The 133265-nt window shown below is 40.9% G+C and overlaps 8 protein-coding genes across 15 annotated transcripts in view; 3 read left to right on the forward strand and 5 right to left on the reverse strand.

Annotated features, from left to right (window-relative positions):
- Nucleotides 1-6297: 6297 nt before the first annotated feature.
- LOC115594137 (uncharacterized) lies at nt 6298-18990 on the reverse strand. The gene is made up of 11 exons (XM_030437964.1): nt 18624-18990; nt 15964-16084; nt 15422-15529; nt 15288-15324; nt 13349-15147; nt 13208-13238; nt 11135-12900; nt 10634-10682; nt 8682-10474; nt 8530-8566; nt 6298-8412 (listed from the first exon to the last, which is right to left on the reverse strand). Exons 1-11 carry the CDS (start codon nt 18716-18718, stop codon nt 6902-6904), a joined length of 7347 nt encoding a protein of 2448 aa, XP_030293824.1. The 5' UTR covers nt 18719-18990; the 3' UTR covers nt 6298-6901.
- A 2066-nt stretch (nt 18991-21056) lies between these two features.
- On the reverse strand, nt 21057-25325 carry thap12a (THAP domain containing 12a). Its single transcript, XM_030437965.1, has 5 exons — nt 25134-25325; nt 23969-24086; nt 23658-23756; nt 23508-23544; nt 21057-23418 (listed from the first exon to the last, which is right to left on the reverse strand). The coding sequence occupies exons 1-5, from the start codon at nt 25217-25219 to the stop codon at nt 21602-21604; spliced, it is 2157 nt and encodes a 718-aa protein (XP_030293825.1). The 5' UTR covers nt 25220-25325; the 3' UTR covers nt 21057-21601.
- Nucleotides 25326-26225: 900 nt separating this feature from the next.
- Nucleotides 26226-30282, forward strand: LOC115594140 (cytoskeleton-associated protein 2). The gene is made up of 7 exons (XM_030437968.1): nt 26226-26383; nt 26685-26751; nt 26877-27694; nt 27809-28148; nt 28239-28299; nt 29322-29607; nt 29762-30282. Exons 2-7 carry the CDS (start codon nt 26716-26718, stop codon nt 30024-30026), a joined length of 1806 nt encoding a protein of 601 aa, XP_030293828.1. The 5' UTR covers nt 26226-26383; nt 26685-26715; the 3' UTR covers nt 30027-30282.
- Nucleotides 30283-30900: 618 nt separating this feature from the next.
- Nucleotides 30901-37974, reverse strand: stt3a (STT3 oligosaccharyltransferase complex catalytic subunit A). Of its 2 annotated transcripts, XM_030437967.1 has the most exons (18): nt 37906-37974; nt 36995-37115; nt 36839-36899; nt 36621-36742; nt 36321-36466; nt 35292-35382; nt 35099-35205; nt 34850-35014; nt 34146-34326; nt 33867-34022; nt 33657-33748; nt 33272-33427; nt 32415-32603; nt 32178-32294; nt 31995-32097; nt 31717-31905; nt 31495-31610; nt 31254-31292 (listed from the first exon to the last, which is right to left on the reverse strand). In XM_030437967.1, the coding sequence occupies exons 2-18, from the start codon at nt 37080-37082 to the stop codon at nt 31254-31256; spliced, it is 2118 nt and encodes a 705-aa protein (XP_030293827.1). In that variant the 5' UTR covers nt 37083-37115; nt 37906-37974. The 2 variants fall into 2 exon arrangements, with proteins under 2 accessions (XP_030293826.1, XP_030293827.1); XM_030437966.1 differs by lacking the exon at nt 37906-37974 and having other exon boundaries at nt 30901-31292; nt 36995-37082.
- A 765-nt stretch (nt 37975-38739) lies between these two features.
- On the reverse strand, nt 38740-47515 carry ei24 (EI24 autophagy associated transmembrane protein). The gene is made up of 11 exons (XM_030437969.1): nt 47387-47515; nt 46145-46281; nt 44373-44518; nt 43634-43694; nt 43353-43419; nt 43136-43260; nt 41948-42067; nt 41291-41402; nt 41089-41200; nt 40258-40332; nt 38740-40159 (listed from the first exon to the last, which is right to left on the reverse strand). Exons 2-11 carry the CDS (start codon nt 46184-46186, stop codon nt 39997-39999), a joined length of 1023 nt encoding a protein of 340 aa, XP_030293829.1. The 5' UTR covers nt 46187-46281; nt 47387-47515; the 3' UTR covers nt 38740-39996.
- A 574-nt stretch (nt 47516-48089) lies between these two features.
- On the forward strand, nt 48090-57147 carry LOC115594349 (beta-galactosidase-1-like protein 2). Its single transcript, XM_030438382.1, has 19 exons — nt 48090-48258; nt 49089-49274; nt 49353-49421; nt 49788-49883; nt 50182-50290; nt 50402-50494; nt 50577-50658; nt 50755-50819; nt 50905-50989; nt 52167-52304; nt 52487-52567; nt 52653-52762; nt 52869-53015; nt 54490-54561; nt 54700-54778; nt 54881-54968; nt 55049-55160; nt 55262-55378; nt 56261-57147. Exons 1-19 carry the CDS (start codon nt 48158-48160, stop codon nt 56345-56347), a joined length of 1917 nt encoding a protein of 638 aa, XP_030294242.1. The 5' UTR covers nt 48090-48157; the 3' UTR covers nt 56348-57147.
- Nucleotides 56556-90180, reverse strand: b3gat1b (beta-1,3-glucuronyltransferase 1 (glucuronosyltransferase P) b). Of its 4 annotated transcripts, none has more exons than XM_030438385.1 (8): nt 89600-90179; nt 75011-75268; nt 68321-68441; nt 65488-65630; nt 64694-65205; nt 63640-63936; nt 63199-63304; nt 56556-58020 (listed from the first exon to the last, which is right to left on the reverse strand). In XM_030438385.1, the coding sequence occupies exons 4-7, from the start codon at nt 65597-65599 to the stop codon at nt 63218-63220; spliced, it is 1008 nt and encodes a 335-aa protein (XP_030294245.1). In that variant the 5' UTR covers nt 65600-65630; nt 68321-68441; nt 75011-75268; nt 89600-90179; the 3' UTR covers nt 56556-58020; nt 63199-63217. The 4 variants fall into 4 exon arrangements, with proteins under 4 accessions (XP_030294245.1, XP_030294243.1, XP_030294246.1 ...); XM_030438383.1 differs by having other exon boundaries at nt 65482-65630; XM_030438386.1 differs by lacking the exon at nt 68321-68441 and having other exon boundaries at nt 89600-90180.
- Nucleotides 90181-126611: 36431 nt separating this feature from the next.
- The window catches only part of slc37a4b (solute carrier family 37 member 4b), a 17785-nt gene continuing 11131 nt past the window's right edge, over nt 126612-133265 (forward strand). Inside the window, exons 1-3 of one of the 4 annotated variants that reach the window (XM_030438767.1) lie at nt 126612-126845; nt 127709-128174; nt 131238-131470. In XM_030438767.1, the coding sequence (XP_030294627.1) occupies nt 128027-128174; nt 131238-131470 (381 nt within the window). In that variant the 5' untranslated portion in view covers nt 126612-126845; nt 127709-128026. Of the gene's footprint in view, nt 126846-126878; nt 127146-127708; nt 128175-131237; nt 131471-133265 lie in introns of those variants that run through there. The other 3 variants (XM_030438771.1, XM_030438769.1, XM_030438768.1) reach the window with 3 other exon arrangements.

The raw sequence follows: 133265 nt of genomic DNA on the forward strand, positions 1-133265 counted from the left end.
AGCGAGCCGAGCCGTGGGCGAGTACAGTGTTAACGTTTGTGAGGAATGAGTCCTCAGGCTCACAGCACTGAGCCATTGTCCTTCAAATCTCAAGGGGATGGAGCCAATATCACAAATCTGGTCAATCACCGGGGGGGGGGGGGGGGGGGACACTCAACTTTCACCCAGGAGGATAAGAGCCTGAATGGGTGCAGAGTTACTATTATGCCCCTGGAAAATACTCCCATGCTCCCCTCAGGATACGAATAAAACCAAACTGGGCCCTGGTGAGCACTGAAAATGTATCAGTAACCTTGAATTGATTTTTTTTGTCTTTCCTCATCTTGTAAGAAATGTTTCAAGATGAGGAAAAAAAAAGAAAATCATAACAATAATAATAATAAAAAACAACATTAACCCTGAACACTTATGTTGTCAGTTAAGTTACAGATATATTTGCAGTTTTATGTTCTTATCAAATATATACTTACTGTAATAATTATACTTACTGTAAGTACACACCTGCAGTATACAATGGTGTCAATGCAAACTTGTTGTGTGCTCTTACACAAACAGAATACTTATACTAAAGTATACTTTTATAAACTAGAAAGTCGACGAGGAGTAAATTGTATAACCAGTACCTATAATGTCATTATAGTATAGTTTACAGTACTGTTGCAGTACAAAATAAAACTTAGATATTAACTAGTTGTGGACTCAAAGTTCACTACTCCTGCACCTAAAGAATACTTTATTCATAAACGAGAGACTCAACAAGAAATATAGTAAACTAAAATGATCTATAAGTTAATTTTGTATACTTTCATAAACTAAACCGTGGGCCAGAAGTAATGTGTATAATCAGTGCCTATAAGGTCACCTATAGTATAGGTCATGGTACTGTTGCAACACAACATAAATGTAAACTAACTGTGTCCTCAAAGTTCACCATTCTCATACTTAAATTATATGTAGTAGAAGACTAGTCCAAAGCAATATTGAAGTTACACACTTAAAATTATACTGCTAGTACACTGATGTTGGTGTAATTGTTACATAAAGTATACTTGGGAAATATACTTAAACTTAAAATGAACTTGAAGTAAGCGTCTTTTCTGTAATGGATAAAAGGGAGCAGAAAGAAGCATGAAGAAAATGTTCACAGCATAATTCACTTTGATTGCCAAACCCTCATTACACAATTCGGAAAAAAAGATTCACATAAGCACACTATTATGTTTTTTTTTTGTTTTTGTTTTTTTAAAATCGTGTCTCTTTTATTTTGTTAAAGGGGCTGAATTATGCAGACCTCAAAGATAAACAAATAAAGGTTCAGCTCTCTGATGAGGTACGTTCTTTTCCTCTAAACCAAACCTGTTGGACCATAAATAAATCTCCAATCAAAATGAAAAGCAGGAGTTTGATTAACAGCCATTATAAAAGCAATAAAGCAAGAACTTGAAAGGGAATTTTCAAATGGAAAGAAAAATCAGTGAACCGTGTCCGTAACGGTTAGTTTTCATTTTTACCTCTTATCTCCGACCAAACACTGAAGGGTGCAGGGCTCTGCTGCCAGCTGATTATTGATAAATAACAAGAACATCATGTATCACCAGCAGTAGCTCTGAAGGGTAAAACTGTCCAGATCAGAGTCAACAGGGACCGTGTCGGCTCTGGATCAGCCATGTGAAAATCACATCAGTCTCTGGTGTCCCTCCTGTGAGAGCTGCCGCAGCTCACAGTGGGGATCGCCACAGAAACAACAAACTCCGTCCAATCTGTCTGACTGGACCCACATCTCTTGTGTACCATTTGTTTATGACCTCTGTCTCTATTGTGATTTGAGGACTGAGCTCTTTCAAGTGACAGATGGGTGGCACCTTTGAACACGTCATGTGGTCCTCCGGGACACCGTACACTTACACCAGGAGCTGTGTGTTCATGAAGCCAGGGCGTTAACCGGCACTGGAGGATGATTCCCGACAAAACAAAAATACTGTGATTGTCCTGGTTTTGAGCTAGGTTTGGGTTTAAAAAAAGCACAATCCAATCCTGTCATATCACCAGAGCATCATAAATGGGTCCACTCAATGCAACCAAACACACTTTAAAGGGAAATCCACCCTAAAGCAGATGTTTTAACATGTTTTTCTAATCCTGCGGTGAAGTTGTATTAACACAAACCATGTCACCTAATATCAAGTGATGATTTTATCAACTGACGTTATTTTGATTTGCTTCTTTAGCACAGAATTAATGACTGAATCAAGGGAGAACTGGAAACCCCAACGTCTCCCCATCCAGGTGAGTTATATTTTAATGTCAAGCAGCACTCACCGCTGTAAATTAAATGATATGTCTATAATCCACTATAATGTCGTGGGATTTATTTAAGTATTTACTGTCTGCGGAGCAGCTGCAGGATTTGTCTCATGACATCATCACTGCGGTCCATCTGGGCCAAGTCATGAATTAAAACCGGGCTATACATCACTTGGAAATTAATGCATGTAAATTATATTTTTGGCTTCATCTTCCCTATAAAAAGAGACATTTACTCCAGCGTCAAGCCTGGCAGCAGTGTCTCACACAGGTCCTTCATCACACTGGATGAAGCCATATCACTGCGTCTGAAGAGGTGTCGCTGAAAAGGAGCACAAGGTGTTGAGGGCAGAGGGGGCTGAGGTGAACCATGTGGGTGGGGTGATGACTTCAGCAGAGCCTGGGGCGCCCCTTTCATTTACAGACGTCTCTCCGCTCGCACCTCCTGGTAAACATGAAGCAGAGGAATGATTGAAGAATCAGGAGGACAGGCACCAGGCCGGCTGAGGGCCTCTAAACAGCACAATAGATAAATTGTTAGGATCCATCTGGTTCTTGTGAATTTAGCCTTTTAGATTGTTGCTGGCGAACGCGTGAGAGCACCAGAGCATTTTTATAAATGATCAAAGCTCACTTTGTAAGGATTACAAAAGCGTTTGACATGCCAAGCAGCGTGACCGTTGTGCTGTGAAAATGTGTCAGGATCAAACAAATTATGAATTTGCACAAGTCAGGGAAGGGTGCTGAGAACTATTTTGACAGGAGTAATTTAAGACAATCAACTAAAACTCATGGGCAGTCATTAAATAAATTGCATTAAGTGCCTCATGATTGGATTATCTCCTACACAAAGGGAATCACACAGTAACTCATGATACCATACGATGCGGGATGCAGCAGTGGCGGTCCTAGCTTGCATGACGCCCTGGGCGAGCATCACCTTAGCGCCTACTTCAGAACCAAAAAACACAGTAACAGTTATAATAACGGCATGGCAAAATGACATAATTGACTTTACGTGTAAAATAAGCAATACAAAAAATGGATTCAATGAATGCAGACAAATAATTTTTTTTTTTCTTTTTTGCAGGTGCTCATGCTGCCCCTCCATAAATGCCGCCCTGGGTGGCTGACCATAAAGCCCAAATGAGGAATTGCCCCTGACAGCCAGTCTGCAATAATACATCAATTGCAAGACAATCATAATATCTGTCTAACTGAAAAAATACAAAATGCCTATAGCAAAAAAGGTAAAGTGCAGAAAATATGAATGTATTTACTGCATTTTGGTGTCCATTTCTCGTCCACATAGGGCTCACTAAGTTCTTTTAAATCCATCTTAATTAAGTTTACAGAAGTTTACAACACAAGGAGTCAAAGTAGAGAAATACATGTTTGAATTAATTGCCATATTTAGTCTCACCAGTCGTTAACAACAACTTACAGTTTTAAATCCTGTAGCTTTACAGTGGCGGGTAAGAATGAAGTGTTCTTAGGAGTACAATCAACAAGTTGCCATCTGAATAATTAAAACCAAAAGTTTTGCCAGTAGTATGAGGAGGATCTGAATTCGGGCCTCTGCTGCCAATTTTCCCTGAAAACGGAACCTTGAAATAAAATCCACTTAAGCCCTCTGTCTTCCCCTCCAGAGTGTAGTTAAATCCTGGCTGTGTATGGACATGATTACAGAGTGCCATGGGTCTTACATCAGTGCAGAACCTTGACTTCCAGCAGGAAACCTGGTGCACGGGTCAATTATGGCAATACCTTGTTTTGCTTAAAGATGGAGGATGTGTTCTTCATGCTCAAACACACAGGCTCCACCTGAGATTTAAACTGTAACAATGTCCACTTCTACTTCCCAAAGTGTAAATAAATAAAAGGGAGCTTGTAGGAGGTATATCGCTCCTGGCAGAAAGTGAGGATGTGGGGTTATGGGGAGATGCTGGCGTGCTCCTGTGCTGCACATGGCTGCAGTGAGGCCTGCGAACACCGCTGCCGGCGGCCCACAGCGGAGACAGATCCGTTTGCTCAGCAGCTAAGCGCGGACACGGAGATGCTCCTTTCACACTGAGCTGAGCACCAACAATCAGGGCTTTGTCAGGAAGGCATCTGCTGTTACAGCTCACAGGAAGAATACATGTCTCTTTTAAAAAAAGTGCACTCAGTGGGGTTAGCAGAGTTAAAGATAAGCTGGCGTCATGTCAACAGATACAAAAATGTATGTATGTGGTAGGATTTTAACAGTGGCATACAGTCTTTGTTTCGTGAAACCTGAAGGATACAGAAGCATGTCAACCTTGTCCAAGAGAAAAGTTTAACAGTCCTTTTGGGATCATGTCTTTAAATTAATATTGTCACTAAAATGGGCCCTGGGGTATTTTGTCAGTGTAGCTTTGCTCAGTTAATGATGCTTTCAACAGTGAAGCAAATGGGAACAAACCAGCAAAGAGATTCAAGTGAAAACTTAGGTAGCAGCTACAGTACCTTGCTTTTCTAATTGTCAGTTCAGTAGCTGTGTGTTATTGAAATTCCTTCCATAAAGGCTTAGAAACCAGACTGGAATTCATAGCAAATAATTGACAAGAAAGGACACGCCAACGCTCTCTTCTGGCAGACCCGCTGAATACATTTGTTCATTGAAATTACATATTAACCAAACCACAATGGTAACAATGGAGCCCGAAAGCGATGATTTGCATTACTACCAAATACCAGCCAACCCTGTCCGTCTCACATACCCAGCATTGCAGACACCTTCAGATGAGGACAAACCATAATTGTAAAATAAATATTTGCCAGGTATCTGCCGATAATATAGTGATTACATGACAAAACAAACAACCCTCCCTATAAAACCACATCCTTGTTGATCAGTTAGTGAATCATACAAGATATTTTTTACACGATACATCATGACCTAAACTAGAGGGTGAACTGCCTATTTTCAGTCACCAATCATTAACACTGGTAGTCTGTTTTCTGAATTCACTTACCATAGAGGACTGAACCATTGAAATGCAAAATATGACAGCGTATTTATAAACCTTTCCACCTTCAATGTGTGAAAAAACTATAAAAAGGTTCTTCTTGTTGTTTTTGCCATCTTTTCTTTTCAACTATAATCAACCCACATTACATTTGAAAAAATGTGTTATTAGGTTATGGTTACATTACCAAGGATAACTTGATTTTATATTCCAATGTCTTTAAAATATATGGAAATTTTGGCCTTTGTCTCATGATAACCAATGCTCTATTAACTCATGAAACATACGCGGTTACTTCAGTGCTCTGCTTTGCTTTTACTGGAGCAAAGTCTTAATGCTGACTCTGATTAAAAACAGCAGCAGAAAATACATATATACGAAAGAAGCAGTATCTCATATATTGAAGAAGACACACAGTGCGACTGTACTTTGCACTTAAAATCCAATTGCCAAGACGAAAACAGTTCTATCAACCGCATATGCTGATAGTGTAAAATGCAATGAAAAGCTTTTGATTTACTCATGATAAAATATTTGTGGAACTCAAATTTGTGTAACTGAACGTAGGGAACAGATTCCCCCCCCATCTTCATTGGAAAGTAATTCTTTTGATTACATCCAGTTTTTTCATCTAAATTGCAGTATTTTCAGTGTTTGCTCATGAGGTTAAACATACCTATTCAAATTTGATTAGATTTTTTCTCTTTATGTTACCAATTTCAACAATTGCCATGTTATCTGTATTCAGTAACATACTGTATTTCAAAGTGGACTGACCTCTTATAAATACCATCCATTCAGGTGACATGATTTGATTTTCAGAAAAAACACAGTGCTACAACTTCAGGTCTATTTACATGTGGAGTGACACTTCTTCACAGATAAACTACAGCCTAACTGCACCATCTTGTGTCCACTTACAGACATGACTACAGAATAAAGGACAGATAAACCCACTGCAAATCTACCTTGGGGGGGAAAAAAGAAACATAAAAGCCAAATCTGATTTTTGGAACATTTTATTACTTTTTTTGACAAATATATATGAAGGATTTCCTATTAAGGAAACATTCTTTCAAAGATACGTTTACAGCAAATTCATTCCTGCAAAGAGACAGGAAACATGGGGAAATCGTCAGAAGACGTGATGGAACTAACCATTTCTATTTGTGCCCAGGAAAGGTAAGGGTGCAATTTCATAATTATGATTCATGACAGCTGTACAGAAGTCAGTCAACGCCAATGGGACATTTTTCAACATCTGTATTATCATGATACATGGGGTGAATTATTAGTTCTGCATCAAGGCACACACGCATTGATAACCTTCAGTGGAGCATTGTTGTTTTTTTGCCAAGACATTGGTCCCATTGGGTAGTACAACTGTACAACCTACAGAATAAAAAACAAAACATAACATAGGGCTTGGTTTGCAGGATAACAACAAAAGGAAATCTCAAAGAATTTAGATCAATAATGTACACAGAAATTGTCCAGAACATGGGACCTCTATTAGGATTGAGACACATTAGTTCCTAAGTATGGTGGTGGTGACATCTCGAATGCATTGCTCACATTTGATAGCCGTGACGGAAGACCTGCAACTCTTACAGAGGATGTAGCTCAGTGAGGGATCGCTTTTCCTGCAGCATGAACTCCTGTAAGCTTCTTTTTCCCTGCCTGAAGTTGCTCTCCCTCCTTGAAAACGGCAAGATGACTTGGAGTCTGAGGAGAGTTTCAATGTTACTAAAACTTCTTATCTGTGATGTCTTGAGTGTATCAAGCACAGTAGTTGGGAGATAGCCTGCCAGGGGATCCAACCATTTCTCCTTCCACGACTTCATCTCAGTGTGAAGGGAGGCCTGATCTGGCAAGTCTTCCTTGTACAGTCTGAACACAAGACCACTAAGAATGCTGGTTTCTACTTTGGACATTGCGTAAGGCACAATCTCCAGACATCTCAAGGTATCCAATACCTTTTCTGTGAAGAGGTCATCAATTTCTGCTATTGAGTGTTCGACAACTTTCAAGCTTACTGATTCTTTGTAGAAATCACTCAACGGCTCCAGAAGCACTGAATGCAACATTGTTACATGGAGTTTAGAAGCAAGTCCAACAGCTTCCTCAAACCAGGACTTGTGATGGGTGTCAACATCACTCTCTAGTTTACTGAGGGATGCTTTGAGATCAGGCAAATTATTCACAGCAAGTAACATATCTAAGGGTTTACCCTGAAGAGCCTGACTAAGCTTTTGAGTCACACTCAAGATGTTCTTCTGCACCACAGTTGACAGAATGAACTCAAAGTTTCTGATTGCATCAAAGAACTGTGATGCCTGCTGCTGGTCTGAGGTACTTCCCTCCCCCTTCAGCTCATTCAAACATAGCATGACAGCTTCTAAAATCTCTACCATCACCTCGTGCATGTCATGACTCTTCTCCCAGTTTTTGATGAGTTTGTCCCTCAGCTCATTGCCCTTTACTTCATCGTGCTGAAACACATGAATGATCATGTCTTCCAGTTTGTTCTGGCGTTCTGCATCCTCTGTGAGCCAATGTAGTATTTTGCTTATGAGAACTGCTCCATCCCCTGCTTCTTCAGCAGTAGAGGATCTAGCCAGCCATACATTAAGAGATAAGGCAGAGCTGACGCTTCTTACAGCCTGGGGGTATTTCTTAGCTATAGCTGAACTGACAGCCCTCATCTGAGCTCTTACTTTACCAACACTCAACAAGGCCTGTCCTCTACAGTACTCCATGTTGAGCCCCCACTTCTCAGACAGGGCAGTCTCAATAGCATCTGCAAGGACAGCTGAGTCTTCAACAAAAGGGATGAAAGCCAATGTTTCCTCACACTGGATGTCCTCTTTGTTTAGGTACCTGATGCACAATGGTACATAGAGCTCACTGTCGATTTCAACAGCTTGTTCAGTTATAATTGTGAAGAACTGAGAGTCCCACAGTTCCTTGAGGATTTCTTCACGAAGCTGTGGCTCATAGAAAGAAACTGCTTTTCTTGGTCCTGGAGCAACCTCCAGCGTCACATTACCATCAGCGGGCTTCTCTGCTACACTGGAGGCATGCAATTCTGGTGCTGCTGGTTTTCCTTCAGTGCCACCTGATTTGAATAAAAAAAAATATATGAAGGTCACACATACAACACTACCCAAATATCTCATTATTTTTTTCTTATAATTAGAATAAAGACAGTGATATATTTAAATCATGTGCTTACCACTGTCCAACTTTTGTCTTTGTAAGGTTCCCATTACCTAAAAAAAAAAAACGTGGCAGTGATTAGAATAGCTTCAAAAATACTGTAATTTTGTTTTTTTATCCAACAATGATCTATTTACATAAGAACTACTTAAAATGATTTTAGGTTACCTGGGAAAGGCATTGACTGCTCTCTGGATCAATCTCCATACACTTCTCAATGACATCCGGCAGTCTCTGCAGTGTTGTGCAGTGCGAGAGGAGCATCACACGATCCATTCTGCTGCCTCTGCATACAGTGTTTTTCAACAGATCCCTCATGGAATTGAGAGTGGTCTTCATCAGGTCGCACTCCATACTGACACTCGGCAGGACAGCTACTAGCCTCAGCAATAAGGTAACAGTTGGGTGGGTCTTTGACTCAGGATGGACTAATGTTTCAGCGATAGATGTTGGAGGAGAAACATCCTGGTCCTTCTCTCTCCAGACAGAGGCCCAGGTGTTGATTTCCTGCTCGGCAGCTTCAGGCTCAGGAAGATCTGCAAGGTAGAGGCTGAATGGCTTGTCTGTGGACTCAGATAGAATAGGATTGCAGGAGGGCAGCAATGACAGAACGGAAAGGGCCTTCAAGTGGCTGTCTGAGAAGCTGTACTTCATTTCATCAATGAGACTTTTGAGGAGAGGAACGCTCAGATTTTCTCTGTAATAGATCTCTGGAGATTCATAGTTGCTGGCTTCCTCCGAGAAGCAAACTTGCTCAGGAGCTACCCTGGTTGCTAGCTGGAAGGCCTGCTCAAACCAAGAGGAGTGAACAGTGCTCACATTTTCTAACATCTTGTTAAGAGTCTCTATGATCGAGGGGATTTTTTCCATTTCACAGAGAATATCAGCAGGGTTTCCACAGCGGAAGACAGTGCTACAGTTACGAAGAGGAGCACAGGCATTCTTCAGAATCACAAGGGTGACAATGAAATCCATATTTCTCAAAGCTGTTGAGAGAACTTGTGCATGCATTGACTTGGAACCTATGGTACTGGAACTGACGGCATCTAGACAGCTGAGGATGCCCTCTAGCGTGTCAACGAGTATGTCGAAGAAGTCCTCTCTCTTTTTCCACTTCGAGCAACATGTTTCTGGCATTTCTTCCAGGGCCTCTCTTGGCATATTCAAAAGCCCATCAACAGCCTGTTCAAGCTGTCCCTCCAGACAGGGAGATTCATCAAAGAACAGCAAAAGATCTTCCGTGATATCCAGCATCTTGGCTACTGAAGGACAAGGCACACTTCCTGCCAGCCAATGGGCAAGGCCGCAAGACTCACTGGGTGTTACAACAGAGAGTGGATAGCTCTTGAGGAAATCCAAAGACATTTTCTTTAGGCTTTGGTAACCCGAGCCCAAGTGCATGAATGCTTGTCCACGACACTGGGACATTGGTAAGCCCCAGTCTTCAGTGAGAATCTTTGCGAGGTTATTCGCTTGTGTATCAACATGAAAGTTCTCTCCAAAAGGAAGGAAACCCATGAGCTCAACTTTTGGAGCAGATTCTCCAACATACCTAACAAAAACAGGCAGATGTGTCTTGTCAGCAATTTTCACAGGTTTGTCTGTGATGAGTGAGAAGAATGGCGATTCCTGTATTTCCTTGAGTATGACATCTCTGATTCCATTTATGAGGAGGTTCACTGTTTCATCATCACCTATACAAGGTGTGCATTTGCTCTGACTTCCAAACCAGTGGCACATGCTGAGCTCCTGGTGGAAATGCTCTCTCTCCTCCTCTGGCAGGTCACACAAACTACTATTCTTTTTCCCCAGTAGTGCAGCCAGTCTGAATACAGTGGCCAAGCTTTGACGATTGTCTCCTGCGTGACCATTCTCATCTGCTGGTTTAAGATCTTGGTCATCAATCTTGCCGGGAGATTGCTGAATGTTAGGCTCTTCAGTTTCTTCTTTGATGCAATCAACTATATATGACAGGGAGAGAAAACATCAAAGAGGTTATCACATTTATATCATGGAAAACAACAACAAACTTTTAATAACTGGGTATTGACTGTGGGTATGTACTTATAATTTGTAGGTGCTGTTAAGAAATGTATTTAAAAAACACTTAACAACCATACCTTCCATATTATTTTCAGAATTCCTGTTAAAGCTTTTGGCTTCCTTGTCCTGTAAACATACCAAGGAAAGAAAATTAGTTAGACACTCAAAAAGAATAAACTAGAAATGCAAAAGTCGTTGCATAAGTTCACCCAAAAAAGAAGATGGAAGTTTGGGTGAAGCTTCGTAGCCCACAAAACATTTCTGGAGCTTCACAACAATACAGTAATGTTTTCAGTTTAGCAGCTAAATAATATATCTATCCAAAGTAAGGTGGGATCTCAGGGCTGTATAGACCCATGGTATGTTTTTTCTTGTTTGTTTTTTACATTTTTAATCAAGTCCCCAGCATCTTCAGTTATGGAAGAGAATGCTCCAACAATGTCTTGCTGTGAAACTCCAGAAATGTTTTTGCGGATTACGAAACTTCCTCTGACTTTCCATGTGCATGAGGGCGAGTAGACAGCAACGGATTTTTCCTTTTTGGGTTACTTGTTCCTTTAAAGAATGCAAACACATACCAGACAGATACCCTCCAGGGCTTGTGGCGTGACCTTCAAACACTGGGTCACCATGTGGTCCAGGTCTCGGCTGAAGTCCGTGCCCACTTGCAGCATAGCCAAGCATGGGGACCTGTCTTTGGGATTTGTATTTCTCAGGTACTCCTGGAACTTCTTGTGGCGCATCACAACACCACAGTCCTCCAGTGCTGTGCTGGGTAGCACAGACATAATTCTCAGCAGCACATTGATGTTCCCAAAGTACTGCATGAGTGGCAGACGCAGTGTGTGAAATATTGATCCTGGTATGGTCACGGATGCAACTTTGGTCTTCCATGTTACTCTCCAACAGCACAGCTCTGTGAAGAAGTTGTCAGAATCTGGAAGATCACTGCTGTAGAGAGGTGGTTTGGACTTTAAGCTCTCAAACATGTAACTCACTGTGACTGAGCATGGAACCAACGAGAGGAAGTTGAGAGCTTCTTTGTGGTCTTCTGAAAAATGATCCTTCACAGCATTGATAAGGTTATCGATTAGGGGCACACTTAAGCCATCTTTGTAAAAACCGACAGGCTTTATCATTCCATCTCTTGGCAATGAGGTTTCAGGCACTTCAATCTGCACTCTTAGACTCTGTGCAATTGCACAGGCCTCGTCAAACCAGTTCTGGTGAAACACCTTCATATTTGTTTTTACTCGGTTCAGAGTGGCTACAATACCAGTGATTTGGCATAGCTGGGATGCAGCACTGAAGTGGTCCTTCTGAAGACCTGCACTCAGCTCTCTGGTGAAAGACGCTGCATTCTTCAAGACGACCATAGCAATGATGAAATCAAATTCCATCACCTTGCGGAGAAGTGCCCCAGCTTGTTCAGACACAAAGGCTTTCCATCTCTGTGGGTTGTTTTTTATTTTCTCCAGACATTCAACGAGGGTCTCGAGCATCTGCACAAACACCTCGTAAGAGTCATGCTTCTCTTGCCAAATGGCACAGTACTTCCCCTGATACTCTTGGACCTTTTCATAGCTCTCTCTCAGACCAAAGGCTATTACATGGTCTAGCTGTTTTTGTAGAGCAGTGCTGCTGCCAAAAAACATCAAAACCTCTTCAAATGTATCCAGGGCTCTCTTAACAGCAGGCACTGGGATGGATTTTGACCACCATGTGTTGAAGGAGTAGGAGGAGCAGTGTGTGCTTATAGCAAGAGGATACTTCTCCTGGACCTTGCAGGCAAAAGCTTTCAGCTTGTACGAAACATCACCAGAGCCTAGGTATGCTTGACCTCTGCAGTTATTAAAATCAAGACGCCACTCAACTGTTACTATTTCCTGGAGACGTTGTACCATGGCATCGCAATCAAGATCTGCCTCAAGGAATCCCATCAACTCCAATCGCATCACATCAAAACTGTCCACAAACCGAAGGAAAAGTGGAAGACAGTCTTTCTCCCCAAACTTCACGACACGATCAATGAACAAGGAAAAGAACGAAGTCCCCACTTCCATGAGGATGCCCTCCCTGACTGCATTCTCGCACACAGTGAGAACTTCTTTCATTTCAGACTTGGTCACGTACTCAACCTCTCCATCCTGAGCAGAAGCATCACTATGTTGCCTGCTTTTACTGCTGTATGCAGCCGTCACTGCGGCCTGCAATGCAGATTTAAGAGCTTCTCTATCAGTCTCTGCACACTTCATTTCCACAAGCCTTTCAGCATCCATCTCTAGGTTAAGAAGTTGTATTTCTTCTTCGGTGTCCTTTTCAGCATGGTTCCCATGGGTCGTCACTAAAATAAGAGGTGAAAGTAATCTTGTCAATTGCGATTTAAGTTTCTAGAAAATCAGCAAATAAACAACTGCATATTTTATGGAAATTTGCGCTAGTCATTGAGACTCAAGTCTAATAGTCACTTAATTTCAATGTTTATTTTTTCTAAATGTGGCCATCATTGTGTGTGCTGCCCACCATAATGTCTACAGCTCTTTTATGAGAACAACATTCTCATTGTATTTTTTACATTTCTGAGACAGACTAGCCAAGTAGGTCAAAGATGCAGCATGCCCAAAAAGTAAACTATTTCTAAGTCATCTCACCTTTGGGAGGCTTCTCCTTTGTGTCATCATCCTGTAACACACAGAAAGTCATTTTAGTTAGAACAGTTGTTTTGCCACTAGAGAGGACAAGGCAATTTTAACAAACAGACAATTTTACTTTGCTTATGAAAATCTACTCACAACTTGCAGCAACTTCAGGATGTCTGGATGCTTCTGGACATACGAGTCAACCATTTGTTCAACATTGAAGTGCACATCTTGGTTCACGTAGACATATGCCATCCTGCATTGTCTTTGGTCCTCTGGTGTGCCACTCAGGTAGGCATGGCAACGCTCTAGTACCATATGGTATTGGCCATACACATCTGCCTCTGCATTTACACATGGGACAGTGCCCAACACCCTCAGCAAGCTCTGGACATTCGGGTAGAAGCCAATATCAGGGATCTTCAGTGTAGCGAACACTGTGGTTGGTAGGATCCTGCGCTTGCTTGCATGCCTCCATTTCACTTCCCAAGAACCAAGCTCTTCATAGAATGTGTCAGGCCTTGCAAGGTTGTTCAAGTTGGCGTCTGCTACTTTATCCCTGCGAATGCTGAAATTGTGGTCGGCCATGTAAGATGGCACTAGCGAAAGCCATCGGAGAATCCTCACCATCTCTGTGCTGAATACTCTCTTCACCTCTGCAACAAGATACTGCAAGATAGGCCGGCTTAGAGTTTCTCTGTAAAAATCATCCAGTGGTGTTTCGGTTGGGTCTTCTTGGTCTATCTCTGGTTTAGTGACCTCCACTCCCAGCTTCTTTGCTCTGCCGACTGCATCTGAGATCCACTTCCTGTGGAATATTGCAAGCTCTTGTTGGTATTTGCTCACCAGTTTTAAGGCATTGGAGATTGTGTACTGCAAGGTACTGCTGATGCTAATTATTCCCCTGAGACTCGAGTTGAGTATGCTCACACAACAGAGGGTGTTCTTCAGAACAACAAGTGTGATGATGAAATTGAAATTCTTCAAAACTGGCTTGAGCTTGGCCATCTGCTCAGCAGTATCTTCATCTACCTTTGATATCATCTCATTGATGCAGTTCAGGAATGGCTCCAGAATATCCAACATGGTCTGGAAGGCATCAGTGCCATATTCCCAATTCTCACTGACAGCTGCCTTGATCCTTTCCGCTTCCCCTTTTACATGCCCGTATGTCAGCTGGATCTTTCCCTCCAATCTTCTGAACAGCTCTGGTGCTCTCCTGAGTAATGAGGCCACCTCCTCTACAGTGTCTGCAACACTTTGAATAGAGGGCACAGGCATGCAGCGAATAATCCATATGTTGAAGGCATATGGGTCACTCGGTGACAGAACTACTTGAGGAAACTCCTGCAGAATCCTGCAGGTAAGGTCTCGCATTTTCTGACACATACTGCCTGTAACAAGATATGTCAGTCCTCTGCAGTGCTCCATCCTCAGCCCCCACCTATTTCGCAACTCTGAGACAAGCATGTAAAAGAGATTTTCTGCGTCCATGTCGCATGGTAAGAACCCAATGAGGTGCTTTTGCGGGAACCCATCTACCGTGACAGACCTGATGAAAACTGGGATCTGCTGCTTCCCCTCGATATTTGTCACATCCTGAAGCAAAATGGAGAAGAATCTAGCCAGTCTGAGGCTGTTTTGGATCTCCTCCCGCATGAGGTCTTCACTGAACTGGAGGATCTCTTTCTTGTCAATTTTCTCCACACAGATACGATTTAGAGCCTGCTGGCCTCTTGAACCTCCAATTGGCTCATCAGTGTTGATGTTTGCACCATTGATGCTGAATCCAGTCAGTGCAAGGATTTCCTTGAAGTAAACTTTCAAAGTCTCTTTTGCTTTGTAGTTGGCTATATCCTCTTGGGTTTGGTTCTCATGTCGCAGTTCAGACGTTGCACTGTTCTCTCCAGATAGTTCTCTGATCTCTTCAGGGAATTCTGCTGTTATGTTTTCTGACGGGAAAGGGAAAAAATGAATGTATAGGTTGAGATGATTTGAGATTATTTACAACAGCAGCTAACACATTTTAATTAAAACTCAAGGGCTTTAAATAAGAGGATGTTTAAAGAATGAAGTGAAGCAGTTACTGTACCTTTTGTTTTCTTCACAGAAGTAGGTTCCTCTTCCGACTAGGTAGATGAAAAAGATGGTTACAGATTTGCATTCAATGTTTTAATGTGTGATGGAAAAGCTGGAATATTTTTTAACATTGAATGAAACACTTACAGGATCCCTTGCACGTTTCCTGGTGCAGCCTGATTGATTATTCACAGGCATTGTACAGTCAAATATTGTTGGAACAGCATCTTCCCTTAAGACACAAGTGGAGGCGCTCTGAAAAACAGAAAGCAGTAGGTCACAATTGTATGTTTTTCCTCTGTATCCTATTTGAAATAGGGGATTTCCCAACAACAAGTTTAGATCACATGATATTGAAAAATCTAAAAAAAACAAAACAAAACATAGCAACCCAATTTTTTCATGAACAAAAAATGGTCTAATTAATCAGTGTGAATTAGATGCGTTTTTAAAAAGGTGGTTGGTGCCATTCTTAAACCCAATCCACATAATCATATGGGGCAGCAAAGATGACCAAATTTCCTTGATATTGTGAGTTACCTGCCTATTTGATGCTGTAACTTTGAATGTATAGTCTTTGTTGACAGTGTACCAGAGTGGAATTCAAGTTTTATTGGATAGCATTATATTGTTTCATGGATTGCTCAGATGCATTTCTAATAATAATGGGCAACAGAATTGCTTCTTACCTGATGAGAGATCATAGAAGGCTCAAAGTGCTTTGCACAAAGTCTGTACTGCATATGCAACTGCTCTGGAGGTTCTGGTGCCAAATCTGGACGACAACAGTTGGTCAGCCATTGTTTGCAGCTGAAAAATACAGAAGCAGACAAACATTGGTTGGGGTTACAACCATAGACTAACTGAATACATTAGCCCAAATGCTCCTGCACATTAATCTTCTATTTTCAAAATTCAAGCCCCCCACAAGTCAAAAATGTGTTTTTCCTCTTGCTCCTACAGTTGAATGTTTGAGCTTCACAGTGCAGAATGATGTATGTGCAGAGACACTAGAAGGCTGTTCTCACATTCACTGCAGGTGTAAATTTTCACCCAGATCACTGAAAACCAGACTTTAAGAGGCGGGCCTACGAGCATGATTCGTGACATGACAAATGTTTTGGAAGCCAATCCTTGTTCAATATTTAGCAAATAAAAGTGTGAGGTGGGAACCTGAAACATCCACTTCACATATACTGAAAAGGGACTTCACAGTGAAGCAGGAGACACCTTGTGTCCAACACCTAAACTGGTAATATGAAAAATATTTGCATATTCATACATAAAACGTTTTTGTGACATTTGGAGAATTATCATGTATGCCTTCATACATGAGTGGAGGGGACTTTAAATAATAAATAGACAAACAGACATTAGCTGTCAAAGGCTGGTGAAACAGTTGGCTTTAATTTAAACACTACTCACTGTGATGCATCAGTTTAACATGGGTAAGCGCTGTGACTCTTTGTATTACTGCCACCATAGTCAATTAGGTCCACATGCCACAACAGACCTATTCTACAGGAGGCCTGTGGGCCAACTGCAGCCCTTTAACAGACTCATTCCGAACCTTTCAACATTTCATTAATAGGCTAATTAGCCCATTTATTAGTCATGTCTGTCTCTAAGCACAAAATCCTCTCATTTGATTTAAACGTTTTAACCCAGGTAGGTTTAACGGAGCTCCATGTAACAATCTGTAGCGAGTTGCAGGTCTTAATCACATTGTTATTGTCCATATGTGAGCAGATGTATAGTGACTTGAAATATTAGACCTTGCCCGTGTCTCTCTGTTACCTATACGAGGGTGTGGATGATGAAAGTTGTATTTCTTTGTGAAGGACTCATGGTGACTTGTGCAACTACAAGTGGTCACGTCTGCAACAATTACATGGGTTTCGCACACCCACAGACACACTTGGCAAATTCCCCCCCAAAAAAAGAACAAAGTTCCAACTGATTGCTGACTAAAGCCTTATTTATCTGTTTCACTTTCATTCCATCTTTCACTATACTTTTACATTAATTCTCTCTCAATACTGCTTTCAGTCAACTGATTTTATTGATGCACACAAGCACACAGAGCAAAAGGGCAAAAAACACAAAGTCATTGCAGGGCTGGACATGGCTGCGAGATATTTTCAAACTGATTTTACTATCTTTAAACAACTTTTAAGGCATTAAATCGACTCCCTAAGCTCATCTAACCTACCCTTGCTAGACGTACCCAGGCCAAAGGCTGGTGATCAAGGGTGACCAGGATTTTGCCATCAGAGCTCAAAAGCTCTAGACTTCCCTGCCCAACATCCCCAGTTTTTTTGTAATTTCTTAAAAATAGATTTCTGTCGGAAAGCCTTTCTGATGGCTGACCTGTAAATTCTACACCAGTGTGTTTTACGTTTTATTTGCTCTCATCTTTAACTATGGTGGCCTATATACTTAATTTTGTTTTATTCTACTGTATTCTGTGAAGCTTATTTTAACCTGTATATATCTAAACAACCTTGTTTAGATAAGTGATATCTAATAAAATTATCATGATTATTTAATTATTACGGTAAATATTTCCAGATTTTCCTGACTTGAGGGCTATATTTACTGTCCTAAATATATTCAGATTCGGACATTTTAACTATGCTTGTCATCTTATTATAAATGAATTCTACTGAAGTGTTTATAAGCAAGATAACACTAATGTTTGTGCACAACACTACAGGAGTCTCACAGCGATCAAGCAGTGTCAGAGGAGAGGTAACAGCAGGAGGAAGGGAGGCGCTAGACTGCAGTTAGTTCGCAGGGACATCACCTGTTCTAACTACGTACACGCTACAAGTTTTCCATTTATATTGTTCACAAGGACATGTGCGGCAGAATGACTGTAATTGGAGCTGTTTGATTAACAATGGTTACAATAACGCCGAACAGCATCATCAATGGGTGACATGTTCATTTTGCTAAGCTAACGTCAGTCCCTCCACTAACGTTACCGCACCATCGAAACGGTAGGTGTCGTGTACCGATGGCGATTTAAATTACAGCACAAAAAGTTTTTAACTATCGTTTCCCTCCGTTTGCGGAACGGCTGAACACATAAGATAGACGGATAGAGCCAATGTTACATGTTACCGCCCTTCTCCGAGCCTGAATGAGTGGACGGAGTGTATTTCACACGGACTTTTCTTCCAAGAGTAACGTTAGTCTGCGCCATTTTCGACAGAGTTGTGTCACTGTTAGCCAACATGATGTGAAGCTAACGCCAGTGCTAACAGTGGATAGCTAACACATTCATTTTGCATGCTATGTGGCTCATTCTTGACTCACACCTCAATGAAATAAGCAAAACTCTTACCGCTCCGGATCCAGAGGAAAGCTGAAAAGTGGAGTGGAGTTTTCGGATTCCTCTTGCTTGTAATCACAGTTCGCTGCGGCGCAGCAGTCAGTCATTTTGGACTGCAATGTAGCTAGCTAGCACGCTAGCTAGCTTAGCTGGCGGTTGCAAGCTGGCAAGCCTACTGTGAGAAAACCTGCAGGAGAGTCTACAGAATCATGCCTGAGGCAAAACCTGCAACCGACACAGTTGAGTTTCAATGTTATTTTCGCTTAATGTCTCTTCGGCCAACTAAAAAACCTACTCATTACATGCTTTCAAAAGTTGATGTTGCGTGATGAGCCAAGAGTCACCGAAAGCGTGTTATCCCATCAACCAGGAACTAGACTGTGCAGTACAAAATGTTCTCCAGCAGAGGGCAGAATGGCACCGCCGGGCTCGAACAAAGAGTTTCATTGTCAAGATAATTCACATCATATCCACCGAGCAAAGGTGCCTCGAAAAGTCCAACGCTTTTATGACGACTATTTTCTGTTCCGGTATGACAAGACAGAGCTTACTTTATTGTTATGCATGTTAATGTACACATCAGCTTATATGCAATCACTAATAAATTAACTGGCTGTAGCCATGCTCTATTTTGGCTGTTTAAGACACACCATAATATTGTCTGGACATAAATGTTTGTTTTTTTCATTAAACTGCTATGCATGGCAGATGTCTTTTAATTAAGAGTCATGATCAGAATTAATTTCTAATACCATATCTAACCTCACACAGAAGCCTTACAGGACAAGGCTTTCACACTTACTTTGATAGCTTCAGCTGCAGTTTTGCTCTTGTTTTGACTTGATACTCTCTGATTTGGATTAGCTGCTTCCTCTTCACACTTTGTAAAATCAGATTTGATTCATGTTGTTCTCACTGTTGACCTCACATGTTTATATCAACCCTGCATGCACATACCTATCACCTATCATCACCTGGCACTACTGTATCTTTGCATTGTATATGTATTTTTTGTATTTTGTGCAATCTGTTAAATGATATATATGCTACCATGTGCCTTTGCAGAAAAGAACAATGAGTACACTGTTCGAAACATCCAGTGAGGAATAAGTGTATACTCAAAGATGTCTTTTTCTAATTAGAATATTTCAGATATAAAGGTTTTTAGAGGAGAAATGTCTTTATATAAACATGTGCTACATAAATAATTTCACCCTCTTACAATGACAAATGGAGAACATACAGGAGATGGCCTAAAGCGTTGTTGTTCCGAGCCGTGGAACTGGAACACATGATGAATGATAAATAGCATCATCTGTGTTATTGATCACAGCTGTGCTTTTCTTGTTATGATCATTAAAAATGTATACAGTGGAAATTCAGGCAACAATCAATCAGGTTAATAATTTGATAGCTTTATTGTATAAAAAGTAAGCTAAGGAACCCAAATTCTAGAAAATTATTTGTAAAACCTACAAGGCCTATTAGGCACATGTATTGAGTTATTCATTAGATGGATGATATAACAGCTGATCACGGCTCCCCTCTGACACATAGAAGGTTAACGCAATTCAAAAAATCTTTCAACTGGAGACAAACATCCTAAAGAAAAGGGACGGAGACCAGAAACCATTCAACTACAAAAATGTAACTTTGATCTTGGAGGCATGTTCATAAAAGTAATCTTAATATTGTCCACTGCAGATTATTTCTAGACTTAACATAAGAATATCACATTTCACTGATACCAAACACTGTACTGAAGTTTGTGTTTCTGAGCAGACATCGACTCAGCTTTTTAGTCATAAACATTAACTCCGTAATACAGACATAATACCTTACATGCAAGATGGATAGTCATCTTCATTCTACCCAACAATTGTGAGCCTTATTCACACTTATTTGTCATGATCTCCCACTCACAATGTAACAGAAAAAAACTCAAATAGAACTCAGTATTTAATTGTCACGGCACATCTCTAACACAGATATTTTAGGCACAGCCCAGAGATGCTTATTGCCCGTCATATTTACTTTGCACCAGTCATGGTTCTAAATCTCATTTGGAAGAAAAATAAAATCTGCTTAAATCCAGACAGAAATACAAATATACATTTCTAAATTAAAAATTGTCAGCAATCAAATTATAGCTAATAAACAGGGCAGGTAAAAAGAGATTTCATTGTCTTATCAAAGAAATAGTCTCATGTTTTTAAAGCTATTGTATATTGAAATCAGCCCTCTTTTGCTCAATACATCTTAGCCTTGATATTAATATTCAAAAATGTGAAATTATCCATTATTTTACTGGCACTGGCTGGTAAATGTCAGTTATTGGTATCGGCTGAAAAAAAATCCATGTTGTGCATCACAGCATCAGCATTTTGAGTTTTGCAGTAGACCATGTTTCAAAACAGATAGAGTAGAATGATGACCACAGAGATGTATTGAAACCAAGACACCAACTTTTTTATTAACTTACTCAGGAAGGAATTATAGCTTAGTCCCCCTTCTTCAATTTTTAAATGTCAGCACAACATTGGATGACAGTAATATGTAGCTCACATAACTAACTCACACTCATAAAACAAAACAATTTGCAACTTCTTTTCAACAAAGTAGATAATGAATGGTCTTTGATACGAGGCATCAGGACTCATTTCCAACCTGGGAAATTTAAAGCAGTCAATACTTTACCCAAAACACAACATGAAGACACCAAGAACACCTAAGAACAACAGCAAAAACAAAATTAATGTCTGGTATTTATTACTCAAATAATGTTACTTTGCAGTACAGTTTATGCTTCATTCACATTCTTTTAATTTTTTTAAAAAGCGTAAAAGAAGCTACTTCCATATGAACGCTATATAGTAAAAAATAAAACAAAGAAGAGGATGTTTATCTCTTCAAGATAACTCAGTCTGCATGACTCATTGACAAAGCTGTGGATCGTCTGTCTGTAAGCTTAGCTACCATCTCATAACTGACTATGACGCCTCCGCCCTGTCAGGGTATGTCTTCATGTAGACCTCCACTACTGCATCCAGATCATAGCCAACATCATAGTTAACGTTCAAAAGAGCGAGACTTTTTGATTTGAATCTCTCAGGCGTGTTCTCCATGTACATCTGGAAGCGCTTGTACGCCACATCAGAGCTGTCCTCCAGAGCCAAGGTGGGCAGGATGCCGATCAGTCTCAGAACCGCGAGCATGTTTGGGAAGAACTTCACGTCGGCCAGCTGCAGGGTTTCTTGGAGATTGGAGGGAAATGTTTCACCTTTGCCCTTTTTGCTATATTTAACCCACCAACAGTGCAGCTCGGCAGACAGGGTTCCTGCATTAGGGATGTCGTTTTTATACACTTGGATGCTCTCTTCCTCGGGTTCAGTAGACTTGTGCTGCTCTATGACAGCAGGGATCAGTGACAGACATCTCAGAGCCTTCAGGTGGTCCTCGCTGAAGAGTTCATTCAGTTCTTTGATGACATGGTTCACCACGGGAACAGACAGGTGCTCCTTGTAGTAACTCTCTGGTTGAATGGCTCCTGGTTCTGACTGATGCTTTCTCAAGAATGCTCGGGGAACCGTCACAGGGATCTCCATAGCTGTGGCTAGGTTAATGGCCTCATCGTTCCAGAACTCATTGTACACGTCAATGTTGTCCGACACTTCCTTCAGGGAGTGCAACACAGCTTTCAAACTGGTTGCGGCAAAGTAGGCATCAGCTGCTTTCCCTTGCACATTCTCTCCAAATGCTCGTGTCAGTGTCGTAATGTTTTTCAGGACAACCAGCGCCATGACAAACTCAAAATCAGCCAGTGCTTTAGAAATCTCTAAAGCGTTGTGTGTGACTTGATCATTCCACCTCATGTCCTCGTTGTCATGTACGCTGTCCACACAGAGTAGCAATGCCTCTAGGATTTCCATTGCGACCTCGAACGCATCATGCCGTCTGATCCAGTTGGTTTGACAGATCGTTTTCAGTTCCTTGGCTTTCTCCTCTTTGTCTGCATAGAAAACGGAAATGGCATGCTCCAACTCCAACTGCAGTACAGACGACTGACTGAAGAACAACTGAATCTTTTTCAAGGTTGACATGACAAGCTGAACCCCTGACAAAGCCATGCTGTTTGCCAGTGACACGTTCAATGTATAAGTAGATCTTAATGCAAGCACTGCCATGGGGTACTTCTCCATCAGTTTGGCAGCAAATGTTTTTATTTTACCAAGATGTATCCCAGAGCACGAATGGGCTTGACCTCTACACTGTTCCATATCCAAGCCCCATTTGTCAGTCAGTTCAGACAGCAGTTTCTCTGCTAAGGTCTCTCCGTCTCCTTCGAAGGACAACAATCCAAAGAACCTCTCCTGCTGGCAGTTAGCCTGGTCCACATAACGGAGAAAGACGGGGAGGTACCACTCTCCTGAGATCTGCACCAAATCATCAGTAAGTAATGAGAAAAAGCCATTTTGTTTGACTTCCTCCACCAGCTTACTGTGGATGCATTTCTCAAACACCTCAATCATCTGATTGAGCTGAGCTGAGGAGCAGCACTCCTTATTCTCATCGAACTTCGACTTAAGGACTTCATCTCCACTATTCATGCGGTATTCTAACAATGCCTGAAAGCTGCTGGACCCAAGACCATCCTGTTTATTCTCACTGGGTCCTGTCGGGGGAATGTTTTGCTCTCCCAACAGCGCAAGGACCTCAAATAATGACTTGAGATACTCTTTGACCCCATCTTCCTCTGGGGGTGCCTGGACGTCTTCCGTAGCGGTCTCTGCTTGAGACTTTTTGATTTCTAAAAGGGAAAAAGTGACAAGATAAAAATCACATTTTGGTGGGAGAGTCATTGACACGTAGTGAATTTGTGTGTGTTAATGTACTTACTCTTTCTGCCCTTACTCTCCATTTTATCATCTTTGGTCTACAAAAATAAACAGATGGAATAAAAAGGTGATTACCTAAAAACAACAACAAATTATTCCAATTATTATCCCATTATTATTTTTTTAAATTTTAAGATCATTTTATACCCACCGCCTCTTTACCACGCTTCACCTGCCCATTTTGAGGTTGGCTGGGAACATCAAAGATAGTTGGTACAGCATCATCCTTCAACACTGTGCTCTGAGCATCCTGAAACAGAGTCAGAGCATGTTCAGACTGAATCAAAAACTACAAATGTTGAATCTGTTTTAAACCTACATATTCCCTCTACATTACACTACAAACTGGCTTGAATTCAGTGTGTTGTACATTTTACTTGAAGATTGTCAGTTACTGAACTCTGGGTCACGCCTTCTTCTGCAGTTTCAAAAAACACACGTGCAACTCGAAAACACACTTACACGAAGAATTGAAGACGTTTCGAAATGTTTCCCACACAGTCTGTAGTATTTGAACAACTGGTCTGGTGATTTGTCTGCAAGGTCCTGCCTCTGGCATTTCTCGACCCACTTCTTAGACCTGAGAGGAGACGTTGAAATCAAAAAGAAAAACAAGTTTAAATGTCAACAGAAAATATGGCCTCGAGGTTCAGTCACGGTTTGGTGCTCTGTGACTTGAACAACCTGTCATAACATGCTGCACAAATTTCAAGTCCGAAATTATTGTAACATGACTGAGAATCTAATCGTGAACAAATAAATCAAAACAATACATTACATGTAGAAAACAATCCTATGAAATATCAACTGATAGGTATAGATATCATGATCAGGTGCAAACCACACCTCTAGCAGACAGTTGCACAAGTTTTAATCTTTAATGCAGCACAGCAGTTCTAACATGTTAGAATTAAAGTCACTCTCTTTTGTTTGAATTACAAATGCATGTCTCCCAAAACACAATGAATAGTCTGCGTATGAATACAGGTGCAGCAGTAAAGCTGGTATATCAACTAGTTAATTCACTTAATCAGTAACATAGCCAATGAACGTTTTGATAAAGGGTCTGTGCTAGTTACCCAATATATTCTACACAAAGGGCATTTTGAATTCTCAGGAAAAAAAACACAGGTTAAATGTAATTCGTTAATGATGGCTGAGTTCCATCAAGTGCCCAGTGATCATCTACGTTAATGCAGTCGTTCTTATGTTTTGAATTTACACCGGTGCGTGTCCCCTTGTGCCATGCAGGAATGTCTATGGTGCAAAAGGTCTATTCAAGATGATGCATTTATCTTTTCACCCAGCTTTGCCAAAATCACATGAACAATCTCTCAAAAGTCTGAGGATGGAAGCAGAGATCACGTTAAGCAGAAAGCAAGGGCGCGTCAATCTGTCAAACTTTTGAATTAAGTTCGTGTGTTAGGGTAAATACCCATTTACATTTCCCAACATGTTTAATAAAGGCGGAATTCAGACATTAAATATTGCAGAAGCAAAGGCTCGACCGTTCAGCCAAGTTACCCTTGCTTTAAAATGCACGCCTTGTTCTACAAATAAGAAACAAACTGTTCTGTGTAGCAGGGAGCTTCCTGTCCGCTTTAGCATCAGTGTTAGCATCAGTTACCTTTCTTGGTCATACGGAAACCTGAAGAGTGGCTGTGGCTCGAATTTGCCACTTGTACAGTTCGGCACGGCGCAGCGATTTTGCATTCTAAGTTTGTAGCATAAACTTATTCTGCTGAGAAATTCTTTCGAGGACAGTGAACTGTGTTGCTAACGCTAGTTAGCAGTCAAGTCCATTTGGATAACTTGATAACTTCCGATTTTTGCCTTCAAAATAAAATATTTCGTTTAAGACCCACGTGTTTTTTCAAAATAATATACGTTCAAAATGTCCCACTTTATTAATCGCACTCAAAAGCCCACAAAATGTCCTTGTGTCAACCATGCCATGTTAAGTTATATTGTCAAATATCATAAACATATACGATAACGTGACCACATAACAATCAACTACACAGTCATTCTCAGTACAGTTGTTTCTAAATGTCCACGATAAAAACAACTGTAATGCTGATTTTATTTTGAAGGCTTGCTTGTTGGTAAGATTGTGTTGAGCTTGATGCATTGTAAAACGTGCATCAACAGGCATCAAACCGCGCGCTTTGCTTTTCCCCCCCATAATCCTTTGCGCACTGTTCAAAGCCCAGACTCTGGGCCCCAGAGGTTGAATGCGATTTATTGAAAACGTATTGCTATGCGTATTGTGAAGTTAAAAAGTAAAAAATGACACACAACGTCGTTCATTATCGCGCGTATTGTTGTTGTCATCATTATCATAATCACTGAAACGCATGCATTTGGATTTTATGTTCCAGATGTATCACTGGGGAGATGATGACTGACAGATAGAACCCAGGTGTACAACAATAATTTGTACAGTCATAGCTGCTTGATATCAACCTCACATAATTATGTAATATTTAATGTCAGTAACTGTAACCTCAGAATTAACCACTGTTGACATGTTTTGTTTTTTTACAGTGGCTGTCAGGGCTGTGGTGGGCGTGTGGCTCTGTGCATGGGCCGGTAGAAGAGGAATCCTATTTGGGTTCAAACATTCAAACAGAAGAGGGTGACACGAGAGGGAGCGCAGAATGCAGCTCGTCGCCTTTATTTCTCGCTCTCAGTTTTGAAACACCCCATTGGTTGATTTATTTTCTCGCGAGAGTAGCAGGACCAATTGCAGCGTAGCAGCGCCAAGTCAAATCGGTTGGCATTTTCCGCAGAGAGGCAGGGGACACAGACGCGTTTTGCTTCAGAGTTGTTGCAGGTTCACTCTCCTCGTCTTGAGCAACAAATTACAGCAGTACGGTAAGTTGTGGTTTATTTGTGACTTTATCTAAAATGGGTCAGCGTACTTTAACCGAAATAATGCCCATTATATACAGCTGACGTGTAACGTCGCGCTAACACTAACGTTTATTCGTTGTTATCCCTAATGTCAGCTAACGTTTGTTACGCCCGACCAATCAATTTAAGACAACGCGTGTTAATATGAATGTCTGCTTGTTTTTCAACAACATAACGTGTCCAACTGCTTTAATATATTTAAATTTAGCACGAAAGACTACTGACATAAGTTATTCACTGCAGTCATTTGTTCGACTTCCAGAAACCAGATTGTACCTCGTTGAGGCTTCAGAATGGACGTTGCAGTCTCAAGACGGCACCACAACAAAGTAAGTTAACATTATCAAGTGAAGTACGTGTCCTGTTCTGTTGACATGCAACTATTTTTTACTCAGAACTCATTGTAATCCCAAATTCAGCCCACCTAATTGTCATTTTGTTGTAATTGTACTAGGGAAACAAGGAAAATGCTCAGCCATCGCATGGGAGCAAGTCCTTTATCAAAAGTGGTAAAACGGCCACTGTTCCCTTACAACTGAAAGGCAATGAAAAAGAAGAAACCATGGGAAAAAATGGTCCCCTTAAGGCCAAGGCCAAAAAGGCAGAAACAAGGGTTACATCTGGTGAGGCTCTGAAAAAGGTTGTGCAGAGAGATGGGAAAGGAGCTGTTTCTACAGGTGTCCAACAACGACAAACGCATAGCCGGTGCTTCCTCACAGAAAAGGCTGTGAAAGTCAAGAAAATAGCTGCAGAAGCTCCGAAGCCACCAGCTGCAGTGCCATTGGTTAAATCTGCCCCCGGCATGTACAAAGGCAAGATTGTGCAGTCAAAGATTGGATCCATTTGGAAGTCAAGTGCCACTCTGGGTGGGGCAGATCCGAAACCATCAGCTCCAAAAACAGAGAGCCAAAGGGTTGGGCATGTGACAAAAATTAGGTCAAACTCTGTTACTGACATTCCTGGCCATGGCACACAAAAACCCACACAGACGAGGTCCAAGTCGGTGTTGGATAGACCTGCTCAGATGCCCAAGCCCACTATCGCTAGCCATCCTCCTGCTGGATTTTACTCTGCCCGCCCTCCTGCCAGAACCGTCCCTGCAACACTCACCAGTACTAGCACCAGAAACGCTAATGTGGCTTTCACTAAGAGAAGTGGGACCCAGAACTCAAAGCCAAAGATCCCATTGACAGACAAGAATGTCAGCAAACCTCCTGTCACAAGCACCGTCAGCCAGTATAGATTTACCATGGAGAGTGCTGAGGAAAGAAGGTAACATTTGTGTGCTTCCCTTGTGTGCTTTTAATACATACATGCTTGATGTTTGCCTAGATGTTACTGTGCATCAGAAATGTTTAAATGTGTTTTTTTGTGTTTCCCCTGCAGAGCAAAACTGGCTGACTGGCTAGCTTCCAAGGGCAAAACTTTAAAGAATCCAGCCACGACCTCAGTAGCACCCCCAAAAACCAAAGTCTGTGCAAAACCTACAGCTGACCTCAAACCACAGTGTCAGCCAGCTGCACAGTGCAAACCTGAACCCGAACCCGAACCCAGTAGGGAAGCACACAAGCCTGACTCTGCTGCTGCTGCTGCTCTCTGTGCAGATACACAGGGAGCAGAACTGACAACACAGAGCCAGACCCCAGTGATGATGAACACTACCCTGGACCTGCTTGAGAACTCTGATGCAGATCTGCCTGTTATCCCACAGGAAGGAGTTGAAGATGTAAGGAAACAGACTTCTGTGGCATTTTAAAAATAAATATTACCTTCTCAGTGATGGATCATGTTCTCTTCTTTGTTTTCATTTCGGCAGATTGTTGTGAATCTGTGTGACGCTCTGGAAGCCCTGGCAACTCCCTCAAGCTGTAACAACGGTACGTTCAGTTATGTCTGTCCACTAGGGGTGGTTAATCAGCCCAATTTCCCGATTCGATTCCGATTATTGAAGTCTCGATTCGATTGCAAATCGATTTTCAATTATTAACGATTATTGATCTTCCATTTAACATCAGTCAGCTGCTGAATTATTTTACTTCTCTTGAGTAACACCTCACAGCACCTTCAATATTGTATAGTGTAACTGTAATATCAAAATTATTATTTTTTAATTTGTTTTAAAATGTAGTCTTTCACTGTTAAAAGAAAGTTGCCAAGCTCAGCAGCCGGACTCATGTTAGAAGCATTGTTGGTGACGAGAACCAGGGCGTATTTCTCTATTCCCCACTCGTCTGCCATTGCTTTGAGAAACTCACACATATTTTCACTTGTGTGGCTATCATAATGAGCTGTAACGGTCACATATGAGACTGTAGCTCTGGATGTCCAGGCATCACACGTTATTGCTACCCTGTGAGCAGAGTTGAGGGACACTTGCACGGAAAGGTTTGTCTCCTTGTAAAGATTTGGAATCGATTTTAAGTGTGAAAAAGCTCTGGGATGGAATAACATATCTTGGCTCCAGACTGTGGACCATGTAGCGGAAGCCAGTAAGAGGAGGACTCCAGTTTGTATTACTATTTAAAAAAAATAAAAAATTGTATACATATATTTTAAATCGATTTTTGGAAATGTAATAATCTAATCATAATCGTCAGTATTATAATCGCGATTAATCAATAATCGATTTTCTTCACCACCCCTACTTTCCACTATGATTTTCTTTAGAGTAGAGTGGTGCATTTTGTTGAGTTCACTGCAGTAAGGGTTTACTTAAAAAATAAGGCTGCAACCAGCACATGTTTGACATTTTTGGTTAAATCAGTTTTTAATGTGGCTGTCACCTAATGTTCTATTTATTGTCTAAGGATGAATAATAATTCTAATTGCCTTTTGTTATTGCAATGAATGGAGATACTTCTGTTCACACCAGCACTCCTGTCATTTTTGTTTCCATTAGAACTTTCACAGGTGACCGATGTGTGCAATGATGTTGAACTGATGGATGGCAAGCCAAAGGATGAATGTGAAAAAGAGGAGCTGAAGAATAAAATGTCTGAGGATGTCAGCGAAAAGCCAAAGGTTGAGCAAGTGAAGGATGAAGTAGAAGAAAATGATGATCAGGGAGTGGAGACAGATGATGAGGATGTAGAAAGTGATGATGAGTGTGTGATGGAGACCACACCAGAGATGGAGGATGCCTCAGTAGTGAAGTACAGTGTGAAGACCACACCATTCCTGCAAAGGTGAGTCCATCAAATGATAAATGCTGTACAATTTTTTTTTTTTATTAATTTTTTTAAATGCAGTTTTATTATTAAATTATTTCTTTACTAAATCATGAATTGAATAGTTGCAAAGTAATTTATGTAACAATTTTTATTAATATCCCTTGTTTAGTGTCAAGAAGACAATCGCAGAGGATGTCAGCAGGAGTGCATCCAGGAGAAAGAGCAACATCAAAGATCTGAAGTTTCTGACACCAGTGCGCCGTTCCTGCCGCATTGAGCGCAAATCCTCCCGCCTGCCCACGATGCTCCTCGACCATGATCCCTGCGTGTCGTCTCTGGCTGAGCTGGTGAAGCTGGATGACAGTCCCAATGCCTACATCTGTAGAAAAAATCCTGCTCTTATGGAAGATCTACCAGACCAGCCCAGACTGTGAGGAGGAGTTTGTTTGCATTTTTAAAAAAAAAAAACCTAATGGACACTTTTGTCACTTTTAAAATGGTTTTACTAATCTAAATGTATCACAGAAAATACTTAAGTGTTCTATCATTTTTTTTTTTTTGCAGGGGAGATTAAATTTGTTTGGTTACTCTTTTCTGTTCTGAATGTATATACTTTCCTCTAACACTCATTTTAATATTAAGTTGACATGTATTGCCAATTGCACTACAATAAAAAAAAAATAAATACTACCATATCTTAATGCTTTCATACTTAATTTTATCAATATGCAGTCTCTGAGGCTGATGTTGGGGCATTACATGATTTTGATATGGCTATATTGGCTGGTACACATGCTTTTTATTTTGCAGTTATTCCTCAATTGTGATTAATGCTTGTGACAAACTGCACTGAAACTAAACTTAGTTGGAAATGAAGTACTTTTAAATCACCCTAGGATGTTTTTCTGTGTAAACAAAGTTTTTATATTGGTCAACATACAGGCAGATACAGATATCAGTCAGGCTCTAATACCACCTACATACTGCACATGTGACACTAGTCACATTAAGTTTCTAAGATCTAACATCACATGAATAATTAAAGTTCATATTAGGTATACAGTGACTGAATCTGAGTAACAAGTGCAGTGAGCATGACGCAAATGGATCAAATGACATCAAATAAACTGGAATCTACTTTACCTTCATTATGAAGGTTCTTGGTCCAGTTTTTATACATTTATATGGTTTTTATTTATACATTTCACTTCACAATTTACTTAATGTGAGTTGAAGTGCCTTGTGGAGATGCACAACAAGCCCCTAGTCAATGTATGTATTTTGTGAGGAAAGAAAGACAGACCACCATTTGTTCACATTTAACCCCACTTTAATTGACCACATTGTAAAAATCCAAAGCGCTCTCAAATGAACACTGTTTTCTTGTGACCGCTTCATGGAAAATTCAACTTCCTGATATCAGACTGGACGTTTTGACACCAGCTCCCTCTGATCCCAGATGAGACATTTCATTATAACAAAATAAACAAAATGAAAATCATCCACAAAAAAAAAAAAAATCTCTTCGATGCAATTTTCTTCCCCTAAACAAAAGTATAAAAAGTACTCTTTTTTTCCCCCCCACACTCATCTGCAGACCACAGGGGAAGGTGTTCAGTGCTGTGCGCTAAAAGGCTGTTTTCCACTGCTGTCTGAAGGTTTTATGTCCTTGAAAGACCCCGGTTGTCCAGATCTTTGACCTAAAAAATAAATATTGAACACAAGACTTAGTTCACAAGTCAAATGGACAACCTTATTCTATCATTACACCAGTCTGATTTCAAATGAATGCCAAACGTTTCTGAAGATCTCAAGCTCACCAGTAAACCATTTTGGGTTTCAAACAACCCTGTGACTGATATGACTTCTAATGGAACTAGGTAAAGAAGTTAACCATTTTACCTTGTATATCCTAACCAGCCAGTGCTCTGTTGTGTAGGCCTCCTCCAACACATCCAGCTCGAAGTCTTTGTTCCCAATCTCAGCGTTCCTCACTCGGTCATAACCAGGTGGGCGCTCTGAAAGGACATTATAAAATCATCAGAATACATACAGAACAAAAGGTGGAAGTTGAAGTAAACACATTATACATGAGGATACAGATCACACTAAGCTGTCACTTACTGGCCTCTGTGTAGACCTGGCCGAAGCGGTAGTAGCACATCTTGTACATGAGGCAGTTGAGCAGGACAGGTGAGCCCTCACGGTCCACTCTGAACTCTCCAGTGGGGGTGTAGTAGTCATGCTCCTTGATGTGCTTGCCTGTGTCTGTGCTTCCCCCAATACGGACCATCCACAGGAACTTATTGATGTCTGTAATGAGGACAAAGATAAATAAATTACAGAGGTGGCCCCTAGTCTGTAAAATTTCTAAACTCCCTCTACTGATAGATGGGACGTACCATCTGAAGAATAGCCCGTCAGGCCTCCAAAGATGACCAGGACATAACTGACATCCAGCTCCCTCATGATCTCATAGGCCCTCTCTTCTGTGGATGCCATGGCCTACAGAACAAACAACAGCCTGGTCATTACAGTAGCACTTCAGCAACATGATCATCCTGGCCCAAAGGTCCCCACCTCACCTGTCCAACTCTGGAGATGTGCGTGTTGTTCCACGTGTTGTTGTCCACTAAAATGGTTCGATTCGCCATGGCAGTTATCTGATAGCCATAATCCCACCACGACATGACTTTGGCATCCTGGAAACACAAAATAAAATCTCACTTAACTGAATGGAAGCAACAGTCTGTCTTCAGATCATTCAGAACCATATTTAAGAAGTATTTTACTTATTCTGCATTTCTTTGGGTTTGACTGACCTCAGGAGTGTTGTGGCGGAGCCAGTAGTAGGCCTCTCTGAAGTCGTCGAAGATGATGCGGCTGCCATCACCTCCACGGGCCGATAAGACAATTGAGGGAGAGGAGTAGGCTTCGCTGGTCACCCAGGTAGAATGGAAGGTGTATGTAATGAGGAAGAAGGCCATGACCAGAATCATCCCACTGGCAACCTGGTAGCAATATACAACACAGAATGTCACCAGGTTTCACCCCTCTGTCATTTAGACCATCAGGGTGCTTTTAAAAATAAACAAATACTATACATAATAGGCTAAATTCTACTTCGAATAAGTTGCCTCTTTGGTAACTTATGTAAAAGTTTATCAAACCATCTTAGACATTTAGAGGGCAAAAGCCTCTTTGGCGGAACAATGAAAAAGCATGCAAGAGGTGACAAGGAGCCAATCTAGACACTGCAAGCAGAATGTGAGAGCCACTTTAAACATTCCTTATAAAGCTTATCATATACATAATCTTTTTTAAATTGTAAAATCTTTATCTGAAAATGTGTGGCATTGAAAAGGACAATTTTTTCCTTTGAAATACAATGAAGTAGAATTAAAATGTAGCATGAAATTGAAATACCAAAATGCTTGAGGAAATTTCTACCAGTGTAGACAGCACTAAAACAAAGGAGGCACTGAATATGTTTGTCGTCTCTGAAACCATACGTAAATACTGGACAATGTACATCATGCCTCTTGCTGTACAAGAGGTCTAATCAGTTTTAATCCAATGATGCTTCATGTCAAACCATGCACATAAAGTGTTAATAGACCATAGATGACAGCTTTAACAGCTACAACAGCACTCTGAACCAGTCTCTCTGACTTCCTACCTCATTTTTGATTGGGTAGGTAGAGTCCTGCTGCTTCTTGCTCTTCTTGTCTGGCCGGCTGACATCCAAATTCTTCATGTAAGTGGTGAGCACCTGGGACACGCCAATGCCTGACAGGATGCACATGACTGGAGCCAGAACCAACATCAGACGAACCTGAGGAGGCAACAAATGAGCAATACATTGACCCATGTGATGTACAAAGTTTCACTTTCCAAATATGAATTCATGTTTTCCATTTACTTCTGTCATGTTTAATGCTGTGTCTTAATAATGTGTCTTCTTCTGGTGACACTGTTGAAATGTGACAAACCCCAAAAGCAAGCAGATAAACTAAATCCTCAGAGACATCTGAGATGTACATATAGCTCTATACAGGACATACCATGACAGCTGAGAAGTACATGCTGGTGACTCCATACATGATGATGAAGATCCTGGCGTCCGAAAGGTTGTTGAAACAGTAGTAAAGACCGACTGTGAGGAGAGGAAAGGTAACAGTCAGTCACAATCTCAACAAGGACACACTGAGCTGTGTGCTTCATCACAGTATAAACCTCTTTTTACTGTGTGTTTCTGCGGAGTGTGCACTTGCCTGGGAACATGAAGACCAGCAGCTGAAGGTCAAAGTAGTATGAGGACCAGGTTGTGGGCTGATGCTCAGAGACAGAGGCGATGATGGGAATGTTGTTCTTCGCATAAGAGGGGTCCAGCAGAGAGTAGAAACGACCAGTCCATGGAGAGATTTTACCTGAGGGAAATATACTTTTGGTAATTGATGGTCCAAAGCAGGAGAACTTCGAATCAGTTCCTCACAAACGGAAAGGAGAAGATAGGGAAGGAGACATTCGATATATCTACTGGTGCATCTTACCAGTCAGCATGAGGACGGTGCCCACAGACAGCAGGACGAAGCCCACCAGGGAGATGACACTCTTGAACAGCACCTCAAACTGCTGAGCATTGAGCTTGCTGCGCAGGTAGTCAACAAAGGCATGAATCTGGCACAAGCCAAACACACCAAATGCTGCCATGTGCTCTGATGACTGGACCGGCTGTGATACAAGAGAAAGGGAGGTGAACAATGTAGCAGAGCAGAGTTTAACACAAGACACCTACTGTTGTATCTCCTTCGGCCATGATTTATTTTGACTAGGGCTACAACTAAGGATCATTTTCATTTTCACTTATTCTGCTGCAACATTGATGGAATAATCGCTTAGTCTATAAATCATCAAATAAAAAAAATAAAAAAATATTTATCACATTTCCCAGAGCCTAAACTTAATGACAAAGAAAAGCATCAAATCCTCACATTTAAGAAGCTGAAACCAACAAGATTTTGGCTTGAAAAATTACTTTTGAAGCAGTTACTTAAAAAAAAAAGGAGAAAAATCATGTGAACAGAGGTTATATCAATGGTTGTTTCTTAAATGTGTACAACTGAAAAATCACCGAAAAAGCATTGGTCAAATTGTTATTTAAAACAAAACACAGAATTTCAAAAATGAATGCATCATTATTTTTCTTTAATCTTTTCTGGACCATTAGTCTGTTAGCAGTGCTTTTTCACCTTACCTGGAAACCAACAAAAGAGATCTGCATGGAGAGGATGGTGCCCAGGCAGTAAACTGTGCAGTAAGCCACGTAGATGCGGTGGGAGAATCGTCCTGTGAGCATCAGGACCAGGACATGGAGGGGGATAAGGTTGATCAGGAACACATAGCCACCCCAGGAGGAAACCTAGATACACAAAAAAACACCTCATCAGGACCTCTAAACTCACAAGTAATTCAGAAAAACATGTACTCTTTTCAATCTCCTTACCATGTAGAAGTAGGCCAGTGCACATATGGATGACCAGTACACAGAGCCTGTTTTGACAGCCTTAATCCACATGTAATAGGTCAGCAGCATGCAGAAGATGGCAATGCCTGAGTAAGACAAGGGGGGATTTCATTAACAATCCATTTAGTGATATTTTCTTTAAATAACATCATTGTGCAGATCAGGGGTATACCTTCGTTATCATAGGAGCCGGCGACAGAACGAGAGATGTAACCAGGCACCACTGCAATCATGGCAGCAGCCAGGAGGCCAGCACCTGCATCCTACATAGACAAACATTATTTAGTTGCAGTGGGGTATATTAAAATTTGTGCACAACATTCTAAATCAGTCAATGACTCAAATCAGTTGTACTATCCCTTTTTCTGTGGCACTGAAGGGAATATTTTTGAGACTGAAAGTCACCCTGATGATGTCATCAGGGTCATCTCAGACAGGGCTTAAGACCCAACAAATATCTAACAGAAGCCTGTTGAAAACTTCCCCCTCAGTTAAATGCCTGTTTGACAATAACAAACTGTTTAATTAAGCAGTTAAGTTTCTTATTGTATTTCAGTGGACCGTGGACACCAGTGAATGGTTTGGCATGCAGTCAACTGGGGCAAAAGACAAAAAACTGTGCACCCGTTCTATTCATTCAATGGAGAATCACTTTTCAATCAAAATTCTGAATCAAATTAACATTAAACTATTATGACAATATTGATTTGGGAGATTCGCTTATCATCCAAGGCTTAATTTTTAACATTGTTTACAGACTACACTTACAGGGGGGCAACTCAATTGGAAACACATGTCATAAACATGTCATGGTTAAAAAGCACAACAGCCCACCATCTAAAGCCAGCACTGGGCCCCATCAAAAAAGACATCTGACTGCCAACACACGCCAGGCCACAACATTGGCCCCCCCCCCCCATCACAAGCTACTGGCCACTGGGCCCAACAACTTTTATAGTGTGAAACCTTGCATGTACATGGCGTTGGGCCTAACTAGAGACACTATTGAGTAAACCCAAGAAGAAGCGTGGGATCCAGTGTTTTTAGAGCTTTTTAAGCAATCTATTTAATTTGACTGTTATAAGTCTTTTAAATTCATTAAAGCGTAAAGTGAGTGCCTCTTTGAAGAAAAACAGGTTTGCATTTTATTAAAAATTTAGAACCTTACATAGAATTTGTTTTATATCATTATGTGCTTTACCTTCAGTTCCTTAGTGAAGTGGTAGGTCACTATGGCAGTAAAGGAGCTGAACAACGGAGCCAGGAAGACACAGACATTACGGATGTCAATGGTGATGTGAAAAAAGTGTAGGACGTGGTACAGGACGGCAGAGGTGATCATCAGTCCTGTTAAAAGAGAGAACAGAGGGAGACGAGACAAGAGGTGCATCAGTGCCGATGAAGGCGGACTGTATACATGAAGCACACTGACATCTCCCTTCTTGTATCCTCACACTCAACGTCTTGTACAGCTCTCTAAATATTTTTCCCTAACTCCTACCTGGATAAATGGTGCCACCAATGATCCTCCCGAGAGGATACCATGCCCTGTCATCAAACCAGTTGTGGAACTTATAAAATCCTTCTTCTGCCAGGAAGCGGGTCGTACGGTAGTTGAAGTACCTGAAGGTGAGATGAAGGCGAGAGGTGAGGCATTGCTTTGGGGAGCCAAGTCTTTTAACAATGCTTGAGAATAGCCATGACAGGAGAAGCACTTACGGATCGAACTCGTGGATGACACTTTCAAACCTCAAGACGGAAAAGAGTCTGGTGGAGAAGGCTGAAGAGGGAAGGAAAGGGACATGGATCAATGCGTTCAGTGTGTATATAGCATTAGGAAGGCAACGCATTGTCTATAGGAAGGAGTGGACTCACAGAGGACAGCAGCCATGGACAGGATGAGCAGCTTCAGCAGTGTGTCCTGTTTCTCATAGGACAAACGCAGGAAGCCCAGCTTGGTCATTTTGGCGAGTTTAGGGACAGCTCACCGTACTACCTGATGAGAGGAAGACAAAAACTGTGAGGTACAAACAGGAGGAGATAAGCCCTACACTGCGTAATATACGTTTCAGTTTTAGAAAAATAAATTATTCATAATAATTACAAGACAATACTTTATTCAATGTCGCGTTTTAAGCAAGACAGACACTCAGGGGGAAAAGAAAAAAAAATCACAGTCTCCCAACTGTTAAGAGTCAACTTCCATGTCCAGCCCAACCAGATAAGGCCACGCACTAAGATGTGGCGTCAGGAACCAGGAAGCACCCACATTGGAAAACTTCTGCAAGGATTTATGCTCGTCTTTCTTCAGATTTTGCATGATTGTACTAAGCGAAAACAACATTCCTCCAAGAACTCTGATTAATGCTAACTTTGAAGGCACAGAGCCCTGCAAGTACTGACAGTAAACCAACCTTTCTAGCATCACAGGGCAAGGAAATGAACAGCAGCTAGTATCTGTTAACTAGCCATTAACACGCATCTAGTGCACATTCACACTGAATGCAAGTATTGTGATAGACTAGACAGCATCTTTCAGCTCGTCAGCATCAGGCCGGCTACTGTTGATGCTGCTTCCATAGGTTAAAAGTGTGTAAGCAGCTAGCTGGCGAGGCTAACGAGCTAGCTGCTGTAAAATTAACACCCTGACCCAGCGCTCCTTTTCTGATTTATTTAGAAAGCATCAATGACTCATTCACGACTGGCAGCAGGACAACAGCCTCAAATAAAAATATCGCTCCTAAATAAGCCTAAAGCTTTAATATTTGATGTTCTGAAAGACTCACCCGCTCTGCTCCTGTTACTCATACACTATTCACACACAACCTTCACCGTGACTTAGACCCGCCCCAAACTACGCCACGGCGACTGTTTATTGGTTGAACGTCAGTCAATAGTAGTCTCACATGATTCTGACTGGTTCTTCGTCTGTCAATCAAATTTGGTTCCTTACCTTGCCGCTTCAGTGTAGTGACGTGTCCTTACTGAAGCAAGGCAGCATGTCGGCCCCTACTGGTGTAAAACTAGTACACACTCCTGTTAAAACTTACATAGTTTAAGTGGTGCAACCAACAATGAGACAATAACATTTACTGTAGGCTTAATAGTATAAAACAAACCATATATAATCTAGAGAACAGTATACATACAGGTTTGTACAGGGATATAAAGTCTGAGTCCGAGTTGAGAGAAACTACTAACACATCTATAGCATCCTTATAGTTATGAATTTGCAAAAAGAAGCAATGTGCTCTCTGTTTGTCTTTGGGTTCAGATCAGATCCAGTTCCATGCTGTACCATCTTCTCAAGTGATCATAATAGAATTCACCATAAATTAATTTCCCACTGACTTACTGCTTCTTTATGTACAGCCCTTACTACGCAGTGTGTATTGCACTTATTTTAACCCGTCTCTGTTATTATATTGGATGGCACACATTTATCAAAATCAGGGACATGCCACATCCACTTTCCTCTGCAGATAAAAAATTGTGGTTTAATAGCTTTTCAATGCTCTGTGAGGTCTCAGACCAACTCTGTCTTGATCCACTATTAAGCTTCCGAAGTCCTGTATAGTCCTCACACATGCATCACAATAGCAAAACCCTGAACACAGTGATCATTATAATGAATACTGACCAATTTTATTGAAATTAGACGTATTACTTTTACAAAACCTCACTCACATATATCAGTCTGCACAAACACTAAGCTCTTCTTACAATAATTGCACACAGTTTCAAAATCATGACCCCTCCTCATGGCCATGAGCTCTAATGTGTGAGAGAAAATGTTGGTGACTCGGGTCGCTGCATGGTGGTGGGCTCCTGGTAGAACATTCAGGATGTATTAACAGTTTATATACAGCACAAAAACCAAACAGCCGATGATCCATTTTCGGGTCTGCTCTCTGGGGGAAAACAGAGCCAAAACAAGCGTGTCAAGGCTGATCAGCCGTTCATCAAAACTTCTATGCAACTCTTTTCCTTTATTACAGAGCTTAGTATTGCAGTGGTTTATGTGAAACAAACAAAACACAGATGCAGCAGTTTGGCAGTGTCATCTCACCCATCACCTACTAAACTCACATAGACCGAAAACGCTTAGGCAGCTTTTCCATTGCTGGTGTCACCTTATGTTTGCAACTCGTACATCTCATCAGAAAGTGGAGTGAGACATTAATGTGGTTGAGACACCAAGCAAAGGTTTAGCCCACAAAAAACGAGAGTGACTTGGTTATTTGGTTTCAACGACTAAGGTGACCAATCCTTTTTATAGCAGCTCTTGAACTGTATATTCTAATATCAACAAAGCTCTTATGGGATAAAAAAGCCTCCCTTTGAACTATGCAAGGTTACCCCTGGGAACGGCTATGACGCTTTCATAACCATGTGCAAGAAAGCATCCAATCTGTGAGGAAGGAATGGGACTTGCAACTTCAAGAAAACATGTAGTGTAGGTAAAACAAGACTGTGCTTTCATTCTGAATGCAAACAAGCTCCTTCAAAGTTCAAAATCTTTCTTTAGTCACAAGTTTGCTTAAACATATCAAAACTACATGATTTCTTGTGCTGTAATTTATTAAAGGAGAGTCACTCAAATGGCACATTATACAAAAAAAAAAAAAAAAAAAAACAATGAAAGAAAACTCACAAAAGAAAACAAGTCAAGAGCTAAGAATATAATGTGTTTGAGTGTGAGGCACCGGGCAGTCAATTTGTGCGTCACACTAAAATGTGTCTGATGGGTGCTGCAAACAAAGAACTAGAGGTCCAGAGATTAGATAAAAAAAATGTAAACCCTTCGTCCTTAACCGCACATCATCTTCTTTAAGGGGATAGAGTGACTGCTTTTTTATCTCCATCATGTGGCTCCATCACTGGGTGGGAAGGGGTCTCTGGCGGGTGGGGGAGGTGTGGGGGGAGGACAGCCTCTCAGAGGAGACGGATGACGTCAAGGAGGACTGCAGATGGACCGTCTTGTGGAAAAGCTTGTTGCTGATCAGCACAACCAGGGAGAAGAGACGAAGCTGGAAGTGGCTGAAAGAATGGAAAACACACAAATGTGATGATCGGCGACTTGCGCTTTCAAATAAACTTTTTTGCAAGAAAAGCAGTCGTCTTTATTTCACACTCACTACAGCTTTGTTGGTGTCTTGGCCTCATTAGCGCTGATGATGAATAGAGGGAAGAGGATGGAGAACAAGCAGCCACTGGGTAGAAAAGAACAAATAAATATTACATACAGTAGACGCAGTAAAAGATAGCAGCCCACAGAGAATGTGAGGTCTGTTTTACCATTACACCCTCCTGCTCCTTTAAAAATCCTGTGTTGTAGAATTTTGTAAATATTGTACATTTGACTTCGTAGTAAAACTTCTAAGCCCAACTAACAATATATTAAAACATATTTTAATAAATCTTTATGACTTGAGGCCTCTTTGACTTGAGACGGGATGTGCCCCTTGAGAAGGTTGAGGATTTATTCTTATTTTATTCTTTGGTATTTTTGTTTTGTTTGTTTTATATACTCTCACAGGTTTGAGGTCATGAATTGACATTTTGTTAACATTTGAGCTTATTATTTGTTATAAACACTATTCCCAATGATCAAGATTCAACTTCCAATTATGTAAAGGTCCCACTATTTCACTATTTGGCTTTCTAACTGAGGGCACAGACACAAAATACATACATCAAACTAGAATTAGAAGGATGTGTTCACATGCCTGCCCAATTAAGCTGATGCTGAGAGAATATAAAGAAGCCACAAAGTCTTACATATGAATGCTTCACACACATTCAACCCAGCAGCACAAGAGATCTCTAAGGAGTCTCAAAGTTGGTCTCAGGTCACAGTAACTTTTAATCACTAAAATCTAATCAGTTCATCACCGAGTCAAAGTTGACACAAAGTAACCATTTCTATGATTATGATGATCAGTCTATTCAAGAATGAGAAGTGTGACCTGATGATGTAAGAGGAGGGCAGGGCGGTCAGCAGAGCCATGGGCAAACCGAAGCCGAAGTAATAGGGCCAGTTTCTCTCAATATTGGACAGCCGTTGGTGCATCTCGATACCTTTAACAAACATAAATAACCACAGCTTTGAGTTCTCCATTCAATCCACATGATTCATTTTGGGTTTACAATGTAATGTGAGTAACTCACCATGGTTGAACCAGCGATACTCAAAGCAATACAAGGAGTACAGCAGAGACATATGAAGGAGGCTAACCATCTGTCCGATGGCATCGATGGGGAAGAGGCTAACAATCATACCCTAGAAAATAGACAAGGCAATTAGATTCAACAGGAAGAAAGAAGTGCATCATTTTCTTTAGCTTAGAGAAATATAACATGATTTGTTTGAAATAAATGCAAATCAATTAGTGGTGCAAAATATCATCAAAACAAGTAACAACAGACCTCTTTAAAAGAAACTTTTATAGAGGTCTTTGAACATTCTCTGAATTGACTCGAGAGTCTAGGAATGAAATCAGTTGATGCCTGCTGGACATGATGCTGCTAAAAGCAGCCATTCTGAATGACCAAACTGTTTGTGCAAAGTGCAATTAGGCATCATTGCACAAGGTTTATGAATGCAACACTTTGTGAGCAGTGACAAAATTTGCTCATTTGGTGAATCTGGGGATCACAGCAGTAGCTTTATTCTATGTGTTCACCTAAAACCACTGTCTGATGGCTAAAGACAACCACATTCTGTATATAAGCACTATAGTGATGTTTTGTAGTACTGATAGAGAAACACAGACAGGAGCATTATTTTACAACGAAAACCAAGTGTACCAGTCTGTAAGAATGTACCTGAATGAGGAAGAGTGCCTGGAGGAGAAGGTTAAAGAGCATGTCTGCAATGATCTTACTGACGCTGGGGAACGGCTGTGCTTTACATCCAGACACTTCAAATGCTAGGTCAGCTATATCCTGTAACAAAGAATAACAACAATAATAACTCATGTCTGTATCTGTGTCAGTTTAGTCAGTGCAAGCAAGCAACGACAGGAGTTGGTGCACAATTTTCTTTTGCTTTGTGATGCCAAGATTGTAAGACTATTGTTTTGTGTAATGAAATTACTTTAATGACAATATTTTAAAAGGTATTTCATACTATTAGGTCCAGATGCTCTTACATAGCTGCACTGAGAAACATCCTAAATAGTTTCCAACAATCCGCTTTAGGCAACTAGTTAGAATTTCATGCCAATTCCACCACTGTGCCTGCAGACGCTTCATAACAAAAGCCCTCACAAATTCAAATTGAAGGTCAATGCCTAATATTTACACTTTAAAATTTAATTCAAGACATTTTTTGACTTTTTGAAAAGTACACTGTGAAACTTTTTTACAGGCCTACATAGAAAAAGGGACACGGCTCTTGATAAATGGAATTGCAGTTTGGAGCTAACAAGCTCTAGATGTAGGCCTACTTTAACCCATATGTTTGAACTTGTCATTGTTAACATTACATCAAAACAGGCTTGTTTTACAACTGAGTTACAATGGGGTGATAAAAAAAAACAGCATTGTCTATAAATCCCCCAAAAATTAATATGGGTCATAATAAGCGGCTTTCACAGTCAACCTATACGGCAGTTTTTCTGATGAGGAAGGGCTAGAAAAAGTGACTTTAAGGACCTGCAGACACTTTGATAAAAGATTATCTATACCTGCAGGATATTTACCCATCTGATGATAAACGATCAGTTGGCAACATTTCACAGAAAGGATCTACTTGATTTACAACGTATGGGAGATACAGAACTGACTTTTTGTCATTTTTGGACACCAGCTGTATTGTACTCTCCACTGACATTAAAATACAGCACATTAATGCAGCCATTTACAGCATGTCACAAAAGCCATTTAAGAACCTTAATAGGCTGCTTCTGTGATTGTGATGTCTAACTGTGTGATGGCATAACTGCATAAATTTTAAAACAGCCACCTGTTTTGTCATGACATCATTGCAGCCTAGCAGAGCAGGTTCTTTACCTGGAACCAGATGGCATTGACTATCTTGCTGAGGACGAACAGGGGGAGAACCCATAGAGCACTGAAGACGGAGGTCAGGATGAACTCCAACCAAGACCACACACTGCCATGGAGGGAGGGGTCACCTGCAGCAATAAAAGCACTTTGAGCAACTGCTCCCTTTCACAAGCCAGAGAACCTGCCACGCATTCAGTAACATTCACATATACATACATACCGATGATCTTTGCTGTGAGAGTCTGCAGCAGTGGGATAAACACCCGGTAGAAGAGAAACAGACTGAGCTGGAGAGAGAAAGAAGAAATGTTGCAGTTACTCTTCAACTCATGCCTCCACACACAACAGGGTTTTAAAAAATGTGTATTTGGCTTTGACAGATTCATGGACATTTATAGGATAAATCAACCTTAAAAATAAACAATCAGGAAATTAAAATCTAATTAAAAATAAATAAATATGAAACCAGTGGTGGCTTTGCAATCTCAACACATATCTTACCCAGAACACTCCTCCATTCCAGGCACAGCACTGAAAAATCCTGCTGGCTACTTTGGGATCACTGAAAGAGAATATAATGACAGCATCCATCACTGTAATAAAAGGGCAGACCAGTTTCATACTAACTTTTACTTTTCTTACTTAACCAGAGTCAAACGCAGGAATGCTTTGAGCATGTCTCTATTTGCATGGTGAAAGAATTTGGAACAGTGTATTTTAGTCTAACAAATATATCAGGTAACAGTTGTCAGGTAATTCTAAATGAGGAGACAGTAGGACTAGGAGATCTAGGACTGCTTCAAATAAACAACTAATGTAATTCATTAATTTCTTAAATTATTTGAAAATACAGACCACTGTCTAACCACTTCTTGTTTACCTCAGCCAAGAGCCAAAAGGCACGCTTTAGGGGTTTTGTTGATCCGATTTCAAGCAATTACTTTTAAACTGTGTATAATCCTGCTCTTTTGCTAGGATTACTACCAAAAGACCAGAACCATCTCAGAATTTAAGGTTAATATATGCATTTGTTCAGCTTGTGGTAAATGCACAGCATGGGAGATGCACAGAAACTTGTCCGAAGAGGATCGTCTCAGGAGGCGTTGCATTCCCAGCTTTTCAGCATAGCTGCTAACACGTCAGGCATATAATAGTATCATCCATGAGCATATGTGACTTTGGCTAAGGAAGAAAATCAGGAGCATTGCAACCCAAATATGCAGCTTTCGTTCTGGCCTACTTGTCTGGTTTGCGCTCCTCACTCTGTGCCCGTCTCTGTGCCAGGGCCCCGCTGGCCCTTCTCCTCCGCTGCTCTTCCCTTTTCTGCTGGATGCGGGCATCCAGCTTGGAGATTGTTCCAATCCCCAATATGGAGTCCTTGATCCCCTAGAGAACACAGACCCAAGAGAGAATATAACAACGGTGTTTCGTTCAAACTTGTAAAAATTAGCTCTGTAATGGAGGTCTCAATAAGTGCTTGTTGAACACACAAATTTTAATCTGGATCCCATCTGGTGGTTCAGAGCCAATGCCACAGGACAATGTTTATCTTGTTATTAAATGTTACCCTCTGAACCAGCATGTAGACCACACAGAGGCTTTGTGATATATTCATGATACCTTACACAAAAACCTTAGTGAAGGTCTTTCCTCCATCCAATCGTCTGACATGTAACACTTAAAACACCCATATCAACTATTAATGGGAGAATCTATCATATCAGAGGTGGATAATGGAGGCTGGATAAGGACAGCTTACTATGCAGAAATCCAATTTTTAATCAAGCTGACTGGCCTTATATTGATCAATAGCGGTTGTATGCTGTTAGATGGATGGTGCAGAGCCCAGATGTATTCAATAGAAATTAGATAAGTTATTACGAAATTAATAATGATCCAAACACATTATGTAAAATATATAAACGAAACAATACATTATAAAACAGAATTTTTTATTTCAAAATGCAACTTTTGCCATATCATGACATTTCCTGATTACACTTTAATTTCCTGACACTTTTAATACAATAATGTCTCTATTTGTGTAAATTTGCCAGCGAATGTTGCCAGTTAACTCCTTTCAGCTCAAGCAATATCAACGCAGAAGTTATTCTGAATCAACCAACTAGAGGCTGCTGCTGTAAATAAACACTGTCCTTAAACACAGAAACTAACATCTCGGTTTATTTACTTTCAATTATTCCAAAGATCAACATTATCTTTGGACTCTCTTGGAGTACAGCCAGCGTACATTCAAGCTGAAAAAAGTTCAAGGTAATAAACAGAAATTGAAGTCCAACCATCCTCAACATATGTACACAATACCTGTGCATCTGCAGAGGATCTGTCCATTAACATTTGCCTTTCATACATCAAACATATATCAGAGAATGTGATGTTCATTTGTTGTTGGGCATTTCTCGTGACACTATTAATATATAGCATTAGAGGCTTCATTAAAAGGAGCATTTCCTTCAGGGTTCTTGTATAAGATAAATTTATAACATGCAAGTGTTATGCCTCCTGTTTACTTGACTGTATGGGAATTTACTTGTCTTTAAGTCTTTGAACTGCCTATCTTAACAACAAGCACACTTACTAAACTCGCTGCCTACTTCAGGTACACCTGTACAATCTCATGTAATCCAATTCAATGCAGCAGCTCTGCTATGACATTAGACAATTCTACTTTATTTTCATTACTGAGGTCATAGTGGGTGGTGTTGTTGTACTGGGCTGCTTTATATTGAAAGGTGTTATTGTATCATATTTTGCCCACCTCATTTACATAAATGCGGGTCGCAAAATATAACATCATTAGCTACACAACATTACACCTTATAAAAAAAAGTTGTAGCTGAAAAGTGGCCAGCAATATGTCTCTGCTGTTTAAAAATAAAGAATAATGGGTCCATTAGCTTGAAAGCATATATCGGTTTCACTCTCAAGGAACTACACCCTTGGGCCTTGTGGTATAGCTTATGTTTGAGTACAGTTTGTGTGTGTGCTGACCGTCGCAACATTGCGAAGGAAGGCCCTGACGCTGTCTGTCATCTCTGGACCAGCTGCAGATCCATCAACTGCAGAAGGAGGGGGGGGTGGTGACCTGGTGGTCAGCTTTCATGGCAGGGAAGGGCTCGCCCAGTAACCTGCAACAACCCAAAACCAAGGAAGCAAAATGAGGACAAGAGCCAGAGACTGGAACTCTTTCCAGAAATGCACATTAATCTATAAAACGCAGAATGAGCATCATACCAGTATTTAATTGCTTTTATTCTTCTATTTCAAAGAACAATGACAGTTATCACATGCCTCACACATCTGTTTAACATCTTGTTCCATACTGGGTATATTCCGGAGCCATTTTGTGCCGATTCATATCTGATATAATTTTGTTTCATAAACTCCCAATCCAACCACCACACCAACCCCATTTCATAAAATAAAGTTATGCTAAGCGTGTCCCTTATAACATGTCTCTGATGCGAACAAATCTTCCCTTTGTCCTGGGTATGATACTCCCAAAACTATATGCAGTCTATTAGATTTCAAAAAAGTGAAATGCAAATGAATCACATGCAGAAAAACAGGACACAAACTAGTTACCAACTTCATCGATAGTGTAGAAAAGGGGGTTCAATAGCATCCGATGTCAATATCCTATTAACCTACTTGAAATTAGGAAAACATACCGAATGCTAATGTTTATTCAATCAATTATGTTAATGTCTGACTTGTTTACAATAGCTAAATCCATGAACTTGTCATCATTGTAACGTTAACTGCACACATCAAATGACTTATCCTCAAACGGACCGAGTCTCTGTCAATTATTCAACTTTTGTAACAAGGTGAAAGAGACACCTTAATTTATTCCGCCAGTGTCTCTTGGTGATACTGTTTTTGTAAGTAAACGTTAGCGAGCTGACTCAGTGTTAGCTCAAATATGTGATAGCGTACAGACAGTGTTAGCTGGCTCTCTCTCTGGCCTGCCAAAAAGTCTTAACAATTTCATACGTTAAGACCCCTCACTGTTTAGCTTGTCAAGTCAACATGCTGCCGCTGGTCTCAGAATCTTCGACTTTCGTTGTTTTCTTTGGTGCTCTGCTAGCTTGTTTCTCTGTGTTGCTAGCTAGCTAGGTCTGTTAACGCTGAACAACTAATTTAACTGTTGTGTTTCTCGTCAAGACAACACCTCAACAAGCGTGTAAAGTCGGAGACGGAGGACTCAGTTGGCCGAGGTGTCGTCCTTACCTCATGCGACAGGCTCAGGGTTATATCAACTTGGTCAATTCTTTCTTTTGCCCCTTTAATGTGACAACAACACCAAACAGACTGGACCAGCAGCCAGGGCCGTGGAAAACATATTGCGCAAGCTCCGACTGCGAAAGCATCATGGGAAATGTAGTCCGCCTTACTGGGAGCTGAAAAGGAAACGAAGGAATAGGGACACTTCCACAAAACTGTTTTATATATGTTTGATTTGACTCAAATGGCGTATTAAGGACATTAATGTAAGGTTGTATGATTACATTACTTACTGAATACGAATTCAGTTAAGCATATATCATTTCCTCATCACTGACATTTTTGATAGGTATACTTTGTTATGCACTTCCATAATATTTGTGATTATTGGTGGGTCAAATAAATACATTAATAAATTAATAAAAAAATGCTTAGATTTAGTAAAATAAAAATATATGATTATTGTACTTTGTTTTTCCAAAATAAAATCAACCTCCTAAGTTTCCAAAGTGGAAATATTTAAGTTGATGTTTAAACAAATCAATATTGCTATAAAGTAAATCAACATATTGGATGTGGTCATTTCTTCATCCTCACCTATACAGTGTTCAGCAAATCTTAGGACACACCCAGTTAATGAGGTGATTTCCATGGCTGGGCTCTCTGCACCGGGTCACTCCCAGGAGGCGGTGCGTTGTTCACTCTGGCATCATGCGCTCATCTGTGCTGCTGTCAACTTCACCGCACTTCTGCCTATGTCACTGACGGGGATATCACATGCAAGCGATGGTTGTCTTGAGGATAAGAAATGCGCACAAAAGGAAATATGCACTTATCTGTCTGTGCATTGTTGGCTTTATTATGTACAGATATCTCCGGTAAGTTCAGTTCTCTGCATTGTTGTTTAATATGTTTCACTCAGAGCTGCTATTAATGATCATCGCAATGTCTCTGCAGGGGAATGATCAAAGACGTAGTTTGATGTATACTATGAAGTGAAGTCAGTCTCTATATAAATGTAATACTGATGCCATGATATTAGGTCATCGATAGCTGAATACTAAAAAACTAACAAGTATCACTGTAGTTTATGGAATCAATTTTATTTATGAAAAGAATTTTCAAAGGGGCACGATGTTGTTTATGTCAGAATTTTAATAATTACTTATGGGGTAATAATGCAAACTCAGAAATATTTATCCATTGCTGAACAAACAAGCTGTTCTCAGAGGAAAATAAGGTCCCCAGAACACTGTTTGAAGCTAGAAAGGTGGCGGGGTCCAATATAGACAAGGTAAAACAGTATGAAATTGTGTTTTCCTTTAAGGACGTTTTGTATATTCAGTTTTTACAATCATTAAAACAAAGAGTTTGTTCATTTAGTTTGTTCAGACATGAAAAATCAGTCAATGAATACCTTTCTCTTCTCATTAAAATTATTTTGTCAAAACTACATACTGTACCTTTAACTAAACCTCAAAGCAATAGAAATATACCAGTATATAAAGGATAATATAGAAAAATTAAAAGGTATACATTTTATCTGCTGGAGTCTTGCGTCTAAATTCAAATATACCCCTGCTCCTTTGTCCCCGTGTTTGCCAAAACAAGACGTCTGCAAATTCCTATCAAGCATGTCATGTGCTCCATTCAAGCACAATAGCCTATGTGCTACATTTTGTGAGTGTGACACAAAGTCCTCTTCCAGCATGCCAACAACGGGATGGAGACTGAGCAGGAAGGTGGGCCTGAGTGCCAACTCGTCCCAGTTCACGCTGGAGGGTCAGCCCTTCCACATCCTCGGGGGATCCATCCACTACTTCCGTGTGCCGAGGGCCTACTGGAGGGACCGCCTGTTGAAAATGAAGGCCTGTGGCATCAACACACTCACCACGTAGGAGAACTACCATGGACGTGTTTTGTTTCTCGAGCCTGGGTTGAATGTTAACTAGAACTTCCTGGATTGTTGCAGGTCAGTGCCGTGGAGTCTGCACCAGCCAAACAGAGAGGTGTTCAACTTCCACACACAGCTGGATTTAGAGTAAGTAGTGGTTAGCATATAACATGCAACTTAGAAATGTCCACCTCTCTCTTGCTGCTCTACGGCGTTTTGGGAATACTCTTCTTCTCATCATCTAAGCCCCAGTGCTCAGGGGAGAAGTGTTGGAGGCAGAGAGTTCCTGCCTGACGACAGCGGCATCTCCCCAACAACAGCAACTTAGCGAGCAATTAAGCACACAGCGGTGATAAGTGAAGAGGGATGTGACGCCTCAGCCTGCTGCTGTTGTTGTCAAGCACATTTCACACTGCTCAAACAACCAGATATGGGGTCTCACTGGGGGTCTTAACTTACTGTTTGTGCAGATAGAAAATGCTTATTGATTGTCTTTTTCCATCTGGGTTTCAGAGCCTACATCAATCTCGCTGCTGAACTGGGGCTGTGGGTGATTTTACGTCCAGGGCCGTACATCTCCTCTGAGTTGGACCTGGGAGGACTACCAAGGTAAGTGCTAGTATTCTTTGCATATGACTGATTGAGATGTGTAGATTTATTGCATTTTCTTAGCATGCATGAATGGGGGTTGTAGATTTAAAACCCAAAGTTCAACAAGCTCTGACTAGTTTATATCCATGGATCAGTGCATTTAGTGCAGCCTGGGTGAAAAGGCCACACCATGCTCCAAGAGAAGACTTCCCCAGTGTGTGAAGCTTTGTCCTCTATGTTAGACTGTGCCTCTGTTGTTCTTGCAGCTCTGTGGCTTTAGTCATAACTGAGCATCTTGTTTTCTTGCTCTTTGCAGCTGGCTCCTCCGCGACGGCAGCATGAGACTGAGGACGACCTACCCAGGCTTCACTCAGGCTCTCAATACTTTTTTTGACAAACTCATACCAAAAGTGGTTCCACTGCAGGTCGCTCTTTCGTTGCTGAAAACAAGTTTGTTGTAGCTCCGTTGTACATGTATTTAACCTGTCATCCTTAACATGAAACGTTTGCTTGTGCTTTTTCCTTTTTTTTTTCAGTTCAAGAAAGGAGGTCCTATTATTGCAGTGCAGGTGGAAAACGAGTATGGGTCCTTTGCGAAAGATGAAAGTTACATGCTTTTCATTAAAGAGGTGATATGACAGGCTTGTTTAATTAAAATCAATCTGATGATGTTTATGTCCTCTGTTGTGACATTCTGTTTTATTTTGAAAGGCTTTACAGTCAAGAGGGATCAGCGAGCTCTTGCTCACATCAGACAACCACAACACATTAAAGTCAGGGGGTGTGGATGGAGGTACACTATGTTATTATTAGACACACACACACACGCACGCACGCACGCACGCACGCACACACAGCTTACTTTACCCTGTGATCTCCCGTCTTGTAGTCATCAGATCACTGAAACTGCAGAAGCTAAATCAGAAAGACATCCAAGATCTGATCGCCATCCAGGTATGTATCTCACCTTTCCACATCATTTTACCACCCGTCACCGAAGATGTGTGTGATATTGGGTCGTTTCTGTCCTATTTGTCAGCCCAACAGCCCCACCATGGTGATGGACTACTGGACTGGCTGGTATGATGTGTGGGGTGAACTCCACCATGTGCTCCCCCAAGAGGGTAAGGAAGGTCCTCCTGGCTATTGATGGCTTTATGGACAAAAATACACCGTCCTATTTGTGCTTACCTTTTTATTCTTTATTGGTCGAAATCAGTTTAAATGTGCACACTGGTAGCTGAGTGCATAAAGCAGATTCCATGTAACTGCAATGTGTTCAATTTCATCCCGGAAAGTAGACACAATCTAGTTCAAACATATCTTTATTGCAATATGCAACAAAGGCATTTCCTGTCTCATTTAATTTCTCGACCTTTCACCGACCTTTCATCAACTATCCAATAAAGGTGAAAATGTATTTTGAAAATAAGCCTTAAAATATGTATTGGGATACATTACAACTTATATGTGAAATAATAAGTATAGTAGATTTGATGTTGGTTCACAGCCATTTGAAATCCACCCAAAAAACCTGCAATAAGATACTGATTTTGCATTGATTTTTCATTCCCTGCACTATTTCTGGGGACATAATTTCTTGGGGAGAAAAAGAAACCTCACCTTCAGTGTGTTATCCTTAGATAAGGTAAGCTGAGGAACCAGTAGAGAACCTTGAAAGTAGTGAAAGAAGTACAGCAGTGGTGCTATATAGCACCTCAACCACCCCAAAGAACTGAGAAAGAACCTATGATCGACCATCAGTTAAATTTTTCTTAACACAAAAGTTCTAAAGTATCTCCACATGTTTTACCACTGAACAGGTGGCCAGGCACATTTCACATTTATTCTCAACCAAAAACAGTTTTATATTAACGGTGTTCCCTGGAGTAACTCTGCCATGGCCTAAATGCATTTTAGGGCTTTTTGACACTATTTAAAGCGTTTTAGGACTGCACTGGTATCAGCCTTCAAAAACACGTTGGTAAAGTTGACTTACAAATTGGAGTCTCACGCCCCTCTTAACTGCTGTAAGCAAATGTTTTCTCTCTCAGTCTGCAGTTTGTTGTTTATATTTATTTGCCTAAGACTTTGCATAAAGGACGTCAGCTACATGCCAACAAGGTAAATGTGAAAGTCAAAGCCAACCCTCTTTTCATGAGGCACTGTGGCCTCTGATGAAGAGGTCACCAGAGGGTCAAAGGGGTTTCCATTCAAAAACTATGATTTTTTTGTTGCTGTGACCTTTATGTTTTTAGGTAATCTGTTTGTGTACATTGAACATGTTGAACCTCTTGTCAGACATGGTGTCCACCGTGAGAGAAATTCTGAGGCGAGGCATGTCTGTCAACCTGTACATGTTCCACGGAGGCTCCACTTTTGGTTTCATGAGCGGAGCAGTCGTTGATCCTTCCTACAAAGCGTTGGTCCCCAGCTATGGTTGGTTCCTCCTTCTCATGTGTTTAATCCTAAACAAACCTGTCTTTGATGCACATTTTTAAAAGAATATCAAAATTATGATGCAGTGCAATGTCAGAGCTGAATATGTTCCATGTACCATAACACCCAGCAGGTGGCAGCACATGATTGCTAATCTACATTACAATGCCATGTTTTTTTAGATTATGATGCTCCCTTGTCTGAAGCAGGGGAGTACACCCCAAAGTACCATCTCCTTAGGGACTTACTCTCTCGATACAACAGTAAGTTACACTGAGAATAAAAGGGAATGAATATATACTGCGACGATCTCTTTGCCTGATCTTGTTTTTCGACCTGTCTGTGCAGGAGGAGACAGTTTTCCTGACATGCCAACCCTGCATTACAGGGAGGCTTATGAACCAGCAATCATGTACCAGCACCTGTCCTTATGGGATGCTTTGAGCTTCACTGAGGGTGTACGTTTTATGTAAGATTATTTGTTGCTTTATGTTAATTGAAAAAAAAAAAAGCTTTTCAAACGAGGAGGCAATTTTTTCCCCCCTTTATTTAAATTTCCTCCAGCCATTTAAGTCACTCACGCCAGTAAACATGGAGAACCTACCTGTGAACAACGGAAATGGACAGTCCTATGGTTACACACTGTATGAGACCATCATCACCAGTGGAGGATTGTTGAAGTCTGGAGATAATGTCCGAGACCGTGCCCTCGTGAGTCCTCACCGTACATGATGGCATCATCTCACCTACTCTGACCTTGCGCAGTATGGATGAGGTGTCCTTTTATTAATTTTCAACATGTTCCTAGCTGCTGAAACTAAACTTAAAGGTGCAGTGTGTAGAATTTAGTGGCATCAAAATGTAATGATTCTTAGTTTCAGGTGATTATACACCTGAATACACCAATGCTAATTTTCAGGTTCATAAGTTTATATTGCTTAACTATACAATTATAGGTTTACATGCTTTAAAGCTCAAGAATCACATCAGCTTTCTTATACTGTTCATTGTTGCAGCATTGTATTCCCCCTTTGTCTGAAACGCTCTGTTTTAGCTCCTATCTCTTTAAGGGCCCCCTCATGAATACCCAGTCTGCTGTGATTGGTCAGCTCACACACACCTGAGCCAGCACCTCTGAGAAGAGCAGCTGCTCTCAATTAATCCGTACCGCCAAACTAGACGCTAGACATAAATAATGCAAGGCGGGGCAACTGACAAGGTGTTTCAGGAACTTCAGGAGTAGTGTTTTCTGCGGGAGAGGGGAGTTTTGTTGGTGCGGACTTTGGGCTTTTCAACTTTAAGCAACTTTTACATGCTGTAGAAAATATGAAACACTGAAGGAAAGGAAGAAAAAAAACAATAAAGCACATGTCTGTCTCCTTAAAATGATTTTCCTCTGAGTAGATCACCCTTAATCACACACACTGGATCTGAAAGGAATGGTTTGGCAGTTTTAGAAATATACTTTCTTGGTGCAAGTTGATCAAAAACATGAACATAGCAGCTTAGTTTAGGAAAATACTGGAAGGAATAGCAGGAAACAGCTAGCTTATCTCTGTACAAAAGTAAAAAATGTGTCAGCACCTATTAAGCTCACTCAATATTTTACATCTCAGTGTAAGGCGGGTTGTGTTTCTGTCAGACAGAATCAAGCTAGCTGTTTCCTTTTGTTTCCAGTATTTATGCTAAGCTAACTTTCTTCTGTCTTTAACTTTATATGTAACCGATAGATATGAGAACGGTATCATTAACTTTTTTAATTCTCAGCAATTTAGCTCACAAGTGTATTTACTTAAAGGGCCTATTTGTAAGAAAAGTTTCAGTTTGAGCCTCATTCCCAACCCATGAAATACTGATGCATTGGGACAGTCGGGTCAGCCACCATCCGAATGTGTTAGTATTTGAAGAGTTGGGAGTGAGACCCAAAAATCAACTTTGCTTACAAATAGGACCTTTAAATATTAAACTGCTCCTTTAATATCAGTCATTGAGTACTATGAATTGGCACCCCATGGTCTTGGTAGGCCCACAGCACACATTTTATGATATACAGCATGTGAAAGTCGTTAAAAGGCGATGACTGAGGTGATAGTTAGCAAATTTTCTCGGGGTATTTCATTCAAATGAAGCAGAGTTTACGTATTATGTATTATCATTTCTTTGACAGTGATATTTTTCTCCCCAGGTGTATGTAGACAGGAGCTACATTGGCCTTTTCAAGCGTAAAAACCTGGAGATGGCGGTTCCTGATGGTAAGGTATGAGATCAAGTTGGACGATGAAGACAAATGTCAAATAAAACGTCATTCAAAGTTATAAGATGTGATGGATGCTGAAGTGTTAGCTTTTTGGCAGTTATAACTTGCAAAAGACATAAAAGTGAACAATCACCGCAGGGACAGCGTACCTTGAGTTTACTGGTGGAAAACTGTGGACGAGTTCACCAGGGAAGGGACCTTGACAAACAACATAAAGGTGATAGACAGACAATATGCAGTTCATTGCTGTGCCTGCTATTAAATCACTCAAGCATGCAGTGGGTTGAGTACTAGCCAATTTCCATTTGTATTCTCACAGGCCTTGTGGGAGACATTTTATTAAACAATATCCCCTTGCGGGATTTTACAATATACAGCCTGGATATGAAACCCAGCTTTATTGATAGGTTCGTACGCTTTATTGAATTTAAGCATATCACTTTCATTTTGTGGTGAAAGTGTGTTTGAAGTGGATGCTTTATTTCAGCCTTTATCAGGCACCTTGGAAAACTCTCCCTGAAAATCCAAGCTTTCCGGGATTTTTCATGGGGAGGCTGTTTGCATACGGGTATCCCAGTGACACATTTCTGAAGCTGCCAGTAAGTGAAATGATACATATAGTTTACATGCAATGTGCATTCTGTAAATTGGCATGGGTGTTTGTCTGAGAAATAAGCCTTTTTTTAATTTTGGTCCACAGGGCTGGGAGAAAGGTGTTGTGTTTATTAATGGATTGAATCTGGGCCGCTACTGGTCAATTGGCCCCCAGCAGAGTCTCTACATCCCCGGTCCCTTTCTCAACAGTGGAATCAACCAGGTACAGCTGTGCACAAACCAGCATCTGTTAGAGGGATAGTGAGACATTTTGGGATATACACATATTTGCGTTCTTGGTGAGAGTTAGACAAGACGCTAAGCTAACTTTAGTTTAGCCCTCGCATAAAGACCAGAAACAGGGAAGCAGCTCGCCTGTCTGCTAACAAAACCTGCCCAACAGCATCTCTAAAGCCCACTAATTAACATGTTTTCTGTCATTTATGTCATTAATGGTGTCTGACCAAGATATACCACAGGAATTAGTCCTAAAACCAAGAAATAAATCAGTTTTTTTGCACTTCTGGTTCCCTCGTCTCAAAGTTAATGTGTTTTTTGAATGGGTTTTCAGTTAAATGCCTGAAGTCAGATCTTTGTTAAAAACAAGCCACACTTAAATTACTTCAGTAAATACCTAACATTTACATTTTAAAGTGTTGAATGTCTTATAAAAGGCAGTTGCTCACAGGTGCCTAAATGAGACTACAGAAGTTGTCTGGGACATTAAACGTCAGTCTCATATACTCACTAGTCCATCTGTTACAGGTAGGCTTTAGTTGCAAACTATTCTAATTTTAACTCTTACTCTACAACCTGTAGATTGATCTATTTATAGTAGTGCGTGTACATTATAATGTAGTGGGAAGCTAAGAGTTGACGTTGAAGTCATGTGACCCCGACTCCAAATTTTTTTTGGAAAGGGCCAATATCGCTAGGACCTTCTTTTCCCACTCTTAATGACTAAACTAACAGGCTGCAGGGTTAAGCTTAATTTTTAGTATACAGTTTTTATGGACTTAAATGATTTTAAACATAAAGTCAGAAACAAGTTTTGATTGTCTAACTCTGCCTTCTTTTTTCCCTCCTTTCTCTTTAAATGAATAAGGTCATTGTGTTTGAGGAGCAGGAGGGTGACTACAAGGTCCAATTTGAGGATACACCTGATCTTGGCATGGCAGTGGACATCCAGTGACTCATCACCCAGTCATCGCCAACACCATGAGCATTGTTTTTTTGTAAAAAAAAAAAGAATATTACAAGTGTTTGTTACATTAGTTTGAACCATCAAATTCAGGGATACCAATGTTGTTCATATAATGTCATTTCTACAGTCTGATTTAATACCTTAACATCTAAATACACATAGACAGAGACCAATATCAATAGCAGAGAGAGGCGTGTTTGTATGGGAACAGTTTATAGCTATGTACATACAGTACCTTTAGTTACAGTGACTCTTTACACATTGAGCAGAAATACCAAGTATATCCTCTTACCCATGGATTTCCAGTTAAATAGTAATAATTTCTGCGAAGGGATTGTAGTTATATTTGATATGGTTTTTAAAAAGGGCACATCTTAGCCTGTAAAATAAATGTAAAAAATCAAACGAGCTTATGAGACAATCGGAGCTGAGGCAGGAGTGATTCAACTGAAACATAAGCAGCATTGTAGCAGTATCAGACCCTTCTCTGAAAGGTCTTAGATGCCTGTAACATTAATAACTGACCAAACTTTTACCAGTCACTGAGTTTTAGAGCATTAGCATTTTAAGCAGTTCCACTGGAAGTCGATGGAGTATGAAATCATCACTTGCAAGCCAGCCATCCATGGTGGGAATAATTAGATTGTGTAATACAGCCATTTGAAAGGATGCACATCCAATTTTTGGAGTAATGGCCTCATATCCCATTGAGTCTCAAAAGCATAGCTCACAACCAACAAGTGAATGGTACCAGTTACTGTGAAACAATAAATAACTCTGCTGAGAAACCTTCCGTTTACTCTTAATTAGCTTATGAAGAAGCCTGTTAAAGTCAGGCGCCTAGGAATACTGAATCTTCTCTTAAATATGAGTACACTTCAGTTTAGTTACAGCATATCAGGAGCGTGGGGTGAGTGAGTGTAAGAGAGGACGTTGCTGTTACACTGTAATAAATCATCACTCCGTGCTTTTGAGTGCATGAGTTGCCTGTGTGTTCACCATGTGCAGCGTGACAGCTGAGCATGTGTGGATGTGTGTTGAGGAGTAACGGGACTCCTAATTAGTGCTGGGTTCAGGGTGCTATCTAAATAGCTCACTGTTGTACAGTACAAGTGGGGAGGGCTCAGATCCCCTCAATGCAGTCTGTCAGTCAGTCAGTGCTGACTCACTCAGAACAAGGACCCCCTTTATTCCTCTGTGCAGCCCTGTGCCCGACAGCCAGCTCGTTTCAGAACAAAAGGGTCCAATTTAATGCTAATTGGATGGTTGGCTGGTGGTGTCTGCGCTCAGAGGGCTCTTTATTGCTTGCCGTGCCATCTCTTCCTGCAGTTTAAATCGCGTAACATCCTTTGTCCCAGCGCTCCGAGGAGACCTTGGTGGGCAAGCTCCTTTTGGCAACTTCTACCAGCGTCTCGCATCAGCCAGTGCTCCGGGCAGAACAGGCCAGCTTGTTTTTGTGCAGTTGTGCTTTGATACTCCATGGTCGCTTCACGCACATGGCCTTGTGCTGTCTCCTGGGGTGGACAGGTGTGCCTCCATTTCTAAGCCGCGGTGAAATACAGCTACTGTGCAGTGATAGTATTTTTGACCCTGCCTACTGCTTTAAGGCGCTGTGAGGTTGGTTTGAATCCGGAAAGAATCCCGTAGAGAAATGCCTTCCCCTGAAATGACAACAATTTCATACTTAATAAGGACACACAAAGATGTTCTGTTAGCAGTACTTTTATAAACAAGACTAAAGCCACTTTTCCATCAAGCAGTCTAGTGCAGTTAATCCTGTTTGTAACGGTTCATTTGAGTTAAATTGAGGATGTACCAATAGAAACACTCAGTAGGGTCCTGTTTTGTTGTTACAAAAACATTTTTTTTTCTGCTAAATGCAAATGAGCATGCTAGTATTTACGAAATGAAAATGCTAATGCTAATGTATTAATGGTAAATATCATACATGCTTAATGCTAAGCATGTATGATATTTACCATTAATACATTTGGCATGCTACAATTCACTTATTAGCAATGATAATAATAATAATTAAAACTGCGAGCAGTGATGAACGGGCCCTCGCAGTCCGCACCCGTCGGGGTGTGCATGCTGCCGTCAGGCTTACTCGCACAACACCTTCCATTTCATTTCAGTTTTTCCTACGATTTGGTGGGCTGTTCCTCCTGTCGGTATAAAGAATGTCTGAAAAGGCTGGAAAGCTGAATGCAATATATTATTAGTGTTGGAATACACAGTACAATGTCCAACATAACATTAGCAGAGGCAAAGCATGCTAAACAGCATGATGGCTTGACATACTGACTGTTAACTACAGCTGTGTTCTGTGTTATTTAACCAAAGAAATCACTCAGTTGTTTCAAATCTCAGGGGAAGCCACTGCGTTCATCGCGGAAAAGTTGGGCAGAATCACAACTACACACATCTTGTTTTGTGCCACATTGACAGGGCAGACACAGCACACAAATGGCATTCTTAGCAAATTGGCTTATTTGAAAATTGTGTGCTGTGGCTTACTACCACTGACTTATCCATTATGTGGCTGTAAACATTACCTTGCAATTATGCCATGTTGTAATGTGCAATTTGGACAAAACTACCTGCAAATGCCATGTACATCTGACATTGTTTGTCATCACTGCATATAAATGAGTGTAAAATAATTGCTTCACTTGCTATTCATGGCTGTCTATCAAATCTAGCTTTTGATCTAATTTCTGCTTTGTTAGCTAGTTTTTATTCCATGAAGTCTGTGCTGCTACATTTTGAAGTTTCAATAAAATCTGATAAATATGAGGCTGACTTCCTGCAATGGAATGGAATTATTCAGAGGTTTTTCAGATAGGATACATGCGACTTGAAAGACAACAATGCCATATAGTGGCGACTTGTATCACTCACTGCATGTAGGAAGCCCAATTTGACTGAGATAAAACTTACTTCCTGTGTCCAGTGGGTGGCGCTATGGATATGACACAGTATTGATGCCAGATCTATTCAGGGCGACTCCCTCTACATTCCTGAGCGCTTTGGCTGAGATAGGAAATAGTATGAAGGAGTTATCAGGACTTGGTGCTTCATGATGAAGGATTTTAATGGCGGGCACCGCAACTGCCAGCAGGTATGACGTAGGATAAAAATGTTCCTCGCGTGTCTTTGGCATGGTCCGAGGAGTATACTGACTGACTGTGAAGTCTGTGGTGTCCAATCTGTAGGAGGAAGACGTGAAAGTATGACGTATGGCAATATTTCATTAGGCCGCCAAATTCAAAATGGCCAACTTTGAATGAATGTCTAGATGTATTCAGGGCGAGACTGTCTACATTTATGAGGAATTTTGTGGAGATGGGGCATTGCATGTGGAAGATATAAGGATTTGATGCTTGACAGCAAAGGGGAAAAATGGCGTCCGCCGTCACACCCACCAGGTTTGACACAGCTGAATGATTTCCGTAACGTTTGTTCTTAAAGGCATGAAGATGACACTGAGTGAATGTGAAGTCTATTGTGTTTAAGTTCTAGGACAAGATAGTTTTCAAAGTAGGCATGAATTTGTCAAAAATGCCCCCACACATCAAAATGGCTGACTTCCTGTTGGACTGAGAGTATGGGTCCAAATGGGTTTTTTGTGCGTCTGGTCATGATGAATTTTTGTCCTTCTATGTACAACTAGGAGGCAGGGCATCACTATAGGGGGCGCTACAGAGCCCACAGGTCACGACCACGCCCCATGACAACACAGATCTTTTCAGGGAGACTCCTTCTGCATGCCTGAGAGATTTGGCTGAGATAGGAAATGGTAAGAAGAAGTTAATAGGACTTGATGCTTTACGGCGAGGGAATGAATTGACCGCTCCACTGCCGCCAGCAGGTATGATGTAGGATAAAGATTTCCATAACTTTTCATCTTCAGGGTCAGAGGATGATACTGAGTAACTGTGAAGTCACTGGTGTTACGTTTGTAGGAGGAGATAATTTAAGTACGAAGAATGGCAATATTTCAAAATGGCGGCCAAAATCAAAATGGCCGACTAAATATTGATGCGGAGATTTATTCGGGGAGACAGCCTCTACATTTATGAGCAGTTTGGTGTGGATAGGAAATTGTATGTTGAAGTTATAAATCCTTGATGCTTGACGGCGAGGGGAAAAAATGGTTTCCACCGTCCCGCCCACTAAAGTATGACGCAGCTGAAAGATTTTAATAACTTTTGTTCTTCAAAGCATGAAGATGATAATTGAGTTAATGTGAAGACTGTGGTGTTTAAGCTCTAGGACAAGATAGTTTTCAAAGTAGGCATGAATTTGTCAAAAACTCGGCCACACATCAAAATGGCTGACTTCCTGTTGGACTGAGAGTATGGGTCCAAATGGGTTTTTTGTGCATCTGGTCATGATGAATGTGCGTACCAAATTTCGTCCGTGTATGTGCAAGTAGGATGCGGGGCATCACAATAGGTGGCGCTACAGAGCCCACAGGTCAAGACCACGCCCCATGACAACACAGATCTTTTCAGACTGGACTGAAAAGACTGAGAGTATGGGCCCCCAGACTTTTTTGTGCGTCTGCTCATGATGAATCTGCATACCGAATTTCGTTCGTCTATGCGCATGTGGAAGGCAGGGAAGAACATTAGGGGGCGCTACAGAGCCCGCACTTCACGACCACGCCCAGTGACAATGCAGGATAGTAATTTTCGCCGGATGTGACATATATTCCAAATTTGGTGAGTTTTTGGGTATGTTCAGGCATCCAAAACTGCAGTCAAACTTGGAGAAGAAAATTTCTTTCCTCCCAATTACAATAGGGAACTCGCAGGTCTACCTGCTCGGGCCCTAATAATATACATATATATATATATATATATATATATATATTATATATATATATATATATATATATATATATATATATATATATATATATATATATAATATAATAAATTTTATTTGTTTGATGGCACCTTTCAAGTCACCCAAGGTCACCTTACATAGGATAAAAGCATAAAATCACAGAATAACATCACAGAATATTAAAAACAAACATTGACATAAAAAGAAAAAGAAAAGAAAAGAAAAGTGTAGTGCACAGTGACCAGTCAGAATGAGTATGCCAGTTTGAACAAGTGGGTTTTGAGTTTGGATTTGAATGTTGCGATGGAGTCTGACTGTCTCAATGGTGATGATGATGGAAGCACTGGAGTAGAGGATTGCCAATGTCACAACAAACAAGTCAACCTGAGTGGGACGTGCAAGTCAGCATCAAGACCAGCATTCCGATAATTGTCAAGAAATTTAGCTAAAAATCAAAAAGGCTGGAGGCCCGAGAGAAAAAATCTGCGGATCAGCAATAGGTCATTAGGATTTATTCTCTGGTGACCATGAACGTCTGTACTAACTTCTCAAGTCATTCAGCTGATCCCTCATTAAGATCACTCAAGTCATTAAAGCCCTTTTACACAGAGATCATGCAATAATGCTGCCACGAAGACCCCTCCTCAAACCACCTTTGTTTTTCTTCTCTGAACAGAACAATAGAAGCATCAGTAGGCCATATTCTCATGGCAGCCATTTTTCTTTGACTTCATGCGGGTTGTTATCTCAATTGTCATAATGCTGTGTTCAGTTGCGAGTAGCATAAACCTAGGAAATCTAACCATTTTACTTCTTAATTGATCAGCCAGCAATTTAAAAGACAATGCTGGTGACAATCCAGGGGGACATCAGGCCATATTTCAAGGTAAAATAATAGATTTTCCTATTAGCCTCCAATAGACAACAGCTAAAGTTAGCATTCAACCACTCCCTACTAACATAACTGTTTGATACACATTACTTGATAACATATCGATGCACATCTTGGACACATTAATTAAACCTGGAAGTCAAACACACAGTTAGCAGTAATGGTAACTGGGAAGTTGATGAATGCTAACGTTAGCTAACAGGTTTCTAATATGTTGGTTTACCTTGAAAAACTGCCCCATCTAACTAGATTTTTCACTATCATCATCTTTTCAGTTGCTGATCAACCAGAGAGTGTTGAAATAATAACAACCTGGCATTTTCAATATCTTTAAATCTTGCAACACGGATTCAGCGTGCCATTATCTCAGCATTTGAGCTTTCCACCCTAAGTGGGATGCAAGGTTAATACTGTCTATAATGTGTGTGATCATTGATAGCAAGATGGCATTCCGCAAGCTTGAGAAGCATGACGTATAACACATTATCCTATCCCTAGTGTGATGTTTAACTTGTGTTTTTCTAAACATCCGCATAATGTGGCGATAACAATCATTTTCCGCTCATCTTATGTGGTGTTTGATTCCGTCTCCGTGCCTTATATACAGGTCAACAGTGTGTAAAAGAGACGTAAGATTCACCCTATGCGCACAACAGATGAATGTTTCACTCTATCCAATATCTGCTAAAATATTGACAGATAATAACATATAATAGAAAAAGAAAAATCATGGTGGTGCTGAATACAAGGTGACGAGGATACCAAGTCCTCCGGGGACCATAAATGTTTGCTCAAAAGTTCATCATAATCCATCAAGTAGTTGAGATATTTCGGTCTTGACCAACTGACGGACTGTAATTGCCAGCCTGACCACTATTATTGCTTAAATTCTCGAGCTAAAACACTAAAATGCAGTGACAAAATCTGCAAGAGACAATCCTTTAAACATGTTATGTAAAGGTCTATCTCAAGTAAGGTCCATATCTCACGGTCCACAAATCAGCTGAAACGTTCCCCTTTGGTCTGTCTCCCAAATAATCACTGTGTGGAGATGCAATGGTAATTTGCATTTCTAAATCTGGTCTCTTACCTGTGTCAGATGAAGTATGTCATATCTCCACATTAGAGTCTGTAAATCCTTTCTTGCCCTCATTTACCAGCACAGGCTTCTCTGTCCGTGTGTGCCATACTAATACCTGGGGGTGAGAAGAAAGAGATTGAGATGAGTGGAAATACAGTCATATGATGAAACACTCAAACAGACATTTTGGCTCTTGGTGCTGTGCAGTAGTAGTATACTGCATCACACTTGCTGCACAATGTCTAAAGGGCAGAATGTAGCATATTTTAAATGATCTGTAAGCACAAAGAACTGGCTGTAAGCTGACAGTTTACTGACTTTATGAACAAACTGTTATGACAGCCGAGGATCTCAAGTGTAACACTTGCAGCATTTACAGAAGCAGCTTGGTTTATTTCCAATTCAGGGTTACACAACATTTCAAACATATACCGAGCCTCCTCTTCTTACCTTAGTGCAGTTAGCAGCTTTAGGCTCCAAGTCACTGAGAGTGACCAGCTCCTTCAATAGGCTGCTCTCCTGATAACCTCCCTTCACACCCCGTAACTTGAAATAAGCCTGAGGTTTCGACAGAATGAGGCGTATATTCACTGCAAACCCAGCCATGTCGATGGCAAAGGGGCGGTGTGGGTCGAATACAGTCTTCCAGCCATACACCTTCCCCAAGGTGTTTACTTTAGGGGACTCATAGCGTAGGCCCCCCACAAAGGCCACGGGCCACACTGACACCTTTTTGGTGGAACGCATCTGGAATGTTACAACAGAGACAGAGACAGAGACACAAGACACCCATCTGAGTCATTTTGAATTCCATGAAAAAAATGTGATTTAGTTTGAGACAATCAAGTAAGAAGTCTGTGAAAAGACGTTGCACTCTTAAAGGAAAAGTTCACCCAAAAAATACAATTCCATCATTATCTAGCCCCATGCTAATGGAAGGTTTCTTAGTCCACAAAACATTTTTAGAACTTCACAACAACTTAAGTTGATTGGGACTGGTTTTAAAACATTACAAAAAACCATACACCTCATCTGGCATAATCCAAGTCTCCAGAAGCCATGGGATCCTAAATTGATGTGAAAATACATTATTTATATCCTTTAGGAACCTAAATCTTCACTGTAGCAGCTAAGCTTAAAACAGAGCATGAGCTCTATCACACGTCAAGGGTGGAAATAACATCTTTTCAAATACATGTGGGAGCTTTGAGAGACTTGGTTTATGCTGCATGAGCTGTATGAAACCATTTTATGTATTTTTCCAGCTGTCTTTTCACATAACAGACAAGTCCCCATCTACTCCAGCTGTTTAGGAGAACGTTGCAATGCTGTTTTGCTGTGAAGCTCCAGAAATGCTTTTCTGGACTACAAAACTTCAGCTGAACTCCCTTCTTCATGGGGATCAGTGGATGATGACTTAAATTTGAAAAATAATCATTTTTGGGTGAACTATTCCTTTAAAGAGCAATTCAGCTCTATTCAGTGTGTCATTTTGCATTATTACCTCCTCAAACAGCTCCAGACTGTACGTGTTGTCATCATCTGCAAAGTAGACGACACCAGACTGGCTGCTGTTGGGGCTGAAGGTCTCTCGGAGCCACCGCAGAGCCAAGTTTCTCTGTATGGTACCCCGAGGTATCCGGGGGTCCCTTGTGTCCCCGCGTACCTTATAGTTCCTAGGTGTCTCCACGTTGAGGTGGGTGTAGTTAAGTCCAGTCTCTTGAAGGAGATGGCTGACCAGAGTGGTCCTCCTCTGGGAGTCCTCCACCAGGATCCAGTGCAGGTTGGGGACGTGCAGCAAGGTGTTGGCCAGACGTGTCAGCTCTGCCTTCTGCACCGGCCGGCTATAGGTGGGAGTGATGACGTGGATGGTGGGCAGGACGTCAGACCAGGGCGGAGGGCGGCTGTAGACATACTCAGTGCGCACCACCTCCACGATGTCCCGGTTCTGAAGGGAGCAGGACTCCTTGAACGCAAAAGTATTCCTGGAGTTGGAGCGACCATCACGTCTGTCATCTAGTCACGAGGGAAAATGATTACAATTAGCCTCTGTTTGCTCTCAAGTATTGATGGGACTTTGTGCTACGTGGATCCTACACTGTGGACTACACTGCTACTGTTATCATGTAAGTAAACAGACACAGTCATCTGTGCATTACACCCTTGTTTAAACACACAGATCCATGCTGTAAGTAACAAAAACACCTGTGCTGTATGCTGCTATGATGAACGCGAAAAAAGAAAAATGTTAAGTATCTCGGAACATCACTGCAGAGTCTTGAATAATTGTACCTGTACCCTTTCGAGTAGCGAGCAGAGGAGTGATGGTGCTCTGGTGCCAAACAGTGATGAGCAGTGTCCAAGGCAACACGATCAACACAATGGCGACGATGTCTCGTCTCTTCGGCATCTCCAGGGTCAGGCCTGAGTCATGTCACTACCTGCGCGGCATATAACACATGACATGAGATGGTTCACAGTCACAGTAAACAGAGAGCTGTGAAATGAGGTGTCGCAGATTTTTTAAAAGGCCATCGTTGGATCTGAACTGAAGAGAACGAAAGAGAAAAATGTCTTTTAGAAATATTGTTTTAAATGTTGTTGCAGTTACATCTTTGTAATTATTTTGACACCAATCCTATCACTTCCAATTTATGTTGCAGTTCTTTACTTAGGTTTGAATGTTGAAATATATCTTCTGGATTTATTACCTTTTTAAAAATTATTATTTTTTGGCTTCATGGATAGGGCAGCTTCAGAGATGACAGGAAACAGGATGAGAGAGAGGGGGGTGTACGACTGCATAGGGGAAAGTGTGCATCTACATCACAAGACGCCCATGCTTGTGACAGCACAGGATGTGAATATTGATGGTGTTATCCAGCTTAGTTAGCTTGCCTCTTGTCCATGAGTAGATGCATGCTTCTTTCTGAGCAATGGTACGTGAAGAAAATTGTTCCTAAATGAAACTGCTCACTACAGGGTCTGCAGATTATCTTGAGTAACCGGGTCGTGATTTCTGGAAGGAGACATTACTGTTGAGTTTCAAGTCTATTTTTTACTTTTAAGCTTTGAGTGGCACAAGCTTAGTGCCATTTAGTTCCATTGTATTCACGGGAAGGCAGACCTTTCAAAACTCACATCCCACACCAAAACAATCTAGATGGATGAAAAGCACTACAGGCAAGAAGAAAATTATGCATTTTTGATTCTTCTGTATAATTACATTTACAATATTTTTTTTGTCTTTGCTGTCATAAAGACAGAAATAGCAAATGTTTTTCACCAGACTCTATTTAGAATGACTGTTTCTAAAGGAAACATTCACTGCCTTAAGAGTTATATTAAGCATGGTGTCTTTAGCCTGGGAATTGACGAGCTGCTTGACTGAGTTTGCCATTCTGATGGCCCGTCACGAGATGCGAATTGCATTTGGAAGTCCATAGATGGTGGCTCTCTATTAGACGTCAACATGATATAGCTGCGAGGCACAAACTACAAGGAAGGAGGCATTGTGTTAAGAAGCAGTCTGAGCCTGCTGGAACTGCTGCACAACAGAAAATGGGTCAGAAAAACGCTCTGAGCTCTCTCTTTGTCTCACTTGAAAGCATTCTGGTGTACTATGGAGAACTTCAGAGATAAAGATTTGAAGAGGGCTGAAAGGGTCAAGCCCTTTCCTGCCTGTAAACAGTTGACACAGACAAATGCATTATGGATTCACTCTTTTTAGTTAAACCCTGATACATATTAGGAGGTCTGAAAGGTCTTTATAGTCATAAGCTAATTTTATCTCAGTGGCAGGCCTTTATTTCTAATTCCTCCAGTTCTCCAGTTAACGCTGACTCAAACTCTCGCCAATGTTTCCTTGCTGTCTTGATAAATTCAGTATAATCTCCAGCTCTACAGCCCTGATCCCGTCAGTACAAGTCTCCCTGAAGGATGTTAGCCTATCATCGATCAGGAGTATGACAAAGATGAAACGGCTGAATTTCATTAAAGTACGAAAACATTTGATTAAAAAACAGAGAACAGCAGAGAGGTGGGTACGACGTTACGAACGAATATGAAACAACATGCCGAGTTGAAGCGTCCAACAAGATGACGATATTATTTTGACGTAACTCTAAGTGTGAACTTACACACGCTGCATTATACTCAGTTCACAAAGTCAGCTGTTGTGGTCGGCAACAGATAATTTTGCCCCTTCTCAATGTGTTAAACAAACAGTCCACCCAAAAATCAGAACTAATTTTTTTTCCTCTTACATGTTATAAGTTGTTACCAAGTTTTGGAGACACTGGCCAAAGAGACGTCCGCCTACTCTCCAATATAATGGAATGAGATGGGACTGTGCTTGTGGCCCTCAAATCACAAAATAAATGTCAACAGCAATGTCTCCTCGAGAAATCCTGTCCATTTACTCAAGGTCCACAGACCTTGTTGTGATTGGCTTCATGTCAAAAATATTTTGTTCACGTATTAATGTACATAATGGACAAGAGGTTATCTAGCTAAGCCAACTAGGGAAAGGCGCTGTCAGTGTTTACATCTCGTGTTGTCAGAGCAGGAGCCTTTCGTCACGACAAGGTCCAGATTATCCTGACTAACCATGATTTCTGGAAAGAGACAGTGCTGTTGACATTTTCAATTTTTTGGGTTGTTGTTGTTTTGTGGCTTTGAGCACCAAGCCAAGTGCCATCTAGTTCTTATACACTTCAGAGAAGGAAGACATCTCTACGGCCCATATCTCCAAAACTCAGGAACTCACACCAAAACAATACTAGTGGATAAATAGTGTTTTTCATTGTGGAGGGAACTGTCACTTTAATATTCATGCTGGCCACTTCCCCAGGCATTATCTGAGATGACATGGGCAGCTGTGGCTCAGGTGGTGGACAGCATTGCCCATTAATCACAAATTGGCTCCATCCATCCCAGAACCCCCCCAATCATATCTACAAGTGTTCTTAAGCAGGACAGCGAACCCCAAAATCCTCCTTATAGTTCGGCCACTGCTTTGCATGTTAGCCCTTTGCCCCCAGTGTGTGTGTTTCTGCATGAATGTGAGGCAAAATTGTAAAGCACTTTGGATTAAAGCACTATAAAATAAATGCCAACCATATTATCTTACCTATGTTTATAGCCAACACACATGGTCGCCTCAATAGGCCGTTGCTGTAGGATCTGTATAAAGAGGCCTGGAGAAAAGACTGTGACTGAGTGTATCGGTGGTTCAGTCCAGTTGATTGTCCCTGCAGAGAGAAAGAATACATAGAGCTAGAGTCTGTTCGATAGCAGTGCAGATATGTAACATTTGATTGAGGTTACTTGGAGAACTCCAAAGTGTGAACCCTAATGATTCTATGGTCGCATCCCTGTAGCCATGCAGGACCATGTGGGGCAAATGTTTTATGTATGCAAACGTGTATGCACAAACAAGTGTTTCATCCGCATTATTTGTGTGCTTTTGTGAGTGACTCATTACTCCAAAGGTCATCTGTTATTCCGGCAATTTACAGCCAGGCAGTTTCACCAGGTTTGGCTCTTATTTGTTGGAGTCGTACAAGCTTAAGCGGTGCGTGTTGCATGTTCCTCTACACGCTCAGCTCTCTGATTATCCATTTGGTCATCTATTTCCTGCAGCCCAGGAGCCCTGCAGCCTTCGATGTACACCAGTAATAGCTGTGATCTCCATTACAATACAGGCTTCGACCACTCCGTGTGCTTTTGTTTCTGTTCTCTTCAGGAGTCTCTTCGTGAGACAAATCATCTGCTGGTTAATCACTAGTCTTTAGGCATGATTAATCCTTGATTAAAAGGGATCAACCCCAGTCTGAGATCAAACACTGCGCTCGCTAATTAACACATGAGGACAGGTTTAATAGGGTGATGTTTGAACAGCAGGTCATTGACACAGACTAGCTAATTATTTATGCACGTCATGTTGAAAAGCAATGACCCGCTCTTCACCTCCCCAGCATTTTGCATCCCCGTTTAAGGTGAATTGTTTCAATCAGCAGAATCAGGTGGGAGACGAAAAAAGTGAAATCAGTTACAACGATGCTTTCTCATCTACATATACACAGACGGAAACATTATGAATGTGTTATTCTTAGTATTTTGCTAAAATTTTACAGACCTTTCTCTGCATCCCCACCAAAATACACATAGTGATAAACAATCATGCAGATTTCTGGAGAATTCCTACATCTTGGGAATAAAAAAGCACAGTAAAAGGGGGAGCTACAGGCAAAATACCATCAAATTTAGAGGCAGTGCCTGGAGTTTATATGTGCAGCTGCCATCTACATTTGGCTCCACTTGCACAATATGTCCAAGAGTCGTAGCAGTTCATGGCAAATAGGAAAATAGGAGAATATTATTATTATAGAATATATAAGCAAATTACATATAAAGCGAATTGTGTAAATATTAGGTGCAATTTATAGGAGAAGTGTTGAAAAACTGTTTAGTAAAATGGAAATGGCAGAAATCCAAATGCGTGTACGTTGATGGATAGGTAGTGTTGGTCCAAGGAATCCAGTGAAAACAAAACGTGAGATATCCTGTTAGTTAACAAACATAAACAGACCAAAGGGGAAGTCTTTGTTGTTTCCAGCAGAGGTAATTAATGATGAGAATAAAACCACAAACTAGGCTATCTGACTGACAGATACTCTGCACCGGAAAGCAATTAACCCTGTCAATCAAATTTGGTGAGCTTCCTGTCCTGAAGGTAAATGATCTCATACCGATTGGATTAGAGATGTTTTTTACTGCGGGACTCATCCAGCATTGTAACCAGCAGCAGCTGTTTAGATATGGTCTATGACATGACCTCAATTAGTGACTTGTTTTGCTTGACACAAATTTATAATTGGGTGAAAAGTCCGAAAAATGCCTACATGCCATTGTAAATTATACGATAACTGCAAGCAGGCTGTCTGATGGTTTATCTATCTATAAATACAAGGAATCTCTGTCTGTCTGTGTGTGTGTGTGTGTATGTATGTGTCTGTTGGTCAAATATCTCTGCGGATAAGGATCACACTGAAACGAGACTTTTAACATGGCTGCTGCGTGGTTCAGTGGTGTGCATCTAAGCATTTGTTTGGACTGCAATGATACCGTGAATAAATTATTTCATAAATGCTTTACAAATTCCGCCGAGCATTGTCCACCAGAGCAACCACAGTCACGTGCGCACCAGAGCCAATCACTGCACACCGTGGCCACGTGCGCCAATCACTGCAGAGCTCAAGCCCACGACATACCTGAAGAAACAAGCAGATTGATACCTGCAGCGGCGCGAGCTGGACCGGGATTTTGCCGGTGGTTCGGTCCGTTCTGTTCTGTTCTGTTCTGTGCATCTAAACTGACTGTTGTGGATTAATGAGATTAAACGAGTCCGGACCGAGTCTGTTCGGGTCTGAGGAGATTCGGAGACGCGCGGACAACAAAGTGGAATCGGAATCTGTGGATGTTCATGTGTAGCTAGCCGCTAGCCGCTAGCTACACGGCCCACCTCCCGAGGCGACGGACCGGACGCATCAGCATGTCCAAAACCGGACCTAGGGTAAATAATGTCTGCCACGCTTTTTCGCGAACATTGCCGTCACGTTTGCTTAGTGTCTGGTGCAGGAAGAAACGGTAAAAACGGGCTTTAGTCACGAAAGTGTCCAAGCAACAAGTTAGGCTGTTGAGGAACAGGAAGTTGTGGGAGGGACCTAGGCGGATGTTTGACAGGCAACGACGGTCGGTGTGTAGACAGCGATATTGAGAGTTGAGAGATTTGTGACATTTAGTGTGCTTGGAGTGTATAGTTAGTGTGTTATGTAGTGTGTTTTGTGTGTAGTGGAGTTGGTTTTTTGCTTAATGAGTCAGAATAATGAGGAGAAGCTGAATGTGGAGCAGGCAGTCCAGCTATTTATTCAGCTGGAAGGAGCTCAGGCAGACCTGAGCATTGCCTGCATTCAAATGTAAATAGTTACATATAACTTTGTACATTTTTTAAATGTATGCACAAATTTAGCAAACAACAATTTATATTTGCATTATAAGTAAAAACTTTTTAAACTTATTTGCGGTTTTCACAGTAAAAAAATCTAACTTTTTCTACTCGGATTTTATGTTTTTTTTGTGATTTTAGGTTCATTGTGTTAAAACAGTATGTCAAAATGAAAAAAGAACTGTACAGTCACACAAGTGAGGTTATGCTGAAAATAATGACACCAAGTAAATAGCTTTTAAGGTGAAATATAATGGCAAAATCAAAAATAGTCAAAAACAGCCAATTATACCCTGGAATATCGGATTTCACAACAAACCTAAATATCCCTGACGTCCCACCTTCAAACACAGCCTCATTTGGCCATCCATGAAAAAGCTGCTTAACCTCCCACTTTTTATATAGGAATACACTTTTCTTACGGGCACTGCACTAGTGTTACTAATGTAGATACCAACATAGTGCCTATTAATGCTGTTAATTACACTGTCCATTGCCAGATTGATTTATGATTTATTTATTATTCAAATTGTAATCAGCCATCCATTGTCCACATCCAAACTTTTGAAGAAAATGATTGCTTTAAACCAGTGGATCCCAAACGTTTTGGGATTTGCTTTAAATGTCAGAGAAGAACCCTATAATGTAACGATGAAGTGCTAAATACAGTATGGATGATGGTTCAAGGGTCGATCTTTCTAATCAGACCTCAACTGGGAAGTGGGACGCAAGAAAGATTGGTACAACAGCAGAAGGCAAACTCAGCTACAGTTAAAAGCAACGAGATGAACAAGGAGAGAAATTCCCTGTACTCCCTAGTTATAAGAAACTTTCTAAACTTTGTGGAACAGTCTGTGACAAATTCTTAATAATTTAGGCCTTCATGGAAATTCGTCGCATGTTATATACATAAAGATCTGTCTTTCTTTGTGCAAAAAAAACATTGTGTCCCTTTGTTCCGGGGATATATGTGCATATAAGGCAGGGAAGTGAGATGCAATCACAAGTGGTATCATCAGGTACATGTATGAATTTCCAGCAGTTACCTTGTGATTGGATCGCCAAAGATCCATCTTAATGCCAGGTATAAACAGGGATGCAGATGTTTCATAGAGGACATGAGCATATATATATATATGTATATTATATATATATATACATATATATACATATATATATATATATATATATATATATATATATATATATATATATATATTTATATATATATATATATATATATATATATAAAAACAGAGTATATATATATATAAAACCCAGAGCTGTCTGTTAGACACTGATAACAGAGACTCCAGCCTGCAATATCATTCATACACTTGATTGATGAAACACAAAATTCTAGGGAAACTTCATGATCAAAGAAAGTTTGTATATCCTATGGACCTCCTTCTGTTCATATTCTCATACTCCTCTCTCTCTCTCTCTCTCTCCCTCTGTCTCTGCTGCAACTTCATTATCAATTGATGGTTTTTATAACTCCTTGTTTTAGGGGGTGCTGCAGCCCCCTCAGCAGCCCTAGTTCCCCAACCCAAGTAAAAGCACAAATAAAGAGCACTCTGTTTTGAATCAATATTTGCTTTAAAAATAGCTGACTGCAGCACTATGATTTTCGCGGTAATATAACACCTCCGAAAATACATCATGTAACGACTATAACAGCGTACTGCACAATATGATTATGATTATTGTTATTTTAATTATTTTAATGATGGATTATAATGAACACCAACATACTTTGGGTCAAAACAGCCAGAGCTACAGTCAACAACAGCGCCTGCGTCCTTGCACATCGCTACACACAGGGGGCCATCCCACTTGTTAATGACCTCTGTGGGGGGGTAGATGAGTCAGCATACAAAAACTGGAACTCCAGCATACAAATGTAATGCTAACATGGTTTTTGTCCTGTAAGATTGGTGCAAAATGAATGGTAGATAATGGGATATAATTATCTACAAAATATAGATATTTTGTAGATAAAATATAGATTTTGCACAATTTTATGTGTATTAACGGTATTGGATCATGAATTAATTAATTTTGCATAACAATTTAGTCCAAAGCAACAGTAATTCATACGCTGACCGACCAGCATATCAGGAGGAGTTTTGGGTTCAGAATCTTGCCCAAGGACACTTCAACATGCAGATCAGGGGGAATCGAACCAGCAACCTTTGGATAACAAGACCCTGGCTCTACCCCCTGAGCCACATCCACCAAATTATAAATCATTCTTTTCGTCTGCCCAGGTAACTTGGCTGTAAATGTAGCAATTTAACTTTGTGCGAGCACCGAACCATCATGCCAATTTAAGTGTTTCATGCCAAACACCTATCAACAACCTTTACGCCAAGAAGGAGGAATAACTCCCTTCAATCACACAAACCTCGACACATTTACCCACCACTAAATATTTAACTGGGACTGCAATTTCGACTTGTATCTGTACAGTGCTGTGACTGTACTCTTTGAAGCTGCTCTCGTCAGTACAAAGGGTATTTTTTATTGACAAAACAGCCATCAACAAACCAGTTGCCGCAGGTACCCATATGAGCCCTGTCAGTGAGACTTTGCAGTGCTGGAAATAAACTCAGCGCTGCATCACAAACCCAATGATTCCAATCCAGCGCTCACTAATGACAGACCTTGACTGGATCAAAGAGCCAGGAGGGGAAGGAGGACGAGTGGAAGACGGTGCCAGCCTCACTCAGCACTTAAAAAGATCGAACGCTTCTCACTGTGTTTAATATGTATGGCACGGCCCGTGGAAACTATATATAGGACTGTCTTGATATCAAACATCTGAGAGACGTGTCTTTTAAATCCTATCTCAGTTGGGAAATCCATACTAGTGTTGTCTGTACTAATGGCAGTCAAATGTCAGGGGCTGCTGCCGGCTACGAGGCAGATACAAGCTGACGGCACATCCTTGATTAACAAGCATGGTAACAAGCTTGGGAAACACCATGGAGAACAAAAGCCTATAATATGAGGTCCACATAGATAGCCTCAATGATGCAGACCCACAACACTAATGATCACATTATGATCAACCTCCAACCCATTAGTCCTGGCCTTGGCCCTGCAAACCGAATCCAGAGCTCATTATGGCAACGCAGCTTCGTGCACATTCTGCTGTTAGGTGGCCAGGTGGACAGTCACAAGCAACACAAAATGACTCCTTTTGCAGTAGGTTTAATAGTATTGTAAGTGATGGAAGTATCATTTTTGGTTGCAAATAAATTCACCACAGAGAGAGAGACATTCCCAAGAGCTTTTGGGAAATGTATGTTTATTTCATTAAATCCTCATTACTTCCATCTGAATGCAGCCAACTGCTATTAATCCCTTCAATCCTAACGGTGATCCGTACATGTGTCAGCGCAGGATAGACAGCTGCAGGTAATCTGATACATCTGCAGTTTCTGGTGTTTGATGCTCTGATGTTTGCACAGTCCCTTTCAACTGGTTCGAGGTGTAAAAGTTGAGCCCGCTGCCTTTGGCTCCCCCTCGTTTGGAATTCTAATATTCAGCTGCTGTGGGATTTCAGGGATGAGCCTCTGAAAATGTTTTTTCACAGCAGTACCTTTCGTCTCGGCTGCTTCTACTCACGTGCTGCTCAAGTTTTGTATTTTGTTGAGTAAATTATAAGTTAGTGTTTTCTTTTCCTCAGTAGACCATTGTAGAACAGTGATATAATTCAGCACTGACTCTAAATTGAATGAACAAGACACTGTGAGAATTCAATAATAACATTTAAAAAATAATGCAGGTTGAGGGATGTATACTTACATAAATAAGTTATGATCCACTTTCGTCACACAGCCTAATCCTGTTGCGCTGTGTTAATGATAGAGGTCCTGTTGCCGGGCCTTGTTGTATCAGCTGCGATGAACAGAGGGATCCATCAAGTTCTCTTCCTGGCGTAGGAAAGGGTATTTGGCGCACATACGAGCAGCAGAGTTGGGGTGACAACTAGCGGATTTCGTTCACAGCATCCGGCGGGTGCTATCCAATCCTTGGGCAGGGTCGCGTCCTCAGTGCCAGCCCCTGTAGAGACAGAGGAGGTCATCCCTCTGGAAGAATGCTGCTTCTCATGGCAAAAACAAAGGCTGGGATTGTCAAAGCTGATGGCAAGGGGATGGGGCGGAGGGGCAGCCATGGCCAGAGGACTCGGGACAATAGAATAAATCACATGAAAAATGTCACAGCCCCACAAATGGAATTCTTACTTGGGGATGAAGCAGGATTTTAAACATTAAGAGAGCCATGCATAACGTGGGGGTTGTTTATCTGAGGCATAAACAGCTTGTGTCACATGGTCCACTAGTCAGACAGTAAGAGCATTTCTATTCATTTCTGCTTTCATTTCCTGACAGGCATATGAAAGGAGTACATTCTGAATAGGCTCCTATGCTTGAAAAATCTAATAATGGGAGAGGGTAAAAATATGCCGCCAGTCTAAAGAACTCCACAGATGGAGAGGAGGCAGCAGTGTGAAAGGCTCTGCAGCTCATATCAGTAATTAAGGAGGATGGTTAGATTTTGGCATGTGACAAAGTACAGTGGCAGCAAATGATGCTGCTCATAGCAGGTGGTTTATGGGAGTGACTATGACCTTTGAAGCTTAGGTCAGATTAAATCACACCTACTGTATTACAGGCAGAGAAAAGTGAATTTGTTCACCAGCATGAAGGCACTGTGAGGGTAGAATGGATGTTTCCCATATCAGACACAACTTATCATTGCAGGAAAATCTCATGAGTAAACCCATGTGCAAATTCACATCATAGTCAAAGAGTATGTTTGTATGTATTGCTATCCATGCTAATGATGTTGATCTTGCCAGAACAGCACTCTGGTGGCCCCCAATTCTCTGTTTGAGAAAGAACGTTGACTGTTAAAAAAGGAATGCAACGCTGGCTGGATTGGGGATTTAAGGGACACAGTCAGCCCAGTCAGTTAGGTTAGCTTAGCACAAAGACAGGTCATTTTTTCCACCTCCAGCGCAATGCATGATGGTATACAATGCTTGGTTAGGGACCATCTGTTGTACCCTTACTTTTCAGGATGCATTGTGGGATACTTTTAGTCAACTACATAGGGTATAATAGAGCTCATATGTATGCGGACAAAAAATTCAAAATGGCAAACTCACTATATTGTCCACTATAAAGTGGATAGTGAGTGATTTTGAACACAGCCGAGGTCAATTAAATAATAAAGTATGCTAATGTTAACATGCTAGTGTTAACATGTAATCTCTGCATGGTGATAAATGATCAGAGCTATGTGCCTGTGTGGGGTTGTGGGGCTCTTCTGCCCCTAAGTTAGCATCAAATCATCATAAATATTTTTTGCTCTACAAAGGAAGCTTTCCTTTTGATAGAATCTTGACAGATCTTGTTGCTTTTTGCCTATATCCACATCTCAAATGTCCATGACTGGTCTGCCCACAATCTGACTGCATTCTTCATGTAATCAACAATATCATTAATTGTGTCAATTTGTAAAATATAGGGTAACCAATAACTGCTGCTCTCTGCTCGCTATCCTTGGCTGTTGCTAGCTATCATTAGCTTATAAACTCAATTAGCTGTGAAGCTAGTGACCCTACTAGCTGACTGGAGTCTGCCTGAACTGAGCCCTCAGATCAAGTTGAATTGTTTGTTTGTTTGTTTTTGTCAAGAATGAATCAAGTGTAGTTTATGATGCGATAACAAGAGAATTAAGCTTGTCTTAGAAACACTTGAATTAAGAACATTTCTGGACGGAATAATAAAAAAGGGAAAAAAGGCTGTAAAACTATTTGTCTTTTTTGTGTATCTTTCAGCAGAAACAATGGGGTGTTATCACCTCTATATGTATTACCAGACAGCACAGACGGGTGCCAGGTGGTTGACAACTCTGCAACACAATATATGGACGTCTTTGACATAGGGTCAACATTGTTGTTTCTCTACACTCTGTTGATAATGTGAGTTCATTTTTTGAATGCTTTGAACTGGTCATATGTTGTCAACATGAACCCTTAATGTGGCGAAAAAGCTTGTTTCCCAAATTGTCAAATTGCAAGCTCCACCTCTCCCAAACCTCAGATTACCTTTTTGTTTTCATTCTGTACAAGCAGCATCATTATCCCAGTATCAAATAAATTCAAATCTGGCATCATCACTAATTTTTACACATTAAAAAGACTATTTCAATGCACCTGATCCCCTGTTTGGATTGTCACTGTCTGAGTCAGCCTTTCCCTAAGAAAGAGGCTGTTTATTCATGCACATGCTCATAAATAAGATGGTGCTTATAAACAGCCTTTTATGACCAAGAGTATTAGCGACATTATGATCTGCGGTGCTGTTTGAAATAATGTGTGCACGTAAACAGATTCGTTGTAGGAGAATAACTGCTCTCAGCTCAACACCTCCTCTCCGACTGCTGTCTTTGTATCCAGCAGAAACCCAACACCTGCAATCGACCTGACAGGACTAATTTCGGAACAACTTACCGTTATGCTGCCTCGTCCTCGCATGACCCTCCACAGGAAAAAAAAACTTAACGTTACCAAGTGACAGCTCTCCTTGTGCTCTCACTTTTCTGTTATTGTGTCACCTCTATCGTTCTATCAATATTCTGTCTGCATCTGTTAATGTGCCGAGGCTCAGAGTAATGCCATTCAGTGTTTGACAGATGGGTGATTAATGAGACGATGATGCAGTTTCAAAGGGGTCGCAAAGAGAAGGAAGTGTAGGTGTGCTATTAAAATGCAAATCATTAAAATTTGCATTCAATTAATCCCTTCTTCAGCTGGCAGTGGCAATATTGACGTGTTCGTGATGAAAACACCGTGAAGCATAGCTCCTGTGTTTTCCAGAGCGGTCGCTGCTTTGAAAATCAGCCGGGTGATAATTAGCGGCTTTTCACTGCAGCAGCTCTATCTGTGCAAGTGTCATCTCTCTAACTCGCTTTGTGTTCTGGAGATACTCATCTTGGTCTACACAGAACACGATACAACAAGGTTCAATAAGTGTTGCTTTTGGAGCCTGTCTCGGGAGGTTGGAGGGGCATCAAGAAGGCAACTCAGATCATACCAACTTCATTAGTTTTGGCTGTCACATTCAGAAGCCTCAGCATTATTCATCATCGGCTGATAGATTGGCACTTCCAAAGGAGACAGAAATGTTAAATGTCATTAGTTTTGTAGGAATTTGGCCTTACATCAAAATACTGGACAAAATAACATTTTTTTTGTCAAACTGATTATAATTCATACAGATTGGATGTAACTGTGTGTATAAACCTTCATACTAAACCAGCCAACTGTCAAGGGATTTCCTATATCAAACTGATGCTGGGGCTGGAGGCAAAGTCAGGAGATCACCAAAGTAGGTAGGCTCTCTTTTCTGGGATCCATCAATTTCTGTACCAAATGTCAAGGCCATCCATCCAGTAGTTCCTGAGTGTGCCAAACTGCTAAAAATAGTTCTGCACAGTATTCTTGTCTGGCTTCCAGCGCAATACAGCATTCCTTTCATTGTACCAGTTGACAACGTATGTTGGCAAGTTGCGATTTCCTCAATAATTACCGAGTTGACCTGCTCTTGTTTATGGTGGAGCAGTGACAGGCAGAGCCAGCCTGTCTGCTCTACTGAACGAGCCCGGAGACACTCCTGCAGCAAAAAGCAGCTCTGGAGGATGGGTGACACTGAGAGGACTAGAGCTGGTAAATACGGTTCCTTTTAAAGATTCGAGTCATTATGAGTCACTCACTAAATTGAACCAGATTGTGCGAGTCATTTGAGTCACTTGAGTCAGTATTGCCTAATCACCATGGAAACTCAGTCCTAGCACATTGTCTCTTAACCACTAACGTAGCAAAAAAACACAATGCAATAAAAAATTATATACATGATTGGAAAAATAAAAGAGATACTAAAATAAAATAAAATAAAACAAAATAAAACAAATCAATAATAGAGTACTGAGGTAGGAACGGTGTAAATGGATAAAGTTACCAAATAGAGATAATGATAGCCTACTTACTATATACTACTTAATATTTTTATATAATATTTATATATGAATTATTTTATTTTGCAAAGATCAATCGACCTAATCTCATTTTATTATGCTACATCTATACACCAAACCTACAGTAGCCTAGGCTTCCTGCAGAACATTGTGTATGTTATTTCAGAAGTGGAAGAATGGCTTCTGTTGTACCATGACAGGTATGTGCTTTTCACTAAAGGAAGTCTAACCCAGAGACTTCACTCCCTCGTCTGCTACTCATTCAGAACGTAGCCGGCTGTTTGCGCTATCCTGCTCTGCCTCGAATCGCGGGCGTTTCTGGCATCGCGGCTCGCAAGCTAGTGCTACAACGGGTCGGCTGTGTGCTACGAGCTACTAGCTATGAGCTTGCTACGAGCTACTAGCTACGAGCTTGCAACGAGCTACTGGCTATGAGATTGCTACGAGCTACTGGCTACGAGCCTGCTACGAGCTACTGGCTATGAGCTTGCTACGAGTGTTTCCCGCATCGGCTTGCAGGCTAGCTCGCGAGCCTTGATGCCGGAAACACGACCGATTCTTAGCTCCACGTTGTGGTGGCAAAATATAATGCTGTTGACACTTCTCATGCAAATTTTCTGGGACATTCGTCGTTAAGGGCAGGCAGCGCAATTCTGCTGAAATGGTGACGTGATGGTAACACCAATTGTCCAATGTGTTAATCAGTTTAGTGAACCCCGGGTCGCTAACGGTGTTGATAGGGCACATGTCTTTGGCAAAAAAAAAAGGTAAAAAAAAAAAAAAAGAGAGAGATTATTACACTTTGCACACACACAAATATCACCCTGAATCCAGAAATATCATTGTATTTATTTATGTTTTTATATGTTATGATCCTTTTTTGTTTTAGTTCCAGGACTTCAAAACAATATGACATGCAATACAAATGAAGAGGAACACTTTAACAACAAGCCCAAAAACCTGCAACCCATGACTACCAATATTTATAAGCGACTTTACAGAAAAACAAGCCTGAAGTCGCTTATAATAAGCAGACTTGGCAACTGTGCTGGCAATACGCACCGGTGTGTCTGAAAGTGAAAATGTTCAGGCGGGGGCGGAGCGGAGTGCACAGGTGGAGATGGAAGGGTTCGCTGCTTTTACCACACAGTACGGCAGAATGATTGTTTCATTGCGATTATCTTGTTTTCATAATCGAGGGAAGCAAAAATCAAAATCAAAATTGAAATTCAATTAATCGCCCAGCCCTAACTGGTATCATGATATTGGTATTGGTGGACATTGAAGTCAAACATCATAATATTGAACTTAACTTTAGCTGATCTGGTGCAGCAGCATTATGCAGATCTCAGTCTGACTTTGACCATGAATGCACCTTATAGGCTTGTGTTATAGGCGTGTCTACTCTGCCTACCACACACACACACACACACACACACACACACACACACACACTTGCTGCATTAGATTAACTTGTATTCCCAACATGTCCTCATTTGTCAAGAGGATGCTAGAATCTATTTTAATGTATTAGCAGTCATTATGTACTCAGCAGTGGCATATAAATAAAAAATTACTGAGGCTAAACTCTTATAAGGAGATGTGATGTTTGGCTGTCATATTCACACCATCATTGTATATGTATAAAATGTGGGTACAGCACGGTTAAACTGCGATATATAAGGAGGAGATTTTAAAGTCTTCTGTCAAAACTAATGACTATTTAAAAAAAAAAATGTAAAAGAATTTGATGTGTGGGCGTTTGCAATTACTGCTTTCTACTGTGAAGACGTTTACGAGTACAGACGGTGTGAAGTCTAACATTTCAGCGAAAGTGTTAATGAGTGCCGGATAGCACTGTGCCAACAATGCGTTTCACAGCTCTGACAGGGAAAATGTTCCCGCTTACAGCACACTTTGAATGTGCAATTAAGATCTGCTTGTGTGTATATTGGCTCAAAACAACTCCGGAATATTTTTATTTTCATAATTAAAGCGAGTTTAAGAAGCAATGAATGTGCCTTGTTTCATGCCAGTTAAGGTAGCATCGGACTTTGCAAAAAATAGCTGGTGAGATCAACATAAAGATGTATTTAAATTCTGACTTTAAAGCGATTGGAAAAAAACCCAATCTCATATAATGACAGCAACATATACAATCAGCATCATCATCAGAATGTCTCATTTAGTTGAAGAAGCACACACTGCTGCTCCTTCTTTTTCTGTGGCCTACCAATCTTGGGCCCATGGGTCATTAGGTTTGGTGTGATCTGTCAGATTTTTCCAGCAATAATTAAAGAAAAAAAGGGGAAATAATATGATGATATGCCTGCGGTTTTCATTTTTTGAAAGCTAAAATACTATTTAAATATGTGGAATCCCTAATCGTTATTTTACCTGGAGCAGGAAGTCAGTCAGTTAAGAGAACTTAGTATCCAAGTTGCATTTTTCATACCTGCAATACAATAGGGTCTTGTTTTTGGCCCATTGCCCACCATCAAGCTACAGTTTTTACACCTTGTGAGCATTCAGACTGTTACCAGCGCAAAGTTTAAAAGCCAGCATCTCTGACAGAACAACAGAGAGCCTAGAATGTTAAGCAACTGAAGTCATATACAAAGCAAGACTTTTACTTTCAAAACTTCAACAATCAGTGTTGATCAGGGGTTGTTTGTCTGCTGTGTCTGCGTTGGTAGGAAGACGGCAGTGTGCGGCAACAAATTTATAAAACATTTTCTCTCTCATCCATGGAATACAATCTTAATAAGATATAATATCATCCAGTGATTCATACAATAGTTTGGATGAATTGTGCATTTAGATTGTGGTCCGGCTTTTTAAATTTCTCAGCAGTTAATAGAAAGAACCTGAACAGCCTTGTTGTGCCGGCCAGTAAGATCAAATTGACTTTTATAATAGCAGGTGAGGAATAAAAAGATGTGTCACGCTGAACTGCACTGATTCTATTCATGCACACGACTCCCATCTCACACTGATAAAAGCCATTTTTGTCGTCAAAGCCATTTTATGGTTAAACTTACAGTTTGTTGTTTGTTTCATAATTTTTCATATACTATAACAATTACGTCTCCAAGCACTGTCTAACACTGCTGCACTGGACGCTAATTCAATAAATGTAAAAGATTTGAACCTTATGTCAAACTTACATCACTTATTTCTGCTCAGAAACATAAAGTGGACCAAATCACCATGAGTACTGTCATCACCTGTTCTGCTTATGTGCACACCATAATCTAATTACTGCCTGTACTTTGAGTTTGAGAATAATTTAATCAAGCCGTTCCCTCAGTTAATATTCTCGTTTTCTAGCTATTTTGCATACTGCATTTGTTGATTGAGTAAATAATCATGTGCTTGTTTCACTTGAGGCAATCACTAATCATCAGCATTCATGTCTTATCTCAACATCAATTCACTAAATATGACCATAATCAAAGCAATAATTATGTGAAGATGCTTATAGGGCCATGTCGTAATTGCCGCATTCTTGTAATACAATTCAAATCAGCTGCCAGGGGCAAACGACAATCGGTCACATCAAAAATCACAGTGTGTGCACAAGTGTAATACTCTGCTGGGCATGTAATTAGCATAATCCAATTATTTTCATGATCAAAGTCAGAAACAACAGTTCTGTGTCACAGTTAATGCAGCAGCTTCTTCAAGAATATCAGATATATAAGATATCAGAATATTCTTGTTTTTACTTTGGAAAGAAACATGGTAACATACATAGGAGACAAATTCAGCTGGTAAAGTGAGACTATATGGGAAATGTGTATGTACATGAGTTTACAAATCCTTGGTGTTTTACAATAAACAAGTTTTCAGTCACATTTCACCGATTGGAAGTATAGTACACCCCTACACAAGTAAATACACATCCAAAAAATTCTCATACGACAACAGCCACATATAAAATCAGCCTCCACACTCAGCAATGATTCGAATGCATGGCATTGACTCAACTATCATACACACAGGCAGCGCAGCTACCTTTACATACATCCATATTCTACTGCACAGCATCCGACCCTGATTTCTCATTCAGAACACACACACATTAACATGTTCGCTCGTTTCTCAGTTCCCGATAGGGAGAAACTTTAAAAAGTAATGCGCTGTTTTAAGCAGTCCAGTCATTATCAAAATGGCTCAGTCAGCTGAAGAAACACACACTGCTGCCCTTTCTCTGTCTGTCCTCCACAATCAGAGCTTAAATGACGAGGTAGGAGTGGAGTTATTTCAGTCAAAGTCACTGATTAGTCTGTAGCTTTTAGTTTTTGCCCAAGATTGAGTAATGGAATGCTATACATAATTCTTGGGAGTGTACCAGGTGTTTACTCTAGGAATAGAGTTTAAGACACAACCACAGAGACAGATATATACCAAGCTTTCCTCCTCACAATCTGAGAATTTCCTCTGTAACAAACCTTTGTTGTTGCTCTGTGATTGCTCCTCTTGTACAAGATTAAACTTTGTTAACTTTGAGCTGGCTCCAATCTCCTTCCTCAAGTTCTAAATTATCTAAGAGTTATTTTAACACCCATCGGCTCATGTTCCCTGGATTCTTACTGGCATTACCGCTTTCAAGTTTTATATACGAGCCTCTTCTGTCTGCACCTGCTGTGTGCTCTCTGGGTAATGAAGTTGCTCCTGCCTCAAAGTGTTTAAAGGACTTGCTCCTTGCTCAAGTTGTCTGTGGTAGACACAACATTATCTTACATTCAGGCAGAGGTCCAAAGTCAGTCTCACTTCACGGAGAGTGTGACCCCCATTAAGAATCTGCAGTGGGACAAACTCAAGTTCCCTGATAGTTGCTAAGGTTGAGTCACAGCCAGGCCGGACATTTTTCCATGATGCAGCACAAAATGTAGGGTGATATCAGAGAAACTGATAGGACAAGAGTCATATGATGAGAGCACAGCATATCCTAACATATGAGTGGATTCATGATCACTGATTTACACAATTATCTGGCTGCTGCTGATGTCTATAACTGTACAGATTGAGCTAAAACGTATACTTATACTCAAAGTTTCTGCTCCGGAACATGAACACTCAGTAGTAAACATAGATCAAATAATGGCATGGTTGAAAATCATAATCATATGGTACAATCAACACAGTAGACTGATAACATGTTGCACACATCAGTCATGCTTGCAAGGTTCTGTGAGTGATACAGCGTAACACATATTAATAAAATGTATGAAAAATACCACAATTTAATTTGATCCCAAGTCTTTTAATCTGCTGCTAAAGTACTTGACACCACACACCAGACCATTTCCAGACTGATTTCTGCACTGCTCCTAAAATGACACCCCTCCCATTCATTTCAATGAGACTGGTCTGGCGGTGCAGCCGGGGTGCCAACGCAGAAGGCATTTGGCAAAACCGCTGCCATGGCTTATCTAGTAAGTGGAATTTCCTGCCTGCTTTCCGACTTTATCTGATATACCTTCACACTTATGGATCTGTAACTCAAACTGGACTCCCCCAATTGGAATCGTTTTCAATTTGAGCGCATGCTATGAGCGTCAGTACTAGCATTTGCATACTAACATGCTAACAGTGACAATAGGGAGGCTAAGTCATGGCCCCTCAAGTGGACCACCATTAAACTAAACAAGTATCAGACTGTGAAAGTATGTAAAGACTAGCTCGCATGCATTAGCCTAGCACAGCTGATGAGAATGTCAGGAGTTTAGCATATATTTGATCCTTAACCAAGGTATTGGACAATATAAAATGCTGACATGATGATGGTATTGTCATGGTATGGGTTTTTATGGGTCACTGATTTCCTGTTTAATTTTGTCGTTATATCCTGTGTGTTGTGTTATGTCTCTTGTTGGTATGTTCCACTGCCTTTTCACCTGTTGTTCCCAGTGTTCTGTTCCCGTCCTGTGTTCCTGGGCTCCCCCCCAGTTTGATTGCTCCCCTATTCCTGTCTCACATCAGTCTTGTTGGCACTGCCTTATTCCCAGTGCTCCTTGTGTTCCTGCCAGCGTTCCCTGCGCTTCAATTGGTACCTTATTTTGTTTTTCTATTTCTCTTTGTTTTTTGGATTTGCCCCTGTCTGTTTTTGTGTTGCGTGTTTATGGACTTACCTTGAGTGTTTTGATTAGAATCTTCTTTTGTTTAAACCTGACAGGTGTGACAACGGTATGAATGCCCATCCCAAATACGTTAGAAAGGAGAGCTTCCTTTTTTGTGAACTGAATAATTTGAGTAAACATACAATCTATTACTTAATACACATAGAATCCTCCCACAGTTATCATTAATGACGCTGTTTCTGTTATCGTCTACACATCCCTCAATGTACATCTGGCATGAAAGATTACAGTTCAGTGGAACTTCAGAGGAGTCAGCACCCTGCTCTGTAGGATGATAGTGCTGGTTTTTTGCGAGGACCTGCTCTGTGTATTGATCTGCTCGTGCAGCATTCCCTCTGCTTGAAGTGAGAATTTGCCTCTGATCTGAACCAGCTTTCAAGTGGGCAAAAAACAACCTCAAACAATCTGACTCCAAGGCACTTTTTTTGTAACGTACATCAAGGGCACAGCAGAGTATGCAGATAAAAAAAAAGAAAAAGAAATGGCGAGCCTGCAGAGCCAATTCAAAGCGTAATGAATATTTTGTCTGAGCTGCTCTTAATTCTGCTGAGATGCAATCGATTTAGATTACACAGGAACTGATGCGGAATCAAAATAGTTGTGGAGGATTTCAAATGCTCCAGGAAACAACCCTCTGATGAATCCCGAGTAGATCTTAATTCTAGATCAAACTACTTCAACGAGAACTATTTGTGAGCAATTTGTAAATGAACAGCGGCGAGAGGCAAGTCTGAATGTTAATCTTTTCCCCTTTAAATCTTTATAGAGACACTATGGCAATGAACCGCTGCTGGCCAATGACTGACTAACACTTCGTCAACAGCAGCACAGGTTTTCTCTTTGACATTCAGCACTCTGCATAAAAAAGATCCTCAGGAATTCTCTCACTTGTCTCACTTTCTCTAAATTGCTTGTAGTTTTGTGTAGTGTGGAAAACATCCGCACAGTATGCCACATTTGCAATGAACACATTCAGAGGACAGTTTGAGTGTTTTTATACTCCATACCTAACTCATGTGTGCCTGTTAGGGCTGGGCTTAAAATACTATTGCCATGTTTTTGCGCTATATCTTGATACTCTACATATCCCTTTATATTTGAATCTGAGTGACAAAATCAAATATCACAACATCTTTGACCCTCGATATTGCAACATTGTTATATGAATATCTTGTAAGATATGACCACAATGAGACTTTTGATTAATAATCATCAGTGATGTGGACATAATGACTATGTGTTAAAAGGCAAGTATTAGAAAAATAGGACAGTCTGGCAAGTGGAGAAAATGACCTGGCCTGGCAAAAAAAACCCTAAGCAAATAGGCAAATAGGTAAGTGCCTTCCCCTGAATAATGACTGTGATTAATATGTTTTAGCTTTAGATTCTCAAATGATCATTATCTTGGATCACTTAAACATTTGGTGAAATCAAATGGTAAAAAAATCAACAGTAGGACTCACAGCTTTGCTTAACAGTGAAAGTAAGAGCATTTCCACTCGCACAATGTGAAGAGAACTCAATGGACTGGGGCTAAATAGCTGTGAAAACCACGTATCAATGAGGTTAATCGGTAAAAAAGGCTTCAATTTGCTAGGGAGAATAAAGATTCTGGAGCAATGGAAAAAGATCATGTGGTCTGATGAGTCCAGATTTACCCTGTTCCAGATTGATGGTGCATCAGGGTAAGAGGCGAGGCAGATGAAGTGATGCACCCATCATGCCTAGTGCCTACCGCACTGGTGGGGGTGGTGTTATGATCTGGGGTTGATTCAGTTGGTCATGTCTAGGTTCAGCAACGTTATGTGCCCAAAAAAACAGGTCAGCTGACCATCTGAATATACTCAATGACCAGGTTTTTGCATCACTGGATTTTTTTCTTTCCGGCCACCGCAGAGTCCAGACCTTAACCCCATTGAGAATCTTTTTGATGTGCTCGAGAAAAATGCGCAGCGGCCTGACTCTCCCATCATCATTACAAGAGCTTGGTGAAAAATTAATGCAACTCTAGACGGAAATAAATGTTTGATGTTACATTGGATTAGTTGTTCAAAGCGATGCCACAGTATATGCGTGCTGTAATCAAAGCTAAAGGCATACCAACGAAATATTAGAGCGTGTGACTTTTCTTGTGGCCAGGCAGTGACTACAGGTTGGCTGTTAAAGCTGCTTATTTCGAACCCATATTTACTGTATGTTTTTTTTGTAAGGTGGTGACCTCTAGTAGTGAAGTAATATAAAGAGCAACAAAGTCTGCATAAGATAGAGGTTCGGGACGGTTGCCAATTATGAGTTACTTTGACTTACTCATTGAGTTAAGTGACGTCATGTAAATGACATAACTTGCCAAAATGCAACCTAGGCTTTTTTTTGCGAATGTATATGAGTCAAACCTTTGTGTAAAAGCAAAATTACGACGAAAGAGGCACTTTTAAGATTAACCGTATTTTGCTTTTTGGGTCAAACTCATTTTAAATGGGAGTGCTTGGGGCAAATTAGCAATTTTTAAAACACTAAGAAGGCTCGAAACAACATGAAACTTTCCTCATAGAATCATCAGGGTCTCTACTCATGAACAAGAGCATTGAAAACATTGTTTGTGTACACAGAGTTTACTAAAAAGAGAGTTTTTGGACAACTCACGTTAGCGGATGTTTCTTCTGCTCGCCACCATCCTCGCTGCATCTGCTAAGGTGAGTTGTTCAAAAACTTTCTTTTTAGTAAACTCTGTGGACACAAAATTTTTTCTCAATGCTCGTGTTCATGTGTAGAGACCCTGGTGATACTACGAGCAAAGTTTCATGTTGTGTCGAGCCTTCTTAGTGTTTTAAAAATAGCGATTTTGATGCTGATGCTAATTTGCACTCCCATTGAAAATGAGTTTGACCCGAAAACGAAAGTACGGTAAATCTTAAAAGTGCCTCTTTCGCCGTAATTATGCTTTTACACGAAGGTTTGACTCATATACATTCACAAAAAAGCCAAGGTTGCATTTTGGCGAGAGTTTCACTTTAAGTAACATATGCAAAATGGTTATTTTAGCCGAAACCACCATGTTTTCTGAACCTGACAAAGTAGTAGTAGTTCTGTTGCTCATCTAGCAGAATTGCGGTCATACAATGAAGGTCCATACACATGTAACTGGTACATAACTGTAACAGTAATGTTGCTCTGGCACTGGTGAGTTATGTAATTCTAGGAGTCCATCAACCTGTTCAGTGGTTACGGGAAGTTGTTGGTAATGCAGCCTTTTAAAACCAGGAAAAGACAACACTTACATCATCTCATGATATAACAATATCCAAAATCTAGAATTAAAGAGTTAAACCACAGAATTAGTCTTTGCTGTTAAATTCAGACTAACAAAGCTCTACACTCAATTCAATTTTGAAAACCATAGGCAGTTAAACAGAAATTCATGCTTTAGGTAGGGCAGAATCCACACTTTTAAGATGCAAAAGTCCATTTAAAAAAATGCAAAGTGTGTATGTCACTGTGGCCACATTTGTGTACAGCTAGTATTTCACTAGTATTCTTGGTACTGATTTGCAATCATCAATCAAATTGCATTTCATTTGTGGACTGATTGACCTTTATGGTCTGCCTGAGTGGAAATCTGTGCAGCAAACGTACATACATCACCAACGTTGTGATGTGCATATAATATAAAAATATACAACAAACAGTCGTGAAAATATGCAGGTAACAAGAAGCTTTAGATCATCTATAGTTCACTTAAGACAGTTTGGCAGCAAGTTGCTATAAAGACGCCTTGAAGATCATTCCAAAGTCTAATTAAAATGACAGGCGGTTGACAGTAACCACAGAAAACAACAGATCATACAAAGGTATCAATCTTTTCCACCAGATATTCGTTAGAATTACAATGTGAACATTTCACCAATTAGACAAGAAACGAAGAGTCTTAGCATAAAGGAAAATGTGTGAATGACTTTCATCAACATGAAAGTTCTCTGTAATTCAGCTCTGACAGATGGCACAGGCTTTGACAAACTCATCTCTTCTCTCTTCTCATCTTTAACCAACATGCACTGTGATAGTAGCCCACCCCCCTCAAAAAAACAACAACACAAAAAACAAAAACAAAACACATCCATAAACAGTCAGATGGCATGTCCTGCCTGTCCGTACTGCTACGTCTTTAAAAGGGCTGACAGATGAAAGGAGAGAAAAGGGTTCAGACCTTAACTGTAGACGGGAGCAGCTCAGCATCCACTTCCCAGCGTGTCGCCCTCTCCTCCGCTGCCTCCGTCTCCGAGCTCAAATGACCTCATCCAGACAGATTTGAAACACTCTCTGCTGCCGTTAACGTCCCGCCGGTGTCACTGCCATTCATACGTGAATGCTGCATCCCTGAATGAATGAATAGGGCTTACAGGTGTACATGTCGGGGAACTGCACTCCGGAGCTCACGCTGTGCTCCAGTGCTCACAGACTGATGTGGGAGAAGAGAGGGCAGCTTTACTTGGCACTCAACCCTCCCTTCCCTCTATTCTACTCTCCTCCCGCCGCTCTTCCTCTCCCTGTTACTCCGTCTCTCGTCTTATCCCACTTTACCTTCCCGCCGTCCCTGTTTAGATCCCACCCTTTCCCTTTTACGCCAAACGACTACCCGCAGCCTCATCTTTCTCGCTCTTAGTAATAACGTCAGTAATTGACTGATTCCGGCAGGAGCGTGAGAGAGAGAGGGAGAGAGAGAGAAAAAAAGGCAGACGCGGCTTGAAGCAAGACATCTGTGAGTGTATTTAAATGGGACTGAGGGAGTCTCTGATTTGGGGGCAGGACCAACCCCCCCCCCAATACTCTGTGAAACGAGCAGCTATTGGCATGTACCAGAGAGGGATGTACAGCCTGCACATGTACAAGAGGAGATAAGCAACGATACAGACAGGCAGCATCTTTTCATCAGCTGTGTGCTGTTGGTGTGTGTCTGAGAAAGAGATGGACAGATTGTGACAAGAGACTGAAAATCTCACAGCCTGCATGAAGCGTGCACTGGTGAATAACCACTGGTTTTATACAAGTGCACAAAGCAGCTCAAAAAGTGGGACGCAATTACATTTATTGACATTGAAAGATCACCCTTTGAGGGACCATTAAGTGCTACTCTTCCTCTTTTTGAAAGGCGTGACATTTCGAAGAAATGCTACGCTACCACGAGTAATCCACCAAAGTTGAGCCTAACCTTTACTGAATAATGGTTTGTGGCTATGCATCATGCGACACCTCTGTAATTGGAAAACACTATTAAAATCCAAGCGCCTCACTGTAACCGTTGTAAAGCCACAGCGGTGTGCACGGTGGACTCTGTAATGTGCTGTACTGATAACCAAAGAAAACAACGTTGTTTTAAGGGAGATGTGCATCTCAGCCGAGAATAGACGCAGTGAAACCATCCCCCTGAAGACATCAGTCAAATCCTGAAATCTATTCCCCTCCAGTACTGACGACACTATTCTACGGCACTTTATAAAAGATGTATACACCGCTGGTTACAAGTATTCTAAACAGCCCCTCAAGAGCTTAAGTGATTGTCTTAAGCACTGTGCCCGTTATAATAGCGCACAATATTTCTAATGAAAAGGTTGATATGTCATGACATGCCATTATTTAGCATTTGGTCAATGTGGGCTGAGTGTTGTAGAGCATGTGAGTGTTGTTTCCTCATAATGCAGGCCTCGCTCAAGTCAGTCCGTAATAATAAGTATTACAAGTATAGTACTCGCTTCATCAAAATGAGACCCAAGGGTGCAGCAGCTGTGGCCTTTCAAAGTCGAAGGTTTGACCTTTAAATTTTGTCCCCAATCACAGTGATTTGTAAGTAAGGCAGGATGTGAGCAGTTTGGGCTGTTTTCCTGAAGGTATCGCAAACCCGAGTGGAGAAATGTTTATCCTCGTTATGGAGCTGTACAGTTAAGTGCCTTGAATGCCTCATGCCCGTCTCAAAATCTACACGATGAAATGATTTATTTTTGATCTGTGCATCAGTGATGTTCCCAAATTACCTCAGTAAAAATGGTTAAAGGCAAGTTTTTTAATGAGTGTTGATTTAGCTGCATTTCGGAAATGTGAAAATGTGTCTTTTGCTGTTTAAAAGTAACCAGCATTCTCACAGGAGCGATCCATTTATAGAATCAGCATTTTCAGAACACTGAAGTAATGAAGTAATGAAATACAATCACTGATGAGGTACCACAGTCAAAACCTCATTATACCATGGAACTGGTGGTAATAATAATGCCAGTTTGTTAAGTTTAGTTATGTTTTTCATAATTAAATTGCTAATAATTATTTCGGACGACTGTGCCTAGTTGCCTGTCGTAGCAAAGCAATGTTATCATTTTTATGTTTTTGAATACATTTCTTGGGGAGGGGAGGGACGTGTCCCCCTCCAATATATATTATAGTTACGGGCCTGTTGTGCACCAATATGGTGTGCGCTGCCTTTACTTGATTAAGTGAACTCGCTGTTTTTTATTTGAATGCTGGATGTGATGATTGGATGCTTTACAATTGTGAACTACTTTCTGTTTCTGTATGTCTCCACAGTTTGCCTTGCTAGAGGAACAAGTAGGTCAAAGCGCCTGGGGACCCTGTAAGCATTCTGACAGACTTCCAGATCTCCTGGAAGTTGGCCTCCAGAGGGGTGAAGGCAATATTTAGTGCAGGAGCCCTGCACAGTAATCTCCTTCCTGCAGCTAGTGCATCACAGAACTGGAGACATAAAAAAAACAACAACAACAATTTAAATAGAGAGATAAATGCTGTATGTAACCGTGATTGAGTAAGGGGAGCCTGATGTAGGAGAGAGTCATGTACAGATGGAGCTGTGACTCCGACAATCAGCTGTGGTACTGTTTTTGAGAGATGAATGTGCCTTCAATATGCATTGTTTGACTTATAAGTTATTTAAAGTACAGTAGAGTTATTGCATTGCTAGAGCACGTCCCACATGGGAAAGCATCATCTACCTTTGTCACTGCCGCTGTTACCAGACAACAGCTCTCACAAACTGTAGCAATGGTGGTAAAAAAAGGGCAGAGAGGGGGAGAACAAGGCAAAGGAAGTTGCAAAAAAAGAGGCTCGGGCAAGCTGAATGACAGGGCATTTAGTCTCTGGGTGTCTCAATGGGCAGCCTACAATGTGTGTTAATTCATCCTTCACAAAGAGCCTTGAAGCGAGGCTTTTCCCAAACCGGCAAACAAATCACTTGTTTCGCTCAATTGGTATTCTGGAGTGATTCTCCGTGTTTTGTCTTGTGAAATGAACAGTGGAATAACAAACAGATCCAAGTCATAGGTGTGGCTCACTTGCCAGAGCTGACTTTGACTGGAACCCTTAATGCACACATGTATCCTTCCTTGTTCCTGGCCCACTACATTATTTTTACCTCCATATAATATGAAACGTGGATAAGGAAATACAGACAACAGAGCACCAGCAGTGGACAAACAGATTTGTACTGGACTTGCCTTAACTAAGGACTTGATTTGAAAAAAAAAAGACATGGCATTTATATAGACCAAAATTACCTAAAGGCGCTCTCTGTAACAATTAGCATGTATAAATCACATTTGTATTGGCCGTATGAGCCAATTGCAACGTGGCCTATACTGTAAATGTTAAAAGTTGACTTTGCCTCCAAAAGTCATGAAACCGATTACCTCAGAATTACAAAGTAGACTATCAAATTTAAGTTGTACGTGCTAAACAACTTAACGTTATTAGTCTACTTTCTTGGTAAGTTTGAGGTGATGGGTTTCCTTGATTATTTTAAGTAAAGGCAGTAAAAGACATTGCTTTAAAATAATTATAATCAGTGTTTAAATTTTGACAGTTTCTCACATTTCTCACAACATGTCACTCATAGTGATGAAAGCACACTCAACAAAAACTGTTACTCGACACTGCAGTTCCCTCAGCATCTCTCAGCTTATTGTTAAGGTTTTTCCAGCAAATAAGTGCTAAAGCTGCTTCACTGTTGATGGATAAATTGTTTGCTCATATGTTAGCTGTATAATGGAGGAAAAAGTAGCAGCTATGGCCCTCTCTGTGCACACTAGGTAACCACTTCCTGTGCAGTGTATGCAATCATGCATATACACTGCACAGAAAGTGATTAAGCACAATGACTTATGCTGTGAGCAAAAAAACAAAAGACTGCCAAAAATCTTGTTTTACAAGATTTAATATTCATATTATCTTTTATCTATTACATCAGTTACTTTAAAGTTCCATCTTGAACAATGGCTAGTTTGTTTAGCTTGCTTAATAGCTGCACCTACAAGCTCAGCTGGGCGCAGAGGAGGCTGAACCAAATGAATCAGGACTGCATACAGACACACTGAGTGCATCTAAATGTACATGAGCATCCAGGTTTTTAGTTTTATTTAGTTTCTGACCATATTCCAAGTTTTGATGTTCACATGGAAATTCTGGTCATCCATCCTTGTACACATGATCACAGCAGTATCTGGTTTGTGTGACCGTCTGCCTGCAGGTGTGTCTTGATTTTAAACCATCTCAGACAATCTATTCTTGACTTATGAGGAATGTTGCAACATCAGGATGAGGTGTTTCTCTGCCACACTATCCTGGTTTCCAAGTAGCCTATCCAGGTTTCTCAAAACCAAGGTAAGGTCCTGTGTAACCAGGAGATGGCATTTACATACACAATACTCCAAAACCAGATGATACCATTTATTTTGCTAACACCAGGAACCCCACTAGAATTGGATGTTACATTCTACTGGAAATAACACCTCTGTAAGTGTCTCTGTGTTCAAACAAACAGGATGTCAAGTGGTTGTTTTGTCCAAAGCCATTTCTTGGCACTCTTAGTGCTTCTCCTAAGAGTAAATGATGCTTTACTTTAAAGAGGAGCTTAAAAGAAGAGCTTTGAAAAAGTGATGAAAACTAGGTTGGATCAGTAACCTAGTTTTCATCACTTTGTACAATAGGGACAGATGTACAAAAAAAAAAAAAAGGAATAGGAAAGTAAAGGACACTCTGGGCAATTTAAACAATAAGGATTATCAGTTAGGTTTTCCTCTTATGTTCACTGCAGTTAAACTACAATCAAACTGGCTTTCAAATGTTCCTTTACTTTTATGTTTCGAGCCCGGCTTGGCCCAAGGTTATTTTATATCATAGGATGAATTATTAATGAGCCAAATGGCCTTGCTTCATTATTCAATAACAAACAGTGCGAGGCAACTGTCTTGTCCATGTGTCCATTCATGTGTAATGGTTTTGAAGGTCCTGTATCAATATTTACTGTATTTTTTTTTATGCAACCTATGAGTGCATTTAATTTGTTCTTGTTTTTTTATTTTTGTGTGGTTGTTGTCGAGAAATAAAGTACACTTCCCCTCCAGCTCCAGTCAGAAGTTAAAGTACATAACCATCTGAAAATGGAGGTCACCTCTGCAGGTCAGTACTGCAGTCAGGTTGATAAACGGGAGTGACAATGAATCCACATCTACTTCTTTGTAGAAAAGAACTGAGATGAAGATGTGTATGCAAATGTCAAGTCAGACTTATTGTGTAGGCGGGCGGGCCCAGTTTAGATTTTTCTCTCTTAATCATTACACCATTCGTCCAATTTGGAGTACATCATTTCCCGTTGAGTTGAATATCTTTATCTCATTCCAGCTCACAGCAAAAACTGCCACAAACTCAACTGGGCTCTACCCCTTAATGGTTTGAACTTTAATAATACATGCAAAGTGGACAGGATTTAAACATAACGAATAATATAAGTTTTGTCAACGAAGTGTCATTAATACTTGATGTTGTGCAGGCTCTTTCGTCGTTGCTTCACTTTCTTCCCCTTCACATCCCAGCTGTTCGTCACTCTGCTGTTTCAGCAAACTGCAGAGGTGCTGCGAAATCAACGGAACCAATGCAGGTTTTCTCCCCCAAAAAATGATGATGGATGATGGATGTTCGGTTAATAAAGCCGCTGCTGTTATTGCAGTGTAATTTTAAATCGGATTACACAGTCCCGAAAGAGCGGTGACCCAGCAAACTGCAGCTACTGGAGCTACCTTTTTTAATAATTCATTTGGGGGAAGCATAACGCTGCAGTTTTCACACATTAGTACTGCTTTCTGTCGGTAAGCGTGTGCTCAGAAGTGTAATACAAGTCCACGGTAAACACAAGTTTTTAATTTGCTTTCGCTGTAGACACAGGAACTTTGTGCGGATTTAACTTTTAGACACTCATGAATAAAACATATGTTAATGGTTTTGCGTTTCGTGCAGGATTCAGGAAATATAATCTCATACATGAGCAAACAAAGCCTCCAAGCAAACAAAACTCGTTAATGCTGTGTTCAGAGCCGGATTACAGTGGATGACGTCTCAATCTAGAAAACACTGGTTCAGGGAAGGAGCAGGAAGAACAGATTCTTTTCCCACAATTACACACAAGTTCATCACTTAACCAGGGGTACTAGCTATTAGATACTTTCATGCAGTTGCAGATGAAAATAGAGTTTGCCGGCATTAGGTTGGTTTCTTATTTACATTATACTATCACACACATCAAAAGTTTCAGCTCAATCCAAACGGTATAATCGGCTGTAAATAGACCCGCGGTAGATGATTTGTGCAAAATTAACCACGTTCCGTTTGGATGTCGGCAAAGTTCGGTCTCTGTCAAGAGGAGTATTGAGGGTAACAGAATTATCATAATACATGGTGGCACGTATCACAAACACTGTCAGAATGAGGACTTAAGGCTAAGCTCAAGGATTTCACAGCTAATTGTGCAGAAGAAGATTGCACTGAATTACAGTGATCAAATGAGGCAGGGAAGATTTTGAAAGAAGATTAAGCACCTTAAATAGCAAATGGATGACGGGATATTTTAAGTTCTCTCTTCTGTATTTAGCAAAGGAAATGAACGCAGCTCTGGTCATCCTTAAACGTAGGAGAGATAGAAAGACTGCAGGTAAAATGGAGCAGCAGGAAGAAGAACTGTGTTATGGATTCAGTATGTGCTGTATGTATATGAATTGCAGTCATCTTTTACCACATGTATGTGCGTTGTTGATCTCCTTCTCAGTTCTTCATGGTAGAGAGGAGGCTGCTTGGAAGTTGCTCGAGATCTTCCCTCTTCCGCATTCTTCATTCATGTTTACGTTCTGTGTACAGGACTTTCTTCCTTTCTATCCCTGTGAAAACTTTTTCTTATTTTCAAAACCACAGGTGCAGCAGTAGATGATGCCATATGGTATCCAGATTGTAAAACCCCTCGAAGCACATTTCTAATTTTTGATTTCGGGCCAATAAAACAAATTGATTGGACTTGCATCGATTTCTTCTCCCACCTTTCCCAGATTGGACCAATGTTTCCCTCTCCATAGGATAACACTTGACATTAACACATCTGCTGTATGCATAGAACTAAGATAGGGCCATAATTTTAAACATTTAAAAGTGAGGCAACATTATTAACTGACCGTGAAATAACCCCATTGATGTTATGGCAAAGATGTCTATGTGCTGTGTTGCAGAGATGTTTACTGAAGTTGGCATGCTAACCAGCTCCTTATACTGAGTGAATAGGAACTTGTCTGAATGTTGCCACTGTACATCTCATTCTAACAACTTTTTATGACATTTAGGGAGAGTGCTCCTAAATGCAAGTTTTGGCTTTTATAAAATGATTTTATCCTTAATGTTGCTCTGTAAAGCAAACACCAGCGGGCAGTGGGAGGAAGCAGCATCATAATATCTTCATCATCGGCTCATTTGTTTAAAGTACTTAATATGACATTGGTACACTAGGGTTTAAAACTGCTTGCATAGCATCTGTAAACGCTGCTGCGGCAGCCTCATGCCACCCTTTATTAACATACAACAAAAACATACAATCCCTGGGAGCGCCTCTCCGAAGTCATCTGGTTCATTAACTGTCTAAAGTTCTGCACACACCCAACACTGCGAAGCACTGCATTAAAAATCAGACCCTCAGCCTTTATTTCCACGTCCTCCCACGACATAAGGAGACAAACAACGTTGTGTTTAATAATGAGAGATCGAGCAAGAAGACCTTTATCTCGGAAGGAGACTTGGGAAATAATGGCAGTAATTAACTGAGCGTTACTCCTCAGCAAGACCTCCTGAGAACCCCCACAGTCATCCCAGCCCTCGCTGTGCCACCTCCTCCTCTGCCTAAATTGACACTGCTGTCTAGTTTGACATGCTCGCTCACAACAGTGCCTGTGTTCAAAGCCGTGAACAGGAAACCATTTTATTGCCCAGAGCAGGGACTGTACTGCTACTTAATGCAGAACTGGATCAGTGCTCCAGCTGAATGTCAATATTTTCTTTCATGCTGTTTACTAATTCACTTCACTATCTGTCTCAGTAACCAATATACAGTCGCTCCAGGAAGTCCCTCACGATAAAAAACTGGATTTATCGAAATAAATTGGTCATCGCCGTGGAATCGTAACCTTGCACCTAACTGTTCATTTTAGTGCTGTGGGTGTGTGAGATGTTAATCTGCGTGAGGAGCACATGTTCCGGGGGGGTCGGGGGGCTGCTGTGTGCTTGGCGCCCGCCGCAGAAACCTGCAATAAATCAGCACAACGCGATAATATATGAATGCGAGAAAAAAGAGAGGCATGATCATTACGCTTTGACAGCTCACACAGCCACTATCCGCAGCACGTGTAGTAGATCAGCCACGTTAACACCAACATCTAGACATTTTTGCCGTGACAAATTGCAGTGCACAGCCCCCCTTTCAGGACGGAAGATAGGATTGTATTTTCCCACTTTTGGCCTTTATGTCCTTATAGAGAGCATATGATCATGGCATGAGGATGTAATAATCCAACTGGCTCTCAAATTGGGTACAAATACACAACCTCAGACTTTCAGTTTGCATGTCATGCATATTTTGTGTGCAGCTGATACTACTTATTAAATTCTGTGGGAGTGCAGGTACATAATCATTGACCGTTGTCATTATAAGAAAAATAAACACAGTGGTCACAGTTTGGCTAGAGGCGACAAAACTACTTTGTAAGGTCCAGTAAAAGCGGTAGAACAGCGCTATGTCAGTACATCAATACATACATTACGTCAGTTAAACTGGCAATGCTTCACTTTTTTTGCTTCGACTTTTCATTCTGAAGGAAATGCTGATTGCACAATATAATGACACCATCATCGTCATCATCATCATCAATGCTATTCTTCAGCCACCAGGCTGGACTTTTCCTGGAAGTAGAAAGCTGAATTACAGCACAAAGGACGCCCTTCTGCCATTACGCAACCAAACCTGTAAGACGCATTGTTTTCCCCCGGTCTCTGTTCCCAGGTAACTGCGGCAAACCTGTGATAACTGTGGAAGCTCCACACTGCAAAAGAAAAAGAACACCACTGATGGAAGAAGCAAAGAAGATAAAGAGGGAGAGTGATAGAAACCGAGGTCAAATGAGAGTGAACTGAAGGGCATTCACTCAATGGAGAGCCCTCCAGTGTTAAAATCTGTCCCCTCGCTGATATGTGTTCCCCCTGAGTCAGGGGCCCTGACCACCGTACAAAACCGACTTTTTTCTAGGTCAGTAAGAAACAAAACCTGCCTACTTATTAATGCAACCCAGTGTTTTTCTCTGCCTTGTCAGAGCACTGGGTTCAGGGTTTCTAGGTCAAAATGTGATTCTTAACGGTTGTTTTTTGCTTTGGGCAGTAGCCAGGCTGCTAGCTATATTTGTCCCACAGGGAAAACACCAGGAGGGGGGAAAGTTGAAAAGTTGCCTGTTCTGTTTAACTTATGGACGCAGGTTGAAATAAGTTAAGGGTGAAAGTCCTACATTTGTCTTACACACCCATTAACCCCAACCTCCATTATACCTTCACTCTTTACACTACATCACCTGACATTATTATGCATAGTTATATAGTTTTGGATGCATTTCCACAAAACATATTGGGAGTGATTGGTACGTCGCCAGCTTGCAAATGTGGACTTTGCCTTACTGCAGTCTGATATTTGGTTATTTGTACAAACACTGAAGCAACTAGGCTGACTATTCATTGTATTTCCTTCTCCTGTCAAAAATCCACAGATGGGAAATTGTGATAAACCTTGCATTGTGGTAGCAATTCACAAACAGCTTGAAACCTCAGCAGCTTCTTGAGATTTTGCTTGAAGGCTGGCTTGAAATCAGCTATTTCAGCCCCTGAGTCCCTGCTCTTTTGGAAATGGCTTTGCTATCACTGAAAAAAAAAAAAAAAACAGGTTCAGGAAAATCAACTTGACATCTGCCCTCCTACAGCATTTAGCCACCATATTTGCATTATCATCACCCTGACTCTCTCCTGTTGGGCTTCTTGAAAATTGTTGATGCTGTTGAGCCTCACAGCTTGCGCTGTAATTGCCATTCGACAGCATCCCTCAACTCAATCAATTAGCGCGATTATGCCCACAGTATTTTTGTTATAACAGCTTTTTTATGTCAGCATTTGCAGTATGCCTCTTTCAAAGCGAGAAAAAAATATCCCTGAAGCAGACAATCTCTAATGTCTGTCTGTCACTCCTCACTAAAACTTGACTGTCTGATGCGTTGACAGCTAACCGTCCTCCCGACACCGGCTTCAAACTGAAGTGTAATCAGTCAAAGGAGGAAGAAGATCTCAGCCAGACAAGCTCTCCTGACAGTCCTCACGTCACAGGCTTGAACAGACAGACAGCAGGTGTCAGGTATGTGATTGTTCCAACTCTTTTTTTTTGTCCCCAGGAGATCACACAGGAGGAAGATGGCAGAGTTGTTACTTTGCAGTAAAAGTGTTGAAAGAAAAATTGAGCCCTAAATTTCCTCTTCTCTTTTGACTGCATCAGACACTCAAACGTTATTGAACCAGCACAGTCTCATGGTACAGTTTCAATACAAAGTAAATCTCAAATCATGTGAGATGTTTTTTTTAGAAATACAAAGTCTATCTCTGCCTCCTGAGCTGCTGTCAGCCATCTCAACATATAGCACATATCTCCATGTTTCTGCAGACAACAGATTATTTGCGGGCTTCACATATGGGATCCATTCTTGTCCTGCTGACTGTTGGTCATGGCTGAAAAATGATGGCAAGGCGGCGCTGTGGTTCCTTGAATTGCCATTTGAGGCTTGCTCCAGAAATGAGTCAAGCCCTCATGTTAAAATGCCTTATAACGTTTCAAAAGAGATTAACATGTGTACACTCTGGTGCAAAATACGGTTTTGGTCCCTATGAAGGTATTATCAGCTTTTCAGTCATGGAACTTGTCGTCCTTGTTTGCATTGATGTCTTTTGGAGAATTGTTCATGCAAATATCAAGTTAAATCTGGTAACAGCAGAAGTCGGGGTTTTAGATTAATAAGCGACCCTGCTAGCGTTATCCAGCAGACAGCTGCTGGAGCTGGTGCTAGCTCTGGAGGAGACACCCGTGGGCTGAGCCCAGGGCCTCTATAGGAATAAACATCTGGAGTTGAGGAGAGCACAGAGTTGATGTTTGAAACTTTTGGGACTGAAAAGTGCAGCATGACTGCGCAGTAGTTAGTGCTGTAGCTCCACAGCACAGAGTTTACCTGTTCTGCCCGAGTCCGCGTGTGTCTGGCTTCCTCCCCCAATCCAAAGACATGACAAAAAAAAAATCGTTGACTCTCAATTGAATGGTTGTTTGTCCCTATATGTCAGCCCTGTGATGAACTGGCGACGTATCCAGTGCCAGTGCTCGCCCATTGTCAGCTGGGATTGGCTCCAGACCCTGAGAAGGAAAAGTGGTTACAGACAACAGGAGGATAACAGAAAGAGCTGCAGTCACTAGCCCCATTCACACTGCCGTTTACATGCGGGGATCCTGTGCCAATTCCACGCCTCCTCCTCTGTGTGAAAGTTTCAGGTGCGGCGAGGGGTGAAATTTCGCTCCGGCGCTGATCCACCTCCGGAGGTAGTATCAGGGCCGTATTATTGGCGAACAGAACCAGTGTTTTTGAACCAATATTTAGCCTACCTCTGAAACATGGTGAAGCAGAAATTCAAAACAGGCAATCCAACATTTATACCCTCTTAATACAATGACTCAGTGTGTGCAGAGTAGGAAGCAGTGTCTCTACCAAGCTGTCTTTGTTATAATTAGTAGATTGTTGGATGCTGGACCCAAAAGCGGAAACCAAGACGGGGTTATGGTTAAAGCAATTCATTTAGGTGCTCATGTGGATGGGCACTGGAGGAAGGCTTTTGCTCAGGCTGGTGGCTCAGCCGGCGGAGTAGCTGGGGCTCACGATAATGGTAGGCTGAGACTTAGGGGGAGACTCACTCTTTTTCATTCTTCGCACAACCATTTCTGTCACTTTTCATGTGCAACACTACGAATGCCTGTCTGAACATGTGTGCTGCTCCCTATAGTCAGAAAATGATTGTGTCTTGCCCCACTCTGTGACAGCATGCTCTACATCCCTTGATAGAGCTCGACTGGAAAGGGAGAACACGTCCTGCAAACTGCTACACTGCACTTTTCATGCATGCACTGGCCTTTTTTGTAAAGAAACAAAGGATAGGGGTAAGATTTTTACATTTACTTGCCTGTTTTATCATTCATAGTCTGATTTTGCTCGTCAGTTATATATATATAAAATAAAGCCACTTTTGTCCTTAGAAAGTTAATCGTCAATAAGGCCACTGTTCATGCCCTTGTTTGCATGTGCACAATTCAGAAGAACAGGTCTGAGGAAGTTGCTTAAAGAAAAGCATACATACATTGACAACTAACTAAGTCCCTCTGTGAAAGCTTGAACCAAAATGCTTTTCTCACTGACAGGTGACCAGGAAATACCGATGATCTGATATAACTTCACTTCCCCCGCTGTCACCATGCAGAATCTGTCTGTTTCCTCCATTTTGCGCAGAAATATACACACGATATATAGCTTACAATTCGTTCACGTACATCTTAAGTGCTTCTGCTGTTTTTTTTCTTTGATCAGATTTATTTTTCAAAGACCATGTTATGAACACATTAGGAACAGGTGCTCCATACCAGATTTAGCTGCCCTTGATCGGCAGTTGTTGAAGGCAAAGTGAATCAGAGTTTCTGCCTCCGGACATATTCTGCTGTTCCATTTCTGACCGCAATCGCCGTGAATGAATGAGGAGATACAAACTGTGCGTATTCTTTATTCGCCATGGATAGCAAACAATCTGTACAGAGACAGAGGAACATGTTAAGGCTTGTGTTAGGCAGCAAAGAATGATGATAATGGGTATGGTAAAACAGTATTGCCTTACACATACACACAGTTAGGCCACATTGTTGGTTATGTTAGTAGATTACAAGTCGGTCATTTCAATATGAGTTCATAGACATAGATGAACACAATGGGGCATAAATAAAATGTCTCAAATCAGTCCTGTAGCCTAATACTTCTCTGCTGCATATCTGCACAATAAGTTTATTCCAGTCCATTTTTTTTCAATGTAAGACATGTTGTTCTGGTGAGAATGTCTCCATCCCGTATTCTTCCATCAATAATCCTGTTTTAACTCTACTGCAAAAAACTCTTCTGTTTTTATTTGTGTTTTTTTTTGTAATTTGCATGTCAGTGCACTATTTAAAAACAAACCCTAATGATGAAATCATAACGAGTGTTTCAGGTCATTAACCGCTGTGATAACCTGCACTTTGCTATACAGACACACACATACAAGCACTCACACATTTCCTTTAAAAAAAATCTGCATAATCCAGTTTATCCAATGTCACTGCACTATTCACTTGTCATGTGTTGTGTTCAGAAACGCAGGACATCATTCCATCTTTACATTATTCAATAAATCAAAGCAAAAATTCACAGTTTGCAGACTCACAACAGTTTGTAATGTGAACTTCTATTTGATTTCTTGCGCTGCACATTTTTGGTTAAATCCACAGCTGTGATCATAAAAGCTACAAGGGAGAGACACACACAGACAATTTGAGCGTTAGCTGAGTGTAAAGTTTATGTTCATCTGCTTCTTTAACGCAGAAAACAGTCAGCAATGCAGGCTGGATCTTCTACGCATGTAAATCAGTTTAGATCAGAGTGGTTTACTTTTACTTTATTCGTCCTTCTGCACCCGGAGTTGAGGGTGCTCTTACTCTATTCCTGAGACTCAGATTCATTCTGAGTAACAAATCAGTATATGAGTCATACAAAGTATTTCTTAATGAACTGCCTGCGTGGGAGAAATGTGAGCTGAATCTGTTAACTTAGATAACCAAGCAGCTGACAATTAGAAGTGACTTAACAGCTATTTGTCATGTTCAGAAACATGTCACATTGAATCTTTTGTTGGTGATGCACTGAATGTTAATGTTTTGACAGCTCAAGTGTGAAGTACGTCCTTACCCACTGCCGCTAAGACTGTGTTGCGCCAGCCAAAATTAGCATTCCAGTTCATACAAGAGTTCAAATGAATTATGGATGCACCTTATCAATCCAGCTATTTTGGACTTTGCAGAAAGTAAAAATAAAATAAGCTTTGTGGCAAACACATGTCTATGATACTTACATGATTTGTTCAGCAAGATAATCACCTTTATGTTTATTTTAAACGTAAATGCAATGAGCAGAAGAAAAAAGCTAACATAAGGCTATGAATAAACTAGTGTTAATCATGGTCACCACCACTAAGCATCTTCCTGCACTATACTATATACACCTCATAAATCAAGTAATCAATATACAAATTGTAAAGTTAGAGTTTGAATAGTCTGCTACTGAAGTCCACCTATAAAGAGGGACTTGCGAGTAGATGAGTCTCAGTGTTCAGTTTGATGATATTTAACGTCTCTGATAACTTTTGAAGTCTCATTCAGTGTTCAAGCATGCCGTGTGTACTGATGTATTGTAAATGTATGTATGTAGAACATGTGTTGACCACATCCTTTATTTAAGGCATTTAACCAGAAAGCCATTCAAAAAACATACTGACTTCTAGATGTTAATCCCATTGCACTGCTAAAACAAATTAATAGTAACGAAAAGGTGCATTTTCATGGCACTTTTATCCAAAGCACCTTACAATCTGCTTTTCATCTAACACACTCACTGATGGGAGCATGCTGCCCTGCAAGGTGCAGGAGTGACTGACGCTGGCTGTGAAGCGTCTTGCCCAAGCACACTTCGACATGTTGAGTTAAGGACTGAACCGTCAACCCTGTATTCTGACGAACCACTCTACCTTCATAATCACAGCCACCCTGGAAAGTAAGCATGAATATCCCAAATGGTCCTTCTAGAGCCATGAAACACACACACACACACACACCCACACCTTGAACTTGGAATTTGTATCTCATGCATATTCAACAAGCAGTCGTCTGAGTGGGTGTCAAATTCGTATTAGTTCTCAACTTCTCACATCCATCCAAGAGAGAACTGCTTGAATCGAAATGATAGCTCAATTATACAGTGCAGGGACACATTTCCACATTTGACTCACTCAGGCCTGTAACAGCAGAACCTGCGGCATCAACAGCAGCACTCACTTCAGGTGAAAGGCAGCCAACCTGCTGGTATTGAAACATTTAGATGTAAATATATTTGTGGGAATCTGTTGAATAATCGGAGACTGTTAATGATTGTCACACTGCCTCGGCCAGTGATAATGCTACATGGTACGCCACTCTGTCTTCCTTTTTCCAGGTGGCATGTGAACATCTGTTACACAGTTCCCTTGACACAAAACTCAAAACAGATAAGGTGGAGGAAAGAAAAGAAATGACTGACTTAATTTACAAATTGCCCACCGCGCCTGACGGGTGAAATTGTTGAGGTATTCCTTGTTGATCTCTCAGATTGATCAAAAAAGGGTTGCTCTCTCGTTCTTTCTTTGTCTGAGACTCACTAAGCCTCACGCTGGTCTCTGGGATACAATTCTATCTTTAAAATGGCATTAATTGGCTCATCTTCATTGGGTCCTCGCAATATGGATTGACTCTGATACCTGGAGCCCAATACATAGGAGCATCCTTAATATTCATTACGCTCACATAAGCATCTACTTTGTGAGATTAGCTGAGATAATTGTAAAAATTTAAATAATTTAAAACATCTCTAACTGAAATTGTATATCCATTGGTATTGAAAGAGATGGGGTAATGGAAGCAAATCATGTCCCATTAGAGAAGAGGCTCTTTATTCAAGAATTTTTAACACATAGTTGGGGCATACATCATTTTGCCCACACGAAAGGGAAACATCAGAGTCACGTATCTCATGTTATTAAAAAAAAAAAAAAGAGTCAATAAGCTAAGAAATTATTTTGAATTGTAGCTTGTTGTTGTTGTTCTTGCCGAGAGTTAGCTGAGAAGATTGATACCACTCAGTATCCGAGTATACATGCCGGTGAGAAAATCTAATTACTGCCGAAAGCATGTCATACCCCGGTATGCTAGGTGGCGCTGTGCCCATTTCAACTAGTGTTAACGGGGCCACCTCCGGCTGACCTCTTTACATCACCAGCTGCCTTGGCATTCAAGAAAGATGGCGTACGAAGAGCGAGACGAAGCTACATCTTTGTACACTTCGTATATGGTGTACATGATAATTACACAAACTAGATGCACAATGGCGCTGCCGTCCGTCTACTTCCAGCTCACGGCCCCGGCAGAAAAATCTCACACCTGCGCAGAACACAAAATCCGATCCGATCCGCTGGAAACTTATACATGCAGGAGTTAATGCGACTTTCAATCGAATAATCTACGTGGTGTAATTCGACTATGAGAAATCCGATCCGGTCCGATTTTAGTCAGACTAAGGTGTATACATGCATCTTAAAAATCCGATCATAGTCAGACTAACGCAGTAATTCGGTTTTCTTGAGTGTCATGTAAACGCACTGACTGTCTTATCGCTTCCTTATATGTAAAGCTAGAGCCAGGAGAAGGTTACTATAAAGCGTTGAGGTAGGAGTGAAGTATGTCTTGTCTGGGTCCCTCCAACGATAAAAAAAAAATAATAAAATCTGCATACCAGCACCTTTAAATCTCATCAATGAATTCATCATTTATAGTCATTATTGTCTCCCCAGAGTCCTGACTGGTTAGCTAAAATGCATGTAAGTCTTTGTCTTATCCAGTGCTAGAAGTGGAAAAGAGTGTTTGCTGGTATTCCCCTTATCCACATGTTGGTTGGGGACCTGTACTGGTCAGTTCTGCTTCTCTGCTCCTTTTTTTAATCACACATCTTCATGATAACCTTACACACCTGTGTGGTAATCTGTAGCATGTGGAGAAAATAGAACAGATGCCGATCTTCCGCTGCAGATTGCAGACCGACCCGGGAGCTAGTGGATGTGGGCAGTGCTTTGTGGTGCTTTTGCTTCCTGCGGCTCTCTGGTGTGATGTGGAGAGGCAGAGAAAAAAAGGCAATACCAGTCGGTTGCGAAGAAAACATTCACAGTGCACCGACGAGTAAAAGGTAAATGCAAATTCAAGCATGTCTTAAAAACTCATTTTTTATAGTGAATAATGTGATAAAATGTTGTTTTTTGATTTGCTTTGTTTTTTACAGGTATTGGATGAATTAAATTAAAAATCGGCACAAACTTTGATGGTGTCCAGAAAGGTTATAGCAACTGTGGTGACCCTCTGGCCTTCACTCTAATACTTTGGTTTGTAATACCTTCATGCCGGTTCTGTGGCTCAGCGATAATCACTGTTGCCTCACAGCAAGGGTGTCCTGGGTTTGATTTCTAGCTGAGGAAGGGCTTTTCTGTGTGGTGTTAACGTGTTCGCCCAATATTTAGTAGGGTTTCTTGCTCTGGCTTCCCCCATCACCAAAAAATGTATATTAGGTTTATTCTTTTGGCAGTGCAACAGCTCGGCGCTGTACAGTGGCTGCCCAGTTGCTCCTCAGGAGTGGATTACATGAAGACCTATCTGCAAGTTTAAATGCATTAACCTCAGTAGGATTGTGTGTGACTAATGATGATTCTTCTTATTCTTATAAAACAGGGTTAGCTTTGTCATCGTGAGCATGTTAGCATTTAGCTCAATGCAGCACCATGCCTGTAAGTACAGTCTCACAGAGCGGCTGGCTTGGCTGCGCAGTCTGGTTCAGAGAGGGACTGTTCCAGGTTTGAATACAAATTTCAAATCTAACCTACTTTTCAGATACATTTTTCAAAGCGTGACACCGTAGGAGGGAAATCTTTTTCCTCTCATGTAACAGCCTCTATAAATGTCAACTCACTGCTGCTGGATGGAGAGCGACAGGTTTAATTTGTTAGTCTGACGGGAACGGAGCCCATGTGCCATTCACTCAGCGCTGTGTACATAGTCCTGTATATATATATATATATATATATGTATATATATATATATATATATATATATATATATATATATATGTAAGAAGCAGTGTATACCATGTCGGTCCGCACTCCCAGCTGACATTTAAACTAACCCCCGTGTTTGATCAGTGTAATGGGGTCACGCTCTGACTTTACATGGTAATTATAAGACAATATGAGGCCTCCCTCCACCCAGTGATTCAGGACTTTATGAGTTTCAAATGAGAAAGAGCTCCAGTATGCATTTCACTGAGATTGATAGCCTCATAAATGTGAACTTCAGAGTGCATTTTTGGCAGCCTGAAATGATATGAGAGATGATTATGAATTATGCCTTGTGAGGGTGTGAAAAAAGTTGGTCTGTGTGCATATCGAGATGAATGGAAACTGAGAGACAGCTTTTGCAGTCCACCGCTCTGTCTCTCCCTCTCTCTCTCTCTCTTTCTGGCGTTACCATTCCATGACATCATTCCCTCCCACTCTGGTCCACTCTGATTAATTTTGCCATTAATTTATTCTGTTATAATCTACATAACACTCTTGCCAGCCTGTGATGTTTCGACATCATTTAACAATGGGCGGCTCATTTAAGATGGCGCAACTATCCGGTGATTGCCATCTGATCACAATTGTGTTTTCCTTTTTGTTATGGATTATAGTATGCATCAAAAGAAGTGGCTCAGCGACAGTACGGCACACGTCAGCTAAGAACAGGCCTCGATTAGGACCAACCGCTATCTCACTCAATGCATGGTCACACTCTCTTACAGTACTACAAGACAAGACAAGACAGTCCATTGACATGTTATCAGTGCTTCTGTTGGTATGTAATTAAATGTCCACAACCAACACACCGGAGTTTAATAGCTCAGGAACCTAATCCCAAGACCTGCTGCTTCCATTCAATAAACAATCAACAAAGCCCATCAAGGTGCTTATACCATCCAATCATCCAAACGTTGCTGCGCAGATCCTCAAATTGCTTTCTTAGAACTCTTGAGAGAAATTTACATTTTTATTAAATTTCCATCTTCACTTTTTTTGCCTCTGCACCTGTGATCGTCTTTCTCCCCTCCTGTCGGTCTTTGCCCCCACAGCATTATGTGGTTAAGTGTAAGAGCCTTTGAGAAACAAACCTCATGCAGTGTCCAGTGTGTGGAGCGTACATCTGCCTGAAAGAAAAAGGCTTAACTGTTCGTATATTGCTTAAACAGATCCTTTTTTTTTTGTTGCAGTTTTGACAATAAAATGCTCTCAACCTAACACTCACCCCTGTACATTCACATTTGCATATAGGAGAGCATTGTGTATATTCCCCGCATACCGATGTATATATTAATATGAATCAGTGAGGACTGCTTTGACCCTCATTCCTCAAAACATGATGAAACTGAATCAATTAATCGTGAGAAGAAAGGTGAGAATGAGAGACACTTCCTTGACTGACACGGCACTGCACTCAGGTAAAATAGGATCTGCAGGAAGTACATGTAACCTCAGGGGGCAGCTCCTCGTCCAAAACAGGGGGAGAGAGAAGAACGAGGAGCTGTAATGGCCCTGCCAAGCCTTCAGCCGCAGGAGGAGTTTGATGCATTAATTGGGTTGAGAAGCTAATACCTGCGCTGTGGCCCCATCTCTCCTGTAAAAGTGTGACTGCTGTTGGTAAGAAGTCGATCTTCAACTGAGCAAGCTGGGGAACTTTTTCTCTTCCCTTTGAGGCTCTTCTGGACAGGTGCAATGATCCCAGATGCATTATTTAGTTTCTCTTATGTGCTGACGCGTAGTTAGTTAATTAAGGCAGCCTCATTGAGATCAATATCGCTTCTCTCTTCTTAATATCTCTTCTACTTTCTCACACACACACACACACACACACACACACACACACACACACACACACACACCAGGGGTCTCTCTGTCAAACCCAAGCTGTACTTTGATGATGCGGTGAAGTGAAAACACAACATTACTCACCATCACTTTGCATCCAGCATGAATGAAACATGTCTCTGGGGACTCAATGAACATTTTTGAGAATAAACATGAGAAAAACAATGCATTGCAGTTGCAGTATGCCTCCACGCACCAGTCAAGCTGCCCTTTCTGAGCTACAGTGAAAGACGGACAGAACATTTTTAGCAGAATATTATGATGATGTCCCAGGGCATTTAACCTCGGACTCTTTGTATATCAGATGGCACAAGTTCATCATTTTATCCTATTAGATATTTGTATATCAAATTTTATTTAACATATGAATTCTTGAGTTATGGCCAAAAATTTGATTTGTGAGGTCACAGTGAACTCAATCCCTGACCTTTGGCCATCAAATGAATCAGTTCATCCTTAAGTCACAGTCGACATTTATACCAAACTTGAAAAAAATCCCTTAATGCATTCTTGAGATATGGGGTTAACGATAATGGGACGGCATGAGTACAGACAAATGGACAAGCGTACAGAGGGAGATACAAACAGACGGACGGAGAGATGTTTGGTCGTGCAAACCCGAAAACATAATGCCTCTGGCCACGGCTGTCGCTGACATAGAGACATAGCAAATTGTTGAGGAACACTTGAAGGTTTAATTGAATGAAATAAATCAAAAAGACTGGGTATGATATAATCCTAGATCATTAAATAGGTTAAATTAAGCAAGAAGATGAAATATTCAGTTGAAAAACAGAAATAATATATGTACTAAGTAAACAAGGGGCCTAATCATGATCCTTGTGGGACAACCTTACCATTCACACCATTGGCTCCAACAGTCTGAACTCTGTCAGAGACAGGTGGTTTAAACCAGATATAAACAGAATCACCAAAACTAATGGATGGACAGACCAAGATGGATTGCTGGATGGATCAATGGATGTCTCATATTGATAACTCTATAACTTTGCAACAAACAGTTGCTTGCTGCAAGGTCGCCAAATAGATTATTCTTAAAGTTCAGTTTGCTACAGTCTATCCTACTTTAAAATGATGCCCATAGCTCCTACTGTCCCCCATAGGCTAAATTAAGTACAACACACATACAAACACGCACACACGCACGCACGCACACACACACACACACACACGCGCGCGCGCACGCACACTCACACACACACACACACACACACACACACACACATAAAAACACATTATGTGAGCAGATTCCCTTAAATAAAAGAGCAGTCCCTGTCATCTGGGAGCGAACAAATCTTTAATTCATTCCACAATACACTTATGAAACCTGGCCTTCAATAATCTAAAAGCAGGTTGAGGTATGTAGGTTGCGTCACTGGAATAGTGTTCACACTCTATAGTAGTTACCTCCCTGTTGAATTGCATATAAATTGTGTATGTACTGTTTATTCTAAAGACTGTATGTGCTGCACAACACTGAAGCCTGTCACTCTCATCAATAATTAGTGCCAGTCTGCAGTGTACAGAGCAGAGATACACGTGAAAAGGGGACTGTTCAGTGTCTTTTAGAAAAGAGACAGTGCTCTCTTTATCTCAGAGTGAACACTGACACGGACAATGTAGGTCAAAATATTGCCAATATGCATCCAGTCTCAAATACATCGATAAAGTTCTCACATGTACACTTTTTGATTATCAGCGTGTCAGTGTTGTGCATGTAGTGGTCCAGACTGGGAGCTCGCTGTACCCTGATGGGACACGGCTAGCTGGTTAGCATGCTAGCTTTATATCTCTGCAACACAATACATCAACGTCACAACATCAAAGCTGCTTTTTCCTCAATTTCTCTTTATAACTTTTGAATGTTTTCAACAAAAAAACTTACATATTGCTGTTTTATAATCACATTAAAGCCCCTGTACGGAGTTTTTAACTGGATATGCAAAAGTCTCTGGTTTCTGCTGATGTGTCTCTGTTACCTACAACAGCAAATGAGCCCATCAGTGTGAAGATATGCTTTTTCTAAGTAGTCTAATTCTATACCTCTGAAAGGCCTTGGTCGGGTCGGACCACTGACGAAACGATTTACGGCAGTCAGACCGGAACTGACGACACTCAGCATATCTGTTTTGTTGCTACGCTAGCCAGTGCTAACCGAGCTAAAACTTTTGTCATGGCTGATAATGAGACAAAGAAAAGAAAAATAATTCGAACCTAAGACCAACGAAAGGCAGAGAGGGAATCCGATCGAGCTGGGGCTAAACAAGGATAAACATTGGCGATTCCTTCGAGAGATGGAGAGAGTTGCAGGGCTTGAAGGGATTCAAGTCGGATCCAGAATTTGCCCGATTCCTCCTAGACAGGTATGTAAATTTTATTTCATTTATGAAATGTATTGCGGGACGTAGTTTACAGCAATACATGAATTTATATTGTTACAACAAAGCTGGCTAATGTTGCCAACGTTTCAAAGCAAGTCCCGTCTTCTTCCCAACGTTTCCAAAACAAATCTACACCCGCCGGCCAGACAAACGTCTTCACGACAGTGGGCGCTAGGGCTCATGGGAAATGCGGTCTTCATTCCGTCAAAACACCACCGCTTTCGTCCACAGGGGCCGCCAAAATCAACACTAAATGAAAATTCTGTACAGGGGCTTTAACAATACATAACACTGAGAGGAACATATGAAAAGAAATGTTCATGGAAAAAGGGAAGAGTTTTGGAATGTAGTACTGATTTCGCCAAAGTGGCCACATACAATTTTACATATCTTTAAATCTGCTCTTTCAGCTTTGCATGCTGAGATTTTTGCACAATTATAGAATGATCCGACCCAACATATATCCGTCTCAAACGAGGGGGAATAATGTAGGGTCGATCATGTGCTCAATCATGTTCTCAGCTTAGCCTTTTAGCAGTACATAACTATCGGTATGCATATCTATTTTTACAATAGAGATTTGCTCTAAAACGGTGAATCATATTGAGACTCAAGGGTTTTGAAGTGTATATTGTGCCGTGTTGAAAATTTTATAAATATGAGCTATCTGTGAATGTTTTGGGGTGGCTGTGTCTCAGGAGGGTTGTCCACTCATTGTGGGGGTTTGCAGTTTTATCCCTGTCTCCTCCTGTCTACATCCACTGACACCGCTCCAATTATGTTTCTTAATTCGGCAGACCAGGTTTTTGGGGAGCTACTGATCCCGGCTCATAACACATGATAATAATAGTCTGAGCTGAGCTAATATCCAGCCCAACTCCACAAAAAAATGTATTTGAGGGATTTCTAAAAATGGAAAACCATATCAGAGACGCACTTGGTGAGATATGCTGAATAATTAATCCCACTGACTGAAGGGTTAAATCTGATTCATCACTGAGACGTAGCTGATCCGTAGAGCTAGACCTTTTGGTGGCATGTGATATGACATTCTTAGATCCATTCTGTCCCTACAGAACGCAGGTGTCCATCTTATTTATCCTTTCAATGGTAAAAAATATTGTGGCATAGAGTGTGTGTCTGAGAGTCCAAGTTAGATAGGTTTACTAAGGATATTATTGCGGGGGGGGGGGGGGGGGGGGGGGGGTTGTTGAATTTTGTATGTGTCTGTTTTAGTTTAACCTCACCCAAGCAGTTCAAGAACCTTCTCACTCAAATGGTCACATTCTGGATCTGGTTCTGTCCACTGGCCTCAGCCCAGATAATCTAACTATTAAGGATATTTGTGTGTCGGATCATAAAGCTGTTTTATTTAATTTCATTTTATCCCAAACTCCTTTTATCCACAGCGCACCAGTGTGTGGCCGGGTTTTTTATACCAGTTCAGCTAGCAAGTTTTCAGAGCTTTTTAGTGCTTCTTCGACTGCTTTTAACCCTGATTTTAACACAGAGGAGCTGGTCTCCTTTTTTAACAGCTCCTGTCAGTCTGCAATCGACGTCATCACCCCCTACAAAAATAAAAAAAAACAGTAGAGCACTGCAACCCTGGCTAAATAGCCACACTCAAGCAATGAGAAGAGACTGCAGGAGAAATGAAAGAAAATGGAAAAAGACTGGCTTACATGTGTTTTATCAGACCTGGAAAGAAGCCATGACAAATTATCAAAAAGCAGTTAAAGAAGCACGAACGTCATTCTTTTCTAAACTAATTTTAGCAAATCACTCCAACCCCAGAATCTTATTTAAAGTCATAGAATCGGTAACCTCCCCCTCCTCCACTCCCCCCTTTGATGCCTCTCAAGAAAGGTGTGAGGACTTCTTAAATTATTTTAGAAATAGAATCAATGATATCAGGCAAAACATCTCCCCCCCAGACCGAATTTTACAGACCAGCAGGGTTATCCATAGTTATTTTAGCTGCTTTGAACCAGTCTCACTGCCCTTTTTAAAGAAACTCATATTGCAAATGAAACCAGCTACGTGCAGCCTTGATTTTATCCCCACCAAGTTTCTTAAAGAGGTTATCGACACTGTTGGACCCAGTATTTTATTGATTATTAACAGCTCCCTAAAAAGTGGCACTTTCCCACACTCTTTTAAATATGCTGTGGTCCAACCTCTTTTAAAGAAACCAAACCTCGACCCTTCTGCTCTTAATAATTTTAGGCCAATCTCAAAGCTTCCGTTTTTATCCAAGGTTTTAGAGAAAGTCGTTTCTACGCAACTTTTAGCCTTCATGTCTCAAAACTACATCTTTGAGAAGTTCCAGTCAGGTTTTAGAGCTCTACACAGTACAGAAACTGCCCTCCTCAAGGTATCCATGACCTTCTTTTAGCAGCAGATAGGGGAGATAGCGCAATTTTAACCCTTTTTAGATTTAAGTGCAGCATTCGACACTGTCGATCATGCCATTTTATTAGACCGCCTGAAAACCTGGGTTGGCATCAGGGATACTACTTTTAGCTGGTTTTATTCTTACCTTTTAGACAGAACCTTCTCGGTCACTACAGGTAATTACTGCTCATCTACAACCTCAATTGCCTGTGGTGTACCGCAAGGTTCTATTTTAGGCCCCATTTTATTTTCTATTTATATGCTCCCACTTGGCCAGATTATTAAACACCATAATGTATCGTTCCACTGCTATGCAGATGACACACAAATATACCTTCCGCTGAGGCCCGGTGACCCTGGAAGCCTAGCTGCTATCTTAGACTGTCTTAAAGATATTAACAGTTGGATGGCCCAACATTTCTTACAGTTAAACAACACCAAAACTGAAATCATATTGGTCACTCCCCCTAACAATATTAGTAATTACCAGCAAGCCCTTGGTCCCCTCTCTGTCAACATAAAACCCACTGCAAGAAACCTAGGTGTACTCTTTGACACACAGCTGACTTTCATCCCTCATATCAATAAACTGGTCCAGTCCTGCTTCTATCAACCCTCGCTCCGTGTCCAGAATAAAACATATGCTCACTCCCCCCGATCTGGAAAAAGTAATTCACGCATTCATCTTTTCAAGATTAGACTACTGCAACTCCCTTCTGTCCGGCATTAATCAAAAATCTCTCTCTCGCCTCCAACTGGTTCAGAATTCAGCAGCTAGGCTTCTAACAGGTTTTAACAGACGTCAACACATCACTCCAATTTTAGCTTCCCTCCATTGGCTCCCTGTCTGTTTTAGAATTGATTTTAAGGTTTTACTGATCACTTTTAAAGCACGCTTAGGTCTGGCTCCGAGCTATATTACAGATATTTTAATTCCCTATGAGCCAGCTCGCAGCCTTAGATCCTCAGGCGGGGCCCTCCTAACCATTCCAAAGTCGAGATTAAAAACTAAGGGGGACCGTGCCTTCGCCATAAGGGTCCCTCGACTTTGGAATGCCCTGCCTGAGGAGATAAGGCTTACAGAATCGGTAAATTCTTTTAAATCACTTCTTAAAACTCACTTTTATAGACTTGCCTTTTTGTGATGTGGCCCTTGTGTGTCTATTTTTACTCTGTCTTTGAGTCTTGGTTTTGTGTTATTTTATTTATTTATTTACTATATGTCTGTTATTTCGCCTACTTTATTTATTTTGAATCATTACCTCTATTATCTCAACCACTTCATGCAAACGATTTATCGTCCTTGTAATTGTAAATTGTTTTATTGCTTTGCCTGTCAAAGCACTTTGTAAACCTTGTTTTTAAAAAGTGCTATAGAAATAAAGTTTATTATTATCATTATTATTATAGTATGTGTAAGACTGGACAGGTTGTGGAGTAGAGACGGAGCAGTAAATTGTATTAACATTTACAGTAATAGATGAAATGAAAACAATAGTACTATTAGCCCCACTCGTTTCAACAAAATGAACTGGTGATAACCACTCTTTGTGTATTGTTACAGCAGTCTGGTGACATCAGTGAAGTGAGACGTCTGCTCAGAGCCTGAAGGATACTGGAAGACAACACAAAGCCCGGCCACAGTCTGTTCACCCTGCTGCCCTCTGGCAAAACATACACAAGTATCTGCTGCTGTACCAACAGGCAACAGATTGTTATGAAGCATAAAGGGACTAATCCTTGTTGTTTTGTGCTGTAAAATGACAGATAAATAAACTTTTACCCTTACCTTTATTTTAGCATCACTTTTGGTTATGTCCTAATCATTTCTAATGAGAAACTAAGGATAAACAGGGTTCCCTGAATAGTTGCCTGTGAACATTTGCGCCACCTGAGTGTTGAGCATGGACCCCTATAGGGCGTGGGTGACAATTTGAATTGAGTGAAACCTGTGTAGATATGTTGTCTTTTCGCCTGCGTGATGGATACGTTTTAAGGCTGTTGATGCTCAAAGTTGCTGTGACTGCCGCAAAACCTGTGCTTTGTATTGAACCGGTGAAATTCTAATGAAATGCTTCTGCATTCATATAGGGAGTATTTATTGAATAAATTAAAAATAAATCTTCACTGCAACCATTCACTGCAAATACATGCACATTCATATCTGAGGCTAAAAGGAGACTTTGAGATGGATGAAAACACAATTTTTGGACTGGGACTGACGGGGTTTAAACGAAACATAATTTTAGTGAACGCAAACCTGAAACCTGATGTTACTTTCATCCTAAAGTACAGTATTGATAAGCAACAGATATCATACATTGAAACAACCTATGGAGCATACAGTAGGTCACTTTTATTTATTATCAGTGGTGCAGACTAATGAACAAACAATTGCTATAACAACAAAATTGTTTCAGTTGCAGTATAAAGGACCTGGTGTGACTTTATTCTCTGCCACTGGCTCACTGTCAGAGCTGAATTTATAAAGTGACTTGAATATTCCACCATCTTTTTCTGCAACGTACCGCAGAATGACAAATACCACGTCTGTGAGGGTTTGACAGAGCAGTTGATCAACCCCAGTGAGTCCGTTGTTTGTTTCAGCACGCTCAGCCGAGAAGATCTCAGAGTCTGAATGCGTGCCGCCGAAATCACAAGATCCCTCAGCTGTGAAGGACATGAAGCGTCACTGTCAAGCCAAAAGGAAAAGGATGGATTCTGCAAAGTAACTTTATGCCTTCTGACAAGTCATCTGTGCAGAATTTCAGCCCTGATTCGCTCAAACATCAGGTTCTAGAAAGTCAGTCGTTCTTGGTGTTTTTACAAAGGGGACCAAACTCATTATAAGGTATCACATAACTCAAAAGAAATAAATCCAGTGAAACATGGCGTTCTGTCAATTTGTAATATATCCTGTGCAAATAAACATGTGACTTTGACTCCATCTGTTGGCGAAAGGTGCATGCGCACATAAATCACAGTTATGCAAATAGTATAGAGGGGAAACCAAACAATAGTTAACCAACCAGTTTATACAGTATGATATAATAAATATAGAACAATAACAATAAACAATTTTCTTTTTTGGTAAATAGATGGCATGGATTGAGACAACATATGAATAGACCCTGCATATCAGCACAGTTATTTGATTTTAGTTATTGTAGCTCTGGAGACCTCTCTGATGTTTTTTTTGTTAGTTTTTTTATTCCTTTCTTTTCCATCTCCCTTTTTTCCCTCCCTTGTATTTCTCTTACAGGAGGGTGATGTTGATCCATTTTCATCAACAAAAACTTTGGTGAGCTGTTTTGCTATTGTTTCCATCAGGTATAAAAACATATTTTACACAGCGGGAGTCATGTTTCACATATCAACAACATAAGAGCACAAATTACATCATCATAATCATCATCATAAAAGGGAAGAGTGAAAGAGTCTTAATGATAGATACACAAATATCAGATATTGAGATAGTCACACAGAAAACCAAAAGTGTAGTGAAATAAGATACGCTTATTTCACTGCAGGCATTTTGACCTGTCACTGTAGGGCAGGCACAGGTGTAAACACTCAAGTGAATGAGCTTAATGCCATTTAGCTGCTTCAGTTTCAGGATCCTGGCCTCTTTTTAAAATACCTCACTTCACTATATGGTGAACTATTAACCCTCTCCTATTCTATTAAATACTATGTAGTCTTTGGATGCATTATATAATAAAAATGAGACAGTCGGTTCAACTTACATTAAGTGAAATCAACTTACATTAAGTGAAATCTAAAATAGAATAAACAATAGTTCAAGTTTTAGTTATGTTATGGAACTGTTTCACTACAATCCATAATTAGTGTTAAAGAATTTCATTTGTGAGAAGCTCTGCATACCAACTGTTGTCGCTTTTCCTCCGAGGCCCCGCTACATACTCAAACTCTTTACGGAGTTACTCTTTAGTATGCCTATGAGACATAGCTTGAATGTGAAATGTATGCACCAGTGCACAATGCAGTTTACTGCATTTTATGGCTGTGAAGATTCCTGTAGAGAAGTGACTCTACACTTGGTTCACTGGCAGAGCTGCATTTTAAAGGTGACCATTTTGCAGTATAGCACAAAATGACAAATGCTGTTCATGTCTGTGAGATCAACACCAGTGAGTCTGGGGTTTCAGCAGGCACTGAAGAGTACACAGTTCACCTGTCAGTGACTGTTTCATGGGTGCCTAACATCTCAATTTACTGCTCACTGTAGAGTAAAATGCTGAGTGTCAACTATGTTGGGAGTCATGAATGGGGCACAGCACTGGTACTGGGCATGCTAGTGCACTTACTGAGAAACTTCACTAAAACAGCAGTCATAATGTTATCAGTAAAACCAAAATTTCTACTGTAAATTAAAAAACAAACAGGAACAATGACTTATCAACTCAGCTTAAATAGGTAGTTTAGAAAAGTGGGGAAGATTGCCAGTGTGCAAGGTTATGAAAAATGGGATTTAAAAACATTATCGTAACATTTCTGCATTAAAATATCTAAAACATCTAGGGTGTTGTTATATATATTTTGTTATGTACCCAAAAGTTTCCAAAAATGTTCAAGCCAGATAATTTACTTAAGGTAACAGTGTCTTTCATTTGTTTGTGTGTCACTATAACTTCAGGGAAACAGTCGGGTTGAGGAACGGAAGTCAGAGAACATAGCAAAACCTGATGTGATTAAAACCCTGATACATTACCTCGTCTGAGGAAATTTGCCTCAGTCAGTCACGTAGGTTTTCATCAGCAAATGTATAAAAAAGTTGTGGTTTTATGCTGGGTTGTTCAGTTACAAAAATTAGAATTGAGAATCTTACTTCCGGTAACACAGGATATTACCATATTTCCCAAAATGTGGAACTATTCCTTTTTAAGTGTGGAGCCATACACAGTGTTGGTCTCCCAAAGGGTTTCACTACCCAAGGGCCGCTGCATATTAACGACAGCCACTCTGACAGCTCTTCTGTATTTTTCTGTTGTGGCCACCACTGTCTGACAGAAGGTTGAATCTCCCGGGACCTCCCTGTATATTACAGCATTGAACAGTTTTGTTTCCCCTTCCTTTCAGTTCAGGGTCAGGTTGTTTTTCGCTTGCATATCTGGTGGAGTTTTGTGTTTGTTCTCAGCACTATTACCCACACAACTTTATTAATCCTGCTTCATGAGACAGGCCCCAGATGTTGTGATGGAGGACAGCCCACTTCACAGGCCTTACAAACACAAAGGGGACAGAGTTTGCTCTTTTCTTTCAGAGATTTAAGCTTTGAATCATAAGTTCTGAAGGTGACCTTAAGGAAATGAGAAATGAGACATCATCAACACAATCATCTTACTTTTGTGGTGCACTCTGCATTCTAATACTTAAATATCGATATCTGCGGTGTAGCGTTCTCACCAAGTCTATGAAATATCATCAAGCACTCGTTAGAAGGAGCACCACCTCCACTGATTAATGAATCAATTGGCTAATTTATTAGGAGGCAAATTGCTCACATTAAATCGATCAGTCTTGTTTCTGAAAGTGAGGAATTCTTATTATGTCAACCTCCATCACTGTCATAAAGAAAAACATGACAACAGCGCCTTAATTCCCTAACCCTAGATGGTCGGGGGACTAACATGCGCCGGCCAGTGCCTTGCCTCTGTCTCACCAGCCAAACTATGTTGTCGTTGCTCAACATAGGGAGAGACTCTGAGTACTTTTCCACTTCACCTAACCCTATTTATTAAAACACTAAAAGACATGTACAACTAAACAAGTATACATATGTACATGCCATACAGAACAGGCCAACTCATGATGTCACATTAAGAGGTAAGTCATCTAGATTACTAGGAAGCATGGTCTATGTCTAGTGTTTCAGAGGGTACATCTTCACCATAAAAATCAGTGTTGGGCACGTTACTTTAAAAAAGTAATTAGTTATAGTTACTTCTTCCAAAAAGTAACTGAGTTAGTAATGGAATTACTCCACTATAAACTAGTTACCAGGAAAAGTAACTATTGCGTTACTTTTAATTATTCCCCCTTTTGAGCTCGGCAGTCATTTTAGCTGCTCAGCATCGATGTATTTAGAAAATATATTTCTGCATGGCGGACCGGCTCCTGTTCTCCCTGATATTTTACCAGTGAGGCTCTGAAGGAGTCTGAGTCAGCTGTTGATAACAGGAGCAAGTTCTCAACAACATACCTGTCTATCACTGCATTCAGTTCAGTCTGTGTCACAAGTTTTTGTGAAGCTGGAGCAGAAACATCCAGCTGTAGCTGCTCGGATAGCTCTGTGTCCTTCTTTGTTAGCGGAGCTCACGTTAGCCACACCTGGCCTGCTGTCATCATCAACAGTGTCAGCAACGGAGTTTCTGGCCACTAGTTTTGTAGAAGCGTCTGCTGTTGAGAGATGATTCATTAGATTAGAGTTGCTGTGTGCGTGTGTGGTTTGTCTGAACACTGCCTCTGATTGGCTTACGAACTCTCACTCTACCTTAGAGAGCCAATCACCATCACTTATGCGGTTGTCTCGCCCCTCCCTCCTCCCTCGCCAAGCTTAAAAAAATAATAAAAAAAAAACAGCTCTGCAGCTCCGGTGGCTGAGAGCCGAGTCGGATGACAACAGCTTCAATGAGCAGCTTCAGTTTGTAACGCGCCACATTTAATAGTCGGTAACATCGTTAGTAACGCCGTTTATTGTAACAGCGTTATTCTCAACACTGATAAAAATTCACAAAACAACAGGAATTTCCTAGTGCAGAATTTACAGCATTGAATCTGTCTTCTAGAGCCTGTCCCTAGACAAATGAAGGACATAGAATTAGAATTGGGCAAGCATATACACTACTCACAATAAGTTAGGGATATTGTGAGAGACTCAGTGGATTTCATACATACGGTGTTTGTTTCACTTCAGAGAGTTTTGGGATAGGGAGGCAATTGTATTGGGGTGATAGACACACCTCATTTTGTGTTTTCCACGTAATGGTCTTACTGTGTACAGTGCGCCTTACATATTGGGGCCAATACCAAAAAACTAAAAGACAACCCTTTTAAATGTGGCATCAATTTCAACATTCTGTGGGTATAAAAAGCTGGTATTGTCAGTAAGTCATTCCAAGTTCATCATTCAAACAGCCATGAACACACGACGTCACTTAACGGACGAGCAGCGCCACCTGGCCATAGCGCGCCTTCGGGTCGGTGGCAGGCAGTCAGATGTTGCTCGTGAACTTGGTGTGTCTCCAAGTGTCATCAGCAGACTGCATCAAGACACAGAACTACTGGCAGAGCTCGTGACAGACCCAGGAGTGGAGCCCCACGAGTGACAGACCGCAACGATGACCAGTACCTAAGGACCTATGCACTCAGACATCGTTATGCAACTGCCACACAGCTGCAGGCCCAGTTACGAGATGTGAGGGGTACTAGGGTTTCCAGACAAACCATTAGAAACCGACTCCACCGCTTTGGCTTGAATGCCAGACGACCGTTGCAGATGACTCCACTGACACCAAGACACTGCCGTGAACGTTTGCAGTGGGCACAAGACCATGTGACCTGGACAATGCAGCAGTGGTCTACCGTCCTGTTCACTCATGAGTGTCGGGTCACCTTGCACAGAAATGATGGTCGTCAGCAATGCTGGAGAAGACGAGGTGTGCGATACGCCGAGGTCAACATGGTCCCCAGGGTTCCCTTTGGTGGAGGAGGTGCAACAGTCTGGGCAGGCATCACCAGTCAGTGCAAAACAGATTTGGTTATTGTAGATGGCTCAGTCACTGCATGTTCTTACCTCAGAGACATCATAGAACCCATCATCATCCCCCAATTCCGCCAGCATACCCCCAACTTTCTGTTCATGGATGATAATACTCCACCACATCGTGCCAGAATTGTCACAGCTCGACTTCAGGAAGTCGGAGTGCCTCATATGGTATGGCCAGCAATGTCCCCTGACCTGAACCCCACAGAGCATGTCTGGGACCAGCTGAAGCAGAGACTGGATGATCGTACCCCACCCCCACCCCCTGCGTGTAGCACTTGTGGAGGAGTGGAACGCATTGCCTCAGAACAACATCATGAGGCTAGTGAGGAGCATGAGACATCGCTGTCAAGCTGTCATTGCGGCAAATGGTGGAAACACCCGCTACTGACATTGTCAATTTTTGTTATTTGGAGCTATCCTTGTTATTGTCTAAATTTTGGGGGTAATAAATATTAAACTAATGAAAATGGTGTTTCTTCTCATTCATTATTAGTAATATCAAAGGGAACTTTTACTTTTTTCATTAAAATTCAGACCAAATAGGAAAAGCACTCATGTAAATAACAATATCCCTAACTTATTGTGAGTAGTGTATATCTATATATATATCTATATCTACATATATATATGTATATATATATGTATATATATATATATATATATATATATATATACATATATATATATATATGTATGTATAGATTGATATGAGACAACCATAAAGTGAAGAAGTATAAATGAGAAAAAGAAAATATATATATACTATGTAAACAATGGCTATGTCTGTAAAAATGCTCAATGAGAATATCTCAAAGGTAAAAGAACAGCCCAACTCATAACGTTCACATCAAGCAGTAGTTCAATGTTTAGACCCCTGAGAAACAAGGTCTACAAGGTGAGTTTAAGAAAGGGTTTTATAGCAACGGGATAATAGCGGCCATTTCTACGTATGGCACTTGTGTACACGTATGCCTTGTTTCAACTTTTCTTGTGGTTGTACCCAAGTACATAAATCCACATGGACAACGGAGTGTGCACACAACCTGCGTGGAGTTGCAGGTAATGACACTATAAATGGAAAAGGATTTGTTTGTGTGAGAAATGTGGTATATTTATTACCCGGAATGAGGATGCAGAGTCTGTATTTGGTGGGACAAGGCATGTCCTCTTAGTTCTCATCCTTGTCTTTCTTCTTTCCTCCTCAAAAAGGTCTTTGTGTGTGTGCGTGCAGTCCAACTCCGGCACAAAGAGCTTTTTGATGAAACCATCAAAATCTTTATGAAACAATTTAGTTTCTGGTGTATTCCTGTGTTCAGTCCATTACAGCCGATAGAGATACTGATACCAATTCCAGAGTTCAAAAGTGAATTATGCCAGTATCAGAACTAGATTGATAACCTAAGAATTAAAATTCAGTCATTATCTACACACCCCCATGCTGACGGAGAGACAGGTGAAGTTTCCTAGTCTACAAAACATTTCTGGACTTTCACAACATAACAGTGTTATAGGATCTGAAGGAGATGGAGACTTGTTTTGAAATGTAGAAAAACAATTGAAAAGAAAACAGAAAACTGGCTCCATACCGCTCAATCAGTGTAACACAATGCTCTGGAGGCCCCAGAGATCCCTTATTGATGTGAAGAGGCATCCTTTACAGCTGAAATCTTTACTGCAGCTGCTAAGGTAAAAGCGTTGGCGTGCACCCTGTCTGAAGTGGGTGCAAAAGCCAGACCATGCACTGAGGGTGTAAATAACAGCTTTTATACATTTATTTCAATCATTCAATCTTGGGGGGACCCCAGAGAGCACGCAAGCTGTATGGAGTCATTTCATGTTTTCCTTTTCTTTCTTTCTTTCTTTCTTTCTTTCTTTCTTTCTTTCTTTCTGTTTTTTCCCCATCTGCTTCAGCTGTTAATGAGAATGCTGCAACATTGTTCCGCACATGTTCCGAACCAAAAAAATCCTCAAACCTTATTTCAAGGGAAGAATTCATTCAAGGTTGGGTGGATGCTTGGTTAGATATCCCTGTGTATTGTATGGAAATGTATTTTTGTATGTTAAAAGGCCTCAAAAATCTCTGCGGTTGAATATTGTTGTAACTGTAGCACTTACAATGTTACTAGGCTCACAGTTGTAAACAAACAATAGATTAAAATAGCGTTGATGCATCCATAGAACGATGTTAAGAATTGATAATCACAGGGTTAGGTATTTTTATGCATGTGTGTGTGTCTGAAATTAATATTATATCCCTTCACACACACACAAAGACACACACACACACACACACACACACAAGCATACACCCACTTTAGAGAGATGAAGCCCCCCCTTTATAATTGAATATCATTTGCTCCTTCTTAAATAATGCAGTAGAAAACTAAATAACCATTCTTGTTTCACAATCCATGCCCATAAATGCAAACTTAAGCAATTAAATATCTGTACCACATTTGGTAAATCATACTGTCCCACTTCTTAAAACATGTCTCCTCAACCCGGACGATGAGAATTTTGACTAAACATGACATATATAGAGTATATATATGTTATAATCTAATATTTTGTGATGAACAAACATGTCACAAACACATCCTAATACAGACTAGCAGCATTGTTTTATGTATAAGCAATTTCAAACCTAGCCTTAACATTAAATTTGTCTGAAAAAAAAAATGTCACTGACCTCTGGGTGGTCTTCACATGGGGTGCTTCCAGTTTGAAGACTGCCAGACCCTCATCTTCATCCTCATCTATGACTGGACATTGGAGAAGCCGTGTTCTTTTTGATCCATTCTTACAACATGACAACACAGAGTTTTACTGAATTTCATTTGTTTGACCGAGGCTTCCACCCACCAGAGATGAGGTGTCCCACATTAGGCGCATTAACTTAAACCAACAGAGGGGGGCAGTAGTGACAACTGTGAGCTAATGTTGAGATTTTCTTCTTTAGATAAATAATAAATAGTTTAGTTTTAAAAAAAAGCCCTACCTAAACTATGAAAGATAGCTACAGAAGTCAAGTTCTGAAGAACTTGCAGTTGTGAATGGTGCCTGTTGAGAAGCTTTGAAAACTTTGAAAAATGTCCAGAATATCTAAAAACTGTGAAATGAATAAGGGTTTGGTGAAAAGCTAAAGCCAGATGAATTAGTCTTTTGGCTATAATTTATCTGAAGTCTCATCTAAATAGAATGAAGTTTCCTAATAGTTGGGTGAGAACGAAGGATTAAAAACAGAATATAAGCTGTTAGCCAAACTGCAATGCTGGCTTGAATTTGTTTCGAGAGGCAGCAAATGAAGTATGAAGAGATGTTACAGTGAGAATGATTCAAATACTCTGAATGGGACTGAAATGTTCAATAAATCTTAATGTATCAATGATTGGGAACATTACAATATTTATTTGGAGTTTCTGGCTTGAATGAATGACAAGATAGTGGTTCAGTATTGTTATGTGTGCATGTGAGTGCACAATACGCAATCATTTTTTGCTGTGTGTGTGTGTGTGTGGGTACATGTGTAGTTATGTGCTTACACATGCATATTCATGCAACATTTTTTAAATATCATAATATCCACCTATTGGATCCTATGAGAATATTTGTTGAGTTTCATGTTTTTTTTTTATTGCTATCACAAAAATAACAATATACACATATATGTGTTAATATACATCACCAGGTGTTTTTTAGCTTTATTTGGTGTGTAAACTAAATGTATTCTCCCTGACATAACGAGAGTATTAATTATACAGAGACACTGTATAAGACATGCGCTTTTTCAACAATGCCAATGTGTGCTGGATGTACTGATTACATTAAAGGTATTCATGTTAATAAAGTTTTTATTTAAGAAGCTGCACTAAAACAAAGTTATTTTGTTTCATCATTGTAAGTGTAAAAGTAAAAGCTCCTTTTGGCTGCTTTAAGCAGAAGTATAGAAGTTATATCAGCAGACTCCACTTCCACAGAAGTTCTTCTTCTGTAGTAAAATGTGGCCTGTGACTGACATATGCTTCTATGTGACATTATTATATTGTTTATGTGAATTCCCAACCTGAGGGGGTCAGGGCTCTTCCCAGGGGTCAACGGAGGGTCATCAGATGATTGTTAGAGTGGGGAACAAGAAAAAGAAAATTAACTTTTTTCAAATATTACTGGTTTTGGTCCAAAAATGGTTGCCTCCTGCATTCACAACCAATAAAGGACTCCGTGTTGTCTGTGTCCTCCTGAGGATTGAACACTTAAACACTGATATTACAAACTGATCATGGATTTTAGCGCGTGAGATTGATCGGATATCACATTGAGCATGTGGTTTGGGATGCAATCTGGACTCGTGGTGCAGTGGCTGAAGCTGTTGCCCGCAGCAGACAGTAGCCCCTTTCACACTGGTGCGGTTTTGCGGAACAAACAAAGGCGGAGAAATGGCCAGCCTTCGATTCGCGCCGGTAACGTGGAACGCTTGTGTGGAAAGGGCCGGTGTTTCTGCCACGCAGGCTCGCAGGCAATCCTTAGTCGCGGGAACGCGCTCATGAGCTGCAGATTCGTGAACGCGCGTCGTCCTGCTGCTGCATGGATGGGATCAGCGAGAGGGTCGCGAATGAAAGGTAACCAGCTTTGCAGGCATTTCGTCGTTCAGTGCAGGGAATGGGAGGCTGGAGGGCGGTGTGTTAGACGACACACCGCCAGGTCCCGCTTTATGTCGGCTGTATTCGGCGGAATAGGCCTGAGGAACAGTGAAATAACGTGTCGCGGACCGCCCCACAAATCAGTCCGCCACGAGTACGAGGGTATCTTAAAGTTAGCAAGAATGCTTCTGCTTCGTGAACGTTTAAGTCCGTTGTTCGTTTGTGGTGTCGTTGTTAGTATACGCTGTCTGTCGCAGCCTCTGTCAGAGCGGGAGCTCGGTGAGTCGAAGCGGTTTCATACGGCCAAACTAGGATATCAAATAATCGTTAAAAAGCTAACGTTAACACGAACGCAGCTTATCACTGTAACGAAAGGATAGTAAAGGTTAGCGGTCATGTCAGGTTCCCAGTGTGCTGACTGCAGAGAGGTACAAGCCAGTTAAAGGGACAACTTTGATATTAAATGACCAGCGACTGGATAAGCTGAGCCGCAGGTCAATATATTCATTAGGACAATCTCACAACCATTTACAGGGTCTTTAACGTTAACTTTTAAAAGAAAGACAGCTTTATACTCCATATTGGCATGAGAAGAAAATCTGTAATGTATTATTATAAAAACATAGTTACATACAACATTAAATCCTTTAGTTTCATCACCTCTCTCCGTAGAGGACCTGATAATTGGTGTGTCTGAACAGAAAAATGTTAAATGATCCTGTCCCTGCCCATTCAAACAAACTGTCCTTAAGTTGTCCTTAAAATAGCTGCACTTCAAGAATAACCAGCGGTAATAACTTCTATCTTAAGTCTCATTTTGTAATGTTGTTCTTCAATTTCAGGCCGGTGTAAGGTTTCCCTCCTCTGCCCTGGCTCCTACAATCAGCACCCTCACAGATAGACAAAACTACAAGCCTGCAAGAGGAGCACTGTGAGGACGGCTTCTCCTCCCAGCCAATGAGAAGGAGAGTCTCATTTCTTCTCTCGACTCTCTTGGTGCAAACAAGTAGTTGATGGCGTTGATGACAGTCCCACACCGGCTTCTGATAACAGCACAGCTCTCAGCTTGACTGGCTGTAATCTGGACCCAAATACAAGACTCCACTGAAGAAAAGACTTGTTTTTTCCTCGTCTGAATTCCCTTTTTGCTCAGTGTAATCATGGGGGCCACAGGCTATGGCTACTATCGTGCAGCCATCTTCCTCTGCATGTTCATTGGCTACTCACTCTACTTCTTTAACAGGAAGACCTTCTCCTTTGTCATGCCCTCTGTGATGGAGGAGATTGAACTGGACAAGGATGACTTGGGTAAGACAATACCATTAATGGAGATTTTTTCTTTCTTCTGGTATAAGCAATATTTCCTTAAAGGACAAGTTCACCCACAAAAAGAGAATTCAGTCATCATCTTCCAACCCCCTATGCCGTCGGAAAGTCAGATGAAGTCTTGTTGTACGCAAAACTTTTTTGGAGCTTCACAGCAAAACATCAGGCAGTATTCTCCTAAACAACTAAAATAGAGGGGGAAAACCGCTAAAAATTAAATGGCTTCATACAGCTTGTCCTGTGTAAACAAAGTCTCTGGAAGTCCCGAGGGTCCCAAATTGATTTGAAAAGACAATAATTACACCCTCAACATGTGGTTGAGCATGTGCACAGACTTCAGATGAGGTGCGCGCTAACACTTTAAGTGTAGCAGCTACAGTGAAAATTGCAGCTTTTAAAAATAGTGTCAACATTCCAGAGACTTGAACTATGCTGGATGACCTGCATAAAGCTATTTTTCTGTTTTGTACAGTTGCTTTCTTTTGCATCTTGAAACAAGTCCCAGTCTGCTTCAGGTGTTAAGGAAAATGCTGCAACACTGTTTTGCTGTGAAACGCCAGATATGTTTTATGAACTATGATACTCAGTGACGGCTGGTGGTGATTTTGGGTGGGTGGGCTAACGAATGCATTACATTTATCAATACTTCCCACAGCAGCAACAGTAGCATCACATCAAGTTGCAGCAACAACAGTGTATGCTTTGTTATAGAATCAGAAGCAGAATCATAATCACAAAAACTTTAAATAATCCCAGGGGGAAATTACTTGCTAAGGAAACTTTCATGTTTCCTTATTTTGTCAGACAAATGTTTCAAATCCACAATTCCTTGTTGGGTCCAATTCGTGTCTCCTCCAAACAGCAAACATGGGAAACAGAAAAGTGAATTTCTCGCTACACTTGCTGTTAGCCAGTCCGTTGGCTGAAACCATGTAACACAAAAGTTATGATTTTGACGTTTATCCTTTTGTGTTATTTTTACATCGTTTGGATGATGTGCTCCCAATCTCTTCACTTCTCATTTTTCCTCCAAAGACATTAAAGAAAACTGATTAGAAAGTAAATAATCCACTTCGTTCATGTTCATGCTAACGCCTGCCATATTTCAGTTGCTCTCTTCATGCTCTCCAACTTCTACTACGAATTAGAACTGCGCTGTGATAGGTCAAAGGTCACTATACTGTTGCTACCCCGCTGTGATTGGCCGAAGGTCAGCCTTTGGGCTGAATTAATTTAGCCCAAATGGGCAGCATATTAAGGGGGCGTGGCAGGGCACCTGTCAAACAAACGTCAATGGAAGCTTACCCTACTGAGTTTGGGCTGAATGAATTTAGCCCAAATGGGGGCGTGTCACGACACGTGTCAATCAAAAGTGAATGGAAGCTTGCTACTGTGCTTGGGCTGAATACATTTAGCCCATTCACAGGAAAAAACCCAAGATATATCATATATCCTGGGTTTTTTCTGCCACTATTTGGTGCTGTTGTTGCTTTAGGTTCAACCAAAATTTAAAACAATATGTTCTAGGGTTTTTAATATTATTTTTTCATTTTTACTGTAGAAGGTAGAGAGGGCTTAGCCCTGTTAGCCCATACAGCCACCCCTGATGATACTTCCCCTGACTTTACATCAGCAGGGGAGGGAGTAGATAATGACTGCATTTTTTATAAATATTGTGCAATAATTCCCAAAACTTGCTTATGTAGTTGCCAAACATGCACAGTTTAATTGAAATAACATGCACTGTAGCAAACTGAAAACGGTTGGATACAGATAACTCTGCTTCCAGCCTTTTCATGGTTATTCACCTAGAGTTGTATCATTCTTTGAAGTGCTGAATTGTCAGCTTCACCACCCCAGGCCCTTTCTCCTGAGTGCACATGAAATGTATTACTGTCTAATACAGCATTTTGCAATGTGAACTATCTGTTCAGGCTCACCCCCAACAATGAAAGAGGTCTCTAACACCACAATTGACCTCAATGAATAGCTGTAATGCCTATAAAAAGAAGTGATGAACTGTGGCGGCTGTACTAAATATTAGACTGGATGCAATCCACCATTAAAGAGCACACCACTGTGCCTCTGCATTAAACTACTTTGGCACAGTGGTACTTTGAGCTAAATGCTAATGTCAGCAGTAAAACTCGTGATGACAATGATAAGCTTTGCTAGTTAGCTCTCAGTAAAGTTCAGCTGAGGGTATTAAGAGAGTCAGGGTTCTCCCCCCAGACGGTGGAACAGCGGCGCTGCGCCGCTATACCGCTAGGTCAGCGCCGCTATACTCCGCGCGACGTCCGTCCGTTCGTCCGTCCGTCCGCTGGTTGACGGCTAGGAGCTCCCGGCTGACGGTGATGAGCGTCCGTCCGTCCCCCGGTTGACGGAGTTGATGACCGTTTGTCCGTGTCTCCCCCCCCGGACAGACGGTGCGCCGCTACACTAAAATTAAACATTTCTGGGGAGAACCCTGAGAGTTATAAGTTTTGTAGGTGTTTTGTCAGATTTAAGTATCTGACAATTTAGAATGTTGATCTGACGATTGCACTTTCTTGACAATCCATCTTATAGTTGAGATAATTCACTCTTAAAGGTCCAGTGTGTAGAATTTAGGTGAATCTATTGGAGGCAAAGTAATATAAAAATCATAAATCTGTTGTTGTTGGCATATGATGACCTGAATGCCTTAAAACAAGTCTTTTGTTTCTCCAGAAGGACTGGGTCCTCCTCCACGTAGTCTGCCATGTCTCTACCGTAGGCCTGAACAGACAAACCGCAAACTGGGAGAGAGGGCCTGTCATGTACTCAGTGCATACCATAGGGGAGAGTGTTAAGTTTGTTGAAAAAATCCTCAGATGCCATTAAATCCTACACACTGGACCTTTTAATCTAGGATGTCAAGCTCATAGCGGGGTTATCAGAAAGGTCAGGGGATCAGCAATGTCAGAAGAATTTATCTTTTGGGTACTGTACATATCTGATGTTATTGGCTTGGCAGTGAAATGACTTGGAATTGCTTCAATAATAACCCTCCTGGTGTCTGTGCAGGTATGATCACCAGCAGCCAGACCATGGCCTACGCCATCAGTAAGTTCATCAGCGGTGTGCTGTCGGATCAGATCAGCGCCCGCTGGCTTTTCTCCATTGGCCTCTTTTTGGTGGGGGGCATCAACATAGCCTTCTCCTGGTCCTCCACTGTGTCCATGTTCTCACTGCTCTGGTTCATCAATGGCCTGGGACAAGGCTGTGGCTGGCCCCCATGTGGGAAGGTGCTGCGCAAGGTAATAGCCACCACATGCTACAGAGATCTCTTATCCAGTGTATTTGTAATGTTCAGAGCCAAAGGAAGTCCTACTCTCAACATTCAAGCTATCCATAACGCCTGTGATGATTCTTGGCAGCGAGTGAAAGGGTGTAACCTCCAGAGTGGGAGCCACCTGCCTGTGTTTTCTCTCTGTACTGTGGGAGAGAGCATGCAACTGTCTGTTGGTTGCTGGAAGTGTTTGGAGAAATCTTTTCATTGCTGTCAGACCATACTGACCTTTGGGCCAGAGGCTGCACCGCCTGGTTTGACTGCTTGTCCAAGTCTGAAGCGATTATATTGGCAGTCACAGCAGTTGAAATGACTCTAACTATCTGCACAGCCTCATTCACAGATAGCTTTCAGATGATTAAAGTCTGCTGAATGGAATGTATTATAGGCAAGACTTTGGGAGTAAATGCTGTTTGAACAAAACCTAAGGCATGCTGCAAGTCTATAATATAGAATAGGATAAACTTTTGGTCTCATCTCATGTCCACAACGTAAAAATAGAACCAATGTCTCTCACACGACAGTCAGTGCATTAATGCCCAGGATTTACAGCCTAGATGCTCATATATAAAGATCCTCTCAAGACAAGTTGACTATGCAAATTATCTGACACTCTGACTCTTCAAATTAGTCCTTTTACACAGTGAAGCTCAAACATCCTTCTATTGGAACAAGAAAAAAAAATCAAATTTTTTGACTGGAGTGGGTCTTTAAGTTTACTGTGGTTTAGCGACCACATTATATGTCTATAGGTCTTGTAGGTTTTTCTCTTTGCTCGGCGTATTTATTTTATGGTGCAGCTTTGAGAGGAGCAACTGAGACTCAGGGTGGAGGGATCAACGGGTCTTTCTTGTGTATTGCTGTGCTGCAAAGATCAAGTAATGGCTTTTTTTTGGTGGCCTACTGTCTGCTGTTTTGTGCTACTGCATATGTGGAGAAAATAATACAAAGCCTTTTATGTTTCCAAAAGAAGCTGCAAATAATCTAATAAATTATCTCCAGTGATGTCACTCAGTATCTAAATTGCATTATTGGTAACATAGGCTCCAGTTTTTGTAAGAAAATGTCTGGAAATGAAAGAGATTTTGATCATTTTTTTCTAAACCATCCATATTGAGTCCAACAGTGTTATGGGAGTGGAATTTTTTAAACCTGGCACTAGGATTACCTCAAATGCAACTGAATCACCGCGTGATTCACATATGCATTAGTATTTCCCAAGACCATGAAATGCATTTTAATTTGTGAAATGGCTGGGTGGTTACCCTTAACTATCCTACTCTGCTTGCTCTTATCTGATAAAATTATTGCCCCTACTAGAGAAAGACATTAAAAACAAGGATGCTCTCTATTAAGCTGACATATACTTTTTCCAAAGTGTCATGACTGACCCAAAACCTCTTAGGTTTGCTAGTTAAAAACAGTCAGTAAAAACTAGCTCTTTCATTTAAGAAACTCGACATTATTTGTGAAAGTCAGTTTGTTTCAGATACTAAGTACAGTTGAATGTTTCACAGTTTGGTCACACAGTATCAATATTGAGTCTAATAAGTTCCTTTTGCTTTTCCAACATTAATGAGCTAAATTTAGACCATTCTTCTGGCTTGGAAACCTGAACGACATATGCAGAAATATCAGAAATTTTATCGAAAAGACCTGCCAATGCCATGTCATCAGCATATTCATTAATTTCATAGCAGAGAAAAGACTGGAGATCAAACATGCTATGTCTTCATCTGTGCTTGAGAGAAGCTGCCTGAGAA

Source organism: Sparus aurata, chromosome 13, assembly GCF_900880675.1.
Source record: "Sparus aurata chromosome 13, fSpaAur1.1, whole genome shotgun sequence".
Lineage (NCBI taxonomy): Eukaryota > Metazoa > Chordata > Actinopteri > Spariformes > Sparidae > Sparus > Sparus aurata.

Coding starts and splice junctions, on each gene's coding strand:
- LOC115594137 (XM_030437964.1), bottom strand. CDS start 18,718: ATGACTGACTGCTGCGCCGCAGCGAACTGTGATTACAAGCAAGAGGAA. Junction 16,085..18,623: donor TTTCCTCTGGATCCGGAGCG/GTAAGAGTTTTG, acceptor TGTATTTTTCAG/CTGCAAACAATGGCTGACCA. Junction 12,901..13,207: donor AAAGGAGAAGCCTCCCAAAG/GTGAGATGACTT, acceptor CTCTTATTTTAG/TGACGACCCATGGGAACCAT.
- thap12a (XM_030437965.1), bottom strand. CDS start 25,219: ATGCAAAATCGCTGCGCCGTGCCGAACTGTACAAGTGGCAAATTCGAG. Junction 24,087..25,133: donor TTTCCGTATGACCAAGAAAG/GTAACTGATGCT, acceptor GTCTCCTCTCAG/GTCTAAGAAGTGGGTCGAGA. Junction 23,419..23,507: donor GGAGAGTAAGGGCAGAAAGA/GTAAGTACATTA, acceptor TTTCCCTTTTAG/AAATCAAAAAGTCTCAAGCA.
- LOC115594140 (XM_030437968.1), top strand. CDS start 26,716: ATGGACGTTGCAGTCTCAAGACGGCACCACAACAAA. Junction 26,752..26,876: donor CAAGACGGCACCACAACAAA/GTAAGTTAACAT, acceptor TAATTGTACTAG/GGAAACAAGGAAAATGCTCA. Junction 28,300..29,321: donor TCCCTCAAGCTGTAACAACG/GTACGTTCAGTT, acceptor TGTTTCCATTAG/AACTTTCACAGGTGACCGAT.
- stt3a (XM_030437966.1), bottom strand. CDS start 37,082: ATGACCAAGCTGGGCTTCCTGCGTTTGTCCTATGAGAAACAGGACACA. Junction 32,604..33,271: donor CCTACCCAATCAAAAATGAG/GTAGGAAGTCAG, acceptor TATTGCTACCAG/GTTGCCAGTGGGATGATTCT. Junction 31,293..31,494: donor GGCTGGTTAGGATATACAAG/GTAAAATGGTTA, acceptor TTTATTTTTTAG/GTCAAAGATCTGGACAACCG.
- ei24 (XM_030437969.1), bottom strand. CDS start 46,186: ATGACAGACAGCGTCAGGGCCTTCCTTCGCAATGTTGCGACG. Junction 41,403..41,947: donor AGGCACTCTTCCTCATTCAG/GTACATTCTTAC, acceptor TCTATTTTCTAG/GGTATGATTGTTAGCCTCTT. Junction 40,333..41,088: donor CCCTCCTCTTACATCATCAG/GTCACACTTCTC, acceptor TTTTCTACCCAG/TGGCTGCTTGTTCTCCATCC.
- LOC115594349 (XM_030438382.1), top strand. CDS start 48,158: ATGCAAGCGATGGTTGTCTTGAGGATAAGAAATGCGCACAAAAGGAAA. Junction 52,568..52,652: donor CTTACTCTCTCGATACAACA/GTAAGTTACACT, acceptor CTGTCTGTGCAG/GAGGAGACAGTTTTCCTGAC. Junction 54,562..54,699: donor TGGCGGTTCCTGATGGTAAG/GTATGAGATCAA, acceptor CAATCACCGCAG/GGACAGCGTACCTTGAGTTT.
- b3gat1b (XM_030438384.1), bottom strand. CDS start 65,599: ATGCCGAAGAGACGAGACATCGTCGCCATTGTGTTGATCGTGTTGCCT. Junction 65,206..65,481: donor CGCTACTCGAAAGGGTACAG/GTACAATTATTC, acceptor CCTCGTGACTAG/ATGACAGACGTGATGGTCGC. Junction 63,937..64,693: donor GTCTGGAGCTGTTTGAGGAG/GTAATAATGCAA, acceptor GTAACATTCCAG/ATGCGTTCCACCAAAAAGGT.